The 142,696-nt window shown below is 40.3% G+C and overlaps 10 protein-coding genes across 16 annotated transcripts; 5 read left to right on the top strand and 5 right to left on the bottom strand.

Moving 5' to 3' along the window:
• Window positions 1–17,881: 17,881 nt before the first annotated feature.
• LOC144713927 (Heavy metal transport/detoxification superfamily protein) lies at window positions 17,882–20,763 on the bottom strand. Its single transcript, XM_078588668.1, has 2 exons — window positions 20,558–20,763; window positions 17,882–18,440 (listed from the first exon to the last, which is right to left on the bottom strand). The coding sequence occupies exons 1-2, from the start codon at window positions 20,703–20,705 to the stop codon at window positions 18,151–18,153; spliced, it is 438 nt and encodes a 145-aa protein (XP_078444794.1). The 5' UTR covers window positions 20,706–20,763; the 3' UTR covers window positions 17,882–18,150.
• Window positions 20,764–28,668: 7,905 nt separating this feature from the next.
• On the bottom strand, window positions 28,669–33,075 carry LOC144713895 (Eukaryotic aspartyl protease family protein). Of its 2 annotated transcripts, none has more exons than XM_078588631.1 (10): window positions 32,578–33,075; window positions 32,269–32,404; window positions 30,649–30,884; window positions 30,345–30,572; window positions 30,112–30,250; window positions 29,924–29,994; window positions 29,726–29,825; window positions 29,563–29,626; window positions 29,019–29,093; window positions 28,669–28,932 (listed from the first exon to the last, which is right to left on the bottom strand). In XM_078588631.1, exons 1-10 carry the CDS (start codon window positions 32,874–32,876, stop codon window positions 28,700–28,702), a joined length of 1,581 nt encoding a protein of 526 aa, XP_078444757.1. In that variant the 5' UTR covers window positions 32,877–33,075; the 3' UTR covers window positions 28,669–28,699. The 2 variants fall into 2 exon arrangements, with proteins under 2 accessions (XP_078444757.1, XP_078444758.1); XM_078588632.1 differs by having other exon boundaries at window positions 30,649–30,918; window positions 32,516–32,653.
• A 1,924-nt stretch (window positions 33,076–34,999) lies between these two features.
• LOC144713998 (zinc finger BED domain-containing protein DAYSLEEPER-like) lies at window positions 35,000–39,635 on the bottom strand. Of its 2 annotated transcripts, XM_078588730.1 has the most exons (5): window positions 39,515–39,635; window positions 38,433–38,501; window positions 35,795–37,690; window positions 35,463–35,728; window positions 35,000–35,344 (listed from the first exon to the last, which is right to left on the bottom strand). In XM_078588730.1, exon 3 carries the CDS (start codon window positions 37,668–37,670, stop codon window positions 36,483–36,485), a length of 1,188 nt encoding a protein of 395 aa, XP_078444856.1. In that variant the 5' UTR covers window positions 37,671–37,690; window positions 38,433–38,501; window positions 39,515–39,635; the 3' UTR covers window positions 35,000–35,344; window positions 35,463–35,728; window positions 35,795–36,482. The 2 variants fall into 2 exon arrangements, 1 of the variants encoding a protein (XP_078444856.1); XR_013584204.1 differs by lacking the exon at window positions 35,795–37,690 and having other exon boundaries at window positions 35,050–35,344.
• A 10,760-nt stretch (window positions 39,636–50,395) lies between these two features.
• LOC144713515 (short-chain dehydrogenase RED1-like) lies at window positions 50,396–53,523 on the top strand. The gene is made up of 3 exons (XM_078588108.1): window positions 50,396–50,767; window positions 52,100–52,259; window positions 53,178–53,523. The coding sequence occupies exons 1-3, from the start codon at window positions 50,434–50,436 to the stop codon at window positions 53,521–53,523; spliced, it is 840 nt and encodes a 279-aa protein (XP_078444234.1). The 5' UTR covers window positions 50,396–50,433.
• Window positions 53,524–58,169: 4,646 nt separating this feature from the next.
• On the top strand, window positions 58,170–61,041 carry LOC144713910 (short-chain dehydrogenase ptmH-like). Its single transcript, XM_078588650.1, has 3 exons — window positions 58,170–58,530; window positions 59,315–59,474; window positions 60,494–61,041. The coding sequence occupies exons 1-3, from the start codon at window positions 58,197–58,199 to the stop codon at window positions 60,837–60,839; spliced, it is 840 nt and encodes a 279-aa protein (XP_078444776.1). The 5' UTR covers window positions 58,170–58,196; the 3' UTR covers window positions 60,840–61,041.
• A 6,623-nt stretch (window positions 61,042–67,664) lies between these two features.
• On the top strand, window positions 67,665–71,081 carry LOC144713943 (thioredoxin domain-containing protein PLP3B-like). The gene is made up of 8 exons (XM_078588686.1): window positions 67,665–67,856; window positions 68,189–68,263; window positions 68,357–68,404; window positions 69,892–70,034; window positions 70,145–70,217; window positions 70,395–70,456; window positions 70,587–70,684; window positions 70,768–71,081. Exons 1-8 carry the CDS (start codon window positions 67,773–67,775, stop codon window positions 70,872–70,874), a joined length of 690 nt encoding a protein of 229 aa, XP_078444812.1. The 5' UTR covers window positions 67,665–67,772; the 3' UTR covers window positions 70,875–71,081.
• A 7,181-nt stretch (window positions 71,082–78,262) lies between these two features.
• LOC144713884 (pentatricopeptide repeat-containing protein At2g02980, chloroplastic-like) lies at window positions 78,263–80,573 on the top strand. Its single transcript, XM_078588614.1, has 2 exons — window positions 78,263–79,893; window positions 79,991–80,573. The coding sequence occupies exons 1-2, from the start codon at window positions 78,271–78,273 to the stop codon at window positions 80,390–80,392; spliced, it is 2,025 nt and encodes a 674-aa protein (XP_078444740.1). The 5' UTR covers window positions 78,263–78,270; the 3' UTR covers window positions 80,393–80,573.
• A 6,087-nt stretch (window positions 80,574–86,660) lies between these two features.
• On the bottom strand, window positions 86,661–91,162 carry LOC144713485 (SAP domain-containing protein). 2 transcript variants are annotated; one of them, XM_078588077.1, is made up of 6 exons: window positions 90,897–91,162; window positions 90,770–90,812; window positions 89,061–90,163; window positions 88,240–88,404; window positions 87,979–88,130; window positions 86,661–87,232 (listed from the first exon to the last, which is right to left on the bottom strand). In XM_078588077.1, exons 3-6 carry the CDS (start codon window positions 90,115–90,117, stop codon window positions 86,798–86,800), a joined length of 1,809 nt encoding a protein of 602 aa, XP_078444203.1. In that variant the 5' UTR covers window positions 90,118–90,163; window positions 90,770–90,812; window positions 90,897–91,162; the 3' UTR covers window positions 86,661–86,797. The 2 variants fall into 2 exon arrangements, with proteins under 2 accessions (XP_078444203.1, XP_078444202.1); XM_078588076.1 differs by having other exon boundaries at window positions 90,770–91,162.
• Window positions 91,163–100,650: 9,488 nt separating this feature from the next.
• On the bottom strand, window positions 100,651–105,905 carry LOC144713903 (RNase L inhibitor protein-like protein). 3 transcript variants are annotated; one of them, XM_078588640.1, is made up of 12 exons: window positions 105,800–105,905; window positions 105,453–105,577; window positions 105,231–105,271; window positions 104,562–104,614; window positions 104,421–104,488; window positions 104,131–104,169; window positions 103,834–103,970; window positions 102,297–102,387; window positions 101,432–101,503; window positions 101,195–101,307; window positions 100,936–101,044; window positions 100,651–100,801 (listed from the first exon to the last, which is right to left on the bottom strand). In XM_078588640.1, exons 2-11 carry the CDS (start codon window positions 105,533–105,535, stop codon window positions 100,950–100,952), a joined length of 792 nt encoding a protein of 263 aa, XP_078444766.1. In that variant the 5' UTR covers window positions 105,536–105,577; window positions 105,800–105,905; the 3' UTR covers window positions 100,651–100,801; window positions 100,936–100,949. The 3 variants fall into 3 exon arrangements, with proteins under 3 accessions (XP_078444766.1, XP_078444765.1, XP_078444767.1); XM_078588639.1 differs by having other exon boundaries at window positions 100,936–101,050; XM_078588641.1 differs by lacking the exon at window positions 104,421–104,488 and having other exon boundaries at window positions 100,936–101,050; window positions 104,131–104,171.
• Window positions 105,906–114,429: 8,524 nt separating this feature from the next.
• On the top strand, window positions 114,430–127,525 carry CSI1 (binding protein). 2 transcript variants are annotated; one of them, XR_013584217.1, is made up of 10 exons: window positions 114,430–114,713; window positions 115,138–115,265; window positions 115,800–115,873; window positions 116,737–119,752; window positions 119,826–122,349; window positions 122,999–123,453; window positions 124,708–124,824; window positions 125,927–126,100; window positions 126,174–126,226; window positions 126,307–127,525. XR_013584217.1 is itself a non-coding variant. In XM_078588782.1 (9 exons), exons 3-8 carry the CDS (start codon window positions 115,809–115,811, stop codon window positions 126,062–126,064), a joined length of 6,315 nt encoding a protein of 2,104 aa, XP_078444908.1. In that variant the 5' UTR covers window positions 114,430–114,713; window positions 115,138–115,265; window positions 115,800–115,808; the 3' UTR covers window positions 126,065–126,100; window positions 126,174–126,346. The 2 variants fall into 2 exon arrangements, 1 of the variants encoding a protein (XP_078444908.1); XM_078588782.1 differs by having other exon boundaries at window positions 126,174–126,346.
• The last annotated feature ends 15,171 nt before the right edge of the window (window positions 127,526–142,696 follow it).

The following is a 142,696-nucleotide window of genomic DNA, read 5'->3' on the forward strand; positions in this document are numbered from 1 at the left end:
CCCCCACTTGTCGTGACCTGTCAGTATTGTTTTCATTCGCATCGTTTTCTTTCTCTTTCTTAGTTTTCTAATTATGTTGTAAAATGAGGGGTCCTTATTGGGCCCCTTGTTGAACCCTTGTGTTAGGGGTCCATCATGGCCCTATATAAGGCCATGATCGCCCCCACATTGTGTTTCAGATCTGGAAAGTTTCCTTTGGCAGTTACCAGCGTCTAGGTCTCACTTTATAGAAGAAGGAGGAAGAGGAAGATCAAGGAAGGGAAGAAAGTCATTCCTTAGATGGGAATCCTTCCCGCTCCTTGAAAATCAACAAGCCACCAACATCGCTGGAGAATTACTGTTTCCTTGTCGCCGATCGAATCTGCACGGTCAACGTAGTTGCAGTCTACTCCCGCATACGTGTGGAACGACTGTCAATTATCGAACCCGCATGAAAACGGAATTGGGAGAACCCACTCGGCGGAGCATTGATCTATCCCAGCAACAAGCTGACCGGAGCTCTCGGGTGGTGCAGAAGTCCCTTCGAGAATCTCGCGTCCCAAATCTCGGGGGAACAAGTTGCCAAGAACGACCACTAACCCTATTGGGTTGGTCGGGGCTGTCTTGTTTGCCGGCTTCATGGTATACAAGTACCACATAACCCTCCGTCCCTGGTACATGAATGAACACGTGTTCGTCTTTCTGGCTAGAGTGACGTCATGGTCATATAGCCAAGGACGGCCTAAGATGATGCTTCCTACTTTCATAGGAAGTACGTCACAAAGGACACTCTCATCATAGGTTCTCACCTTCAACGGGATGCAGCATTGATGTTTCACCACTAACGATGAAGCGTCATTCCACGACACGTCGTAGGGAGTCGGGTGGGGTATGGCCGCCAACCCTAGTCGGGCGACCATCGCATCGGAGATGTCATTGATGCAACTCCCACCGTCCACGATCAACTTGCATACCTTATCGTTGATCTTGATGTAAGTATATAAGATCGAGGTGCGACGGGTCGCATCGGTCATAGGGTCAAACCGTTGCACTACAGGTGCAGGTCGAGTGAGTGGGGCGGCTCGAGGATGTGGCCGTGTTCCACTAGTGCTTGGGCGATCTACTGTGATGTTGGCCAACTGTCGGTCAGTGTGTAGGGGAGCCAGTGGTGGAGTCGGCCTAGGGGCAGTAATCTGAATATACCCAACTCGTCCGTCGGGTTCTTCTTACTCCTGTGGGAACTCCTCATCTACACGATACTCGTCATCATGTAGGGGCTCCATCTCATCCATCTGGTCGGGGTCGACGTCTCTGACGTCGATCAATAGTGCGGATGACGGGCACTGACTGGCTCGGTGCCCCTTCCCATGGCACTTAAAGCACGTGATATGTGCTTGGCTCACAGTAGCGCTACAAGCCGTGGTATCAGTCATGGCAGCTCAAGCAGGTAGTGCTGAACCCACTGAAGTGACTGGGGCATGTCCTTGCCCTCCGATGTTCTGTGAAGTCCGAGCAGACCCGGTCGGGGTGGATCGGACGGGTGTGGCCTGCTATGGTGCTGGGGTGACGTGTGTAAGGGTTTCCTCGTCAGGGTGCTCTAGATGCTCCACGATATGATAGGCTTCGTCGAGCTCGGCAGGGTTGCCCTTAAGCACCTCGTTGCGCAAGGTTGGACGAAGCCCATGGGCAAACAGGCCAATGACGATTCACGGATCCTCCACGAACTGGCGCCTCATCCGCTGCTCCTCAAAAGCCTCTATGTATTCCGTCACAGACGGTCGACCTTGTCGTAGGTCGAGCCATGACAAGAATAACATCATCTGGTACTATTGGGGGACGTACTTACTCCGCAGCTTCTGAGCCATCTTGGTCCACAACAGGATGGGTCATCCTCGTCGCTCCGCTGCTACGTGCTCGTTCTCCCAGAAAATCTTGGCATGTCCGCCAAGTCTCGTCTCGGCATCTTCGACGCACAAGACGTCGTCCATGCGATACCATCAAAAATAAGAGTTCATACTCGACTCCCAGCCAATGAACTCCTTCGACTTCTTCGACCCTTCGAAGACGACGACGTCAGCTCGTATGCTCTTCTGGATCCTGGCACGATGCTCCTCTCGTTGGCGCTCGAGGTCATCTGGGCGTCGATAGGGTATCGGATATCCTCCATATCGAGGTTCCACGTGTCGCCGAGGTGGGGTTTGGTAGCGCTCATGGTCAATCCATCGTCGTGGTTTACCATCGTATGAAGCTCGGTGAATTCCCACTCATCGGTCATGCACATATATTTCATCTAGGACATCTCGCATCACGTAGTTACATTCCCTTAGCGGTTTATCCGTTGGAGGATGCCATCGCCGACGTCCGACATCAGGGGCCTTGGATGGATACAGAAAAATACAGAACTAACCCTTAAAATTTCAGCAATGCATAGAGCTAGATGTCGTAATTATTGGCAACCACTAATCATAGGCTGGATCCGATCATTTCTCATAATTCAAGGGAATTAGATTACACCACTTGGTATAGTAGACTAATAGTATAATAATGTGGTTTAACATTAAAAGTACATAAAATATCTCAGAAATATTTTTATGACTTGTAATGTTTTTATAATTTTAACATTATAAACTTTTCAAAAGTAGCAGAAAATTGACAAATTATAATATAATTTTAAAAATATAATAACCTCTAATAAATTCAAAATTAAATTTAATGACATACGATTATTTCCTTTATGAATTCAATAACATAACATTACGTAAAAATACCAAAAAATGGGAAAATTATAACTTCATCTGAACATGTAATGCATTATTTTAAAACTTAACTATGATTGATGTGTGATTCTTTCAATGAAAATAAACACATAAATACATGAAACTACTGTTATAAAATAAAAACTTTCATGTGGCTGTCTGAGGGAAAGTGTCAGAAATTTAACTTTTAAACTTATCCCCAATTGATTTAGCAGAATCAAGCCATTGAATTTTTTAAATAATAAAGACATTATAGTACGTCCTGTTGCATGGCAGATAATTTTTTATAGAAGAAGTCAATAAGTGAGATAGTGGGAGGAATCTAAAATTTGGAGAATACCCTTTACTTTATGAAACATAAGATAATATGGTCAAAACTTAAACTTGATGATATAAATAAAATGAACATTATAAGTTCAGGACGATCATTCATAGTTTTACATTACATAGTCCAAAACATTACAATAAAAGTTTTCAAGGATAGGGATAAAAGTAAATATACAATGTATTATGTTCTCCATTCTTTTTATCGTGAGAAAGTGAGTCTACTGTGTTCATAACTTAAATTATATAATATTCAAGAAATGGGAGTTCTCAATGAAATTATAATTTTATAACTTTATAAAACTTTTTAGTCAATGTAAATGTTTCAGGGAGAGGGTATGTAAAATATTAGGAGACACACAGCCTGGTGATTGCCTTTTTGTAATTTGTCACAAGTATTAAACACCTAGAGTTCTTTGCTCATAAATTATAATTGATAATATTCAATGAAACAATAAGGACTTTAACTCAATAATGTATAAAGTTAATTTACCATGTCATAAAATTAAAATAATAATATAAATAACTTATTTTAGAAATGCATAATTTTTATAGGGAAATATTATTAAAATATATAGATAGCTAATTTCACATTTGTGATTTTGGATAAAAATTTAAAATTTTGAATTTTTTGTTCATAAATAATCAGCGATCATCTCAAATTTAGGGGATTTAATTTTTCTTTAGTAATTGAGGTTATTCAATAAAAATATATTTAACCGTACTTACTGAAGAGTATTTAGTTAGTGATGAGTATGGATCATATCCACAGGGAACAATGATTAAGGAGTTACAGTGATGATCAACGCGAGAAGAGATGAAGATGAGAGTATAGTATGTGAGCTAGTGATCTTGAGTAAAAGGATGTAAGTTATATATTAATTTAACTTAGAAAAGAAAAGAGTAAGTGAACGTGAATTATGCGAAGTGATATGGGTTGAGTTAGATAACATGAAGGACACGATGGCGGTCGAGTGTGTGAATGATGGGAATGGTTGAACGTAGAATGGTGTGATAGAGAGGATAGCTACGAGATAGGGATTACATAAGGGAGTGAAAGAGTAGTGGACAAGAGAATAATAAACCCTAATCACGCGAACTATCATGCCAGAAAAAGAAATAATGTAAGGCGAAGAAACTTACCTTAGATCCTTACGTTCGGCCAGGATCACGGTGATTTGCGAGTGCCGATAAGCTCCCCCACTTCTCTAATGCTTCTCCCCGTACACCAAGGACACCAAGAACACACTTCATGGATCTCAAAACTCAGAATCTTTCAATCAACCCACATAAGTGGGGAGCAAGTTCAAGATACGTTTCACAATAGTACAGGCCTTTATTTATAGATCAGAGGTTATGGATGGAAAGAGGAGGGGAAGAGAAATTCAGCTCAATCGGAGTTTTAGATCAAAAGCTATGGCCGTTTGAAGTTGAGTCAATCTTAGCCCTTGATTTCCTTCCTCATTTTCTGTTTCTGTTAAAATGTCACATCGCTTAACATTCCTTGTCTCATCGTCTTCTATGGCCACGCTTTTCGAAGTCCACATGTACCTGTAAAAGGAAAAAAAGAAAACCAAAGAAAAAAAAGAAAGAAAGACTCTTTCTTGAGGCTGATGTGGCGGCGCATCAGCGCACGCCACGTCGCCTCTTTCTCTTCTCTTTTTTCTCTTTCTTTTCTATTTTTTTATTTCTTCAATAGAGGATGCTAGTACGCCACGTGTACATGCATGGGCCACGTATACACATGGCGTCCCATCGTGCAGCCACATCACTCTTCATTAGAAAATGGAAAAAGTATTTTTGGTCTTTTGCGCCCTTAATATCGCCCATGTCAGATTTGTAAGTAGATAACATTTAGTAACTCTAATTCTTGTTCAGAGGATAAAAATGATGATATAGTTACTGGAAAGGAATTACATGGTCCTAAATAAGCACACTTCAATGACGAAAGTAAAGGTTTAAGCTCAATTTCAGAATGTAGAGAAATATTTGTTGGCATTGATGATTGTTCATTCATGTACCCGTTACACTCATAAGAAAACAAATCATACAAGCATGGATCAAAATGAAAATTATCATCTTCTACGGACCCTAGAAACCAAACATTATCACTAGTGTCTTTAGGGTATTTCATTAACTTTGAGATTGATAATTCAATCTTTTCATCTCCTACTCTAAGTTAAACTATACCCTTATCCCAATCCGTGGTGGCTTTTGCCATAGCAAGAAAAGGTCTCTTTAAAATTATTGGTGCATAACTAAGATTTCCTGTTATTTTCTTATCTGCAACTATGAAGTCAACAGAAAATTTACAGTTTTCTACTTTTAGAATAACATCTTCTAAGTTTCCATAAGCTTGCCTAATTTATACATCAACTAACTGTAATTCAAGAAAAATGGGCTCAATTTCACCAAATTTAAATTTGTCATTTAAAGCTTCGGGCATTATGTTGACACTAGCACCAGAATAAAGAAGTGATTTACTCAAAACCATTCCTCCTATTTCACATTTAATTAGAGGAGCCCCTAGATCTCTTCATTTTCTAGGAATGTCATTCAATAGAATTGAACTAATATTTTCTGAAAGTTGTACTCTTTTATGTTTCCTAGAAGGGGTACACAACTCCTTCACATATTTTGCATATGAAGGAATGTTTTGTATTGCTTCAGTAAGAGGAATAATTATGGTTGCATTTTTTAATATTTCAATCAAGTGATTATTTTCTTGTTTTTTCTTGGTCAAATTTAGGGCACTAGGAAATAGAATGGGTGGTCTATAATCAACTGGATTAGGGTCTATCATTTTTTGTATGCCTTTCTTCATCCTGACAGCCCTCATTTTGTTGATCATTATCCATCTCTCCACTTCTATAGCTTCATGGATTTCTACACGTTTTTCATGTAGGTCAAGCAAAATTTTTCCATTTCTAAGTTTTGAAATTGCCTGCACTTGCTCATAATTATTTTTATTCTTCCTATCTCCAACAGACTTACTCAAAAATCATTTATGAAACTAGTACATGATGCAACATTATTATTTTCAGTAATGTAAGATTTATTTGCATTTTCAGAAGATAATAAACATGCAGATTCTAAATTTCTATCTACACACAACATAATATTCCTTGGATTAATATTAGGTTATTTGGAAGTTGACCTGGATTGCTTTCTCTTAGGGTGATATTTTCCAATTTACCTTTCATTTTGAGGTTAGGTTGGGGTTCTTGTACGCCCTGTCCTCGCTTGAGCATTTCAATCTTTCTCTTGTGCTCTTCTAAGGTTTGCATCAACATCTTATTTTCTTCATGCATACTCTTTCTTTCTTCATGCATTTCCCTGATAAAATCCATTCAAGTCTAGTCAATGTTTTCATTAGAATTGTTAGGATGAGAGTAAAAGGGTCTAGAGTAGTTTTGAAATTTTTGTAGATATTGTTGCTGGTCAATTTGCTTTAATATTAAGGTGTTGCCTGCTCCTTTGTTCCAATTCTGATTTGCAAAATTAGGTCTTATATTTTATTGAGCGTGCCCTACATCTTGTCTTCCAAATGCATTAACATGTTCGATCATGGGGCAAGACTCATGAGTATGTTCTTCACTAGAGCAAAACAACAAGGGATGTTAGTAGACGTGTTGCCATGAAATGCATTTGCCTTCCCCTTAGTTTCCTGCAAAGGGATTTAAAAGTGTTATTCATATCTTCAACTGTTTTACCAATTTTTCTCATGTCTCTCTCCAATTTGTCCATTCTGAGCTCTGGTTCAATTGCTTTTAGGTAAATGAGTCCTCCATGCTATGGACCTCCATTTTGGTTAGTGTTTGAAAAACTTTATCTTTATGTCCAATCTTCCACTAACTCTTCCATAAATTTCATGGATTCATCTGCATGAATATCAAGGAATATTCCTCCGCTAGATACATCTACTAGATGTCGTTCCTGATCATTCAATCCCCCATAAAAAATTGAACTAGCTCATAAGATGGTATTCCATGATGTGGACACTTTCTAGTAAGTGCCATGAACCTTTCCCATGCTTCTCCAAGGGTGTCACTTCCCTGATAGAAATCTCCTATAGCCTTTCTTATTGAAGTGATATTTTCATAAGAATAAAATTTCTTTAAAAAACTAGACTGCACTTCACTCCGTGATTGAGATTCTTAACATATTCCTTTGAACCACTCCTTGGCCCTATCTTTCAAAGAAGATTCAAATAGCCTAAGGTTGAGAATTTATTGAGGGACACCTACATAGCTATAAGCCGAACATATATGATTATATTCTTCTAAAAACTCATAAGGTTCCTCATTGAATCGACCATAAAATGTAGGTAATTGATTGATCATATTTGGGTCAATTCTAAAGTTGACATTTTCGGGTAGAGGAGCAGAATTTTTTGTGTAGGTTTCACACTCTGCAGGATCAGAATACTCTCTCAATATCATTCACCTAATCCCTTGTTCAGCTCTATAATTTTGGTTGTCTTCCATTCTTTCACAGATTTTTTTATTTTCTCCCTCGGAGCTCTCAAAAACACTATCAATGCGATGACTTCTTCTACCAATCGTCTCAAGATCCTCCAAATGGTGATTTAAAGATCTCCAACCATTCATGCAATGGTCAATCACAAAAATAGTAAGGACAATCAGAATAGCTGAACAAGAAAATCAAAATAAGAAGAAAATAAATGGAAAATTTGAAAAATCTCACAATGCGTTTTGATGAAATAAAAATTATAAAATAAAAGAAAAAATTAAATTCAAGTCCAAAATGTAGCAAAAACAGTTAGGAACACAAGGTATGCATCTTTTTGACGTGTAAAATTGTTTATATTCATTGTGCCTCAACGGCAATGGCACCAATTGATAAGCCTAAATCTGGTGTTGTTAAATGCAAGTTTAGAAGAGTCATTTTGATTTAAGCTTATATAATAAATTTATAGAAGTCTCTTTCTCAAAATATAGAAAGTTTAGGATGAGAAAGGGGCCAAACCACACGAAGGCACTTAGCAAGAATTTTCATCCTGATTCCAATGAATTAATTTTTGCATTTAATGGGCCTTTATCGTGTTTAATTTTGTTTTGTAGTTAAACAAAATTAAGCATAAGCTTAATAGTGATCTTGATATTTTTGGTCAAGACATTCTAGATAGGATAGTTTTGATTCTTATATCATATTAATTCCGATTACCAAGATTTGAATCAATCGGATTTATCAACAAAATTTTTTGTATTAAAATTGGGAATATATAAGCACAAAGGGTTTTTGAAATTGGGCTTGAAGATGGACGAATTTTATCAATGAAATTGTGGATTTAGGTATTTTAATGCTGAAAATTTTAATTTTAAAAAAATTAATGTCTAGGTCTAGAGAGAGGAAGTAGATGAATTAACCTAGAGAGAGAAAGTAGAAAAACTGAGGGAAAAAGAATTAAAGTGAAATTCGACCCAAATCTTGGAATCTAAAATGCAATATGAGATGAGGATCAATGTAGAGCTATGAATTGAAGATCATATCCTGAAACAGGTTCAAATTGTAATGCTAATCACCATTCAAATCAACTTCAAGGGCATGTACATTTCGCCCATGCCTTGGCATTCTGAAATTGTCCAAGAAGAAGTTCAAATAGTGAAGAAGAAACTTACAACTTTGATGCTTGAACCAAGATCGGTCAACATTAGAAGCCACATGTGTCCTTCCTGGCCAAATTCTTGGGGGAGAGCTTCCTCAGTCATTATCCCCTTCTTCCCAACTCTATTTCAAGATCCAACCGTATGGATCATATAGGTTGAAAAGACAACCTACCCTCAAAATTTGAGCGCAATCGGACGCTGGATCTCAAGATATCCCCATTTTAGTGGCGATTAATCCTAGCCATTGGATTTTTTATCTCTGTTCCAGGTAAATAGAAAATGATATCTTCTGATTCATTGCCTTGTTTTCTCCGCCCTCAGATTGTTCGATGCCGCATTTTTGCAAGCTTCCAAAGGGTGCAATCATTGGTTGATCGTGATTCTTCTTGAATGGCTATGATGGCCCCACGTTGCACATTCCTTATTCCTATAAAAAGTTTTTTTAAAAAAGAAACATGTTTATTTCTCTTTCGTTTTCTTAAAATCAATGCACGCAAAATCAATTTACTAGGTGTGTTTATTGCATGCAGAATCAATTAGCTGAGTGTATTTATTATGCATAATATTCAAAAAGTGCAAAAGACAGTTTTTTTACCTTTTCTCCTCGCCGCCCGCACCAGGTATCGTCGAAATGATGATTTGGTCATTATGGGATTGCGCATTGTGATCCCATAATGAGCCAATAAAAGGCTTACTTGGCGCTTCCAATCATTCACCCAAATTTCGGATGAATGATGTGAATGCCACGTATTTTAAGAAAAAAATCCTTTTTAAAATGCCAAATAAATCAAAGAAATGTATCCTTTAAATTCTAAAATTATTTCCTGGCTATATAATGGTCATAAAATTATAAAAAATATGGAAAGTTTCCATAAAAATTAATAAAAGCATTAACGGCCTCTAGCCAGGTATTTTATGCCCTACTAAAAATAAATCTTCAATGCACTAAGGTTAAATGTCATGTAATAATACAATAAAATAAAAAAATCATAAAACTATAGCGCAAGCCATTTACGTCCATTTAATTATGATAGAATGAAAATATGGCTAGTAAAATGCATACATATATATATATATATGTAATATTCATCAATTTAAAATAATAATTTGCAAGTTATCAGATCCCCACAGGGCAATAACACTTTCATGTCATGTTTATGCTCATTGAAATAAATAGGTATTAATTATTATCAATGTATAGTGTTTATAATGAATTCCTTAAATATGTGGAATGACTTAGAGAATAATGATGAAAATTTAAAGGGGTTATCACTAGTCTTTAAACTTGTATTCTTAATATTCCTCTTCGAAGGATACTCAAGACAGAAATGAAAACTATCCATAATGAAAAGGAGTATCTAATCCTAGTCATATGATAAGTAATGGATGATCATGTGGCCCTTAGTTTAGAGACACTAAGGATACATGGTGGATCTTTAGAAAAAGAGTTCATATAATTGATCCGTGTGAATCACTAAATGGTATTATACCTAAACAAAAATCAGGTCTATTCATGTAGCAGCTGTATAAGTGGTCCGTGGACCAGAGACACCAATGGCATCTTGTGGATTAATGGCTAAGGTTTGACTAAGATGTATGAGTTGAGTCTCCAAAAGGTAATTCAAATAAACCTTAGCTTGGATATATCAAGAAGCACACAAAGGTGATTAGTGATCAAGATGGTACACCCTTGAATTATGAGAAGATTTATGTGTAGAAGAATATCCATTACATCCTGGCAAGGGTAGTTGGAATATTGGAGAACAAGTTCTCCAATGAGCCCCATTACTCATCAATATTAACTTTAGTGAAAATTTAGGGTTTTAAGATTAACCATATCCTATGTCATTTGGGAGCTTGTATGGATGAAGGATTTTATTTATATGGTAATGAATGATGGTTAAGCTTCCATGAGAGAGTAAAATCACCACTATATATGTCTAGAGCACATGGTGTAGCTTGGCCCCACAGAAGCTATAAATCTGATCTATTGATTGGATTAAATTGATCATTTATTAATTAATTTAAATTTCAATATACTTAATCAATGAGCTTGGTCAATAAATATTATTGGGAAATTCGAGATATTAAAAAGACAGATGCACAGACCTAGAGAGTGGCACCCATAAGATTCATGGTCATTGATGGATATGCTTGAATTATAAGAACTTTTATGAAAAATAACTATAAATAAGCCCATGCTAGCCCATCCCTTCTTCCATTCTTTTCAAGCCACTCCATCCATTTGTGAGACTTGATGGTGATAATATCTACTAGATCTTCAAGGAGATGTGGAGAAACTAATTGGGAGATCTAACTTCACATGGATTGTTTGGATATGACTTAAGGTTGGGCATGTGAATGGCTTGAAGAGACTTATCCAAGGAGCAAAATGATGCTACAACAATTTTTACAAAAGTTGATAACATCATCTTTGAATTTACAGTTAAAGATGTTATGATTTAGACTAATTTCATTGCTTTTATTATTTTAATGATATCTCAAGAAAAATCCAACATCTCTAACATGATAAATTGCATATCTTTTCAATAGCATTGTCACTAAACACTTCTAGAATTGATTCATTATATTCATCATGATGAGTCCTGATCTTCTCATAAATTCTTAGCATATAAATCTATATTCCTCCTCATGGTGAGTTGCATAACTCCATCAATTATTACTTTTCTGTCAAAAACTTATAAGCACCTGAAAAATCAAATATTGTCAACCTCTCTATGAGCTGTGTAATAATAAGTCCGTATACAATAAATTGGACACCATAGATTATCGCTTTCTCTAATTGGCACAAACTCTATGGCATTCAAGATTATTTCAAGGATCTCCAAAAATTTCTTCAACAGCTCTCCCTCATCTTTTCATATACGTTTCTTCTTCCTCCAATCCTAAGGAACGTGGAAACTTTTTCCACAATATTGTGTTTCATAAATGCCACAAGAAATATGGCATGTGTGCTATTCTGTCATGTTCTACATTCTACTTAGAGCTGTTTAATATCTGCCATGGTGTGATTTTTTAATGGCTTGATGTATTTCATACATTTCTGGATAGACAATAAGTGTTTTCATATTTATCAAGGTATCTCCGAGTGAGATAGTTCATCCTTGAGAGGGCTTGTTTCTCTTGATGTCCTGCTCAACTTCAAAGTCAATGTCATAATCCACTATCCAAAAAACAGTAAAATAACATATGTCTAAAGTTTCAGGGAAAAAAGGTTATGTCACATTCTCAGCATTTGACTACACACCGAACTGCTTTATAAATTTAACTCAGATCTCTGTCATGCTCTCACTAACCTTCTTGCGTTAGTGTTGTTTAATGGCGACAACAAGTTTGATGCACTCCCACTTAAAATCAGCCTATTGAACGGTCATGCCCAAAATTTTTTATATTTCTGTGTATTATATTCATATGTCGTGCATGGCATACAGTAGACATTGAGACATGATTGACAACCATCCCCTTCATATGGCCATCCATATGGAACAACGGCATTCGTCTCGGCCTATGCTTTTGGAAAAAACCCTTAACCTTTATCTAAATTTTGGGTATATCTCAGAATTTTTTGAATACCATTTTGGTTTTGATAAAACCTATTGTCATTATTATTGGTCACGTTGAATTCAAAGTTTAAATTAAAAGTCATAATTTAATGACTTGTCTATATGATATAAAAGTCATATGAATATTTCATAATAATGATTGTGACAATTAAATAGGCCATAAAGTCCTTAAAATATTATTTTTCACATTACAAATATTGGTTTATTAGATGAATTTCTTTGCAAGGGTCATAAGACATGGATATTTTAAAGAACTAATATGATGTCGCAACTCCAGTGAGATTTCTTGAGTACCAAAGTGAGGTTCAGTTAGATAATCGCCCATTCCAGCATTTTGCTTATTAAACTTGGAGCACGAATCCTTCAGTTATCTTCGAAAGGTTTAACCATTGTATTATTATTACCTTTTTGAAACAGCAAATTCTTTAAAAAGAAGAAAGTCAAATTTTTAGTCGGTAAATAGGAGAAACCTAACAAGTTATGAATTTCCATGTGAGTCAGATTATAATCCTTCAAAAAAAGTGTAATATGTACTCCAAGTATGAATCATCTGAGGTTCACTTAATTTCCTTACAATAAGAACTCGTTCACAAAGCTTCATTTCCTTATGGTTTGCAATCCAATAATACATTCTAGTTATTGTTCTTTGATCATTAATAATGCATTTATTCTACTGAAAGTGACATGCTTATAAGAAAGTACATGAATATATTATTTGACTTATAAAATTATGATTAAAACATAAATAGAGATCACTTATTTTTAAGCATTTGTTTTAAATATTTCTTTTCAAAGCATACTTCAAAAGGACATCAATGTATATGGATAGAATGACACTATCTAGTCTCACTCATAAGATGAGCATGCATGATGTCATATAAATTAGTTTGAAAACACTAAGGATAGATAGTATGTGATTTTTAATAGAACGATTTCAATGAATTGATATGTATGAATCCATGAATGGTATTTTACGAAACTATCAATCAAGTTGATCCATGTTATGATTGTGTAAGTGCTCCTACGTGAAACACCAAAGACGTCTTTTGGATGAACAGTTTTACTTTAACTATGACTAAAATTTTCCTAATAATGGAATTCTAAACAGTCTTATTTCATGTGCATTAGGAAGTTCCAAAGACAAATGATTTATTAAGATGAGATTATCTGCCCTTGGTATAAGAGGAGACAACTCAAGGAAGACCATGCAAAGAAGTCTATGGTTATGTTGATTGAATATCAGATAATAGTTCTAAGATGATTTCTGGATGTATCATTGAAAACTTGGATGTTTGAGGGTTAACCAAACCGTAAGTCATCTTAGGAGCGTAAAGTGGATGATGGACTCTAAGTACACAATAAGCTATGACTAAAAGGTTTTATGAGTATGTCAATACACTCATTTGCTTTTGCTCAGCCTCATGTGTATCTTGGCACCCCACAGGTTGGAAACTCAACCTAATGAATTGGTTTTAATTTATGTGTCATTTATTAGTCTATATTATGATATAGATAATTCATTTTTAAGGTTCATAAAGGTTATTAGGCAACTGGAATAGTAAACTAGACTGCTATATGAGCTTATTGGGTCACACTCAAATGGTCTTTTTTTAACATTGGAAAATGTACTTTGATTTTAGGATTTTTTTATAAAAAATATCTTACTTAGTATAAATAGGAGAAGGCCTTGAACTAAATTGACCTAGGTCAGAATTTTTCAAGGACCTATCCTTCTTCTCCTTTTGCCCCTTTGCTCGTATATATTCCCAATGCAATCATGATGGCGTGGTGACAATGGTAGTGTGACAAGAGGAGGAAATTTGATGTGGCAGTGATCACATGTATTACTTCTAGATTCTAGACACATGAAAATCTCAACCATCTCGCTTGAGGAACCTAGAAATCATGTATCTGATCCATGCACAGGTGATTTGATCACCATTTTGTAAGTGTCATTAATTATATTATTTGTCTTCCAATACATAAAGCAATTTTTTTTATTCAAGTGAAGGCCATAGAACCCAACGCTCCCACGTATTGCCTCATCGTTTGTGGTAGTTGAAGTCTCCATTTGAATTGACCCTTTTCAATCGAGCAAATATTCTCTTTAAACTCCAATTTGTCTTCAAATATTTTGGATGTTGTTTTGATATACTTGACTTCTAAAAGCTTCAAATTACAGCGTGCTAAGTACTATCATAGTTCTTTAAAATGTTGGATATTGAACTATTGAAAGGCATATATCTATTGGTGATAGGTTTAAACTAGAAAAAAGCTTAAATTTCCTGTGAGTTTCAAAATGGAACTATTTTAGGTGCATCCATAACCTTATCATACTTCTAGTATTATCCTTCTTCCCCATCCACTCTTTTTTTACATTAGATGCAATGATAATCACCATTACTATATTTCATCGTAATCCAATATAGCTGAGCTTTTTTACAATGTGAGTCCTTCTCAACGTTCAGCCACAAGTTATGTTAGTTTATCATTCGAGTTTATCCATGGTACAAAGAATGCTACAAGATTTAAAATAAAAAAAAGAAATAAAGATAACTAAAGTATTCTGCATTTTCTTATCTTTTTATCCTTATCTTTACTCTAGTACGTCGTTGGAAGCATTTAATACTTGATTTTTTATTAATAATACTATTTAATATAAAATAAATTATATATTTAATCATATTCTGAATTTCCATGAAGAAAAGTCTAGTTAGGAGAAATTTTAAAAGGAGGTTAAATGAAAGGCAGGGGGACTTGGACCATCTTACCAAATAAGAAGATTAGAAAACACAAAATTCAAAAATATGGGATATTAAGAACAAGAGAATTCAAATTTCAATGAAAGTGACTCTAAGAAAATGGATGATTACTTCTATTGGCGCCCAGTCATTCTTTGCATCTACTTACCTTTATTTTTTTTGACAAACTGACTCTAAGCTAGTGACGATCTTTATTTTTGAGCTACTTTGAACAAGACTTTGCTCGAGTAAAGAGATCGATATAAATATTGGTTGGCAAACGAGAATGACTGGGAAATTATATTAAAATTGGTAGAACTAGAAACTATATATACAAGAAGAGAGAGAGAGAGAGAGAGGTTTAAATATACAGATATACAGTAAGTAGATAGCAGTAAAGCAAGAGATAAGGGAGAAATATGGAAAGAGACTACAAAAGGCATAGATAGCTACATTCATCCAGTGTAAGTACGTAATTTGTACATAAAAATATATAAATTCCTATAAACATAGTCAGAGAGGAAGGAAATAATCAATAAAGACGTAGATGTATAGGTGAACATACAGATCACGTGAAGATATGTCGATATAGATTACTTGACGAACATGAGGAAGAATGATTGGACATGTAAACTCAATTGTACAAATAGATAGATAACAAGGAGGGTGCTCACCTTAATATCTGAAGACAACATAATGGGGAGCAAAAGCCTACAGAGTTGGATGTGCTCACATTAACTTCCAAGCTTTGTAAGTTTTTCTTGTCTTCCTGTGGAGAACTAAGAAATCAATATATTTCAAAAGGATATTATTTATAAAAAATATATATATTCAAATCATCCTAGAATAAATTTCATACCACAAAGATTTTAATCATTTAGTAGCATCCTTAAGTTAAAATTAGTATGGCATTTGGTTACTAATGACCTGGAGTATTTATGTTGGTAAATGTTGAGCGCTTGATGTGACATTCTAGTTCAATCTACTAATTCAAACGATTTGCTGCCTTTGCTTTCAAAAAACGTTAGAAATGTTTTTTATTAAGTAAGTTTTATTGATTTAAATCATCAATTAATATAAAGATAAAACAACCCAAATCATGTCACGTTAAAGAATTTTAACTGCAAAAGCAGTCCCAATAATATTAATACCAGTTCAACGTTGTGCTCCAGTCTCGCTACATTAAAGTTCATCAAGTAAATCAAATTTAATGTCACCCTCAAATTAATTAATCACATTGTTAAAAAACTTTATTTCATCAACCTTTATCACAAACCATCTGATATGCGAACTCTTTAGATTCATTCTGTATTGATTCATTTAGAAGTAGTGAAGATATTTCAAGATAACTTCTTCGCAGCTTTGATATTCTGAATCTTTGTTCTTCTTTGATAATTCTTAATTTGTTTCCACAGTTTTTTAAGGACCTTCGGATTGGTTTTCATGAATTAATATGTGAGAAATAATGTGTATGCACAGCTTTTAAGTGCAGGGGAACAGTCTGCCTCCAAGGCTAGGCTGCCTTTTTCCCTTCACAAGGGAGACGGTGGAGACGTGAGTGCCTATGTGTAGGTCGTCCAATATGGTCATCACAGCGAACGGGGAGAGAGAGAGAGAGAAAGTAAGTGAGAGAGTAGATCTTCTCAAGTATTTGAAACTGGTTTAATTATATAGATAGAAAGATGGAAAGAGAACAGAGCAGAGCAGAGCATTTCCAACGCTGTGAACTGGTTCCATTAGGCATTGATGGATAGATAGATAAAGAGAGAGAGAGAGAGAGCGGAGGGTCTCAAGCACTGGGAACTGGCTTCACTGGACGGATAAGGTGTGTGTGTATGTGTGTGTGTGTGTGTGTGTGTGTGTGTGTGTGTGAGAGAGAGAGAGAGAGAGAGAGAGAGAGAGAGAGAGAGAGATAGTGAGAGAGTAGAGCGTCTCAAACGCTGGGAACTGGCTTTATTCGACAGAAAAGGGAGAGAGAGATAATGAGAGAGTAGAGCGTCTCAAGCACTGGGAACTGGTTTCATTAGAAAGATAGGGAGAGAGAGAGAAGGAGAATGAGAGAGCAGAACGTCTGAAGAACTGGGAACTGGTTTCATTGGTCAGATAGGAAGAGAGAGTGAGATAGAATGAGATAGTAGAGCATCTCAAGCGCTGGAACTGGTTTCATTAGACAGATATATATAAAGAGAGAGAGAGAGAGAGAGAGAAAGAAAGAACGAAAGAAAGGAAGAATGAGAAAGTAGAGCGTCTCCAGCACTAGAAACTGGTTTCATTTCACAAATAGAGAGAGAGAGAGAGAAAGAAAGAGAAAGTGGAGCCTCTCAAGCACTGGAAACTGGTTTCATTTGACAAATAGAGAGATAGGGAGAGGGAGGGACAGAATGAGAGAGTGGAGTCTCAAGCACTGTGAACTGGTTTCATATCACAGATAGAGCGAGAGACAGCAGAGCAGAGCATCTCAAGCTCTGGGAACCGGTTTCATTGGCCAGATAGACAGAGAAAGAGAGGGAGGGAGAGGGAGAATGGTCAAGTAGATTGTCTCAAGCACTAGGAACTGGCTTCATTTGACAGATAGAGAGAGAGAAAAAGAGAAAGAGATAAAGAGAGAGAGAGAGAGAGAGAGAAAGAGATAGAGAACGATAAAGAGAGAGAGAGAGAGAGAGAGAGAGAGAAAGAGATAGAGAACGATAAAGAGAGAGAGAGAGAGAGAAAGAGATAGAGAACGATAAAGAGAGAGAGAGAGAGAGAGAGAGATAAAGAGAGAGAGAGGGAGAGAGAATGGGCGAGTAGATCGTCTCAAGCACTGGGAACTGGTTTCATTTGACAGATGGAGAGAGAGGGAGAGAGAGAGAGAGAGAGTGAGTAGATCGTTGCAAGCTCTAAGTACGGGTCTCATTAGACAGATAGAGAGATAGGTAAATAGATAGAGAGAGGGAGAGAGTACAGTTTTTACAAGACGGGGAACAGTCCAGCCACCAGGGCCAGGCCTGCTTTTTCCAGTTCCTAAAGGGGCGGTAAAAAGGAGAGACAGAGAACCAGAGACTGAGGAGAGAGACATACAAAGAGAGCGAGAGAATGAAGCTCGTCCAACATGATCATTGCAGATTTACCAGAAGAGAGAGAGATAACCGGTGATTCACATGATGGCGCAGGCATTTGGGTTTTCATCGCTGAAGGCTTGAGAGATGGCCTGGCCGTGTACAGCCATCGGCCCTGGCGGTGCTACGGCGGCAGTGTCAACGTGGCGGACTTGGCCCGGCGGAGCTTTGCCGTCGTAGACGCTGGCGGGGTGCGGGCAGGAGACGAAGGGCCAGATCTCGCCTCGCTTGTCCACCGCGCGCAGCCTCCTGAGCACGTCCTTTGCGTCCACGTACCCCGTCACCTCTGCCCTCTGCTGCTTGGTATCCACCGCCACCGTTTGGGCTCCTGCTCGTAGAGAGAGAGAGATGGTGAGAGGAGAGAGAGAGGTAAACTGTGGGGCATGAAGCCTGATCATAGAGAGGGAGAGAGAGAGAGAGATGTAAACTGTGGGCCATGAAGCTTGATCATAGGGAGGAAGAGAGAGAGAGAGAGATGTAAACTATGAAGCATGAAGCCTGATCATAGAGAGGGAGAGAGAGAGAGAGATGTAAACTATGAAGCATGTAGCCTGACCATAGAGAGGGAGAGAGAGAGAGATGTAAACTATGAAGCATGAAGCCTGATCATAGAGAGGGAGAGAGAGAGAGAGAGAGAGATGTAACCCAAGTTTAAGACATGAAGGTGATCATGGAGAGAGAGGAAGAGAGAGAGAGAGGAAAAGAGAGATGCAACCCAAATTTAAGGCATGGAGGTGATCATGGAGAGAGGAAGAGAGAGAGAGAGAGATAGATAGAGGAAAACAGAGATGCAACCCAAGTTTAAGACATGGAGGTGATCATGGAGAGAGGAAGAGAGAGAGAGAAAGAGAGATGCTACCCAAGTTTAAGACATGAAGGTAATCATGGAGAGAGAGATGCGACCCACCTTTAAGATATGAAGGTGATCATTGAGAGAGAGGGAGGGAGAGAAAGAGAGATGTCACCCAAGTTTAAGACATGAAGGTAATCATGGAGAGAGAGGGAGGGAGAGAGAGATGCAACCCACCTTTAAGACATGAAGGTGATCATGTAGAGAGAGGGAGGGAGAGAGAGAGAGATGTAACCCAACTTTAAGACATGAAGGTGATCATGAAGAGAGAGGAAGAGAGAGAAAGAGAAATGCTTCCCAAGTTTAAGACATGAAGGTAATCATGGAGAGAGAGGAAGAGAGAGAAAGAGAGATGCCACCAAAGTTTAAGACATGAAGGTAATCATGGAGAGAGGAGGGAGAGAGATATGCAACCCACCTTTAAGACATGAAGGTGATCATGGAGAGAGAGGGAGAGAGAGAGAGAGATGCTACCCAAGTTTAAGACATGAAGGTGATCATGGAGAGAGAGGGAGGGAGGGAGGGAGAGAGAGAGAGAGAGAGAGATGTAACCCAACTTTAAGACACGAAGGTGATCATGGAGAGAGAGGGAGAGAGAGATGTAAACTGTGAGGTTTGATGCCTGGTCTGAGAGAGGGAGAGAGAGACAGAGGTTATCTGTGAGGCTTGATGCCAGATCATAGGGAGGGAAAGATAAAGTGAGAGAGAGGGATATATATATGTATATAGATGTAGAATGTGAGGCGTGAAATGTGATCATACAGGGGTTGAGAAAGAGCGATGTAAACCAACTATAAAATATGACGCATGATCATCTAGAGGGAGAGACAGAGGTAAACTTTAAAGCTTTAAGCCTGATCGTTGAGGGGAGAGAGATATGTAAATCCAACTTTAAGACATGAATCGTCATCATGGAGGGAGAGAGAGAAACTTTAAAGCTTGATGCATGATCATATAGAGGTAGCAAGAGATGAACACTGTCAGGCTTGCTGCCTGATTGTTGACAGGGAGATAGAGATGTAACTGTGAGGCTTGATGCCTGATCATAGATAGGGAGATTTATGTAAACTACCTGGCTTGAAACCCGATGATCGAGAAGAGAGAGGGATGTAAGCTGTGATGCATTACAACCTGATCTAGAGAATGAGTCTAAGATGTAAACCAAACTCAAGTCATGAAGTGTGATAATGGAGAGAGAGATATATGAAAACGTAAAAACATGAAGTGCGATCATGGAGAAAGCAAATACACAGAGATATGTTTACTGTTAGACATGAAGCATGATCTAGGTGAGAGGCAGATCAAGATTTCTGGCCAGAGGATATCAAGTTGATGATCATAAGACAGGTAGATGATCAGAACGAGGGAAGAGAGAGAGATAAGAGTAGGAGAAAAGACTGAGGTGGGAAAGATGAGATAAAGAGAGAAGGCGAAAGAAAAATACCAAGTAGATGCTAGAAGAGAAATGTAGAAACAGATAATGGGAAAATGAGAGGCGTGGAGCTGAAGAAGATGATGTAAAAAGAAGATAAAATGGATTGAGTAAAGAAGAGATAGCCATGGACGAGGCAAGGATTGAGAGTGTGAGAGAGAACCTTTCATGGAGGAGAGTGCCTTCTTCACCTTTCTCTCACAGCCATTGCAGTCCATCTTAACCTTGACGATCACTGTCTGAAACGTCTTCCTATTCTTCTTCTTCTTCAAGATACCCAGCTTCGTTGCTGCGTTACCCAGCATACCCATCGCTTCACAGCTCTTACTAGAGAGAGAAACTCAGCGAGAGAGGATGTACACAGCCTCGGCCCTCCAAAAGATTACTTATAAAGACCCTCGGAAGGCCATTCCGCCAGGATAAAATTCATTTTCTTAATCGCTGTATAGAAAACATGGCCGCTGATTTTTTTTAAAAAACTTCGACAGAAATCTGTTGATTTTAAGAGCTCTGTGCTGCTCATGAAGCATTATTTCCCCTATGACGTCAGAACAAAGTTGAACGTTGACCCAAGAGAAGTCCCGGAGCCACAGTGCCACAGTGCCTGACGATTAGTCATTCAAGAATTGTCTCTCTACTCTCTCTCCCTATCTCTGTGTCTCTAGCTCTTTCTCTCTAACTCTGTCCCTCTCTCTCACTATCTTTCTTCTCTATCTCTCTCTCTCTCTGTCTCTAGCTCTTTCTCTCTATCTCTATCTCTCTCTATATGTCTCTCTCTGTCTCTCTCTTTCTCTCTATCTCTGTCTCTCTCTCTCTATCTTTCTCTCTATGTCTCTCTCCGTCTCTATCTCTGTCTCTCTCTTTCTATCTTTTTCTCTCTCTGTCTATATCATTGGCTCTCTCTATCTTCCTCTCTCTCTGTCTCTGCCTCTCTCCATCTTCCTCTCTCTCTGTCTCTGTCTCTCTCTCTCTGTGTCTCCAGCTCTTTCTCTCTATCTCTGTCTCTCTCTCTATCTTTCTCTCAATGTCTCTCTCTCTGTGTCTCCATCTCTGTCGCTCTCTCCCTATCTTTCTCTCTCTCCGGCTCTCTATATCTTTCTTTCTCTCTGTCTCTGTCTCTGGCTCTCTCTCCATCTCTCTCTCTACGTCCCTCTCTCTGTCTCTCTCTCGCTCACTCTCGTTTCACAGTCTTGTGGAAACCTTCTGCGCGAAGTAAATGGTAAAAAACGCTTTAAATATGTGCAATCCACAAAAGAACGATACTCGGACACTGGGTAGACGCACAGGAAAAAGTGACGGGAGACCATTGTCTTTCTGGCATCTGCCTCTAGAGAGAGAAGAGGGAAATGGGACACAGAGAGACATTGTCATAGAGGGAGAAAGTAAAGAAGGATTCGAGGAGATGCTACCAACCATTTAGATAGAGAGGGAGGGTCATACTTGGAGATAATAGACGAAACGTCTACAGGGAACCTTCTATTATTGGTCCATCACTGGTCCAACAGTGAGATAGCCGAATCCCTAGAGAGAAAGCCGAGCCTAGAAATAGAAAGTGAGATAGAGAGGATAGATACTCGATGATATCCGGAGAGACTTCACTTAAGTGGGAGATATTAACTTCGGAAAAATGAAAATAGAAAGTGCGAGAGAAAAACTCAACTTAAAGAGAAACGTAGAAGTAGAGATGATACATGTAACATAGACTCTGAGGCCTTGGGAGAGATAAAGGTATGGCATGCTTTAGAGCCACTAGAGAGGAAAGAGAAGCCACACTTGGACAGACAAATAGAGATAGAGATGATATATATATATATACAAAGAATCATTGAAGGGCCTCAAACTCCTGGGAGACATGCTCCTTGGAGGCATAAAACTCGCAAGTTAAGAGGCAGTACTGTGGAGAGAAACCATTCTTAGAGAGATTAGTTTTGATAAATAGATCACGGATGAACTGTGACATTAAGTGGGAGACGTGTTAGGGAGCATCTATGCTCCAAGTTAGTGGCAGCAGAAATCAGAGGAAAATAGAAATCAAGCAAAGAGATAACTAGATATAGATGAAAAATATACAACAATAGAATGGAATCTCACATAAATCGATGACATGCACTTATCAAGAGAACCAGATATGCAGAAAATTGATACAATCCCAACTATACCCAATGGGACTTTGTCTAAATTACGGCCAATAGTAATCCCAAGCTAGGTGATATGAAGAACAGTCAGAAATTGTAATTGAATTCAGGAAAACATTTGGTGTAGCGTTTGAGGGAACTGTGGATCAGAAACAGTAAACACAACTGGAATAGACTAAAGGTTGAATGTAAGAGCATATGGAATCTCCAAGCCCTTATTTATATTTTTCTTGACACATGCCATGATAGTTAGCTTGTGTAATGCCCATTCTTGCTTGACCTGGCCTCTTTGTTTGATAAGTACATTCTATAATAATTTGAGCTAATATTTTTCCAGTTGACTACCCTTTGATGTCCATTTTGGGTGATGTTGGGGTTGAGGACTGAAAAGATCCACTCTCACTCAAGAACAAGAAGAGGTGAGTGGAGAAGGAAGAAGAGAGAGGTGAGAGAGAGAACCAGCTGAATCACTTGGAAAATTATGCTGTTTTCTATAAATCTACACAAGATTTGTTTACATTTCTATTAGTATGAAGTACCTGTCACATTACTTTCTACAACTTAATCATAGCCATAATAACTAAATATAACAGCTATATTAATATGTAATCCTCACCGTCAAAATTGTTTCCTGTCTAGATTTAATCCTCACCTTGTATCTTTGGTCATATCTACCTTTAAACTTATATTTAATCCTAGCCACTAATTCTCATAATGATTTAGGGGTACGTGTTCAATTTTTACTAGCTAATCTTTATAAAAGTCTTATTGGCCCTTGGCCCATATGTTATTGATCTGGCCGCTAACTAGGCACTGAGTCGTTGACTCAATTAACGATCCCTACTCATCAGTTATATAACTTGGAATTGGTTAAGCTTGGGCAACATTTTCTATTACTTTTTTAGGTTTGGAGACATAAAAAGTCTGGGTACAGATGAAAGCTAAGCAAGATCAAGTTCATACTCTATGTAATGTTTAAGACATAATAGAACTGTGTCAATTGAATGAAATGGGGGTTGACAAAGTTTTAGTTCTAGTTCCTTATATCTTGTGAGTTTCATCCATGATGGTATGTTCTCTATCCCTCTTATTTGTTAATCCCTTCTTTCTTCCTCCATGATGCATCTTTCCCTCCCCTTTGATCTAATATTCAGAGTGGTTTGTCAATAAATCTGGGCATTATTGTCCACGGAGGAAATTTAATTGCACATTACAATTGCAGGTAAATATATTTCCGCAGAATTTTTCTCGTCATATGGCCATTCTACATCGCTATTGTGTCATTTTATCACCAATTTTAGGGTCCCAGATATTTACGTTGATATTTTTAATGATATTTTTTCAGAGGCTTCATTCAATGTGATATATTCTAACATAGACTATATCCAGAGGTTGAAATTATTCATCTCTTTTGTGTTTGTCATTTTTAGACTTCATGTGCATCCTCACATTGGTCAGGTGAAGTTAAGATGAGTATAATAAAACACTTTCAATAATTTTTTTTATCTATAGAATCAACCATAGTGGTGGGGATATAAATCGTAATATTGATGAGGATCTACCCCATAAAATGTATATAGTGGAGACACTTTCATGGAGGAGTGATATGAAATTTTAGAATACTAATAAACTCAAAAATTAGGGTAATTATGTCATTTTTGGTTTTGACTCTGATCAATAAAATTTATACACCCATACTCACTTAATAATTCTAGATATTGGATGAGTTAGGAATCTACTATATTTTCCAAACACTCATGGCACCAAGAAAAACTTAATGGATCTTCAAAAAACTCACTCTCTTTCAATCAGCCTCTTTAGGAAAAAGCTAGTTCAAAAATATTGTTTACAAAGATTGGGGTTCATATAATAGATCCAACACATATGGATGTATAAAGGATATAAAGATGAAGCTGCTCTTAAAATTTCGCCCTAATTGGCCTTATGTACTGTTCAATATCAAGCCCTAAAGTTGGATGATTCCATGCCATCGATTTAATCCATTTATTTCTCTCTTCATTTTCACTTCCACCACATAACTTTTGGGGTTTTGTATCCTTAACATTCCCAATATTATCCACTGATTGGGTGAGATTTTTTGTTTTCTTCCTTAATCGACTGGTTGCAACATGCCACATATCCCTATGTTCACTAAAGACCCAAGGGGAAAAATAAAATATTTAAATACGTTAAATATGCGTGTGATGTACAGCGTGTTAGCATGTGCCATGTCCATATGCATATAAGTCCAACCAATATTCTTTAGACACATAAATGTTGTGTTCATATCCATGCCATAAGTACATGTGACGCCTTGCTTTTTGTGATGCCGGTACAATAGTGGACCTGCCTCATTGGTCTACGCCATTGCATTAATTACAAATAAAACCATGACTTTTATTGGGCCACGTCAACCCTGCACATTGAAATATAAATAAAAGAGTTAGTCAATTCATGAAGCTGTCAATCAAAGTGTCACTAAATTCATGAAAATATAAACAAAAGCATTAGTAGATAATGGCATCCTTTCAATGATTGGCCAATGCCTGTCGTTGACATAATAGATGATTGATCACCATTTGACAAATTGAATGGTGACACATGGCATGGTGAAAAATTAACACAAAAAACATTAATTAATTGTTATAAAATAAAATATAAACCCATAGAATATAAATAAATGTGTTTTACGAAGTAGAAAATAATATCTTCATGAATTTAATGTTGATAATTCAGGATCAATTGTATTCTGACTCAAAAAAATAGTATATTTCAAATATAATGTCAGAGAAATCCTTTGAAATATCTAAAATTTTAAAGTTCACAAAATCATTCTAAAATTTAGTCATTTTATGTATGATAACACACATATATGATCAATTTAATGCAAATAAACATGTAAATATCCTCTTATTAACCTAGTGAAATTTCTATTATCATTTATTCATCCCAAGGTAACCAACTATTCTCAAACTTTAGGTTATCTAATGTGAAACATGCAAGTCTCTTGTAGAGGCATTAGTTTATCGGTCTATATGGAGATGTCCCGTGGTCAGATCCCGAGCTAGGAAAAATGGTCGAATTTGGTGTGTGCCGGCCTCAGTGCTTGGAGCAGAACATTGAGCAGCATCAATCTCTTGCAGCAGAAGTCTATGCGATGGCTTAAGTATGCATAGAAGGGATTAGAGGAGAGGGTGGGGACGCAGCCCCGTTGGGGAATAGGATCATTGCATTAATATCATAAAATGGCTTATATTGTAGTCATGAGGATTGCACGGGGGAAGATGAGGGATGATACAGAAGTAACGAGACGTGGCTTACATTGTAGTCAAGGCATGAAGTAACGTGCCTTGGTAGTGTCGCTCTTGCGCCTTGAGGCCTGCCGCTCCGCGTGCATGCCTGTTGGCCTCGCCACTACACGCGTGCCCCGGGGCCGGGCGTCGCGCACTCGTGGGCCTGGCGATCACACATGCTACCCCAGCCTTGGCGATCACACACGCCATCGGCACCCGTGCTGACACCTATTGAGTGGTCCGCTCAGACGCCACCATGCCTGGCGTTTCAAGCTCGACGATGCGCGCCCAGCACTACTCGCGGGGGCGCCACACGCTCGCGCTGTCTCGGCACTCTTTGTGCGCCAATGCCTTAGTCTCATGGCGGTATGTCTCCTGCCCCGTGCTCCGTACACACGATGCACATGATGCGCGCGGGGCCGCGCGGCTCACCCGCACGTCCCGATGTACCACAGCACTACCGCACAGCTTGTGCGTCCCACGTGCGCGCACGACGCTTGGCGCATGCGTGCATGCTCTCGACTGGGCGTGCGGGCCTCCCCTGATCCACCGCGCTTGAGTGTTGACAGGCACACGCACCTTAAGGACTATGGCCTAAAAGATCAAGTAGTTCGCACCTTAAGGACGCTTGGGTGTCACAACCTGCAATGTGTGTTCATAGTAGTTCGCACTGAAGGACTCAGTTTCCAAATCGTGAGTCCAGCACACGGACATGTCCCCACAGTTAGCACGCTGGCCTCTGTGTAGGAATTTCGCATACTTTGGGGCCGCATACTAGCGGCATTAGTTAATTGGTCTATATGGAGATGATAGGAATAAAAATAATTTTTAACTGGTACCTCTGAGATAATATAATTCCATTCATTATGTCTACTGAGCACACAACCCTAATAAAAAAAATAATTTTTGTACCCCATGCTGCCTGGTGATTTATTTGATATATATGTGTTATACATTGTAAAGATAATGGGTGATTATTGCTAAATTCTATACTATATTTACTAATCAATTTGATAAATATCAAAATTGAATGATACCCTTATGACTTTGATAGATCTTCAATAGAATTCATGGTAATATTTCCAAATCTCATAAAGAATCAGAATAAGCTTTAACAGTCCACTTCATGGAAAAGTATTTTTTGTTGACAGGTTGTGAATGAATCCATGAATCTTCATTGCATTTTAACTCCAGGTCAAAGTAATTGAGAAATTGGCTTTCATTTTTTGGTTCAAATGAACCATGACCTCTGCATTTTGCGTCATAAGATTTATTTCAATTTGTGTGAAGTAGAGTAGAAGAGGAATGTAGTACAATTATAACATAGTAATAAACTAGTTGATTGATGGAATAAGTTGGAAAGTAACCTTTCTCTTCAAATATTTATTTTATGATGCTTTCAATTTTGGATTTGAAAATATCTCACTTTCTTGGATTTATGGTGTGCCAGTGAGTGAATTTAGTGTTATGTGTTTCTGCTTCTACCTTTAAGATGGAATAAGTTGGAAAGTAACCTTTCTCTTCAAATATTTATTTTATGATGCTTTCAATTTAGGATTTGAAAATATCTCACTTTCTTGGATTTATGGTGTGCCAGTGAGTGAATTTAGTGTTATGTGTTTCTGCTTCTACCTTTAAGATGGACATGGATAAGGCATCCACAATCAATTTCTTGTTCCCAGACATCTGACTTCAAACTAAAAACCTGTAGCTTAGCAAGCCATTTGTGATAATTAGAATGAATCTCTTTTGGTTCTACAAAATTTTGAATTGAATTAATTTCTTGAACATGAATGAATTATGGGGTCTTTGCGATCCCTTCAGAAGGTAACCAAGGGCCAAGATATTAGATTCAGGGTCAAAAAAATATGGCAGTTTTTCTAGATAGACTTTAAGATTATTCATGGAGAGAAATAAAACTGAGATTTTAAGTAAATCTTTTAGTAAAAAACATCCATGTCATGTAATTATTCTTGTAATGTATCATTAATTGGGATGGGAGATCAGATGGGTAGGGTAATTTTGTTTGGACCTCTGTAATCAATGCACACTAACTTGTGGTTTGAACACCATTTGACTCTCAATAGTCCATTATCCAGTCCTTGACAGGCGAATAAAAAGATAAAAGATATGTAGAGTTCTACAAAAGATATCATTAAGGAAAGTAGAGAACTTCATTAACTGTATAAACAGGATCATTCTACAAAATGTTAATTATGATTCTATAATATTTACAATGAAACCACCCTAGCATTTGCATCCACTAAACTCTTAAAATCATGCCATCTTTCATTAGTTTCAATGTAAATGGCATCTTGTCAAAATCTCAGCTCCTGAAAAACAATAGGGATGTGTTCACAGCCATGTCGCTAAAATAATGTCATACTACCCTTCTTCAAGAACTGGAATGGAGGGTTCAGAAACCATCCTTGGAACTACGGAAGTTATGAGAGCATTCAACAAGGATGGCATCTTGGGTGAATTCAACTTACTATATAATGTCTGTATTTTTAACATTACAAGAGCTCTTTCTAACTTGCTCCCTCTTCTGGAGATGAGGAAGTTGTGCAGACAATTGTTCAAATTCAGCATGAAATGTAATTATTATACCAGTTCGGGGCAGATTCAACAGTTATTGACATAAAGATTTCAAGGAAACCATTTACCTGCATTTGACTCTCTGTTTGGAATCTATTCAATTTCCAAATCCTAAGTGTTCTTCTGTATAGATAAGCTAGTCTAATGCTACATGTGCTTGGGGCATAAGACTCCCAAGAAGCACAAGATAGACTGGTAAATATACAAAGATAAACTGTAACCTCTTTCTACTGAGAGACATGCAGCAATGAGGCATTAAAACTCTTAAATTAAGAGGTGTTAGCCAGTGTAGACAACAACAGAGAAGGCTAACAGCAAGAGGAGGAGAGGAAGAAAGCAAAACCTAAAGGTCGAGGGTGGTGGCACCGCCTGCCCTGTTCTCGGGGCATGGCCGGCAAGCGCAGGGTTGATGGTGGCGGCACCGGGCGGGCCTCCCGCTGTTGGCAGGGGGTTTGTCGGCCAGTCAGCTGGCGGCGGGATCGCTGCATGCCGGCTGCTGACTGGATCCTCACCTGTGAGCAATCAAAAGAAGTTTAAACCAGCAAGAAGATGGTCTGTAGGGGGTTATTTGGCTGACCAAGGAGAAGAAGGGGCTCACACTGGGATGAAGGTGACCATGCCAGCCTCATCCTCTCCCTGTCGAACACCATCCTGTACCCTGTCATGAAGTTCTCTACGTCCAAATAGAGAAAAAGAGATAAGTGAGATAGGAGAGATGGGACAGAGCTAAGAAGGACGAAAGTAGAGAGTAGAGATAAAGGAGAGAGATAGAGATGCGAAAAAGTAGAGAGAGATTAGATATGGGAGAGAGAGAGAGAGAACAGTGGGGAAGAAGACAGCTAGAAGAAAAAATAATAAGAGATTGGAGAGGAAATAGGAGAGCAAAAGCGATAAGGGATGTGGATAAATGGAATGGGAAAGAGAGAGAGAGAGAGAGAAAGAAAGAAAGAGATAGAAGGCGAAGAGGGAGGGGGGAAAACAGGGCTGGGAGAGAAAGACAAGAAAGAGATAGAAGAGAGAGAGAGGGAGAGAGAGAGAATCAGAGTCAGACAAGGAAATGGTATTATCCAAAAGACTACATCAGCCGAGAATGACAAGAATTGAAAGCAGGAGGGATCTGGTGGGTTTAGATAGAAGCTCACGGCCAATGGTGATATGGGGATCGTCAGATGGTTGCACTGCCAGACAGAGAGCCTCCCGTTGACCCTGAGAAGAAACAATGGTAAAGCTCATTCACACAATCGTCCACAGATGCTATCACAATAACGAGGAAGAGAGGTGTTGGACTTTATAGAGAGAGATCACCTCGTGACTGTAGAAGAGAAAGAGAGGGCTGTTGACAGAGAAGCTCTGGTTTACGGCTAGCATCAATTTCACTCTTGGGACCTCGGCCATCTCGAGTGAACTGGCAAAAAAAGACTGTCAAATCGCAGTAACAACATATAATAAGCAAATTTCTTTTTAGGTTTCGAAGAGTCAACCTTAGTAAACGTTATAATTTACCTGGCCTTGTAACAGAGCTGAAACGGAGACCCTTCGTAGGTGATGCTACTGCGATTCATCTGCCTGTCAAACTTAAGTGTAGAGAGAATAGGGGGCGGAGAGAGTAAGAAATAAGAGAGAGAAATAGAAGGAAATCAAGTAGATGGATGGAGCCCAGAGCTTGGGCAGTCACCTGAGGAGGCCCTCACCTCAGCAACAACGGCCTCGAAAACAGCACCGGGGAGGTAAGTGAACGAGGATCCGCTGTCAACAAGAGCCTTTGTGGCAGTTTGACCCAGGCACTCAGCTCCAATGCACCATCCCTCCACTTGAACAATGTAAGTGGGGCTAAAATAAAGAATAAAAAAGTCATTAAAAACAACTGATCAACAGTTAAATAATGAGAAAAACACATTGTCATGATGTACAGGAAGTGACCCACTATCTTCCCTCCACAGCAACAAATGGGGTTGACTGTTGACCAGAAACTCCTTGGTCTCCGAATAGGAGTCTACCAGAGTCGTCTTCCTCGAAGCACAAGGAAAAAGAATCTCTCACCAGTCCTTCTCTAGCAAGAATGCTGGGCACCGAAATCTTTCCAAGCCCAAGCCCAAGAAGCCCATCAGGAGCAATGCCATCCAGATACCCACCACTTTGCTTACTTCCGCACCTGTTCTCAGGAATGCCCAAAAAATGATTATCATTACCAAAACATTGGTCATGGCCATAATTATAATCATGGCTACCCTATGATGACGGAAGCGCGTATAAGGGCAGAGGAATCGCTGGAAGCAAGGTAAAGAGTGTCTTGCATCAAAAGCCCCGAGCTAGATGTGTTTTCTGAGTAGTAGTTGACTGAGTAATGGCATGGCTGACTCGGGCTGTCGCAGGTAGAAGAAACTGAAGAGCAAAGTTCATGGCTGCAAGGCAGGTGCTTGCTGGAGCTTGATGTTCTTGGGTGGTACATGCTCAGCACTTTATCCTGCATGAAAGATGCCCCCCGTTCCAGGGAGCACCTGGCGATCAATAATTTGAGAACACTAACAAAAATTTTCCCCAGCTTGACAACCTCTGAAATTGAAAAAACGCGATCCAGTCATGACACAATCACTAAAATAACATAAAAGTTAGCTTTACCGAAAGCATAGGCTCGGTACTAGGCTGGCCATGAGGGTTCACCATCCCTGATGCCCATTAGAGTTTGTTGGCAACTACGATGACAATGACAATGACAAAGTTGTCATCATCACTTGTTCGTAACTCCGATGACAACGAAAATTATGGACAGATGGGTTTTTCTGCACGAATGATGATGACAATGATGAAGCTGTCATTGGCACTAGTCTGTGACAAGGATGAAGAAAATAATGTCGCATTCATCATCATCACTTCTTCATAATTGGAATGGTAATTATGAGAGTCTGTCTGAGACAAGGATGACCATGACAATGCCACTCATCCATCACTGGGATGACAATGATGCACTCCTCATCATCAACATCATCGTCCTGGAGGATGATGATGATGGAGGAAGGATAATCCACTCGGCCTGCTGACGCCTACTTCCACAATTACTGGTCTGCCGCCGCCACAGCCAAGAGCTTCTTTCCACCACTGCTTTGGTATGATGCCATTTACAGCCTTCTCATTATTCTACCGATGACATGGTTGCCGGTGCCGGCCTTCTCGGTCACTGTCTGTGCTGCCGCGAGCTTCTCGCCCTTGTTTAGGAAGACAACAAGATGATGATGAGTCATCATTGTCATTCTTATTCTGGTGCCAAAATGATGATGAGTAAGACAAAGTTTTCATCGTCATTGTCACTCGTCCGAGACTAGGATGACGATGACGACATAGTCATCATCATCTAAGGAGCAGACGATGACAAGGTTGATGATGAAAGGAGGAGAATTCACTTCACCCACTGCTTTCTCCTCCTGCCATTGCTGGTCTGTCACTACCATCGAGCTACTCACTCTTGCCATCAGCTGATACTACCACTGCAGTGTGAGACTAATACCGTTCTTCTCACTGGCCTGCTAATGACATGGCTGTAGCTACCAGCCTTCTCGCAGGCCCCCACCACAGCAATAGACTTCAGGATCATCACAAATGTTTGTGATAATGATGATGACAAGTTTTGGATGAAAATGACGACTGAAATTGTAAGGAGTTGAGCTAAAAAAGAGAAGGGCCTAAGCATGAAATTGTAAGGAGTAGAGCTAAAAAAGAGAGAAAATTGAAAAAAAAAACAGATGAATTAGTGAGATTAATTCCGGACCAAAGAAGTTTATAGGCAAAAACATGTGAACCAAGAAAGACGGAGCACAAAATTAATAAAAAATCATAAAGAAAGAATCACCCACCAAACCATTCCGGTCACTAGACAAGGCTGCACATTGAACGCAATCGCATGGTACCCAAAATAGATCACTTCCAGCGTCTAAAGCAACCAGAAAAGAAACATTCGGAGTCCCAATATCAACCCGTGTATAATGTAACCTGTCGATTGAGAGAGTTAAAACCCGTCAGAAATTCTCTTAAACATTGCGCATAAGGTTTGAATTAGCAAGAAAAAACCCACGAACACTGAGTAACAAATCCCACCCATACCCATTAAAAAAGCACAAGAATTTTCGAATCAAGAAACCCAGATTTTCACGATCTCTTCTCACCACCCATAATCGTTCCCAAGACCAACGGCTTCACTCCCTTCAGAGGGGAACACAACCTGATGCTCAACCCCTATCTTGTTCTTCCGACGGTGGAAATCTCTACGGAAGAGCTCCTTGTAATAATCCGCATTCCCACGATTAATCCAAGCATCGGCATCCTGCCCAGCCCCGGCACTCAAGATCGCCCTCGCCTCATCAGAAAATCTATGAACAAGCCTTGACGAAAGCGTCAAAGAGTGCGATTTCCAAGCAAGGAGAAGCAACCCAATGAGAGTTAATCTCCACTGACCAAAACCCATATCGTCGTTTCCAAGGGAACGATGGGGACGAACCCAGAAGAGCAAATCACTCTGGATTTGTACGAGGAAAAGATGTGGGTTAGAAGATGAGCTCCGAGATTTGGGGAAGAAGGTAATGAATGGTATGAAGAGGACGATCTGGTGATGGATGGCCTGGTTCTTCTGCTGGGATGGTTCCTTTTTGCCTCTACTGCAAGCCTACAGGGCACTCTCCTTAAACGTTTTTTGTGGTTTTTTTAAATTTTTTTACCATTTTTTTCTATTTCATGGAAGTATTTTAGTGGCATTATTTGCCGGGTCCTTGATAGTATGTAGGGTTGGACATTTAGGACAGGGAACCGGTCGGACCGGACCGAACTGGGGCCGCATGTCTGCCATTTTAGGGTGGGCTGGCCTGACGGGTAGGATTAGACATGGTCGTTCTGTTCTGTTCTCTTTATTCGCTCAAAAAATTCGCACAAAAGAACCGCACAAGGGTCTGTTCTTTGTTCTGTTCGTTTAATGAGCGAAAATAAGAACGCACAATTCGCACAATTCGCACATTCGCACAAAATTCGCACAACCGTACAAAATTCGCACATTCGCACAATTCGCACAAAATCGCACATTCGCACGCAATTCGTACATTCGCACAAAAAACGCACATTCGCACAATAATCTCACAATTTGCACAAAATTCGCACAAAATTCGCACAGATATGTGGAAATTTTGAAAAAAAAAATTTATTATTTTTTTAAAGAATAAAAAATGGAAACGAATTTGATCGGCTCCAGTGTGCGATTGGCTGAGAGGGAATACTTTTAATCTTTGACTATTACTCTTCTTCCTCTTCTTTCAATTTTTCTTCTATTAGTCTTTTCTTGTTCTTCTTATGTCCTCCTTATTAGTCTTGTTGTCCCTCTATTATTTTTCGTGCTCCTCTAGTTCTTCTAGCTTCTTCTAATATTATTCTTCAACCTTCATCTAGTTTTTTTCTAATATTCCTCTTATTCATTTAACTTCTTCCTCCATCTAGTCCTATTATTTTAGGTCTTATACTATGTGTCTTTGACTTTTACTCATCTTCTTCTTTTTTTAGTATTCTTCTACTGGCCTCCTCTTGGTCTTCTTCCACGTCTTGCTCTTCATCTAATTCTTCTAGTGTCTCCTAATATTATTCTTCAACTTTCATCTGGTTTCTTCTAATCTGCTTCATACAACAACTTCTACTTTCATCTAGCTATTTTAATCTTTCTCTTCATCATCTTCCTCTAGTAATTTTTTTCCTTAAATCTTCTTCTTCTTGCTGCCACTAACGGAGTGGTGGGTTTCAGCCATGGATGTATAGAGCCTATGATCCATGCACGGTGAGATACGCTACAGCTTACTACAACAGGCCGGAAGTGCAGGAAGCCCTCCACGCCAACGTCACGGGCTTGCGATATAAGTGGGAGACTTGTAGGTCTGCATTTCTTCTCCCTCTAATAGAGCTCTTCGTGCTCTCTTATGCTGTGAAAGGGTTCCAGTGTAAATCCCTTACATCATCAATACCTAGATCCATGTAGGCTCAAGGATCCTTGGTCGAAATAAGTTAAAAATTCAGAGGAAAAATAATGGATAAAAAATTATCAAGAAATAATCAACTGTTCTCCTATGACTTAACAAGTAATTTGAGCGATCTCCGGACCTTCATTGCGCTTCATGAGACAACGAATCTTTGTCCTTATTTTCCCTGTTCTGGGAGCATAATCATTAAAACTGAAGATTAAAAAAAAAATTATAAATAGTAATGAAAAAATCGAAATGAAACCAAGATTATTATTTTTTTATGACAATCATCGAGTCGTCGACTCCGAGGAACATGTATGCCCATTCTTTTCCCTTTAAATCCCTTACATTATCAATACCCAGATGCATGGAGGCTCAATGATCCTTGATCGAAATAAGTTAAAAATTCGGAGGAAAAATAATGGATGAAAATTTTATCAAGAAATAGGGGGAGCTTCTTTCTGGAAACAATCAATCAACTGTTCTCCTTCTATGACTTAACAAGTAATTTGAGCTATCTCCGCAAAAAAAATAGGGGTTTTAAGAAAAATATGAATAGGAAAAGGGGCTTATCTTGAAAATCAACAGGGGCATAACTCTAACATGCAAAGATTTGAGGATGTGATTTTTCAATAAAAGGTAATGTCAGAGTGGTAGATAGACAATCTTTCCTCTAACAAATCCTTGTCAACAAGAGGAGAAATCAAGATATCCAAGAAGCAGAAACAGAGAATATAACTTCTTGATAGATCGTTGATCAGTTCCCTTGTACCCTCTGTATAATGATATTGACAGCCTCAACATTGAATACTCTGACATTAAGGAGGCTTGCCCACGACACCTCAACAACATCAACAGCAACGGGTTCTTTTAGCAAATCTTCATACTCCTCAGCACCTTCAGCAACAAGCCCCACTGGATGTCATCTATGTTCGCGTATCTACACAATAAAGATATCAAATGAGTCCAGAATAAAGTCAATAATTTAAATGAAAGAGTAAAGTCACGAATCTGAAGTAAAAGGCATGCGCTTGAATCTCTAAGTAAGACGCACAGACCTTGGTGATCTACGATGCGTCGACACTAATGTTGACTGGTCCGTCATCTTCGTCACCATCCTCGTCATCATCCGCTCGCAAATCTTCGTTGATGTACCAGGACTTCAGCATCATTAGGACTTCCACACTCTCTGCGGTGAGTCGCGATCGCCTGTAGTTGATTACACGGCGGCCTTCCAAGAATAGGCGCTCACATGCCGCACTCGTCGCTTGCACAGCTAGGAACTCCTTCGCAATCGCCGCTAACGATGGGTAAGAAATCTGGCCTGTAATGGGAGAAATGTTAGTCATGTACGAATTTAAGAGTATGAAAAATGAAATTCAAATATTACATGTCGTCTTCCACCAATGCAACACGTGTGTGCGAAAAGCTGGGGGTGTTGTCGCATACACGTCAAGCTCCTCAATAGGATCAACTAGCTGCGGTAGTTCAGAGGAATCGAGAATCTCTTCCAGTTCCATTTGTATGAAGTCACCACTGGCTGCTATAGCGGATCGTTCGGTGGAACCGCACCCATCATTCATAGATACCGCACGGGACTGTAGGATACTGCGAACAGTAGACAGTACGTCACTCTTCACATGCGGATCTATCAAGCGAAGCTTCATGAATGGGTCCAGTAGAGAGGCAATAGTGAACGCCTCATTTCGCGTAAGTACGGAGACATATTTCTCCAACTTCGCCCGCATAGCGGCACAAACCTTAGACAAGGCATTCTGTTGCCTGGCAGAAATAACATTTTCACTGTGAACGGTGGAAGACTCCGTAACTCCCGCTCTAATAAGGTCTAGGTGCCTCATCAGACCCTTAATAATTACTATGCCCTCATTGGACGTCGGTGCCTTGCTCCGAATTGCGACGGAGGTACCTCGCTGTAGTGGTTCCAGCAAATCGACAAATTTCTCGATGAGGTCCCACTCTGCGTCAAGTAACGGCCGTCTGCGAAGCACATTTGACAGCAGCATATCGATGACAAATCTCTTGCGAACGCATCCATGAAGCATCTTGAAAGTTGAGCTTCACCGTGTGGGGCAATCTATCGGTATCCTGCTCGTGTCTGTCACATTCATCTGACGGCAGTAGGAGAAATATTTCGCCTCTTTCTTGGACGATCCTCTTATAGCAACAACCACCTCTCTTAGGCGCCGGACAACGCCACCTAAGGAAATCGCTTCGCCTGCCAACTCCTCCACAGGAGAGTCGTTGACAATATCAGTTAGGTCGACATCGTCAACGAAGGCTGTCTCGGGTGCTTCGTCGATGACATCGAGCGCCTTAAGTCCAACCTGCATCACTAAGTTGATCACATGAGCAATACACATCACATGTCTCTTCACAGTGAAATGTGGGTTCACAGAACGCAACTCTCGCTCCAATTTTGCCATCATTGTTGTATTATTCGACGCATTATCCATCGTCAACGCGCATACCTTAGCGCTCACGTTAAAATCTGAGAGAACCTCCACTACGATTTCGCTCAAGCACTCACCAGTGTGCGTGCCCTCCAACTGACGTATGGTGAGGACACACTCGCACATCTTCCACTCCTCGTCAATCCAATGCACCGTGACTCCTAAAAATGAGATGCGATTTGCCGAAGTCCAACAATCTAGGGTGATCGCCACTTTTTCAACGCCCTCCAGTCGGGCGCGAATACCAATCTTCAGCTCACTATACAGCTTGAAGGCCTTTTCCTTCACTGCCCTTGTCGATGGGATGGAGATCTCCTCCTGTGCGATGTACCGCAACAATCGTATGAAGTACTTCTTGCAGACAATGTTCCACGATGCAGTTGCCTGACATATGAAACGTACAAGCTCCTCTTTTGTCTTCTCCGCCGTGCGCCCAGTGAAGCATAGATTTTCGGTACTCTGTCGATCAAAAACGTTCGACACAGATGGTTGGTTGGAAGAGGTCCCTTCTTGAGCCTTGAGTGCGTTATACTCTTTATGGTGCACAGTCTGTAAATGACGCCATAGCACAGTGCTGCAGCTGTATTTGTTTTGCTCTACTGTCACTCCACGACCCCTGGGCCGAGCAGCACATAAGTTGCATGTGAAGACCCTAGGCGCTACCGGGGTGAAGTGTACTCGGGCAGCGCATTCGTTCTTTCTCTTCTTCTTCTTTTGGGTTTGGCCAACAGTCCGCTCCGATGATGCGGAGCTCTGGGATGAAGCAGATGCGTGTGTTTCGTGTGTTCTAGTCATCTTAGGTTGCAAGTTCAAACCTAATCAAGATTTATAAAGATTGTTTGGAACATCCAAGATAAATAGGCAAAAAATAATAATAAAGATGACGAAGAAAAATGCACCACCAACTATGATAATAATCAGCAACTAATATCAGCAATTAACATTAACTGTAAAATCATTTATACAACATAAGGAGGAATCATCTATATTCCATCTTTTTATACAACTAATATCATGGAATGTTCCACCTCCATCCATAATCTAAGCTTAGTCTAAGCATTGTTCACTTCGCAAGATGAGAAAAAAATATAAGATCTTGGCATTGCCCGCCTCCATCAATAACACAATCTTAACTTAATCACAGTCCACTCACCAAGATAATATAAATTTTTGATCATGGTGTTGCCCACCTCCACAAAAAATCTTAACTTTGAATCTAATCACAGTTCACTCCGCAAGATATTTAAATGAAGCTTCTCTCAATTCCCTTTTGTTTATATTTATTTATCAACAGAAAGCCATTTTCATTGCGTAATAAAACACATGCAACATTTAATAAAATCAAATATCAATGAATAAAAGTTTCTCCCATCTTTTCCTCCAATATAAAAAAACAAATCAAGCCAATATTTCGCCCATTTTTGAAAACATTTCATCAGAAATTTTTATTTCATATATATATGGGGGTTCACCAAGATATTTCACTAGTCATATCAGTTCTTATTCATCCAATTTTCACCGGCAATAGATTACATATATAGCTTCATTTGAAATTACCTCGTGGATTCTTCTTATTTCACTAATCAACCTCTCTTGCCCTGCAAGACCCCTCCAACTACAAGAGACCTGCGCATGACGATGAAAGATGATCAGATGATGATCCTAGAGAACTGCGCATGATGATGAAAGACGAAGAAGAATATGAAGGAGGGAAGAAAAGGGTAGAGAAAAAAAAACAGGAAGAAGAAGAAGAGAAAAACAAGGAAGAGAAAAAGAAAAGAGAATAAAACATAGAATAGGAAATCGAAGAAGAACAAGAAGAGAAAAAAAACAGAGAAGAGGAAGAAGAGAAAATAACAAAGAGGAGAAAAATAACGAGGAGGAAATAAGAATAATTCGGTAGAATAGGAAAATAAAGAATAAGAATAAGAGAAAAAAAGAACAAGAAGATAAATTATTAGGCAGAAGACAAGAAACAGGACGAAGAAGAATATGAAGAAGGAGGGAAGAAAAGGGTAGAGAAAAACAAGGAGGAGAAAAAGAAAAGAGAATAAAACATAGAATAGGAAATCGAAGAAGAACAAGAAGAGAAAAAAAACAGAGAAGAGGAAGAAGAGAAAATAACAAAGAGGAGAAAAATAACAAGGAGGAAATAAGAATAATTCGGTAGAATAGGAAAATAAAGAATAAGAATAAGAGAAAAAAAGAAAAAGAAGATAAATTATTAGGCAGAAGACAGGAAACAAGAAGAAGAAGAGAAAACCGAGGCAGAGAAAAATAATAATAATAACGTGGAATGGGTAAATTAACAAGAGGGAGAAGAGAAAGAATGTAAAGAAGAAGAAAGAGGAAGAAAAACACAAAGAAGAGCAAAACGAGGTGGAGAAAAAAGAAGAGGATACAACGGCAGAATAGGAAAATAAAGAAGAAGAAGAAGAGGAGAAAAAAAGAAACAGAAGATAAATTAATAGGCATAAGAGAAGAAACAAGAATAAGAAGAATATGGCGAAGAAGAGAAGAAAAACAAAGAAGAGAGAAAGGATGAAGAATGATAGAACAATAAAGGAAAGAAAAATCTCCGGATAGAACAATAAAGGAAAAATGGAGTTTTTGGAGTGGGGATGTGGAGAGATTCAAACCAGGGCAAGCGTCGGCGGCGTCGGCGGCGTCGACGCCGGTGGCGACTGGCGAGAGCCGACTTGGCAAGGGAGAGCGGGAGAAGGAGAGGAGAGAGCGAGAGAGAGGGAGCTGTTCGAATGGGTTTTTTATTTTTTTAATTTACCTAAAAACGAATCGCACAATTCGCACAAAACAAACCGCACAGGGGTTTGTGCGAATTGTGGTTCGTTTCATTGTGCATTCTCTTTGGAACATCCGAACAGAACGCACAATTCGCACGGATTCGCTCAAAGTGAACCGCGCGACCATGTCTAGGTAGGATCAGGTTCGAGGGTCAAACCGGACTGGGACGAGGAGTAATGATTAAATATTTAATTTATATTTTTAGTAAAAAACTCAAAATCATCCCGGCGTATGCTTCTCACCTCCCTCTCGCTCCCCCTCACCTCTCTGCTCCAGCTTTCCACCGCTGCTTGGGCTGAGGGAAATATATAGAGAGAGAGAGAGTGTGTGTGTGTGTGTGTGTGTGGAAGTAAGGGTAACGAAGTCACATTCATTACTAGTGGTTGAAAAGTTGGTTATGTCGATGGTCAACATATCATCAACGTCACTTTTTCTACTTCGACTTTGAAATTGACTATTCAAGATGACAGGACCAAGGACAAGATCAAGGTCAGACAAGACCGGGCCCGCTTTGCTCCTGAAGTCGCGCCTTGTTCGTAAACAAAGCAGATTCGGAATTGTCTTTCATTTTTATTGAAGAACATTTGGTTACGAAAGTCAAGAAAGCTCCCAACCCACAATCCAACGAACCATTTATCCATTCTCGTTCCCATTCACGTCGGGACTCCCATTCCTATATATATATATATATATATATATATATATATATATATATATATATATATATATATATATATATATATATATATGTATATGTATATACCGGGAGTGGAGCAGGACCATCAAACTCAAAGAGTATCAGCGACCAAGAACTTGGCCCAGCCATAACTCTCTCTCTATGCAAGAGTGGCATTGCTTTTCATGCTCTTGGCAGCAGTGGTAACCAATATTGTGTTGCATGTGCAATGTGTACTAGTGTTCGGCCTACCGATATCCATTCGTCATCCGGTATCGGACAACCGATATTTGATATCCGGGAAAAAATGGGACGGTGCCAGATATCGGATATCGGACGATATCTGTCTCTGAGGGGTAGACTGATATCAGTACCGGATACCATGGGTAAACGGACGCGACGGATACCGGATGCCGGATATAGGTTTTGGATATCCGGATATCGGTAACTGATATCCGCATATTTTTTCCCATTCCATCGCAATCCCATATGGGAAATTTATAAATTCTTTTGAGGTTTTAATTTGCCTCAGTCGTCATATATGTAAATCCCATTGCGCGCGCTCACAGATGCTACGTCTTGAAAAAATTAGATATGTTGAAATTGCAACATACTTGTGATGTATTATTGTCAAATGTTGAAATTAATATGTCGAAATTGCAACATACTTGTGGGCCACAATTAATGTTTGAACGAAATTAATATAACGGAATTTTATGAAAAGAAAAGTTCATAATACAATTAATTTTTTTATAGATACTAGAAATAGTTAGTAAGAGGAATAATAAATCTGATGGTTTAATAATAAGGGGAGAGTGTAAGATATTAGTGGAAGGGTTATTTTAGATTTACAATTCAGATACAAGAGTAAGGATACTAAGCTTAGCATGCTATTTAATTATAATGGTTATTTAATTTGAGTGATATTAAGATGATATATAGGATAGGATAGAGAAATATCGTAATGATGGATATAAAGATTTAGAAAATAGTGAAAAGGTGTATTTATCTTTAGTAGAAGATAAAAGGCAGGACAGAGAAGAAACGGGATAACAATTAGATAGATTAGGGAAGAGATTATCCAATTTTCTAAAGATTATTTGGGTGATGTAGACTATAGATATAGGATAAGAGCTTCAGATTAAGAGAGAGAGAGAGAGAGAGAGAGAGAGAATGTGAGCAATAGAGAGAGACACATATAGAGAGAGACACTCAGATAGAGAGAGAGACAGAGACAGAGATAGAGACAGACAGAGAGAGTGAGATTTGAATTTTTGGAAGAGTATAAGAAATCAGATAGAGAGAGAGCTAGAAGATAATTTAGAAGAATGACGATAGTTTAGAGATAAGTATATATATATTATTAATGGATAATTCGTAGATTACAATAATAAATTACATTTCATATATTTTTTATATTTAATTTGTAATTTGAATCTTTATAATAATATAAAATATGAATAAAATTAAAAAAATTGAGAGAAAATCAAATGCATACAATGTCAATATATGAAACGCCTCAGTGAGGCTGATCTATGAAAATAGATTCAAAATAGTATTTCTGCCTTAATTTCTATCAAATCTATGTAATGGATCCAATGGATGCGAGCAAGTCACATCCATGGACCTCTCTTATTTTTTATGCACCCCTACTTCCCCATCATCTGTTTTTCTTTGTGTGTCGTATGATGAGGGATCCTACCATCCTCGTTAGTGGTCATGACCAACCCAAAGCATGCAAGAAGAAATACGAGTAAATACTGTAACTGTTTTGGTTAAGTGTGAATTATTAATTTTTGAAAATTCAACTGTTTTGGTTAACTCTCCTCCACGTTTTTTGGTGCTTCAACATGGTTTGTGGAACCAATATTATATTATTAAATAAAGTGCAGATTTGTACTATGTACTTTACTTGTTTTGTTGAGTGTGAATTATTGATTTCGGGAAATTCAACAATTTTTTAGGAGAATGTTGCAAAATTCAATTGATAAATTCTTCCCCATTTTTTGGTGCTTCAATAAGTTTATTTAACCAATATTTATATTATTAAATAAAGTGCAGATTTGAACTAAGTAATTTACTTGTTTAGTTAAGTGTGAGTTATTAATTTTGGGAAATTCAACAATTTTTCAAGAGAATGTTGGAAAATTCAATAAATAAAAATATAAGTTTATATAAAGGGTTGAGTCTAAATTTACAAAGGAGGCCTTCTGTAATATGTAACCATCAAAAACACGCCCTTTCCCTAGGAACTTCCCCATGGCTCTGCCAGAGGTTTGTGCTTACTTGGTCATCATCTGCATAGCGAAAGATAAGAAATAACTAACGATGGTTACGTAAAAAACGGGAAAATGTAGTTCATGTACTTGATGTGTACCTCGAGCAGATGCGATTACCTCATCTTGTCCATCATCGCCATCTAAATCCAGCTCAACGTCAGTGTACCACCGTTTGTTGTCCGCACGGAGCCAACACTTCACAATGATGAGTGTTTATAACATGTGCTTGGCAGGAGCACTTGTTGCACATACGGACAACAGCTCCCTTGTAATGGCTGCAAGTAAGGGGAAACGCTTTGTCCCTGTGGTGGCCCACCAAGATAGTGGAGTAAACACTCCCTCATTAGGCATGACCTCCGTTAGGTATTGGTTGAACTCATCCCACGCCGACCTCATTAACACACATACCGGTGGGCTTTCCGCACAATGTTTTGTAGCCAAGAGTCAACTCTTTACCTCTTGAGTGCCCCTCTTCAGCGTCCACTCTCGGACCATGCCTCGACGAGTCACATGGTAACAAAGACCGTACGTATGCGATGGTTGCTTCTCGAACACCCGGACGGAGCATTGATCCTTTAAGGAATGGATCCATCAATGTCGTAGCTGTGATTACCTCATTCACCCACAAGATCTCTGCATATTGTGCAAGCTTGCAATGCATTGTCGTACACGCTTGCGCCATGTTGGAACGATCTCCTTCATGCAATCGTCATACGCATGTGAAGAAATCACCATCTTCAATTTTGTTGGACCACTTCCTCCATGTGTTCTTTGAGGCCGTCTATGAGATATAATACATCACATATCGCCGACGTCACTATCTTGCAAACATGATCGGTGGATACGGTAAAATGTCCAAGGATGAGACAGAACTCTTTCACCAACTCCCACTCATCCTTCGACATCTTTGTCGCATTCCCCTTCCGGTCAAAAGCCTTCGACACTTCATCAATTACATCACGCTTCTTCACGGCGGCGGCTAACATAGCATAAGTGCTACTCCAATGGGTCAGACAGTCTAAGACGACCATGTTAGAGTCCTTGACTTCGGGGTCGTCTTCACATGCATTTACATAATGTTCTCTCCGTTGCGTAGAGCTCCGTATACTACACACTAGTGTCCGCACCTTCGCAACTACATCACCCAAACATAACGTCTCGCATGCTCCGTCATTGTCGTCAGATGCTGAAAACATATCTCCAAGTTTGTTGTCATGGTCAGTGTCATAGTGGTATGTTGTCCAAGTCATGTCGCCTTCTTCGGGCTCTACAGCTTGAGCCGAAGGAATGCCAAAGCTTTTTATTGTCGCTGGCACGATAATGTTCAGAATGTGTGCAACACATGGGACGCGCCTTCTGGCGCTAAACGTCGGGTTAACAATCTTTATCTTTCTCGACATCAATGCCAACATCCTCTTATTTGTCGTGGCATTGTCAATAGTCACGACGTACACCTGCATAAATATGGGCCACATGTAAATTCACAAGTTTAATTAATAAGATGAGCTTGACGATGAATGCTGACCTTCGGACACAGACAGAATTCTTCTAGGGCCTAGAGAACGATGGACGCCATGTTGTCCCCATCGTGCTTGCCAAAAATTTCTCAGATGGCAAAGTACCCACTCTCGGTACACCCATTCATCGTCCACCCAATGCACGGTGATGCCTAGTAGTCCATTACCATTCTCAGCAGTCCACGCATCTACGATGAGTGACACTCTATCCACGTTCTCCCATAGCTTCTTCACATCTTGTTTCATGCGAACATGCATTTGGATGGTCCACTACTTAATGACCTTCGCACTGGGAGGATCCAAGTCGAGAAGTGTCGCGTAATGCCACATCTCCTTGAACGCGACATTCTGAAAAATGCTCCATGGTTAATCAGTCATGCATATAAACCGTGCAATGACATTCTTCGTTTCCTCTAGCGTATGCCCTCTCATCGGCCCTCGTCCGCTTGGCTCACCCTCTTGTTTGCTTTGCATTTTGTCAAATATACGCGGCTGATCAGGGTCTTCCAACACCTCACCCTTAAGCTCCGCGTGACAAGTAGGATGAGAAGCTTTGAAATGTTGCCAAAATACCTTGGTGCTTTTGTCGGCCTACCGCTTTATCACTTTTCTCTTATTGTCCAGGTTCATCTCCCGGAACAATAAGCATGCATAATATCCATCACCAATGTGTTCGAAGTAGTCAATGATGACTGAACGGTTCGAACGAGGGTGACTCTGTACAGCAAGAGAAGTTCCCGCGTCTGTACGTTCAGGACCTATAGTTCCTGACCCAGATCTGTCTTGGGTTGGGGCACTACCTCCAAGTGGATTCATGGTTCTGAAGGCATAATTCAGTAAGCAATGATCGTTTAATACTGCAAACCATGATGCTGAACTACACAATAAAAGCAATAAACAAACAAAGATACAATTAAGCAAACCCAATAAAGCAAGTAAGAATTAGAGAGAGGGTGAGAATGAATGAGAAGAAAAGAGAGACAGATAGTTAGAGAATAGAGAGAATGAAAGAAGAGAGGAGAATTAGAGAGTGGGAGAGAATGAGAAGAGAGAGTGAGAATTAGAGGTAAAAAAGTAATAAAGAAGAGAGAGTGAGCGAAGAGAGGAGATGAGAGAGGGAGAGTTTGAGAGTTAAAGAGAATGAGAGAAGAGGGGATAACTAGAGAGTGGAAGACAATGAGAGGAGAGAGTGAGAATTAGAGGTAAAAAGTAAAAAAGAAGAGAGAGTGAGAGAAGAGAGGAGAGGAGAGAGGAAGAGTTAGAGAGTAAGAGAGAATGAGAGAAGAGGGGAGAATTAGTGGGTGGGAGAGAATGAGAGAAGAGAGTGAGAATTAGAGGTAAAAAAGTAAAAAAGAAGAGAGAGTGAGCAAGGAGAGGAGAGGAGAGAGGGAGAGTTAGAGAGTAAGAGATAATTAGAGAAGAGGGGAGAATTAAAGAGTGGGAGAGAATGAGAGAAGAGAGTGAGAATTAGAGGTAAAAACGATAAAAAGAAGAGAGAGTGAGCAAAGAGAGGAGAGGAGAGAGGGAGAGTTAGAGAGAATGAGAGAAGAGGGGAGAACTAGAGAGTGGGAGACAATGAGAGGAGAGAGTGAGAATTAAGGGTAAAAAAGTATAAAAGAATAGAGAGTGAAAGAAGAGAGGAGAGGAGAGAGGGAGAGTTAGAGAATAAGAAAGAATGAGAGATGAGGGGAGAATTAGAGAGTGGGAGAGAATAAGAGGAGAGAGTGAGAATTAGAGGGAAAAAAGAAAAAAAATAAGCCAGAGTGAGAGAAGAGAGGAAAGGAGAAAGGGAGAGTTAGAGTGTAAGAGAGAATGAGAGAAGAATGGAGAATTAGAGAGTGGGAGAGAATGAGTGGAGAGAGTGAGAATTAGAGGTAAAAAAGTAAAAAAGAAGAGAGCATGATAGAAGAGAGGACAGGAGAGAGGGGGAGTTAGAGAGTAAGAGAGAATGAGAGAAGAGGGGAGAATTAGAGGGTAGGAGAGAAAGAGAGGAGAGAGTGAGAATTAGAGGTAAAAAAGTAATAAAGAAGAGAGGACAGGGGAGAGGGAGAGTAAGAGAGACAAAGAGAAGAAGGGAGAATTAGAGAGTGGGAGAGAGTGAGAATTAGAGGTAAAAAAGTAAAAAAGAAGAGAGAGTGAGAGAAGAAATGAGAGGAGAGAGGGAGAATTAGAGACTAAGAAAGAATGGGAGGAGAGAGGGAGAATTAGAGAGTAAGAGAGAATGAGAGGAGAGAGGAGAGAGGAGAGGAGCGATGGAGAATTATAGAGTAAGAGAGATTGAGAGGAGAGAGGAGGGAACGAGGGAGAATTAGGGAGTAAGAGAGAATGAGAGGAGAGAGGGAGAATTAGAGGTAAAAAAGTGAAAAAGAATCAGAGAGTAAGAGAGAATGAGAGAAGAGAGGAGAGGAGAGAGCGAGAATTACAGACTAAGGGAGAATGAGAGGAGAGAGGGAGAATTAGGGGTAAAAAATGTAAAAGAATGATAATTGAGCATTAGAGGCTTTTACCGATGTACATTTACTCTCAATCAATTGAATTCGGCATTGGAGGCTTTTACGGATGTTCTGTTATTCAGAATATCTATAATTTCCATATGCAAGAAACAAAGAACATCATTTATGAACTCTTACAAATAACATCTTTTAATTTATCTGTAGCATTGGGATGCAATGCTATAGTCAATTTAACTATACAACTAAGAATCAACGACTGAAGTAGGAACAAAAGAAAAAGAAAAATTAAAAGAACTAAGAGGCATAGTATGAGAGCGTTAGAGGAAAAATAAAAAAAATTAATCGACGACCTAGACGAACATGACCAAACGTACCCGCGAGTCTGCCATCCGCCGATTCTGCCGATGCCATCGTCCACCAACGCCGATGTCCGCCATCCTCTGTCCGCCGATTCTGCCGTCTGCCATCTACATCTCTCTTTCCGTCTTTCGTATATTTTGGATTCAAATTTTTGAATCCAAAATACACAAAATTAACTTAAGAATTTAATTCGATGTGGATATCGCAAACTGATATCCACACCCGATATATGATGTCGTCATCCTCCCCCTTGAGACGGAGATGGATGAAGACATCGAGACGGATATCGATATCGGATATCGGCACTGTAGCAACTGATATCTGATACCGATATTCGATATCTAGATATCAAAAAGAATGGATACCGGAAGTTGCCTTTCCGGTATCTGAAACAGCATCCGTCACGATACCATCATCCGGTACCCGTATTGGGACTGGCGAACACTAGTTTGTACTGATAATGGCAGGCATGCACGAACACCGCATGCCCTACATATAATCTTGGGCGGTGATGACCTTTTGGATCTTCTCAATCTTCTCAACTTTTCTCGAAGACATGGGGAGTGAAGAGGATCCATGGTAAGAAAGGGGAAAGAGCCCAGAATAATTATGGCTTAGATGAATTTTGTTTTAGTCCTTCCCACTTTATACTAAGTGGGTGCTTTTCATAAAAATCCCTCAAACTTAATTATGTATTTTGATGTTCAAAATACCCTTTGTATGCGAACCTCTAGGCCCATGTATCAGTCTATTTAATAACTCCAATGGTCCAATAATCTTTATTGGCCTTACAAAATAATTAGTTATATCATCGGATTGATTAATTAATGTTGAATCAATTTAACCCAATCGATTGGTAAAGTATCCAACCCATTGGATGTCAAGCTACACCGCGTGCTCTAAAATAAACAAAGGAGTGTGTATCAACTCACTTGTGGAACACGTCTGTCATGTGTTATTGTGTACGTATAGTCCCTTACGTTATGATTGATGGATATTATGTGGCCGTCAAGTCAATCACACATTCCATGTTTATTTAAGTTCATTGAATAAAATATTTACGTGCATTATTATTCCGTGTGATGTTTATAATGAAGTCCATGAATACATGTAATGACTCAGTGAATTATGACGAGATCATAATAGAGTGATCACTGGTCTTTAAGCATAAATTCTAAATATTCTTATTCGATGGATTGTCGAGGTGGACATCGAATTATGCAGATAGAATAGCACTAGCTGATCCTACTTATACGATAAGTATAGCTGATCTTGTAGCTATTAGTGTGGTGACAATATGGACAGATAGTGGGTGCTCTTTGGAGAAATAGTTCACTGAATTGAACTGTACGAATCCCTAAATGGTATTATACCTAAACGTCAATCAGGTTAATTCAAGTCATAGTTGTATAAGTGATCCATTGACCTAAGACACCAAAGACATCTCGTGAGTGGACGACTACGTTTTGACTATGACTTACGAGCCTCTAATCAAGGGATTCAAATAAGTTGTACATCAGATGTAGTAAGAAGCTTACGAAGATGATTGAGTGGTCAAGATGGGATCATCCGCCCTTGGTATAAGAGGAGATTCATTTGAGGAAGACGATGCAGAAAAATTCCCTGGCCAGGGTAGTGAGGATATTGGAGAAGGCGTTCTCTAATGATCCCCGTTATGCATCTGTACTAATCGAATGACAGATTAGGATTTGACGATAAATAATACTCTAAGTCGTTTGATAGTCTCGCGCAGATGATGGATTATACATATACGGTAATCGATGACAATAAAGGTTTCATGAGAGAGTTTGAGACTACTCGGTATCTTCTAGAGCACGAGGTGTAGCTTGGCACCCCACGGACTGGAAACTTAACCTATCGATTGGGTTAAATTGATCCTTATTTGATTAATCTATACGTTGATATAGTTAATTAATAAGGTTGGTCAATAAATGTTATTGGGTCATTAAAGTTATTAACTTGAATGATACATGGGCCTAGAGGGTCACACGCACAAGGTCATAAGGGCATTGGTGGATATATTTTACTTTAGAGGGTTTTTGAGAAAAACCTTAAGTGAAATATAAGAGGGAAAGGGGTCTCATTTGAAGCACCCATGCAAGCCTAATTTGAGAGCCTCTCCCCTTCTCCACTATCTTCTCCACTCATCCAAGGAAGAGTGTCTTCATGTTGAGGAGATCTTCTAGATTTTCAAAAAGAGTTGAAGAAGAAGACGTGGAGATCCAAGCGCCGAGTGATCGCGTGGATACTTCAAGAGGCCGCACGCATGAACGGCTTCAGAACAATCTCGGAGCGGCAAAGTCAAGGGTGGAACGAGTTCCCCAAAAGGTACACTCAACATGTTTATTTTAAAGATCGATTGTGAATCGATCGACCACGCTTCCGCATCCATGAAAACATGATTTCCATGGACGAACCAAAGTATCGAACCCACCAATGATCAACTGTAAAACACTAATCTGTCATTCGCAATAGTACTGATGCGTTTGAAAATCATCCGAGAACTCTTCCCATCATCTTCATTTCCTTGGCCGAGGCATTGATCACATCATCTTCCTTCAGTTTTCAAATCTTATATCAAGGGCACTCAATCCCATCTTGACCACTTAATCATCTTCGTGAACTTCTCGCTACACCCAAACTAAGACTTTTTAGAATTTCATGATTAATTATCTTCATTGGTCAAAGTACAACTATCTACCCTTGAGATGTTTTTGGTATCTCAAGTCTAAGGATAACTTACACAACTATGATGTGAATGAACCTTATTGACAGTCTGTTATAATACCATTCACGAATTCATATAGATCAATTCGGTGAACTTTTTTTGCTAAAGAGCAGTCATTATCTATCCTGTCTCCACACTAATGGCTACGGGACCAGCTATACTCCTCATATGAGTGAGACTAGATAGTGCTATTATATCCATACACTTCAACATCCCTCTAGAGTATCCTTCGAATAAGAACAATTAGAGCACATGCTTAAATATAATGGATCTCCGTATTACAATCTCATCATAATTAACTAAGTTTGATCATGCATTCTTGGACTTCATTATAAGCATCACATGTGCATTAGAATGAGTACATTGTATTAACGAGAACACGGATTGAGATATCAAATGTGCGATTATCTAGCCGACCGTATTTTTCCATCAATGTCCACTCTCGTGAGCATACCAAACAGGACGGGACGAGTATTATACAATGGATCTTACCCAAGAGGGAGTATTAAACTATTTTTATTGTATCGGGCTCCACCCGTTGTGTAACAACTTAATAAATTATGATTATGATAATGGGCCCAAGCCGGGGCAAATATCTTGCCAATAGATAGTAGCCCATTTATTCTGCTTTTAAAGAAAAACGGACCACTGACCAGTATAAATACCAGGGTTTAATGGCGGGAAGGAGGAAGAAGAAGAAGAAGAAGAAGAAGAAGAAGAAGATGGGCGAAGAGAGGGCAGTGGTGATGATCACGGGATGCTCGGAAGGGGGAATTGGGAACGCGCTGGCGAGGGCTTTCGCTGAGAGAGATTGCTTCGTGGTGGCCACGGCGAGGTCGGTGGAATCCATGGCGAATTTGGAGGGAGATTCGCGGTTCCTTCTACTGGAATTGGACGTTCTCAGCGAGATCAGCGTCATAAATGCTGTTGCCGCGTCGTTGGACATGTTTGGGCGCATCGACGTGCTGGTGAACAACGCGGGAGTTCACTGTGTGGCTCCGCTGGCGGAGATCCCCATGTCTTCCTTGGAGAACGTCTTCAATACTAACGTATATGGTGAGTTTGGTTTGATTTTTTGGGTTTGGGTGGATGATCACGGTATTTAGCGGGTTTTTAATTGATGTGGTTCAGCTGGAAAGTTCGTTTCTTCAAATGGGTTGATTTCAATTTTTCGCGGATAGTTGTCTTCTTCATGTAAGAATGAATTTTCGCGAGGAATCCCCCTTTTTTCTTTGTTTATGGATTAATCTATTGAAATTTAAGGTGAAGTTGCATTTAAGGGTGAAGTTCCTTGGAGAACGTCTTCAAAACTAACGTATACGGTGAGTTTGGTTTGAGTTTTTGGGTTTCGATGGATAATCACGGTATTTAGCCGGTTTTTATTGATGTGGTTCAGCTGGAAAGTTCGTTTCTTCGAATGGGTTGATTTCAATTTTTCGCGGATTGTTGCTTTCTTCATGTAAGAAAGAATTTTCGCTAGGAATCCCCCTTTTTTTCTTGTTTATGTACTAATCTATTGAAATTTAAGGTGAAGTTGCTTTTAATGTACGGATATGGATGTTCATGCATTTAGCTGGTGTTTTATTGATCTGGTTCAGCTGGAAAACTCGTTTCTTCGGAGGGGTTGATTTCAATATTTCTCGGAGAGTTGTTTTATTGATGTAAGAATCACTTTTCGCGAGGAATTTCCCTTAATTTTTCTTATTAATGGTGAGGATGCTTTTAATGTTTTGATTTGGATGATCACGGCATTTAGCTGGTTTTTTATTGATGTGGTTCAGCTGGAAAGTTCATTTCTTCCAACGGGTTGATTTCTATTTTCTCGGATAGTTGCTTTCTTGATGTAAGAATGACTTTCCGTGAGGAATCTCCCTTTTTTTCTTATTAATTGATAAATCAATTAAAATTTATGGTGAGGTTGATTTTAATGTATGGATAAGGCCGATCACCGCCTTTATCTGGTTTTCCTTTTCCGGGTTCAGCTGTTCTTCGAATGGTTTTGATGTCAAATTTTCTCGGATAGTGGTTTTTGGGTGTAAAGAGTGACCTTTTGTGAGGAGCCTCCCTCAGGTTTTCTTGACTAATCGATAGATAATTCTATTGGCATTCATCTTAGTCTATATTATATTCCTTAAAAAGGAAGGCGTGAGGCATATTATTATTTACTAGGAACTTTATTTCTTGTTTATTTCAGTAAATTTTATTTTTTTAATTTCAGTTTCATTTTTCTCTTAAGATACAGGCTGTCAATAAGCCAATCATTCTCTCGCTGGTCAATTTTTCTTGATTTTATCGTCACTTTAGTTAATCCTGTTGCGTTGTCTGCTTATTTCTCAACCCATTAGCTATTATTTATTTTCGGACTTATTCTTGTGGTTGTTTCCTCAGGACCTTTAAGGGTAATCCAAGCTGTGGTACCCCACATGGCAAAACAGAAGAAGGGTTGGATTGTGAATATAGGTAGCATTGCAGGGCTTGTGTCTGGACCATGGGCTGGTGGATACAGTGCATCCAAGGCTTCCCTTCATGCTGTGACAGACAGTTTAAGGTTCGGTGTCAGCCATGGAAAGAGTCAATTTGATTGCCTATGTATTGTTGACACACATTAAATGTGGAGTCTCCTAAAATTTAGGATGCCAAATGCATTGTAAAGTTTGGGTTCAGGGATGGACGCACTGCGTGTCCCATTCCATCCCGTTCCTAGCCCAGGGCCGTGGATGAGACCCAGGCTCTGGAGGACCAATTTGTGGATCTTTGAACTCTAGAGCTGTGTAGCTATTTGTTATCATCATTCTTTCTATTATCTGATTTTCTGGACTTTTGCTTATAGACCTCCAGCTCACCCCCAGCTCATATCAAATATACTCATTCTTATTTCTTCCCATTAGATTTTCACTCCTTTGAGGTTAATCAGATCTTCCCCTGCTTACATCAATATCTGGCGTTCAGAACATCTGATGTCATATCCAAACATCAATTAATTGTTCAACGGTCAGATTAAATAAACCTTTTATGTCTTATCAGAAAAGATACATCTTCCTATTACTTGTTTTCTTCTCCACTCTTTGAACCTTTGATGGAGAATCAAATATACTTATATACCTCCAGCTCATCCCCAGCTCATATCAAATATACTCATTCTTATTTCATCCAATTAGATTTTCACTCCTTCGAGGTTAATCAGATTTTCCCCAGCTTCCCTCAATATCTGGCGTTCAGAACATCTGATGTCATATCCAAACATCAATTAATTGTTCAACGATCAGATTAAATAAACCTTTTATGTCTTATCAGAAAAGATACATCTTCCTATTACTTGTTTTCTTCGCAACTCTTTCAACCTCTGACCGTGTATCAGATTTTTTCCAATTCCCTTCAGAGAGGGGGACTACAAGAATTCACAGAAGAATATGCTAGCAGATCCTTTGTTTTTAGGAAATTGAAATTTTTAAAAATATCTTTGAAGGTTGGAGCTCAAGCCATTGGGCATTGGCGTGACGCTTGTCGCCCCTGGCTCAGTCAGCTCAAACTTCGGATTCTCTAGCCTCGCTATGTACAAGAGAATGCCAGAGTGGAAACTATACAAACATTTTGAGGCGGCCATCCGGATGCGTACCGGCTACTCTCAAGGTCCCCGGTCAACCCCACCAGACCGGTTTGCAAGAAAAGTCACAGCCGCAGTCCTTAAACAGAGACCGCCGGCATACTTCACCTATGGCCATCTCTCTGGCCTCGTTAATACGCTCTACTACATGCCGACCTTCATCAAAGACTTCGTCTTCAGGGTGGCCATGAAGCTACCCCTCCAGTGAGTCTCTGATCCTCCTTGTTTCCTTAATCTTTGTAACCCATGATTTGTTTCAGCAAAGTTTGGTGTTGGGCTGTGCATTTTTAGTAGACATGCTGGTCCATCAATAAGGATGGTGGGATGTGGTTAATCGAGTCTATCAATAAGTCTGATCTTTGTATTGAGATGCTAAGTATAAAATGTGAAGGGATTGTATCAATTTTATTTGTTCCTGTGCTGGCTTTGTGAAATTAAGGGTTGACATGGCTATGGATGTGCCAAATAGTTTGAACCAAGATATTAAAATTTCAGGAGTCGCTCCCTTTACTTACATTATCTTCCTGGGCTCCAAGTCTTTTTTTTTTTAAAATATAACAAGGGATGAACACCTGACAAATCGGTGAACCTCCCATCTGGACTTTACGGTCCCTCCCTTTCATTTCAACCTGGGCTCCAATTCTTGACAAGCTGTGATTATTTTCTCAAAGTTCTAAGCTTGGGATGTGCATTGTGGAGAGATACTAGCTGAGTTGACTTGGTGTAATTATTTTGATTTGGTTTGGTTGTGGTTAATGATGCTCCACTCGTGCTATATATTCATGAATCTGAGCATTGTCCTGAGTTGCAGAAGGAACTTTTTCTGGGATTCTCACCTTGCTTTTTTTTTAATTTAGAGGAATTTTTTATTTTCATTCTCTCAAAAATTAATTTGCTTTGTTTTTTATTATTATGCAAAACACTGAGAATAACGTGGAATAGCTATCCAATTTGGATATGGCCAAAAAGGTGTTGCCTTATCTCTTGAATGCAAATCAACTCTCCAATCCTGCTATTCAATTCTTATAACTTATATGTTTGAATTTCTCTTGAGTTGATCCAATAATGGATTACATATGTACCATGGGTTCACCTTGGATGGACTGTGTTGACCAAAGTTAGACCACTCCGTTATGATTTTATGTTACAGATTATGACGTTGAACATTCATCAAAATATTAATCTAGGCATTCTAATTCCAAGATGAAGCCTTGGCTTTTTACTCTTAATTACTCATTATTACTAGGATTTGTAATTACTCTGTGCACTTAATTAAATGAATAAAAAAGATAAATCATGAAGAAGTTGAATCATAATACATTGGGCAGTCCCTAAGGGTTAAAAGAGTTTACAACTCAATAGACTGAGCTAGACATACCATCTTTATGTTTATGAAGATGATTGGGGATTTTTTAGATGTATTTATGAGGCTTTGATCTATATAAACAAATCAATAGTCAATGATCTTGATGTTTGGAGATGAGGGTTATATAGATTAGTTTAACCAATAGTTAATTTTAAAACTTGATTTTCAATCGGAAAAAATCAAAATTTTCCATGATATAGAGTCGAGGTCAGCTTTGACTTGTTTTGAATGTAATTTTTTTGTAAAACAGATGAGTGGACATTAGACTATTAAATATTTCCAGATATATGCATAAAATGGGCATGTGTTATCTTGTCAATGTTTTAGATTTTAAGGAAAAATAGTCTCAGTAACATAAGACCATAAATCAATTCAAAAATATCTAACTTTAGTTGTATTTTGTGTTCCTAAGTTTCAAAAGTGATACCAGAATTCTGATACATGGGTTCCATAATTGTCATAAAATTTAATCAATTTGCAATCAAAGTGAAAGTAATTTAGATAATACATCAAAAGTGACAACTAATCTGTAAATGATTGATGAAAAATTGTATTTAGAATCTGGAAAAAAATATTTTATCATAGTCACAACTTTTTAGAATTGAAAATATGTTTCAGTCTAATATACAATTCTGACGTTACTTTTGTCTTTTGCTTATTTTTTACACAAAAAATCCAAAATAAATATGTTATGTTTTTTATTACAAAAAAACAAATGTATTTTATTTGAAAACATTCAAATCAACTGTAAGCGACGCACGAGGTGACAAAACCATATAGATACTCCAACATTTGTTTGTTTTGCCAAGTATTCTTCATTTATATATTATCCTATTAGAATTATAAAGACAATTTTTTCTTTATCCTTGGACCAGGGATCAGCCTATGATAATTTTCAAGAGCTCCATATTGCTTCATGTTTGCACATTTTTCTTCTTCAGATGCAATCTCATACTTCCCTTGAGGGAACAGCTGCTCATCAGTTTAAATGATTTTGAAATTTTGGGTAGAACAATAAATAACTCTAGGTGACACGTGTATGATATATTCACCTCATAAATAAGTAGAATGGGGACCAGTTAGATTGGTGGTGACTTCATAATGTGTTGGGAAGTTTCTTACCTGCTCAAGAGGTGTTTGATTGACTTTGTCTCGGGAAAACTTGTTTCGTGTCATATTGTCACAGAAATATTAATTGATGCATCTTGTGAGTCAAATAATGTCCCTTTTTAGCATTTGACAATAAGTGTTATTAGAAATAAGGTCATGTTCATTTATTTGTCATTACTACCCTTTTCCTTCAGTAGGAGAAGAAATAGGTCATTTTGACTGTCACAATAAAGCACAAGCATGCTCGATGTAAAAGGTTTAAGTGCCATTTTAGCAAGACAATCCTGTGCTCATAACTTAATTTGACTTCGTTATTAATATAATATTAGTTCAAAGGACTAACTTTCAGCTAGTATTATTAGTGATCAGGCCCATTTCGCATGCCTAGTGGTCCCTACTTCATTTATTCTCCTTGATGTTAACTAATATAGGAACAGCATATAAGATGTCTTCTGAAAGCACAATCAAGTCAATTCTCTTAAAGATAAAAATAAAATAAAATTAAACAATAATAAAAAGTCTCCAAAAATGCCAGTGAATGAAGCCTGAGTCAGTCTACGGTGTTCTCAGACGACGACGAAAATAATCATCATCGTCGACTATAGTCCAGAATGATAATAATGATTTCGACATTGACAAGCTGTTCACAACTCAGCATTACCTACCATCAGCATCATCATCATCAATTACGAGACTCGGTGACATTGGTATAGACGACATTGGATAGTCTTTAGATTGGTTGAAAGATGCACGGTGTTTAGGAATGGAGGGTGGATGACGAACGACATTTGAGACCTAGACAGGACTAAACGGACGTCCATTGGTCGTTTTCGTCGCATCAACTGACCGCTTGTCTCTCTCCTCCTGTCATCTCAGACGGATGACGGATGACTAATGATGGGAATGATCGAGTATCTATTCAGAAATCCATTCACCCTTCCATCTCTACTGCCCACCTTCTCAACCCAGGCCCCCATTGGTCGTTGCTGCTGTCACCATTGTCGTTGCCTTGCTCTCTCTCGTCAGCAGACCACCTTGCTCTCTCCTCCCGTAATCTCAGACGGATGACTGACGACTAACAACGGAAATGAACAGGCATCCATTCGTCCCTCCCTCTCCGGGCCCCACCTTCTCTACCCAAGCCTCCATTGGTCATTGCCGCTGCCGTCGCATCAGCTGACCGCCTTGTTCTCCTCTCGTAATCTCAGACAGATGACTGACGACTAATGATGGAAATGAATGGGCATTCATTCATCCCTCCCACTCCAGCCCCACCCTCTCTACCCAGGCACCCATTGGTCGTCACCGCTGCCACTGCATCAGCTGACGCCTCGCTCTCCTCCTGTCATTTCAGACAGATGACTGACGACTAATGACGGAAATGACTTTGTCCCGCCGCCCCCCGCAGTTTCACGGACCGGGGCGAACTAGATGGCGACTTGTCACTATAGTTCAGGGGCGCGAACGAGACAATTTTTTCATCCGGGGACGAAAAAATTGTCCTGTCCGAGGATACGGATGAATTTCGGGACAAAAATTCGTCCCTGGGACCACTGGACGAGGCAGTTTACATCCCGTGGGACGAAAAAACCGTGTTCGGAGATCTTGGACGATGGACGGACGGATGTGGACGAAAAACTGCCGGAATCACATCCGACAGTTGAGATCTCACCACGTGCCCTCACAATGGCAATTTGCATCAAGGTCCCTGTACTTTTACGTGCGTGCAAACTGACGCTGTCAGAATTAATTGTACATATGTCCATTTGCATTCTCTCTCCTCCATATTTCCCTTACAAAACTTAGAAAAATCTATACTAATATATTAAAAATATAAAATGGGTTTTTTTCAACCGGGACGAATCTTGGGATGAAATTCATCCCGGGGACTCGACGGGACGAAAAACCGTCCCGGAATGATTAGAAGGGACGGTTTTTTTAGTCGATCGACGAAAAACCGTCCTGTCCTTTGTCCCTGAACTTACTCTGGAAGCCAGACACAACAAAATTCATCCCGTCCCATCCATCATCATTGCCGATGTTGTCACTGCCGTCACGTCAGCTGACCACCTCTCTCTCTTCTCGTGTCATCTCAGACGGATGACCGATGACTAATGACGGAAATGACTTTGTCCCGTCGCCCCTCAGTTTCACGGACCGGGGCAAACCCGACGGCGTTGACGGTTGGTCATAAAGATCTACAGCGGGATCGTCAAAGTTAACGGGAGTCAACGACGTTGACCTGTGCAGCAGCGGTGAGGATCACGGAGAAAGAGACGTTGACGGCGACCGTTAACCGCGGGTGGGCCCCACCGAGCCAGCCTCGTTTTAATATCTTACAGAGGTGGCCACTGAACAGTATAAATAGCAAGGTTTAATTGCAGTTGCGGAAGAAGAAGAAGAAGATGGGGCGAGAGAGGGCGGTGGTGATGATCACGGGATGCTCGGAAGGGGGAATTGGGAACGCGCTGGCGAGGGCTTTCGCTGAGAGAGATTGCTTCGTGGTGGCCACGGCGAGATCGGTGGGATCCATGGCGAATTTGGAAGGAGATTCGAGGTTTTTTCTACTGGAATTGGACGTGCTCAGCGAGATCAGCGTCAGAAATGCTGTTGCCGCGTCGCTGGACATTTTCGGCCGCATCGACGTGCTGGTGAACAATGCGGGAGTGCACTGCGTGGCTCCGCTGGCTGAGATCCCCGTGGCCTCTCTTGAGAATGTGTTCAATACTAATGTGTATGGTGAGTTTGATTTTCGGGTTTGGGGGCTGGATGATCTCGACATTTTGCTTGGAAGTTCGTTTCTTCGATTGGGTTGGTGGAAATTTTTTAAAAATTACTCGGGCAGTTGTTTTCTTGACGTAAGAATTGCTTTTCGTGAGGAATCTCCCTCGTTTTTCTCTTACGAATTGATAAATCTGCGAATAATTATGGTGAGGATGCTTTTATTGTTTGGGCTTGGGCGATCACGGCATATAGCTGGTTTTTATTGCTGTCGTTCAGCTGGAAAGTTAGTTTCTTTAAATGGCTTGCTTTAAATTTTGTGGATAGTGGTTTTCTTGGTGTAAGAATGACTTTTTCGTGAGGAGTCTCCCTTTTTTTCTAATTAATAGATGAGATATTAATATCTATGGAGAGGTTGCTTTTAATGTTTGGATCAGGACGATCATGACGTTTAGTTGGTTTTTTATGAAAATGCTTTTAATGTCTGGATCTGGAGTGCGTTGCTCAGGAGTGCTAGTTTTGTGGAAGTGGTTGTTGTGAACTTCCTTGCTTTTGGATGTAAGACTGATTTTTACGAGAAAGCTCATCTTGAGTGGTGGAGAAATCTAGGAAAGAGCTCTTTTAGGGATTCTCATTCTCAATTAATTTTCTAAATTATCTTCCGCAGAAATAAAAGGCCAAGAATGTACTCTTGTCTCCTAGAGATCTTGATTTCTTGTTTCTACCCGGAGAGAATTTTGTTTACTGTTTCATTTTTACTGTTAGTTTGTCGGTTGATTGCTTATGGTGGTTTGTTTCTCAGGACCTCTAAGACTAATCCAAGCAGTCGTTCCACACATGGCAAAGTTGAAGACGGGTAGAATTGTAAATGTAGGTAGCATTACAGGGCTTGTGTCTGGGCCATGGGCTGGTGGATACAGTGCATCCAAGGCTGCCCTTCATGCCTTGACAGACACCTTGAGGTTTGGCTTTAGCCCATAAAAAGTTCAATTTTATCGCTTATCACTGTCGTATATTTTATGCGAACTCCACTAAAAAATTAGCTGAGAAATGCAGCGCAGTTATTTATTTTAATTATGCCGATTATTTGATTCTTTTTGAGTTTTCATTACTATTCTTTCAGCTCGGCTTCTCCTCACATCAAAATACCCATTCTTTTTGTTTAAAAATATCCCAAGTTACATTTTTTGTCCGCTAATTTCTCGTCCCCTCAAAGGTTAATCTGATTCTTCCCAGCTTCCTTCAATATCGAATGTTCATGGCATCTTTATGTCTGATACAGCCAGCGATAGTACTTTCCTGTAGTCACATAAAATAAAACCTTTCTGTTACATCCAGAAAAAAACCAAGGCGTACGCAACGCCTTGATTTTCTTTACTTGTAGTTGGCTTATTGTTGTAATGTTCCTATTAAGATTATTGATTCTACCTTTTCCAGTATTAGATTCAAAATCCTAGCTAACTACAAGTATATGCACGGTGATCTGCTGCCCCACTTCCTTCTTCTTATATCCGACCAGCAAGCCTGATCAGATCCTCCTCACTCTTGCCCCGTTAACCTTTGGTCAATCAGTCAATCCATCTTAGCCTCAGACAATCACACGAAAAGAAACATTTTTCTGATGTTTACAAAGAGAAAAAAGATAAATGCATACTCTAAATTTGCTTCAAAAAAACATTACGAGTCTTCAGCACATCAGACTATTTCTAAATTCTTTCGATATCTGATTATTCGTCACCGTCTCGTGACTTTGTTGTCCGATGGTGAAATGTACATTTTACCGTTGTTTCAAAGAACAAATAAAAATACAAATTGCTACCATTTTGCCTCAATAAATCTTCATCAAATCATGATGTCAGATTCCTCCATTGATCTCACCAACCCACCATTTCCTTCATAAGGGTTTTTCTTTTCCAAAACAAAATATGATCTTTATGAGATTTGTGTCTAGGAAATTAAAATCTTAAAATTTTCTTTGTAGGTTGGAGCTCAAGCCCCTGGGCATTGATGTGACGCTCGTCGTCCCTGGCTCAGTCAGCTCAAACCTGGGATACTCCAGCCTCTGCAGATACAAGAAAATGCCAGAGTGGAAGCTCTACAATCGGTTTGAGGCAGCAATACGGATGCGCACTGACTACTCTCAGGGTCCTCGGTCAACCCTGCCTGACCGGTTTGCAAGAAAAGTCACTGCTGCCATCCTTCGACGGAGACCACCGGCATACATCACCTACGGCCATCTCTCCAGCCTATTCAACATCCTGTACTACTTGCCAATCTTTGTTAGGGACTTCGTTTTTCGGGTGGCCATGAAGCTGCCTCTCAGGTGATCTCAAATGTTCTTCGTTCTTAATCTTTGTAACACATCATTTAGTGTTGTCCTGGGCTGTGTATTTTGACAGACATGCTGTCTCAGTGTAACAGCCTAGTTTTACAAGTTAGTAGTTGGGTGTGGTTAATTGTGTTAAAAATAAGGATGATCTTTGCATTAAGATACTAAATGGAAAAGAGCAATGACATTTTATTTTCTTATTTTTATGTTTTTTTACTACTGTGATTGCACTGGGAGTCCCTCACTTTTCTTCAGTTATCTTCCTGGACTCCAAATCTGGGGAGCCCGTGATTTGAATTATGAGATTTATGAGATTTATGGCTACTTCTGTTGACTGGGAAGTTTATATTAATTATTATTGGTTGTGGTTGATGTTCCTCTTATTTTATGTATTGATGACGGTGATCATCATGACGAGATCCAAAAGGAAAAATTGCGGGGACATTTGTTGTTCTTTGTGTTTTTTTGGCATTTTATTGCAATTGTTTTTTAAATGAACAATTTTCCAAAGATGTAGGTGTTAGATTAATTTCTTAATCTATGGACGATTATATGTATGTATATAATTGCATATTACTAAGCTATCTATTACAAATCCCAATCAATGTGATTCACTTAATAGTAATGATGAGTTTAAGACATATATAACAATAAGTATGGTTATTAAATGTGTAGAGGCTAAGACTGTAGTAATTATAATTATGGGATTAATCAAGATAGACTAAAGAGGATATAGTATCACCTCTTCCTATAAGTAGGAGCGGGGTCCTTGGGTCATAAGGCAATTGACATTTCTCCTGGGCATCCCATTATAAATAAAAGAGGCTTCTTGAAGTCATCCCGTACCGATCCAAAAGGCCTCCACTCAAGACTTGTTGATTCAACTAAGAGAAGACTCGATGGATCGAGGTGTGTTTTACATTCATTTCATTCATGTGTCATCTTCATCATCCCTAAGAATCAGTGCATGCCTCCTGCAGATCTAACAGTAAGATGGTTAGTATGGCTAAGATAAGGGTTTTATGGTCGTGGCCTTTTCTTCCCTTATCTTACTTGGCACCTAATATTGGTAACCTGATATTTATGTTATTGAAGCTTTCATCTTGACCTGCTGATTTATGGCAGATACATCAGTTGAGAAGAATGGACTTATTTTTGTTGATTAGGCATGGTTGTCATTAATGGGAGTCTATCCTAAGTTGACGCAATAGTAATGATGATATTTGCCTTGAGATGCCTTTGTAAAAAATTTTAGGTTCAAATATTTTTCTGTGTTCTTTTAAAATCATGTCTCCTAGAATTGTGCTGCTAATATGCTTTTAAAGGTGCCAAATGATCTGAAGGACTGAAATAAGGATTTTTTTGGTTGTACCATTTTTCCTTAAATATTTTTGGACTCCTAACTTTGGCAATGTGATTCAACCTCTATGCAATAAAAAATGTGAAGCCTAGCCTTGAATCCATATTTCCTGTCTACACTAGAAGAAACAATATTTTAAGGTTACAAAATCAGGTACTTTTGCCCTTGAGTCCAAAGGGAATTGTCTGAATCCACAAGCACAAGAGCATTCTCTCACAAAAAAAACTTGATAAAAAAGTCTTTCATGTTACATGACATGCTTTTATATTAATCACAATCATATGAAATTTAAAATTCAAAATATATAATCAAGCAGGGATGTTCTTTTACATAACAAAAAAAGAAAAAGACAGCTGATCTGCCAGCAGGTAGCTCTAGCAAAAGATATGACAGATTGATATGATATACTAGCCCAAATTTGATAAAAATTGTGTCAGACTCATTCGCTGCCTTTGGCCATATTGCATCTCTTACAAACAAATGCTAGAATGATGTCACATATTATAGTTTCTACAACTCTGACCAAAAGTATGTCAATCTGATATGTCATCTTTGAAAAAATATGCTAGACTGATCTGATTCACTTAACAAGTCCACTGCCAAAACATACATTTGATAGCTACCAAAGCAAAAGATTTGTGTGGCAATCCTGATAAAATAATTTTGAAATCTGCAGGCTCAGTGGGACAAATATAGTTTGGACCGATTAGCAAAAATGACTCATCTTTTGCATATTCCTGAACCACATAATAATATGTGAATTACTTTATCAGATTTTGGTCCTAGGATGTCACGTTTTTTATTTATTATGACTGCTTTAGCTAACTGTTTTTTTACATTGCTTCATTAATGAGGCTGTTTTTATGTTGAGATAAAGAAATGAGTATATAAAGTGGTTTGTATATTTTTAATTAATTTTGAAAATTACATTATAATTTTCCTTAGAAATAAACTGGTGAGATAATCTTAGAGATGTCAAATAGTTTAGATGGCTGAGATTACGGCTTCTCTGGTCCTGCCTTCATTTTCCATAATCTTCCTACGGGCCTAATATGTGTTAGTCTTTTTTCATTTTTCTAAGATTATCATATTGGTCTGTAAAATAATTGTGGCAACCAGGCCTTTGAAATGATAATGTTTGGCTCTGGTTGATGTATTAATTTTTAGGTTTATAAACTGATCTTTGTTTAGAAATTTCATAAGTTGGAAGGTTATACTGTTCTTTGGTACTAGTTTTAATTTTTTCAATGAACACTGGATATAGTTACAGAGATTCCAACTTGCTTGGATGTCTGACATTGTCTCCATACCGCAGCCATTTTTTCTTCTTGTTGGGGTCTCAATTTTGGTAATGAAATAAGAATTGAATAGATATGATAATAATTTTAATAGTGAGAACAGAGGTAAAAAATGTATTTATAGGTGATCTACTTTTCCTCCAGCATAGCCTCTTATACTTAAATGTATTGAATAAATACAAATAGTTGTATATATTGTGAGAAACTTGGGATGAAGGAGATAAGGACAAAATATGATATTAATGTTTAATGTAGGCCCTCTTCCAGTGCTTGAAAAACATGCCCTATAGCCCAATACTTATGGCTTAAAATGCCATCTCATTAACCATAGCTCATTTGCCACATAGCATACCCACAAATCACTTAGTCAAAAAAAACACCGCACATGCCTTCTTCTAGTGTTTCACTAGTTCTATGTCCCACGGTCTTGATTTTTCTGCTTACACGAGACTTATTTATGAGTTAAATGAACTGTGACACAAAACCAACTGGAAATAATTTATTTCCCTCAAATAGATAAGAGTTTTTTTTTAATAGATAAGAATTTAGATGAAGAGAGGTACTTATATCTTCCCTAAAAAATGATTTTGCCCTCAATCTCTTATAGGCAATAACCTTTCGACTGGGATAATGCCAATGTAATTTCAAAAGAGTTCACACAGAAACCACTTGATATTCAAATAAACATGTAAGCAATATTTAAATCTCCAACAACTAGGCTAGGGTTCGGCATCTAGGAGAATAATGACAATGAAAAAGGATGATGACTAAAATTTTGATTTTTTTTTACTTTTCATCTACCTGTCTCTACGGTTTTTGTACCAGATGATCAGAGGACAATAGTGAATCATCACTGTCATTGTCATTCATATACAACTACGATCACACTAGTGAATTTTTCATCTTAACCCTAGAAAATGATACAGTAACGATGATGAAAATTTGGGTGTTAATTAAGCTGAAAGAAACTATCATTCTTAAAAATGGTTAAATTAGAAGTCATAGATGCTTCAATAAATGGGTATTGAATGAACCTACTTCAGCCTAAGTCTTACCAAATAGAAAAGGATGAATTGATGACTTGGTCTTAATATCAACTTGAGTTTTATCAAAAAACATTAGAGAGAGCTTTAAGGATTTCTGTGAAATTGACTCTTTATTCTGTATATAACCTTGTGTTAGGCCCCTAACTAGGTGACATTCCCTTCCCAGAGGCCTGCGTGCTTATTAGGAGGGTGTGTTCATGTTAGACTCACAATCTGTAATGATTGAGTCCTATTTAGTGCTACGACGCACTAAGGGTAGTGATGCCCTACCTTATCTTTTAGGCCATCGCCCCATTAGTGATGATACACTGGGGATGGTGTGCGTGCCCGTTGGCGCTTAGACGAGACGGATCAGGCGAGGTCCGCACGTGCTGGGCGCATGGGCTGACAAGGACGTGAGCACGGCGGCGCCAAGCGTCGCGCACGGGCGCCAAGCGCTGCATGCAGGGGTGGGACGCGCAGGCCGGGCAGCAGTCCCGTAGGGCAGCACGTGGAGTTGTGCGGGGAGCCGCGCAGCGGTTGTGTGGGCCTCGCATGCATCGCGTGTGCGGGGCGCGGGGCTGGTGACATCCCGCCAGGAGACTAAGGCAGTGGTGCATAGTGTGCGCCGAGGCGGCATGGGGGCATGGTGCCCCTAGGGGTAGTGTCGGGCACGTTGCGCCCGGCTTGAGGCACCGAATGCAGCGGCGTCGCGCAGTTTGCGTGCGATAGGTGTCAACGCGGGTGCTGGTGACATGTGTGATCATCAAGGCAGGGGTGGCGTGTGTAATTGCCATGCCTGCGGGCGTGCGGTGCCTGGCCCGGGGGCACATGTGTAGCGTCAAGGCTGGCGGGCGCACACGCGGAGCTGCAGGCCTCGAGGCGCAAGAGCGACACTACCCTGGCGCATGGTGCCTCGTCTTGTTACTTCGATATCATCCCTGGTCTTCCCCCATGTAATGATTATGACTACGATGCAACCCTTTTATGATATTAATGCAACGACACTATTCCTCGACGGGGATGCGTTCCTACCCTCTCCTCTAACCCCTTCTATGTGATATTAAGCTATTGCAAGAGATCAAAGCTGCTCACTGTTCTGCTCAAAGCACTGAGGCCGCCAAGCGCCAGATTCGAGAAATTGTCCTAGCTCGGGATTTGACCGTGTGACACCTGGCGTTAGGAGAATTGTATTAGGCTGTTCCTCACTTTTGACTCATATAATATAGAACATTTTTTTGAATGCAAAACGTCCATGAGACTCATATTAAACATTTACCAAGGATTATCACTAGGCTAGATCAGACCGATACATTGTTTCACAGATTTTTCTACATCTTTCTTCAAAACCCCTAAATGAATACAGTGAAATTACCCCAATAACTAAAAAAGTATTCAACCATTTAAAGTAATTTATATTGTGTAAAGAACACACTCATAAATAGGTCTCACTTCGTCAATGTATTTCCTTGAGAAGGATTTAACCGATATGTATGTGCATTGATTTTCTCAATTCACCATGATTACTCCATGTGAAAAATCTGAAATCAGAGTTTTTTGGCATGGTATGTTGACACTACGGCCAAAGATTACCATATATCATGGATAATAACAAAAATATCATATCTTCCTCTGTTAACATGAGATAATTCCTTTAGTGTGAATGTCCTAAGCCATTATTAAGTATATTCCGTGGAGTAACATGAGATATTTTGACATTGATTCAACTTTGCGTGATGTACACATAGTTCATTCAATTCTTACTTTGTGTCAAATTGTTCACCATATAAATTGGCATTTAACACATTATAGGTAGATACTCCCATTGACATTTTTCAGTAACAAGATAAATATATATATATAAATAAAATTACGCGGTATTAGTTTTCAATTTTACTACAGTTGAAGGAAGTCAAACTCAATCTGGAAAGCATTTAATGATTCATTTAACTCAATGCATTTAATGATACCTAGTCAGACAACATGAAATATGCAAGTATGATCAACTTTATCTAGATACGAGATGTAAACAAAATCCTTTTCAATCGGGGAAACATTAACAAAATCTAAATACTTATATAAATGGCTCAATCTAGAAGAAGTCATTACCTTGTTGGAAGTCTCAAGTAATCAATAAATCAGGGGTGTCATAATATTTTTTACAGTTGAACCAACATTTCATCTTGATTTATATCTTTGGTACTCTATGAGGCTAGTCATTTTGTTTGTCATTTTGAGAGTGTCCCCACAAGGGTTCAGTGACAGATGACAATCCATCATATATTCTGTCTCTGTCATCAGTCACCCATCCTGACCTTGGACTGTAAGATGAGACAAAAGCCCTCATGTATTTTGTCCCATAGTGCTATGTGTTTGACTCTAGTTTTACAACGGTCCTATGTCTGTCTCATCATCGGTTTCGTCCAACCCCTTGGACAGAAAGTACAGATTCTGTAACAGATGACAGATTTTGATTGCCTTCCCATCCGTTCTGCCATCTATCATCCATCATCTGCCATCCATCATCCTTCCCCTGGCATGCGGCATCCGGCATCTGACATCCACATTCCATTATCTGTCAACTGTCATCCATCATCAGTCATATGGCATCCATCATCGGCCATCAGTCATCCACAATTCGTCATCCATAATTCGGCATTCGTCATCTGTCATCCATCATCCGGCATCAGTTGTCCATAATTCGTCATCCATCATCTGTAATCCATCATCCGGCATCAGTTGTCCATAATTCGTCATCCATCATCTGTAATCCATCATCCGGCATCAGTTGTCCATAACTCGTCATCCGACATCTGTAATCCATCATCCGCCATCCGGTATCAGTCATCGATCATCCGTCATCAGGCATCCATATCTGTCATCTATAATCCATCATCCATCATCCATCGTCCATCATCCATCATCTAAAAGAGACACCTGTCATCGACAACCAGTCATCCGTAGTCCAGCATCCGTCTTCCATAGTCCCTTATCCATCATCAGTCATCCATATCCACACGCTTCATCCTTCATCCGTCATCCGGCATCCATATTCCCTATACGTCATCCGTCATCCATATTCCCTATACGTCATCCGTCATCCATCAGAGCCTCTTTCTTAAAAAGTGGGTTTCTTATTCAAAACCCACAAGAAAATTTTGATATTGCCAGAAGTTCAATCTCTGTTCAGTCTTTGGCGATCGAAAGAAGTTTGATTGTTGCGATTGACAGAAGCAAAGAAAGATAGAATGGATCCCGACGCGTTTCGATCGACCATGTCCACTCTGAATTTCGGGAATGTAATGGCGGCCGCTGCCCGTGATTACCAGAAGGTTCGTTGGTTTTCCGTCTTCCACGCTTCTGCTCATCTTTTCCGGTTCATATTTGCTTATCTTGATGTGATTTACTCTTTTTTGGACTCGTGGGTGTCCGTATGATTGTAATTAATCAATGGTCGTTGAGATTTGCCGGTGATCGTGGAAACAGGGCCGAACTGAAGCTGCCCTAATTATGATATTTCAGATTCACTACATTAGGAAGCTGCCGATTCCAGGAAGCTCTTTTTTTTAATGATCTATTAATCATCGTTGGAGTTCTGTTTGTTGTTTTGGATTTTGGTTTTGCATTTGGATCTAATTTGTGCCTCAGCGTTGTTGTTTCTCAGGAAATGGTTGCTCAGGGGAAGGGACAAACATCTAGTGCGGCCAACCTGGAGGTTGATCTGGATGAGCTGATGGATGTGAGTTTTACCAAGTTCATAGAAATATTTCTGCAGTTGATATTGAATCTATTGGCCTGGTTGATGCTATTGTCTGACCTCCTCAGTTTCCAGGATCCTGAACTTGAGAAATTACATGCTGACCGGATTGCAGCTCTGAAGGTATAGAGTTCTTGTACCGATGAAATATAATAAAATCTTGGGTTTGGGGGTAATGAAGAGTCACCCCAAATCCCACCATCATCATCTTTATCTATGATTGGGCTAAGAAAATCGATGATCATTATTCATCGTCAATAGATAAATATGGAAGGTCTTGGAAACTGGATGTCAGTGACGTTGATAATTGATCATGGTGATCGGCCACTTGCCATTGTTTTTTTGGACGCTGAACTATGGTCGATGGAAAATAATGAACTTATCATTGTCATCGTCATCACCAAATTTTGCCATCACTGTAATCCATATTTGGGCTTAGATAAATGATAACAACGAAGATTATTCATCACGATGACTCTTTGAAACTGGGTGTCAATGATGATGATGATGATACATGATCGTCACCATCTACTTGCCATTGTTATCATAGGCATGGAACTAAGATTGGTGAACAATGACGAATTTGTTTTAATCTATGTTTGGGTTTAGATGAATGTCTCTGACGATTATTATTCTTCATCAACTGACAGATGATGATGACAGTTCTTGTCAACTGTACGTCAGTGATGATGATGATTCATCATCATCATTGTCCATTCGCCATGGTTATTGTTGGCACTGAACTAGGGCTGACGGACACTGACAAGTTTAGCATTCTTATCCCCAAACATTGTCATAATCATTGTCATCCATGTTTGGGCTTGTATTAATGACGATGACAATGATTATTCTTCTTCAACCAATGGATGACAATGACGTCACCTGTACGGCAAACAAGGTTGACGATGTCCATTCATAAACCTAACCGTCATCTCACACTCAGCATTGTTATTGTTGGCATCAAACAAAAAGGTTCAGTGAATGATGATGAACTTGTTGTCATCATCTGTCATCTCCAAATCTTGTGATCATCATTGACATCCATGTTTGGGCTTGGATGAATGACGAGAACGGTAACGATTATGATGGCTCTTGGAAACTGGGTTCCAGTGACAATGGTCCACACACCATTGTTATCGTGTTCATGGAACTGTGGCAGACAAGGACTTAGTTGTCATCGCCATCTCCAAATTTCCTCATCATCATTGTCATTCATGTTTGGGCTAGAATGTACGATGATGATGATTCTTGATCAATTGATAGATAATGATGATGGCTTTTGGAAACCAGAATGATGACGACAATGATGATTATTCATCTTGATCGTTTTCTATTTTCCATTGTTATTGTTGGCAGAATGTGGATGATGATCGGCAGATTTTCATCATAGTCCATTCGTCATCATCTGCAGATGATGCTTATTTCATCATTGTCATCTACTAATAAGCCCATCATCATCCATGGTTGGGCTTGGACAAATGATGAGGGCAATAATGTTTGTAATTTTCCCCGTGTCTTCATCATCGTTTATGCCAAACCGTGGTTTACATCCACAGATTTTTCAAAGTCGATTGATTAAGGCATGATATGTTGATTTGTTTCATGTGCAGAAAGAAGCAGAGAAGAGAGAAGCTTTGAAAAGAAAAGGCCATGGGGAATATAGAGAAATCTCTGAAGGGGACTTCTTGGGGGAAGTGACTGGAACTGAAAAGGCCATTTGCCATTTTTACCACGGGGAGTTCTATCGATGCAAGTAATTCCACGTCCATATTTTTCCTGAATAAGTGGGATTTATCAAAATGTTATCATCATTAGTTGGGTTTTGAAGAAGAGCGCTGTGTCATTGATAATAATTCTGGACAGGATTATGGACAAACATCTGAAATCCCTCGCACCCCGCTTTGTCGATGCGAAATTCATTAAACTGGATGCTGAGGTTCTTTCTCGATCAATCTCATTTGGCCCTTTCGAGTTAAAATTGATTTATTCAGAATCTCGGTCCATCTGCTTTACTTTTTTATTTCCTTTTTAATTTAGATTCTGTCTTCTCCGCAATAATCCCATTTCAGTTTTTATAGATATCTGACGTGTTTGTAATTTTGATTTTTTAAAGAACGCGCCATTCTTCGTGACAAAGCTAGCTGTCAAAACTCTGCCATGTGTTATTCTATTCAGGTCGTGTTCCACTTTACTTAATTGACTTCATTTAATCATTATTTCGAATGTCTAACGAGTTTTTCTATCTATGATTAAACTTCACTAAATCATTAATTTATTAAATCATTAATTTTGAGTTTATTTACAGAAAGGGAATCGCCGTAGACAGAGTGGTGGGTTTCCAAGATCTGGGAAATAGGGACGATTTTAGCACGAAGGCTTTGGAGAATTTACTGATTCGGAAAGGTATGGATAAACTTTTCCCTTGTTTTTTCTTGTTTTATGTTGCTTAAAATATCATTTGTTGTGTGTTGGTGACCATTTGATAGGTATAATTGATGTGAAGAAGGATGACCCTGACAATGATGATGATGATGATAATTATGGTAGGCGGACAATAAGATCCTCAGTTGCTGATGGCTCAGATTCAGAATAAAAGAGGGGGGGGGGGATTTGTGGATTTTTTTTGGGGAGCTTCAGTGGGAATCTATGTTGGAATATAATGTAGGGTTGATATTTTCCAAGATCCATGCAAAAAACTTTTCTCTAAATCTGTCCCACTTTTCGGTTCTTGATTCATGGAAGTATTGATGTTCTCACACATCATTTTCTTAATCAGAGTTTGAACCTTACATTTGTTTCACATTTCCTGGTAAAAAATCTCCATCAAGTCATTTGTGTATGTTGAAGGATCCTGTAGGGTCTGTCCTCTCTCCCTCCTCATCTCTCTCTCTCTCTCTCTCTCTCTCTCTCTCTCTCTCTCTCTCTCTCTCTCTCTCTCTCTCTCTCTCTCTCTCTCTCTCTCTCTCTCTCTCTCTCTCTCTCTCTCTCTCTCCTCATACCTTTCTGTTTCTCTTTCTCTTACATCTCTCTCCGTTTTTCTCTCTCATTCTCTCTTTCTCTCTCTTCCTATCTCTCTCCAACTCTATTTCGCCATTGCTCTCCCTATCTATCTATCTATCTATCTATCTATCTATCTCTCTCCATCTCTCTTTTCACATCCTCTGTCCTATCTCACTCCATCTAGTCATTTGTGCATGTAGAAGGATCCTGTAGGGTCTGCCCTCTCTCCCTCCTCATCTCTCTCTCTCTCTCCTCATCCCTTTCTCGCTCTCTCTCTCTCTCTCTCTCTTCCTATCTCTCTCCAACTCTATTTCGCCATTGCTCTCCCTATCTATCTATCTCTCTCTCTCTCTCCATCTCTCTTTTCACATCCTCTGTCCTATCTCACTTCATCTTTTTTCCTGTTGCCTTCTCTTCATCTCTCTCTCACTCAGTCTTTCTCTTCATCTCCCTCTTATTTCTCACTATGAATCTCCATCTTTGTCTCTCTCTCTTTCCCTTCTCTCTTCGCCGCTTTGCCATCACTCTCTCTCTCTCTCCACTACTTCTCACTCTTTCCATCCTGCTCTTGCTTTCATTCTCTTTTCATCTCTCTAGATAGTATACGTTTCCAATTGTTGACATATTAACCTAATGAAAAGAAAGAAAAAAACTAAAAAGTGGGTTAAATACAGATGAGTTGACTGTTGACCTGGCCTTTTAATTAGTCAAATAAAAAGTAAAAAAGGTACAGATTAGTTGTCTCCATGTATAACTTATTTCTCACCATTGAATTAGTCAGTGTAGTAGCAAGTCAGATTGATCAGATTGGTTGGTTAAGTCGATCCAAGGGTCGGTTTGGCCAAACCAACCAGATCAACCCTATGACTTCTAAAGTGTCTTTCATGATTGAATTAGTTCCCTCAAAAGTTCTATAACTGAGTGATTGTGAAGAAAATAAGACCATGATCAATATACATAGAGAGAGAGAGAGAGGAGCTGCTTAGCTCGCCAAAATGGATACTATGAGGGAGAACGACGAAGTTAAGCGTGCTGTGGTGTGAGCATTTTGGAATGGGTGACCACGCGGGAGGTTTCTTAAATGAATAGTTAGAAGGACCAAGAGAATGTAAATGAATGATACATTGAGCTAAGGGTAGAGATTCACAAGGCAGACAACGATTCAAGAAACACAGTCTTGCATTAAAAAGGTCCAAGTTAAAACTTGAATAAAATATTCATGATAGTCTTTTAACCTCAAAAGAGGAAAAATGGCAGAATTATCCAGCTCTGAAATCAATATAGTCTTACATGAGGTGAATTCAATTAACTGATAAATTAGAAAACTGACAAAAGCCATCCCACAACCAAAAAAGTTGTTCTGCCACCTTGTAAACCAATAGTGCATCAAAGTCTAAGTTTACTAGATTTTGACATGTGGCACAGTGCCTTAAACCTGAGAAATCACAGAATAAAAGGGAAAACTGTAAAAATTAGCCAATATAAAATTTTAAGCATGTAGAAATTATATTTAAGAAAAAATTGGATAAGGTTAATAAATTAAAAGGCATGCAATACTTTTAAAAATAGTTTTCATTGAGCATTAATGATCTGCCATATTTGATTAATTAATACCCAAAACATGCATGAATAATATGATTTTTGACATATATTTGTAGTATGTCTTGGATTTATTTACTCATATTTTTCAAATGTCAATATAAAACACATCGTTTATTGACCCAATAGGCCATATGTACATCTATGTTTTCCAAATAGCCATAATAAAACTCCTGGTGCCTATAATAAACATGCATTTACATTTATTATATTAATGGACAAGGATAGAGATATGGAATGTGTGATTGGATTACTGCCTACATATAATGCATATGATGCTTCTGATAAAGTCCATGGATACATGATCATACTTGGGGAACTATGATGATATCATAATACAAAGATCATTAGTTTTTAAGTATGTATTATACATATTCAAGAAGGACATAAAAATTCATGTATAAAATGACACACTCTGGTCCCGCTCATATGAAGAGTATGGCCAATCCAAATAACCAATCATATGATGAGTATGATGTGTTTATGAAGATGACTGAGTGGTTAATATAGGATTTTCTGGCCTAAGTATTTGAGCAGACAACTTAAGGAATATGATGCAATGAAATTCTTGGCCAGGGGATTGTAATATTAGAGAATAGTTATCAGATTATTTCTGAATGAGTGAGTACTAGCTCGGATGACCAACTGGGGTTTGATAGTTCACCATATCCTAGGTCATCCTAGGAGCATCAAGAAACTGAGGGACTATACATAAACAATTAATGATAACAGAAAGGTTTAATGAGTCAAGGTTTATAAAATTAATATTGATTACTTCAAATATGAATGACAAATTATTAACGTAAATTCAAATCATTATTGACCATACCCTAAGTCATCCTAAGAGTGCCAAGAAAATGAGGGATTTGATAAACCCAAAATGCGTCATGTAAGATTTTGGGATCATTTTGGGATGATTTCATGTGTATTTGACCCAATTTTATAAGATTTTGCATCACATGCACTGAATAGAGCAAGTTATAAAATAATGCATTATTTTATGTCATTTTTTATGCATTTTATACAACTAAAAAAATTTCTTAGTAAAAAAAAATACTTAAGACATTTTTAATTTTCTAATGCTCTATTTAGTATGTATATATGCTATTGCAGGAAAGAAAACGAAGTTGAAGAAATAAACAGAACGAGGAAATAAAGAAAATTAACGAAGAAGAAAGAAACATTTATATTGGGCCAGCCAGGAAGTTGACCAAGCGTGTGAGCCCTAGCTAGCTGCAGGCCAGCGAGCGTGAAGCTCAAGCCAGCCACAGCCCGCAAGGGGAAGTGCCTGGCAGGTAGGTGCACAACCGACCCACAAGGAGAACAGGTCCAGATGGAGGCCCAAGGAGAAGTCAATCGCGCGCTGGAGAGGTATGCTATTTCAATTCATCATACAGTTAGCGCTGAAATAAATATACTATTTCATCGTTTTGAAATTTTCCATATGGGACTCAAAATCCCACTAGGCGTTTAAATGTCACAGCGGGTCGGGCCATTGTTGAGTTTATTGATAACGCCCCACCGGGCTGTGATCTTTAAAGAAAACAAAGTGAAAAAAGAGATCAGGCTTCGAGCCAACCTGGCCTGAATATCTTGTCTTTTTGGGCTTATTTAAAGAGGCGAATATGATATCAGCAGTCCGATCTTCTTAAAGAAGATCAGACAATGGAGATCTACTCCATTCGTTTAACTATTTTTATATCAATTTCAGGCCCTCTGATTGGCTGCATAGCACTGGCGCAGATCGCGGGACCCCTTGACGGCGAATCAGCGAAGACGACGTGGATGAAATGCTGGCGGAGCTGAAATTGGCTACTTAGCACTGACGCAGGAGTGCCAAGAAACGAGGCACTACACATACATAATAACCAATAATAGAAGGGTTACATGAGTGAGTCAATACAATCAAGTTTATCTTCTAAAGCAAGAGGTGTAGCTCGGCAACCCATGGGCTGGAACTCTCAACTTAGTTAAATCAATCCGTGTTTAATTAATCTATATGATGATATGTCAAAACTAATTTTGGAAGCCAATGAAGGTTATTAGGCGGATGTAGTCTATAACTAGCCTGATACATCAGCCTAGAGGATCATATTTTTTCATTTAATCATTAAATGTAAATAATTTTCATCAATTTCCATTTATGTTAAAAAACTAATACACAAACCTAGAGAGATGATTTATGGCAAGAGCTAGAGAAAAATAAACAAGGAATAATGTGATACTTTTTTATTGGAAAAAACACAATGTCGTGTACGACCAACCCAAGGTTTGTGCTCGTAGACCGATCTAGTCGTGCCCTGGATGCCACCCAGGGGGTTTTTATATATGTAAGTTTGAACGTTTAAAAATTTTTATCTGCATGGAGCGAGCATTAATACCCTTATTAAACACAGATCCCACTCGCCCACACCCATGACACAAAGGATACTTCAAAATGAACCACTATCACTACATATCATTTTAGATTTAAAAGATATAATACCCATTTTAGTCAAATAATAATGTTGTTATGGTTTTGTTAAAAATTTTGATAAAAATAAAAATTATAAGATATTATTCTTATAGATATTGACTAACATATGTTGAGGCAAATATTTTTATTTTGAAATGGATACCATAACACATGCCATTAAATATGGAGAAAGATAAAATTAACACACAAGGAAACTTCTGAATGATTCCTTTTTATTAAGATGTTAGTTCTATCAGTAAGAAAGCACAAGCTTCCTCTTGTCAAATCATAGAGATTTTATTTTTGACACATTTTTTCCAAATTATCCTGATTTATCCTACATTCATCATGACATATGGAAATATATATTCATTGACCACTCATAAAGTTGGTGTCAAGCTAAATGTTAACTGAAAATGCAAAAACACATATCATTTGGTGCATAACCATTGTCAAATAAATTCAAACAACATAAATTCTACAGGTAATGCGCACATGGATAATGAAGTCACAGTTTACACTCTTCCCGAAAAACTCAAAGAAAAATACCATTTTAAATTTTAATTTACATGAGCTTAACATCAGAAAATATCAACCTAGTGATTTTCCTCTATTGCAGTATCAACTTCCAATTCATCTTTTGAATTTGTGAAGCTGTTTAATGTATTGTGTGATAGCTTGCTGACTGCTGAGAAGCGTTTGTGGTTGAATACTTATAATGTAGTTAGAGATAAATAGAGAGAAAGAGAGAGAGAGAAATAAAGAAATAAGAGAGAAAAGGAGAAAGATAGACCACGAAAAGACATAGGAAAGCGAGAGAGAGAGAGAGAGAGAGAGAGAGAATGGGAGAAAAAAAGAAAGAAAAAGAGAGAGATAGAGATAGGAAAGCCAGAGGGAGGGAAAGGCGAAAGAGAGAGAGAGAGAGAGAGAGAGAGAGAGAGAGAATGGGAGAAAAAAAGAAAGAAAAAGAGAGAGATAGAGATAGGAAAGCCAGAGGGAGGGAAAGGCGAGAGAGAGAGAGAGCAAAAGAATGAAAGAAATAGAGAAAATATATAGATAGAGAGAGAGAGATAGAAAAAATTATGAGGGAAAAAGAGACATAGATTGGGAAAAAAACAGAGGGAGAGAAAAAGAGAGAGAGAAAGAAAGAAAGAGAGAAAAAGTGATAGAGAAGTAAAAAGAGAAAAAGAGGTAGATAGAGAGAGAGAGAATGAAAGAAAGTACGAGAGAAAAAGAGAGATAAAGAGATGAATAAGTAAAAAGAGAAATAAGAGCCAGATAGAGAGAGAACAAGATAGAGAGAGAGAGAGAACAAGAGAGAGAGAGAGAGAAAGAAAGAACAAGATAGAGAGATAGAGAGAAAGAAAGAACAAGATAGAGGGAGAAAGAAAATAAGAACAAGATAGATAGATAGGTAGATAGATAGAGAAAGAAAGAAAGAAAGAACAAGATAGAGAGGGAGAAAGAAAGAACAAGATAGAGAGGGAGAAAGAAAGAAAGAACAAGATAGAGAGAGAAAGAAAGAAAGAACAAGATAGAGAGGGAGAAAGAAAGAAAGAACAAGATTGAGAGAGAGAGAGAAAAAGAAAGAACTAGATAGAGAGAGAAAGAAAGAACAAGATAGAGGGAGAAAGAAAATAAGAACAAGATAGATAGATAGATAGGTAGATAGATAGAGAAAGAAAGAAAGAAAGAACAAGATAGAGAGGGAGAAAGAAAGAAAGAAAGAACAAAATATATAGAGAGAGAGAGAGAAAGAAAGAATGAACAAGATAGAGAGAGAGAGAGAAAGAAAGAAAGAAAGAAAGAACAAAATATATAGAGAGAGAGAGAGAAAGAAAGAATGAACAAGATAGAGAGAGAGAGAGAAAGAAAGAAAGAAAGAAAGAACAAGATAGAGAGAGAAAGAGAAAGAAAGAAAGAACAAGATAGTGAGGGAGAAAGAAAGAAAGGTCAAGATACAGAGAGAGAGAGAGAGAAAGAAAGAAAGAAAGAAAGAACAAGATAGAGAGAGAGAGAGAGAGAGAAAGAACAAGATAGAGAGGGAGAAAGAAAGAAAGAACAAGATAGAGAGAGAGAGAGAGAAAGAACAAGATAGAGAGGGAGAAAGAAAGAAAGAACAAGATTGAGAGAGAGAGAGAAAAAGAAAGAACTAGATAGAGAGAGAGAGAGAGAGAGAGAGCAGATGGGCCGAGACACTGAGAGAGAGAGAGAGAGAAAGATCAAATGGGCTGAAAGAGAGAGAGGAGAGAGAGAAAATGGGCCGAGACACTGAGAGAGAGAGAGAGAGAAAGATCAAATGGCCCGAAAGAGAGAGAGGAGAGAGAGCAAATGGGCCGAGACACTGAGAGAGAGAGAGAGAGAGAGAAAGATCAAATGGGCCGAAAGAGAGAGAGGAGAGAGAGAGAGAGCAAATGGGCCGTGACACTGCGAGAGAGAGGGAGAGAGATCAAATGGGCCGAAAGAGAGAGAGAGGAGAGGGAGAGGAAATGGGCCGAGACACAGAGATATAGAGAGAGAGCAAATGAGTTGAGACACAGATATATATATATATATTTATAGAGAGAGAGAGAGAGAGAGATCAAATGGGCCGAGACCCAGAGATAGAGAGAGAGAGAGAGAGATCAAATGAGCCGAGACACAGAGATAGAGAGAGAGAGATCAAATGGGACGAGACACACAGAGAGAGAGAGAGAGAAAAAATGGGCCGAGACACAGAGATAGAGAGAGAGAGAGAGAGAGAGCAAATCGGCCGAGACAGAGAGAGAGAGAGAGAGAGCAAAAGGGCCGACACAGAGGGAGAGAGAGAGAGCAAATGGGTCGAAAGAGAGAGAGAGGATAGAGAGCAAATGGGCCGTGACACAGAGAGAGAGAGAGAGAGAGAGAGAGAGAGATCAAATGGGTCAAAAGAGACAGAGAGAGAGAGAGAGATCAAATGGGCCGAGAGAGAGAGCAAATGGGCCGAGACAGAGATATAGACACACACACACAACAAATGGGCCAACGCTGCCAATCAGAGAACGAGAACCCAATCCCCTCTTTCTTTGAAACCACTTCTCCGCAGGCCCAAGGAAAGACGACACAACAAATGGCCAATGGCCTTCTCCTCGGCTCCTCCTCCTCCCCCCTCCTCCCTCCCCCCTTCGCCCATCCCCTCCACGCCACAACCCCCACCCCCACCCCAACAAGAAACCCGTCTCCCTCCCCCTCCCCTCTCTCCCTCCTCCCCCAATGCCGCTCCCTCCGCCACCTCCGCCAGCTCCACGCCGCTGCCGTCAAGTCCGGCCTCCAATCCCACCCCCCCACCATCACCCATCTCATCGCCTTCTGCTGCCTTCATCCCTCCGACTCCTCCATGGCCTACGCCCACCAACTGTTCGACCAAATTCCTCTTCCACCCCTCCCCTTCCTCTTCAACTCCATGGCCCGCGGCTACTCCCGCGCCCCCAATTCCCTTCCCGCCGTCGCCCTCCTCTCGCAGATGCTTCTCCTCGGCGTTCCTCTTGATGGGTACACCTTCTCTTCCGTCCTCAGAGCCTGCGCTTCCGCCAAGGCCGTCGCAGAGGGGAAGCAAGTCCATGCCTTGGCCGTCAAGGTCGGCCTCCTCTTCAACCCCTTTGTTCTCCCCACTCTCATCAGTCTCTACGCCGAGTCTGGCCTCCTCGACATGGCTCGATCTCTCTTCGATCTCGTAAGCTCATCATCATCGTTATCATTGTTGTCGTCGTCTTCTTCGATTTGTACGGTGTCGTTCAATGCCATGATGAAGAAGAGCAGGCCAGGGGAGGCTGTGCAATTGTTCAGACGAATGCAGAGTATGGGAATTCAGCCGACTGAGGTGACTCTGCTCAGCTTGCTCTCCTCCTGCGCGCTTCTGGGGTCGCTGGAGATGGGGAATTGGGCTCATGGGTTGGCCCAAAACCTCGGCTTTCTCCCCTCTGTGAAGCTCTCCACCGCCATCGTCGACATGTACGCCAAGTGCGGCAGCCTGGACGACGCAGAGGCAGTGTTTGAGGCAATGCCGGAGAGGGATACCAAGGCCTGGTCCGCCATGATCGTCGCCTATGCGCTCCACGGCCGCGGCGCAGCCGCCGTCGAGCTGTTCAATGAAATGCTTAAGAGGAAGGAAGAGCCAGATGGGGTCACCTTCCTTGGGCTGCTCTCTGCATGCAGCCATGGCGGCTTGGTTGACGTGGGTCTCTCAATTTTTAACTCCATGAAGGATGTGCATGGCGTGGCGCCGGAGCTGAAGCACTACGGCTGTGTGGTGGACCTTCTCGCCCGGGCTGGCCGGCTGCAACAGGCTTATGAGTTTATCGACGCGGTGCCCGGCGCAGACGCCGGCCCGGGCCGGTCGGTTCTGTGGCGGACCTTGCTGGCTGCATGCACCAGCCATGCAGACGTCAAGCTGGGGAAGAAGGTCTTTGCCAGGGTTGTGGAGATGGACGGCTCGCATGGCGGCGACTATGTCAACCTGGCGAACGTCTGCGCCGCGGCGGGGGACTGGGAGACGGCGGCGGAGGCGAGGAAGATGATGAAGGAGAAGGGCGCCGGGAAGGTGCTTCTGGACTGGCTCTGATGACATGCTAATTATTCGACTGCTTGCCACTGTGCTAAAAGCTATAGCTGATATCAAGGGTGGCACTTATGAACAGGTGCCCGGGTGCAGTTCTATGGAGGTCGGTGGGGAAGTGAAGGAATTCTTCGCGGGGAGAGGAGACGCGAAGCTGAGGCGGATGATGGATATGGTGGCGGAGGAGATGAAGATGGTGGGGTATGTGCCGGAGACGGGGCTGGTGCTGCATGAGGGGATGAGGGAGGAGGAGAAGGAGAGGAGCTTGAGGTACCACAGTGAGAAGTTGGCTATGGCATATGGGTTGCTGAATACGGCCCCGGGGACGACGTTGAGAATTGTGAAGAATCTCCGGGTTTGCCGGGACTGCCACGCCATGGCTAAGCTTGTGTCTGAGGTTTTTGGAAGGGAGATTTTCCTCAGGGATGTCAATCGGTACCACCACTTCAAGAATGGGACTTGCTCCTGCGGGGATTACTGGTGAAGGCAGTGTAAGAGCAGTGTGAGCTTAAAACAACACTTCAAGAGATGGTGGAATCTACAGCTGATGGTTCCAGACACTGTTCATAAATTGAACAGAATTTAATATAGTCACTTACTTTTGTCTATAAATCTATATTTACACATTATTCTCAACACGCAGTATATGTTTCTCTATTTCTCTCCATCATTTCTCACATTCTTGCTACTGCCTTCACCAAAAGCTGACTAGAAAAAATGGAAATGGTTTCTCTTTCACACTGACTCCCATGATTTTTTTAAGTCATGATCTGGTTCAGTAACATTGTTATAATTTCTGTTTCTTTCGTCGGGCTTCTCTCCTACAAAGTTGGCGGCGGCTCGCATTCTTTAGATCTTAATAAATATATGTTTCCAAATTCTTGTCTTTATATCTCTATCTATCTCTCCCTCTCTTCGCATTATCCCTTTTCCTCTCTTGAAGGGTCGCAACCTCACGAACATGGTACAGAAGTCTTGCCCAGCATGGCACACCACCACAAGTTTCTTCAGAACTTTTCTCCTGTATTATACTGACGAGTACACAGTAAAATTAATCTTGTTTTAATTGTTTTCTTCCTGCCTCATCTTTCTCCTCTCTTGTGGCCCAACTCTAACAACCTTTTGCTTTCTCTCTCTCTCTTGCTCACTCTCCCTCTCTTTCTCTCCCTTGCTCACTCTCTCGTCTCTCCCCTCATATCGAGCAGAGAAGAAGATAAAAATGACTCTTTTCTATTAAATATAGGAGGGATATATAAAAATAAATGTTAGGATTGATTAAACTGCCCAATATTTGGTACAGCTGTCATGTGTAACATCTATGTGTTGCATGTGAGTTTCACGTGCTACATAATGTCCTTAATACCTCCTCTCAATCTGAGGAATAAATGCCTTGCATTCTAAGCTTGGACACCAGAGCATATTGGTCTTAAGAAAGGCCTTTCGTTAGGAGATCAACCAATTGTGTTTGGTAGGAATATAAAGAATGTTGATGAGTTTGTTTTTAAGTTTTCTTTAGTAAAATGATGGTTGATCTCGAGGGGGTTCGTTCTGTCATGTTAAATAGGATAATGGGCCAGGCTGAATCACAGATTTGTTGTTGCATCAGAGAGGATGTAAGGTTACATCAAATTTCTTGTGAGTTTTATTCTCCTAACTCGTAGAGGATGCCTTGGAACTGAAATTCTTCACATGTACCCTTTGAGCATAATATTCAGCTTTTTTACTGTACAACGGGACAACAGACTGCTTCTTGTTGTGCTAAGTGTTTAGGTGGCGACAAAAACAAGAGCAATACCCATTTGTATCATTGAGATTGACCTGTGATCCAACATAGTCAGAGTTAGACTTCAAGACTGAAGGACATATTGCAGGTAAATGTGTGTCTAAGATGAATCGTTCCCTTCAAGTAATGCAAAATCTGGTAGGCTGCCTTAAAATGAGATACTTTAGGATGACGCATAATTTGACTCGGAACTTTCAGAAAGTAAGAAATGTCTAGTCATGTATGAGCTAAATAGATAAGTTTCCCCAATGAGGTACTGAAAGGACCGATATCATATTCATTGTTATCTTGCTTGAGTTTGCCATTGACTTCCATAGGGTTCAAGAGAAGTTGGCACTAGAGACAGCCTGTATCACCGAGAAGATCATATAAATGCTTATGTTGGGAGGTAAATACTCTCAATCAGTAGAGTATGGAGTTGGTAGCAGATAACACAATAATTATTGGGTTAATACCATGAAACCTACATGTTTATTTGGATTAAAATGATTATATATGCATGTTATCCAACCTAAAATGATTAAATCTGTTACTTAAATGATATTCTGACTTTTAAGGATTTTTTGTTTTTAAAATTTTTTGTGATATTGTATTCTTTAAAAAACTGAACCAGAATATATTTTTATGAATTTTCTGAAATTATATGCAATGAGATATTTTTTATGATTCAGAATATATTTTCATGACTTTTATTTTATAGGATTTATTTAAAGGGTTTCCAGTCTTAGTGCAGCTAATAATTAAAAAAATGAGATTATGGCATAACAATTAGTAATGTCATAATGTCCAATGACTAATGTATTTTTATTTTATTTAAATCCGGAAGGTGGCATCAATTAATATGATCTCAGAGAACAAGTAAAAAATATGTGAGGCATCAATTAAATCATTATTGAGATTCTAAAAGTCAAAAATAATGGGGCACTTGTGTGGCGTCACTTCAGTGGTGGAAATAGAGAAATCAAACTGAAATGGCATCGGAAATCTCCTCACGATGCAATGCCTTTATTTTTAATCATTCAATGTGAATTTTTATATAGAAGTGGGGACAGGCGTATGCACGTCGTCATGTGAGATCAAGCAGTATACAGACATGGTGCATGTCTCCATGTGTCACGCGTTCAAATCCCGAGCTAGGAACAATGCTTGAATCGGACGCGTGCCAGTCTTAGTGCTTGGAGCAGATCATTGAGCAGCCTTGCTTTGTTCCAGCGGAAGTCTTTACTATAGCTTAAGATTGCTTAGAATAGGATAGGAGAAGGTGGTGAAGCAGCCCCGTATAGGAATAGGGTCATTGCATTCATATCATAAAAGGGTTACATTGTAGTCATGGATCTTACATGGGGGAAGACGAGGGAAGATACTGAATTAACGAGACGAGGCGTCATTTGCCTTGGCAGTGTCTCTCCTGCGGCTTGAGGCCCGGCGCTCCGTGCATGCGCATGCTGGCCCCATCGCCTACACATGTGCCCACGGGCCGGGCACCGCGCGCTCATGAGCATGGGGCTCTGCCATTCACCGGCCCATCCCAGCCTTGATGCTCTGTGCTGACACGTATCACAAGCAGTCCGCGCAGACGTTGCCGTGCTCGGTGCCTCAAACTAGATGTAGTACACCCAGCACAACCCCTGGGGGTGCCACACGCCCACAATTGTCTTGGCAGTCTCGATGCACCAATGCATAAGTCTCATGGCGTAATGTCTCCCACTCGGCGCCTCACACACGCAATGTGCGTGATGTGCATGCACCATACTCACAATGCACGCACACGTGCCCGCATGGCTCCTGCTTGCCACTGTGCCTCTACAGCCCAGCCTGCGCGTCTTGCGTGCGCATAGTGCTTGGCGCCCATGTACGCGCTCTCGACGGCCCGCACACCCTGATCTGCCACACTTGAACGACCACGGGCACCATAAGGGCGATAGATTTAAAGATCAGGGTCAAGCATCACCACCTGCAGTGCGTGTTTGTAGTAATCGCAGTAAAGAACTCAATCTCCAATCACAAGTCTAGTACATGAACATATCCCCACAGTTAGCACGCAGGCCTTTGTGTAGGAATGTCACATACTTTGGAGCCTAACACCATGTGTCACATGGTCAAATCTCAAGCTAGGTCTCTTGCTCGAACTTGGCGTGTGCCGGCCTCAATGTTCAGGGCAGAACACTGAGCAGCCTTGATCTCTTGCAGCGGAAGCTTTGTAAATGCTTAAGATCACATAGAAGGGGTTAGAGGAGATGGTGGGGACGCAGACCTGTCAGGGAATAGGGTCATTGTATTAATATCATCAAAGAGTACATCATCATTGGGATCATTACATGGGGGAAGACGAGGGGTGATACAAGGAACGAGACAAGGCGTTCTGCACCGAGGTAGTGTCGCCACACCGCCTCAAGGCCACCGCTCTGCGTGCGCGCCCACTCTGCTGCTACACAAGTGTCCCGGGCCGGGCGCCGCGCGCCCGCGGGCGTGGCGATCACACACGCCACCCCTGCCTTGACAATCACACATGCCGCCAGCATCCATGTCAACACCTTCGCACGCAGTCTGCGCGACGCCGCTGCATTCGACGCCCCAAGCTGGGCGTTGCACACCTAGCACTACCCGCAGGAGCGCTACGCGCCCTCTGTGCCGTCTCAGTGCTATCTGTGTGCCACATGCCTTAGTCTCCTGGCAGGATGTCTCCCGGCCCCGCGCCCCGCACACGCAATGCACGCGCTGCCCGCGCGGCCACTGCGCGGCACCCCGCACAACTCCGCGCGCTGCACCCGCGGCACGCCGCCCGGCCTGCTCGTCCCGCACCCGCGCGCAGCACTTCGCGCTCCCGTGCGGCGCTTGGCGCATGTGCGTAGCGTTGGCGCCCACGTGTGGCGCTTGGCGCGCACGTGCACAAACCGATCGGCCCGCCCGCCCAGCACACGCTGATCGTACCTGATCCATCCTGCCTTGGGCGTGGACGGGCATGTGCACTGTCTGGAGTGTATCACCGCGTACAGGGGCAATGGCCTGAAAGATCAGGTATTTGGGCATCGCTACCCATAATGACTCAATCCTTTAATGTCGTGAGCCAAAAACGCGGACGCGCCCTCCCAATAAGCACGCAGGCCTCTTGGCAGGGAATGCCGCCTAGCTAGGGGCCTAAGACCTTTTTTGCCTTCCCACTTGCGATCTGCATACATATTTACCTATCTAACCACCTCCCTATCTTGCCATCATCACTTCATCCTCTGTCTCACTCTTTCTCTTTCTTTCTCATATCACTATGCCCTAAATACTATCCTTTGTATCAATCATATTAATTGTATTAATTATAAGCTATCACCTTCTCACCTTGTCATTTTCTTCATCTCTCTATGTGATATTTTTATAAGTATCATTCATCATATTTTTAATCACCATATAATATAATATACATCGTTCCTTGCAGACACAATCCTTACCCATCATTAAGTAGCTACATTTTCTTTGAGAAATGATTTTTATAAATTTATCAACTAAACTCAAAAACCAACAACGATATAAACTAACATACCTTATTTTTAGTCTATATGTAGAGAATTAAAACAATCCTTTACATGGGGCATGAAGCTCATTAGTATACTCTAAGACAGCACAATTATCTTGGAGCATAGATTGATTCACAAAGGCTATTATTGTTAATTCATCATCACATTTAGCATGACAATTCTGAATGGCATCCTTATGTGACTGACTCAATTCAGGAATCATACAATCTAATAGTCAAGAGAAGAGTGTATCATCAAAATGCCACTGTAGGCGGAGATGTTTGTATGTTAGATAATATAATTGGCCTCAAGGTCGGAGAGAGTATTATGGGCATACTTATGCCACTGATGCAGATTATGTCCAATAAAGAGGTTTCTAGGGGCCCCTTTGGAAAGATGAGTATATCATTTCCCCCCCAAGTGAGTAAGTGACGCACCGATATCACAAATGAATGTTCCTTCCTCCTTGGCCATAAGTACAGAAAGAGGCAGGAAACTAGCAACAAACAAGAATACCCAGCCACAAAAGCAATGTTGAGGGGAGGAAACAGAAGAGTATGCTGAATTTTGATGGTATAACTCGGCTAGCCAACAAGGTCAAGAATGTGCACTATGGATGTGAAGGCTGGAGAGCGACGAGACAAAGCATGGCATGCCTCCTCACTGTCTTAGCAGACTGGGACTGGCAAAACAAGGCCCCTGGTTGGCCAACTTCAAAATAAATAATGAGACAGCACAGTAAAAAGAAATAATGGTTGCAGTAACGTGGGTCAACTTCAAAAGGGCAGGCCGGGCATTTTGGCAAGGCCATATGACACATTTGAAAAAAAGAAAGGATGGCAACATCATATATCAGTCCAGTCCTCTGTCAAGGCCAAGGCGCAGCAGCACAGCAATCATTGCTGTTGCCCTCAGTAGTAGATACAACCCTCAAAATAGCATGCAAAGTACTGATATCATGTCAAACTCCCTTCAATCTCAGGAACAGGAGAAAGGAACAAAGATGCATAAATCAACAAAAAAAAACTTCTATACAAGTAGAGATACTATGGGCAGAAATTAACAGCTGTGTTCTTTTAACTCCCTGTAATAACATATTACTTTGAATAAGTTTGATGAGAGTAGACATGGTTGTTCAGTTCCTTTTGTGCGAAATTGTTAGTTCTGTTCGGTTTTCCAAACAGAACAATATCAATTTTGAACAAGACCTTCGTACAGACCCCTGTGCGGTTCTATTGTCCGCTTTGTGCGAATTTTATTTTAATTTTGTTCGAATGTGCTAATTTTGTTCGTTTCTGCACAAAAAAAGAACATAACAAAGAACAAGGCCCTCTGCAGTTCTTTTGTGCGAATTTTTTCTCTGTTTCAAATGAACAGAACAGACCAACCTGTCTAGACGCAAGGATGCTTGAATAAGTTTGTATCCTTTTCTATCACTTTTTCTCCCTCTCAAGACTCACTGCTGAAAACTTTGAAGTCCCTTGACTCCATTCTCAACTCTTCACGTGTCAAAAGTCAACACCAAGATGATGACTCTGAAGCTCATCACCGAGGTCCATACAGTCAGAAACACAGACAAAAGTCAATAGGGAGGTCAAAGTCAACGCTGAGCCATGGCAGACTTGGCGTTGACCTGCTCGTCTGTCAGAGGCAGATAGTAGATGCGTGGGACGGCATTCGTCTTCTTGAAGAGATCGTCCAAGGTCAACACTGGCAGCTCGGCCACATTTGCCGGGGGCGGGGGCGGGGGCGGCGGCGGCAACAACTGCGGCTTTTCTCGCACCCCCGTTACCACTGCCGGAGCGTGTGGTGGCGGTGGGCGGCTGGCCACGGGTCCCGCCGGAGAGCGCTCTGACTGGGCAGTAACAGGGGTCGGGGCAACGGCGGGGATCGATGTCTGAGGGGGGCCCTCTACGTGGGCTTTGACTTCGTGGGGATCGACAAAGTCGGCGACAAGGAGACGACCGCCATTGGGTGGCCACTGGAGGTTGTACACAGCATTCCTTGTCGCCTCCGCCTCCTCCACTGTGGCGTACTGCAGAATAATCTCTTGCATTATTGAGACATTCGATGACCACAAAATATGAATTGAAATTAAAGAATTCGGCTTGAATGGTAAACTTGAGACTCATAGACATGGTCGTTCTGTTCTTTTTGTGCGAATTTGTGCGAACTGTTAATTCTATTCGGTTTTCTGAACAGAACAAAAACAAATTCGAACAGAACATCGCACAGACCCGTGTGAAGTTTTTTTGTTTGCTTTGTGCGAATTTTGTTCTAGTTTTGTGTGAATGTGCGAATTTTGTTCATTTAAAAAAAATAATAACAGAAGAAAGAGCAAGGCCCTGTGCGGTTCTTTTGTGCGAATTTTTTTTTGTTTAAAACGAACAGAACAGAACAACCATGTCTACTTGAGAGCTTGGGAAAATGTATGCTTTGGACAAAAACATGCTTTAAAGTTCAAAATTATGACCCAAAGAGCAAGATAGAGACTTCCCGGGATGTGTGACGTGTTAGATGTGCTTTAAGAAGAAGATAAAGAAGAGAATGATGAGGCTTACTTCGTCTGCCAAGCGGTGGGTATTAAGAAGAAAAATAAGATGATGATGATGATGAGTGGAAAAAACGCAGATTTTTAGGAGACAATAATGATGGCGAGGAAGAAGAACAGGACAATTATGATGTCAACAAAGATAAAGAATAGATGGATATTAGGACGATGCCGAAGACAATTAACATGAAAAGAGGAGGAAGAAGAGAAAATAAGAGGAACCATCTTACAGTGACAAAGCAGTGGGTCTTAATGTGGTCCATCCAGAAGCTGGAAACAGTGCCAGTTTTGCCCAGCAGTTCCTGGACAGCCTTGAGAGTGAAGGGACGGACAAAATGGTCAATTCTCAGAGAAGTCGTTGGGGTCTTTTGCGATGGTGAAACTGCCCAGCCAATGGAAAAAAAGTCAAAAAATTACTTCAAAATACGAATTACAAAAGATTTGAAACAAAGTGTCGCGGATAATAGAGGGAGAGGACGATAAATACCCACCAATGCGCTCCTTGGGGGACACTGCATCAAGCCTAGGTGCTGTCTGCACTACAGACACCTCCTTCGGTGTGGTGGGCCTAACGACTTTCTCAGGGATGTTGATGCTTTCTGAGTTCCAGCGTCGTTGCCTCTTCACCGGTTCTGCGGTACCCCCCGAGCCTTGTTCTGACAGAAGAGCGTCAACATGAAGAACAGATTAATGTTTTTGTTGAAAATCGTTTTTAAATAAGTGTGATTGAGATGATAGGAAAACGTTACAAAATGGAAGAATGTAAAACACAGACCCACTAAGTATATGGATGACACTTACGAATTCAGCATATGGATGATGATGGCCTGAGGGAAATCATGCAAATGACAACATGATTAAATGCTCTATCTTATCTAAGAAACTGATGGACGATGACGATGGACAAAAATGACGGACAATGACATGGATCAAATTCTTCGTAAACGCAATGATGATCATGATTTTGTCATCATCTGATGTTGATGATTAGGATCATGACATAGATGATGCCAGTGACAGTGATGCTGTTGCCTATGCCATTATCGTCGTGATCATCGTCATCTTATGGTTTTTAAGAGTAGTCATCATAATGCATGCTGTGAACATATTGCAACGGAAACAACACAAAGACTACAAAAATAGAATCGCCAAAGAGCGTATGACAGAGTATTGAGAAATGTTAAATGAACAAAAAAAATACAAACACGAAATGCAGACGCCCCCAAAAATTAAAAAGGTTGGAATTTTTTTTTTGAAATAAATTTATAAGTATACAAGTTTAACGAGAGCAAAGATAAAAAAATTTATTTACCCTCAGCTTTTCTCTTGTCCACTGATGCACTTATTTCTCCCTCATGCACGACATCCTTCTTCTCAGGCGAAAACCCCCCTTCTTCGACATTCACAGAAACCTCCTCCTTAACAACATGCAAATCTCGAACCCCTTTCAGACCTCCCTCTTCAATAGAATTATCGTTTGGCTCTGCCTGCTTCGTTTCAAGAACATCTTCATCCATGGATTCATCACCCGAACTTCTGTCTAAATTCAACTTTTCAGGAGAACCCACGCCTGAAACATCAATTTTCTTGGCATTGTCGTCATCTTCTTCGCCCAAAGGCAGTTTGCTATCATCCGGCTCAACGTTAATATCCAGCAGCTGTGAATCAGCAACCTCTCGTTTAACGGGCTCTTCTTCTAGATGGACATTTGTAGCATTTAAATCATCTTTCAGGTCGAACTTTTCACTCAAAGAGACAGAATCAGTAGAAATTGAGACAGACTTCACTTCAACATCTACAGCAGGGCTGACCTCGGATTCTTGGTTTTCGGGTTCAACTACACCTGGCTCTGAGTTCATGCAGCTAGCATCATACTTTTGATCTGTATCCTTTTCCTGATCTACAATATTACCATCTGTCATTTGCGTACCAGAATCAGTCTTCTCTTCTGCTGTTTCCTCCAAATTAATAGCTTCAGTCGGTTCTTCGGCCGGAATTTCAATTCCTGTATCCTCCACGGCAGCATTTATGTCGACCATGAAACCATGTTGTTCAGGCTTTTTGTAGCTCAAATGTTCATCAATCTTAATATCATCTGCGCCCTCCTCCAATCCAGTAGTTTCCGTTGATTGGGGCTCATGAACATCGGAATTGATATCCTGAGGATGAGTTTGAGACTCGGGATCTCCTGCAATTTCTTGGTCCTTACCAAGAGCTCTTTCATTTCGAACAGCTTCATCTAACCTCTTGATCAGGTCCTCTTTCAAGCCCTTGGTAGTCATTTTTCTTCTCCGAAGTTCTTCCTTCAGCTCAGATACTTTCCAGTGATCGAGAGGGCGGTTATCAAGAATCGAATACCCCGTCGGCATTTTCACTAACTGCCTCTGGCCAGATCCCCCAATAATACCCAAGAAGCTTTGGACATGAAATAAAATACATTTAAGTTAAAATCCGAAAATAATTGAACGCGTAGAAAATCATTAGAAAAACAAAAAACCAGAGAAAATGCAGCAAGTTCTTCAGTTCTTTCAGATTTTTTTTTGTCCATAACTCATAATACGTAACCTAAGACTAGACGGACCAAACGTAACCAGATTAACCGTTTTGTTTGATGTTATTGATTAATTTTAATTTCATTATTACTTGCCATTTCGTATTAAAAGAACACAACAGTTTGAAAAGGCCGCTTTTGGCCCATTGCTTGCATATCTTATTTGACCTTCTTCTGACTAAAAACAGAACCTCCAATATTTTGCTCAGACAGTTTTGTTTTCTTTACTGTTTGCCAAATTAAGATTTTAAGGGGAAGAAAGAAAATAGTAAGGATTCTCTCATCCAATTCGGAAGGATACCATCTTCGTGATTACCCATGACTGTTTGGTCAATAGAGTTAAAGTAATGAAGAGAATTTTAGAGTAGCAACACCTTGAGAAAAAACTTTTCATGAGAGTAGAGCAAGTATAATACACTAAGAACCCACAAACAAAAATGGGAAGCAAATGCAGGGTGAAGCGAACTTACCACGGCGCTCGCTCCAGGAGACTCGAACCTCGAGACCAAAACCCTAATTTCACGACAGAAAAGGAGGCATTAGACGGAACCCTAACTCAGATGCAGCACAGACAGAAAAGCTCAGACGAAGAGCGACCGCTGCCCTCTTTTCAACGGCCCGCCTTCCTCTTTCACAGGATCCTTGCCTATTCCCTGAGGAAAAATTAACCAAAAAAACAAAACAAAAAACGAAAAACAAACAACACAAGACAACTGCGAGAACGAGATAGATGAATCAAGGAAGAACACAGCCGATGCGATCAAATCGCTGAAGAACGACGACGACGACGACGATTTTTCTAGGGTTTGCCAGGCCCCCCTTCTCTCCCTCTCTTTCTCTCTCTATCTCCTGCTATGAATTTGGAGTGGCCTCCGAAATTTAAATTTTTGCATTTATTTAATTTTTCGCACGTGCGAATCGATCGGTGAGCGAAAGATCGAGAGATGGACGGTCAGGATGATCGCGTTTCACGTGTGTCAGGTGGGACTCGTGATTAAAAGGTGCACTGAATGGACGCCCACGATTAGCTAGATCTATCAAGGAGTGTTGTGAATAGCTAGATCTATTAAGGAATGTTGTTTATTAGGGTTTGACTGTCCCGGTCCGGTGCGGGTTTTTAGCAAAGACCTAACGGTTTCTCAACGTCGAGTCCGATTCTCGTCGGTACTTGTTAGGTTGAAGCCCGGACCCGTCCCCGGCTCATCAAGTTGACTAGCCAATTTCAAAGTCAAAATATAACATTTATGTTTATAAATATCCGTTATATCAAGAGGGTGCTTATGGATAGTCAAATATATGTCTATGCTGAGCTCAATAGAAACATTTCTGGCGAGTTGGATTTGATATTTTTAGAATTTTTAAAAAATTAAATAACTATGTAATAATTTAGTTCCGGTTCTGGTCCGGTTTGTCCCTTGAACATAAACATGTTAGATCAACCAGTCCACCCTCAAATCGAGAACCTACGGTCCCGGTTTGATCAGGTCAAACTCGTCCTCGGTCTTAAATGTCTAACCCTAGTTATGAGTTTTGATTTACCGCACATCCAAGAAATGCATTAAAATTATAATAAAGTTCTATTAAATTTAGTGAATGGAAATATCAGGGGCTGTGTTTCGGTGTCCTATGTGCAAAAGATAAGGGAAGATGTCATTTTTTATGTTTAAAAAAATAACATTGGTCTAAGTCCACGACGAAAAGTCGATGTGGCATAAAGTGAAGATTAAGGGAGTAGAGCATAATCCCAGTCTGGGATGGTCCTAGATTGTAACCCATGCAATGAATGAGCAGTCCAAAACTTCAACTAGAGGTGCAACCAGTTGGTTCACCAAAGCTAGGATGTTTTTCTCTTTGTCTTTATATACGATAGAATGCAAGCTTGATACTAAATTGTTTTGTACCATGATGACATTCATCTTTAATTGGTCTACATATTAATTTTGATTAAATTGTTTTTACATAATTTCATGTCAGTAATAGTTAACATTCAAGTGGGAAAAGTGACATCCAATTTTCAATAGTTAGTATTCCATTAAACACTAAATATTTACTATTTAAATCATAAAAATACAAAGTGAAAAAAACTTGCATTAAAATCTCTTCATGAGTTACATTTCATAAGTAATTTTGAATATGTTATTTGTTAAGATATTGATATTAAAATTCAATACTGCACCCAATAGGGTGTAGTGGGCTGTTTCAATTTATGTCCATGGATTTGGGTTGGGTATGGAATTTACCAAAGGGAGAACTTTGGTTAAGATAGAGTGCCGATATAGAACCACAATTGGATTTGGATATCCATATTTTTATGATTTTTTCTCGACTCTCATTCTCATCTAAAAGCATATCCATTAGTGTGTAACATTTCCTGTATTGGTGGAAAATGAATTAATGATGGCTGATGATGAACCAACTATTGAGGATCATGAATGTATACTCTATGTTATAAATCATGTAATGAACTTTTAACTCTACCTTTAACTTTTGACTTTGATTGTGTCATTAATTATTGTAAATGAAATATTAGATCACACCAAATCAGAATAGTCAAAAACCATACCAAGTATTTGGTTAGGACTGGATGAAATACATTTTATTCCATACCTGAACATTCGAGGACCAGAAAATGGTTATCATGACCAAGCCCACTGATATTCCATAAAAGTGATGATGAAATATAATTTTTATGTATTACTATGGTTCTTTATGTTGTTTTAAACTAAAAGTTTTAACTATTGTGCTAAAAATAAATTATATGATGGAAATATATGTGGCCGGCAAGCCAATCACACATTCCACATCTTGTTCCATGTTCATTAATACAACATATTCATTATAGTGCACGTGTGATGTGTATAATGAAGTCCATGAATACATGATCTGACTTAGTGAATTGTGATGAGAGCGTAATACGGAGATCACTAGTCTTTAAGCATGTGTTCTAAACATTTCTGTTTGAAGGATACGCGAGAAGGACATCGAAGTATCCGGATAGAATAGCACTATCTAGCCTCACTCATATGATGAGTATTGCTGATCCCATAGCCATTAGTGTGGTGACACTAATGATAGATATTGGGTGCTCTTTAGTGGAAAGAGTTCACTGAATTGATCCGTACGAATCCCTTAATGGTATTATACCGAACTGTCAATCAGGTTGATTCACGTCACGGCTGTGTAAGTGGTCCTTCGACCTGAGACACCAAAGACTTCTTGTGGACGGGCGGTTGTACTTTGGCTATGGCCAACGAGTCTCTAATCATGGGATTCTAAACGGACTTAGTTCGGATACATCAAGAAGTTCCTGAAGACGATTGAGTGGTCAAGATGGGATCGTCCGCTCTCAGTATAAGAGGTGGTAGCTCAAGGAAGATGATACGATGAAGTCCTTGGCCAAGGCAATGAAATATCGGAGAAGAGTTCTATGATGACTTCTGAATGCATCAGCACTGATTTGGATGATCGATTAGGATTTGACAATTGATCATACCCTAAGTCGTCCAAGGAGCGTCAAGTGTATGAGGGATTATACATACACGGTGACTAATGACGAACAAGTTCCATTAGTGAGTCGACACACACTCCTTTGTATCTTCTAGGACACGAGGTGTATCCTGGCACCCTACGTGTCGGAGTCTCGACCTATCAATTGGGTTAAATTGATCTGACATTAATTAATCTATATGATGATATAATTAATTAATTTGGAAGGTCAATAAAGGTTATTGGGCCGCTAGAGTCGTTATCTAGACTGATACATGGGCCTAGAGGGTCACACGCAAATGGTCTTTTGGACGGTGGAAGATATACTTAGGTTTTGGGGGTTTTTATGAAAAATACCCACATAATATAAATAGGGGAAGGCCCTGAACGAAATTCACCCAGGCCAGAACTGTTCAGTGGCCTTTCCCCTTCTCCCATCTCCCAACATCAGGATGACGTAACGACGCCGACGGAGAAAGAATGGGACTCGTCAACGAGAAGGAGGAGATCTGACGTGCCGAGGACCGCGTGGATATGTCTAGAGGCTGCACATGTGAGCAGCTCAACTCGGATCTCTCTAAGATCCAAGAAATCACAAATGCGATCCATGGAAAGGTACCTCGTTTAATGTTTTTGTCGATGTCGTTTGATTCATTCCAGTCTTCCATTGTGAATCATTTTGTTCATCCATGTCAAGGCCTCTAGAACCCAACATTATAGACCTTTTAAATTTATTTTACAATTATTGGTACTTATAGTATAGGCTTATGTGAACGCACAAGAATATAGTGAGATCACAATCAAGATTGGGTTTGAATTGCTAATATGAGTTGATGTTAATAATTTGTAGTTTCCAAAAATTTCAAAGTATGCATGAGACTGATGGAAATATGTTGTTGGCAAGCCAATCACACCTTCCATATCTCATTCCATTTTCATGAATAGAACATATTTCTAAAGTGCACATGTGATGATTATAACGAAGTCCATGAATACATGATTGGACTTAGTGAATTATTATAGATCGTAATAGGGAGATCACTAGTATTTAAGCATGAGTTTTAATATTCCTATTTGAAGGATACTCAAGAAGGACATCAAAGTATCTAAATAGAATACATTATCTAGCCTCGCTCATATAATGAGTATCGACGGCCTCGTAACAGTGTGGAGGCCCTAAGGATAGATAGTGGGTGCTCTTTAGTGGAAAGAGTTCATTGAATTGATATGTACAAATTCTTGTATGGTATTACGCAGAACTGTTAATAAATTGATTCATGTTATAGTTAGTTAAGTGGTCCCTAGACCTGAGACACCAAAGACGTCTAGTGAGCGGACAATTGTACTTTGACTATGACATATGAGTTTCTAATCATGGAATTCTAAATAGTTTTAGTTTGGGCGCATTAAGAAGTTATTGAAGATAATTAAGTGGTCAAGATGGGATCTCCCATCCTCGTTATAAGAGGGGATAGCTCAAAGAAGACAGTTTGACAAAGTCTTTGTCTAAGGCAGCAAAATATCAAAAAAGAGTTCTGGGATGATTTTCGAACACATCAATACTAACTCAAATGACTGATTAGGGTTTGAAAGTTGACCATACCCTAAGTCATCCATGGAGCGCCCTGGATGAGGGAGTATATGTACATGGTAACCGATGACGAGTGGTTGATATACACTCCTTTGTAACTTCTAGAGCACGAGGTGTAGCTTTTGCATCCCACGTGTTGGAGACTCAACTTATCGATTGGGCTAAATAGATCCAACATTAATTAATCCATATGATGATATAGTTTATTAATTTGGAAGGCCAATGAAGGTTTTTAGGCTGCTTGAGTCATTAACTAGACTACTACATTGGCCTATAAGGTCACACGCAATGGTCTTTTGGACGTTGGAAGATATACTTAAGTTTTTGGGAGTTTTATGTAAAATACACCCATTAAATAAGGGAAGGCCATGAACAAAAGTCACCCATGCCAGAATTGTTCAAAAGCCTTTCCCTTCTGCCTTCTTCCCATGACTCTTCTTCATGCCCGATGCGATCAGGACTGAGTAACTAGGATGATGGAGAGTGAAAGGAGCTCATCAAGGCAAAGGAGGAGATTTGAGTGTGCCATGGACCACATGGATCTGTCTATCAACTGCACACTTTAGCAGATCGACTTGTCTCACTCCGAGATCTAAGAAATCGCAGATGTGATCCATGCACATGTGCTTTGTTTCATGATTTTAATGATGTCATTGCAATTATTTTAAAGTCTTCTAGTGCAGATCATTTTGAATTCTTCATTCATATCTAGGCCTCTAGAACCCAACATAGATGAAAGTTTATTTCATATATAAAATTCTCTAAGAAATAGTTACCATCTCATGATATCATCAAGTTGAAGTCCACTCAAGCAACATAATGTGTTTAAGTATTATATTTAAATGTCTATTAAAAAATCAAATGTTTCGTGGGTGACAAATAGTGCAATATTTCATGTCTCGCTTGTCGCATTTTCAAAAGCCCACCAAAACATAAATACTATGAACTTGCCACATCACAAAATATTGATTTTGGATTTGATGATTTCTAAGACAGTCTGAAATTAGTTTTTTGTTTTTGTTAAAGGGCATCACATTAATGATTGATAAAATTCATATAGATTACAATTTGTTTTCCATTTTTATCAACTTTATAACATGTTAAATGGTGATAGAGAAGACATCATTTTCACCTTTCCTTGTTTTACCTAAAAACATGTATATTTATGTTTGTCCTCTTGTCATATGACCGTCGGAGATTACGATTCTGAGATCAGTTATAACTTGTGTAGTGGATACAAGATAACCTTGTAGAAGTATATGTCATTCCAATAAATAATACATTGGCTTTTCACATTTCCTGACATCTTATCTCTTTGTGTTCCTAACAGTGCCTATAAAGAAGTATCTAGATTATTCTACATCAATGACAACAGGGCAATCCATGGGTCTCATATCATGGTGCCAGAGTAGATTGCCCTAATGTCCCTTTTCTAAAGCCATGCACATATTTTTCTCTCCGACTTCATGATGTGTGATTCACATTTTTGTGATAGAGCTGTGATTTATATGAGCTGAGGAGGATTACCATTCAATTATACTACAAGAAAAAGACATGGACCCCCCCAATCCTGTGGATGTAACCATCTTTGGCGAGGAGTGCCCATTGTGTTTAGTCATAAACCCTGTTGTAGGAAGGGCTTATTTTATTGTCTTCTATGTACTCTGCATTGATATTGGAGCGCCCATCACCTGTTTTATCTATTGATATTGGAGAGCAGGAGAGCCTATCGCCTGGATGATCAAAGTCCCTGTTAAGGTTTTTGATTGGTGTTTAAAGTGAAAAACAACCAAATGGTGGTATAGAGAGGTATAAAGCTCAAATAGTCACAAAATATCACGAAGGCCTAGACTATGGAGACATTTCCCCAAGTTCAAAAAATTAACAAAATTAGGGTGATAATTTCCCTTGCGGTGATAAAAAGATGGACCCATCGTCTACTTGATGTCAAGATACTTGCTTATGTGGCACCCAAGAAGAAGAAATATGCATGAGTTTACCTCTAGGTTTTATACATGATGAAAAAATTATATTTTATCAAAATTAAACAAAACCCTTTATGGCCTGAATAAATATCCTTTCGTATGGTTTGGTAAGTTTTCAAACACAATGAAACATCTAGAAAACAAAAAAACTATGTGGATCATAATGTTACTAGTCTATGTGGACAACATAGACTAGTAACAAAAAAGCTTTGTATGGTATTTTTAATAAAACATACCATACAAAGCAGGTGTATTTTACTAGTCTATGTGGACAACATGAATCTAATTGTTCAACTCAGAAAAGGAGACAATGTTACTTCAACTCAAGTGTTCATTTGATATATTAATGGAAACATGAATGCTTGGATGTAAACATTCACCCATGGCAATTGATTTAGATCTCAAGATTGACTTAGGAAAGGAAAATACACCCACAAATATGATCAGACACCAAAGGTTAGTGGGAAAACTGATTCACCCATCCTAAATTATACCCAAAAAATCCTTCAATGTTCGTCTAGTTAGCCAGTTTATGCTGGATTTGAGGGACATACATGAACATGCAGTTCTTTACATATTCATATACTCTTAAGGGGACTCTAGGCTATGGGATCAAGTTAAGTAAAAATTCTCATACTTTATCTTGAAATTTATTCTGACTAGTTGTGTTGGGAATATTGTTGTGATTGATTTTCTACCTCTGGATACCTCTCATTCGTGGGAGGTAACCTTGAGGAAAAAAGGCAATAGTGTTTTTAACATTAAGTGCAGAAGCAGAATTCAGAGCAATAACGCATGGAATTTGTGGAGTGATTAGGGTCAAATGCATTTTTGAGACCTAAAGATTCCATTCAAGACTCTCATCCAGTTTTTTTAGTGATAACAAACCAGCAGTATAAAACTTATTCAAATCTAGTGCAACACAGCAGAACAAAGCATACGGAGATAGATTGACATTCCATCTAGGAAAAGCTTGAGACAAGCCTCATTAAAATGCCCCATATCCAATCAGAAGATCAATGTGCTGATACACTAATGAAGAGTCTTCTTGGCCCTGCTCGTAAGAGGCTCATCTGCAAATGGGAATCAAGAATGTATATTCCCCATCTCGAGGTGAGTGTTGGCAAAGAAGATGTTGTTTCTACCTTTTTTATTTTACCATACAAGTTGGGTATTTGTGTTTGTCATCTTGTCATTTGGCTCTTGTAATTTATGATTCTCTGATTCATCATCCATTGGGTAGTTGATCATAGGTCCCAATGTCTAAGTAGAAGTTGTTCCAAGAAATATTATACTGAATTTTTTTATTGATTCGTGCTCTCTCTCTCTCTCTATGTCTTATAAACCGTGACCTAGAGAATTGTCTCTGGATCCTGCTGCATCAATGACAGCGAGGGCAATCCCAAGGTCCCTTCTCCTGTTTTGAGAGCACTATCTCCAGCCCATTTCTTATCACTTTTTAGCTATTTTAAAGCATCAGAAACCCAATCCCCAACATTAAGTATTACTTTCATCTGAAAATATATGTCAGCTATAAAGTGCACTAAATGTTGAATTTTTGTAAGACACTGAGCCAACCATTATTCTCATTTCTTTCCAAAAATATTGATTTCTATATATAACACAATCTTTCAAACTTGTCAAACCTATATCAACAAACACCATCTCTACAAATGTAAGTATTTATAAATTTCCCACTGCCCCAAAGGTTGATCTTATTTTGATTCACCGTCAATTCAACTATAAGTTTGTTTGGTTAGGGCTAGTGGCATCATGTCGAAGAAAAGTAACACATGACATATTGATCACTTCATATTTATGCATCCACACATCTCTTATAAACTCTTAAGCTATGTTAAGTCATTACAAGCACCCAGTATCTAACACAAAGATTAATGTTATCTTAAAAAAATGATAGTTGTAAAATTCCCTAAATGTTGAATGTTGGTAAGACAAATCAAGCCTTATTCTTACTTATGTCTGAAAATGTAGCATTCTTTAGAGTACACTGATGTTCAAACTTTAGAACTCATAGAGATGACCAGCAACCGTAGCCAGGGCCCATGATAATTGCAGTTGCAACAAGAGGAGCCCCAAACAAAGTTCTAGAGTTGGCTATTGTGAAATTATCATAGTATTTTTTTCTTAAATCTTTGCTTCTGTTTACCATAGAGTGTCAAAGCCATCATTTCAAAAAATGTACTGCTTGGATCTGCTCAACTTTGTTACCCTCAAATTGACCCATAACCCAATTCCTAATCGGTTTACTAACACTTCTTTCTTTCCACTTACCTCATGTCTTCCACGGATGCTGATTTTAGGTCAACTATGTTGGCAGTAGAACTTTAAAAGACACTATTTTACTGGCAGTAGCAACAGAAGAAACCCCAAACAATGACAAGAAACTATAAACTATAAAAGTATAATAGTTTTTTCGGTCTTCAAATAATATGTTAGATCCTACAAAAGTATCATAGCTTTTGGTCTTAGAATAATATACTGTCTACATCTCTCTCATTTGTTATATTTTGCTTGAACTATATCCCAATTGCAGCATTGGTTTGCAATCAGTTTCTCTTTCCACCCCCTCATAATTCTGCCATGGATGCTGAATCTAAGTCACAAACGATTGATAAAAATTGGAAAATATACGGATCTACTGGCATCAGATCATTCGCTATCTAGTCTGGATCCAACCTAGGGCAGGTACACTGCAAAACACACTGCTTATTTCTACAACTCATATGGGGATCAAAAGGAAAGCAAATCACAGTTATGTCTACTTATTAAGTGTTTTCAGACAGAAAAAAATCATGTGAGAAATGTTGCCTTCATTTGTCATGATTTGAAATCATATACCTAATTGAGTTCCGTTATAATCATCATCCTTCATGGTGAAGATGTACTTGTTCTCATTCCAGTTCTTAAGTTCGATCAATAAACATACTTATATGGCCTTCACTGTCCTGGCTCTAATGATTCACACTTAAACCTGACTGCAATAACCACAACCAATCAATCATTTAAGAGTTCTGAACAATATAAAATTTCTGCATTCCAAGGCAGGGGCTCTGTTCAACTAACCACCAACAGAAAAATCATGCGCAAGACTGGTTTTCTTGGTATTGAAAATTTCATCAAGTTCATGATATATTTTGATTTTCTTCTTGAAAAAGAGATTTTGAATTAATTAAGCCAATATATTGCATAAGTTTTACATACCTTCCCCCCCAGCCCATAATTTACAAGATTCATTAATGGAACGTGATTGGCGAATATTTGACCCGACTTAGGTGACTGATCTATATATTACCATGAAATGGATACCAAAACGTAAGTGAGTTCTAAAAAGAAGAAAGATGACCTGATCATACCTTGCATTAGAGACAGAAATATTTGAACATGAAGAACATTAAGAGAAGCTCGTGGAGTTTCATTCTCTGGCACAAGAGAAAAAAAATAAAGAAGTGATCAGACTCTGTCAAAATTACTTTTCTCGAAGTAACAACACTAAATTATCAAGAACAAGGGGGAAGAAGCCATTGGAAAGATTTGGGCATTGGAAAACGCTGACCTTTCAAACTCTACTTATTCAGAGTCTTCCTCTAAGTGTAGTCGGTTGAGGTTCCTCTCAAGAGGCGGAAGCCCATCGTCAGAATCGCCGTCCGAGCCAATGCCAAGAGCTTCATCTTGAAGAGAAATCGCATGTCAACGGGCCACGAAAACTTCCGTAATTGAAAAATGCATAGATAATAAGAACTGTTCAATTTTTTCAGTTTATTAAAAAGGAAAAAAATCCTTCTATGATTAGATAAGGATAAAGAGGCAAGCACCATTAACTTGGGGAGGAGGCCTTGACACCGCTGAGTTAGCAGAGAGCCAAGAATTCTGCACTGAGATTACTTCAGCTGCGTTCTCACAGTGGGAGTATGCCTTGAGAAGTTCCCTGAAAGCAGAGGAAATTTTACCTAAACAGTTCGGATTTATCTTGCTGGGAATTAAAAGGCAAAAAAATGGAATGATTTTTTTTGGAATTAATAATTAATTTTTTGACATAGAGATATAGATACCTGTTGAGAGAAAGGAATGAATGCCCCCATTTGAACTTCCCAAGCAGTACGTGTGCTGTGTCCTCCTCACCACTGATGAGAGATTCGAAGGACATGATGAGGATGATAATGCCATTTCATTTGCGAAGAATATAATAGATATTGATATTTAGAACCAGACTTTGAAATTCAGATGATGAATTTGAATAACCAAAGGTGCTTAAGCGCTGCAAATGCTAATCATTCTCGTAAATTCACCGTAGATTTAATTGGGTGTTTGATGCAAACTTGTAATCATCTATCCGGCTGCCAAGCCAGATGGATTGGAAATAAGAGTATAAGATTTAAGACCAAACTTCCAACCAATCTGTGGTGAATTTTGGGATTAAACTTTCACACTTATATTCCATTCCATCTGCCTTGAATTGATAGATAGGTGATTTTAGATTTGCATGAATACCCAACTAAAAACTGACCGGGCATTCTCACCCAGTCTAATACATTTGTGTCAGATCGTGAATGAGAATAGAAGATTAAACAACCTTAGCATGGGAGAATTCAGCAAGCAAAGTTGAACAAAATTCCACACCAAAATTGCACTTGAACATAATAAAAATATTACACGACATTATATCCAACTCCCCCTTATTTTAAATGACTGATTCCTAATTCTCAACAGCCTTCAAATCATCATCACTAGCACTGACAGGCCCCAACTTTTTAGAATCATGAATCACTGTCAATAGTAGAAACTTTTGACAGTTTTTCAGACAAGCAGGTAGTGAAGATGACTAAAAAATGATGCATAACTAACAAGCCAGTGATAGTTAGTGACTGCTGAAAGTAAAGTTTAACGAATTATTAATATAAAGAAGGGAAATATTACCATATGATCAGTGCAGCGGATAATGCTTCGACGCAAGATAACTCGCATGGACGACCATAATTTATCGGGTTCGCAGCAACCAACCACGGCACTGTCATGCAGGTGCACTATTAACAAACAACTGACCAGACATTAAATAAATTCTTTCGTAGCAAGTTGAAAAAATGTTACTTAGGACCCCCAACGCCTGTCAGCGTGATAAACATCTCACGTAAATTTATCAAGAATCAATACAAGTAAAGAGGAAGATAGGAGGAGGAGACAAGAACAAGAAGAGAAGCTTGTTTGGCTCAAGCCTCATGGATTTCCGTCTATGAAAGTCTTTGCCGTCATGATGGCTGGACAACTCAGTCATGGCAAGAAGAACATCATCGATCATTCATATGATGTCCCTTAAATGTCAATAGAAGAGGTATTTAAAACCCCACACTTGACTGGGTATCCTATTGACTGGGACTCTATCGCAGTGGTACCGCTGCCATTTCCCCTTGTGGTAGTTACCTTTAAGTACTTGTTAGCAGAAAAGAAGTTGTCATTTAATCTGCTGGGAGGTCCTCCCAGAACAGGGTTTCAGGCACCCGGGCCTCCTATCTTTCTATAATTTCTGCCTCAGAATTTAAACTCAGATTCCTCAATAGTATTATTTTATTAATTTGACTGAGTAATGTTGGCGCACTGCTGAAAGAGAAGACTCGCAAGATATGAGAATGTAGTCATCTGAAAGAGTTCCTTAGAGGTAAAGATAAAAGGGGTTGAGATAATAGAAATGAGCCTGTTCAACACGAGTGGCTCATGGTTTCAGAAAAAGCAGATGTTAGAACAAACGCCAATATTACATTTATGTCAGAAAACATTAAAAATAAAACTATGAAAGAGGAAGATATTTCTTGAAAATTCATGGCGACAATGATATTCAGATATTTGGGCAGGACCTCAATATTGGAAATTTTGGGTGAAGTTGTATTGGAACCTACTAGAAACCTCCTGCAGCTAGATTTCACAGACAATTATGAGCCCAAAATAATCATCGTCAGCATCATCCTAACCATAGACCAATGATGAGAATAATGACAAATTGTCATGAGCCCTCGTCATCTGAAAGAGTAAAAATAAAGAGGTGGCGAGAGAATGATGACCAGTCGTCCTCGACCTTAGTCAACAGTTCACAGACATAGAATGATGATGACAATGACAGACTTGTCATCATCATTTCGGCAAAAATGTCGCCGTGGAAAGAACCCTACTGGTAGGTCAACCAATCGACAACAGGTTCTGATCGCCATCTGCACCCACTCTGGGAAGATCTCCCAGCCAATTCCACCACCAACTTCTTGACTGCTCTCCGTAAGTTAGGACTACAAGCATCTAAAGGGAAATACTCGTAGGGAAAATGGCAGAAATAAAGTTGAAAGTGGTTTGGTATTGTAACAGAACCATTGATATGAAACGACATGTTGAGTATGTGTCAAGACATATTAATGTTCAAATCATATTCCAAGGAACATACAAATAATTTTTTTGAGAAAACAGTTCTTACATAGGCGTGGGGCTGCACAACGAAGTTTAACAAATGGAACATCGTTCAAACGAGCCCATGAACAGTCCACGACAGCAAGTCCTCTGCTCATTACGAAGGAGTGATCTTCTTTTGAAACACACAGCCTCCCAACAGGACTGAACAGACAGAATCCGCCAAAAAAAAAAGTTATTAATTTTTCAACAAAATTATAAACGAAAGTAGTCGCCAGAGAAAAAATGTCGTCACTTCTTTCCTCCGTTTTTTAAATAAAAGAAGCTCGTAAAAATTTATGGAATTTGAAAAAATGAAAGCTACCTCAAGACAATGCCACCAAAGCCAGTGGCTACACGCAGCTCCTGGAAGAAAATACAGAACTTCAGCAGCTTAAATATATTTAACACTTGCATAGATATTTTATCAAAACGTAAATCTAGACTTCATCGCATTTATAAAATTAGCACAAACGAATTTTTCAATACATCAAATTAAGTTTGGATGAAAAGTAAAAATTTGAATGAAAAGTAAAGCTAGAATGAAATAAAATTCATCTCGATTCATATTTTTAGAAAAAAATAAAAACCAAAGGGATTCAGGATCAGAAAATTTCCTTGATTAGACCAAACCTTGCCAACTTGCGTCCAGTACACTTTTTGGCATCGCATTGTCCAAAGTCCTAAACAAGATGAATGAAACCCTAAAAATTGATTGAACGTTGCAACAGAAGAGAGATTATCGTGGACTCATACCCACATTGCGAGGTTAATTTTGGGAAGCTCAACCGCCTCCTCCTCAACCCCATCTGCACAGCAATATTCAAATCATTTATTGTTAGTTCAGGAAAAAAAATCAAAAACTACAACTAAATGAAACATGGCATCTCAAGTTCATCCGTATTTCTTAGCTTAAGATTCGTCAGTTTTGCAACTCACAGTTGTCGAGATACTAAGTTCGTCTTTTCCTCAAACCCGGATCAAAGTTTAGTGAATATAAACAATATAATCGATTAATAGAATTATAGAACACTCCACCTTTATCATAGATTCCATAAAATCGACTACAACTTTTTCTCCGCCAAAGTGGATCCAAAAGTTATCCTTCTTTCAGGTTTATAGAAAGCCAACTTAGTATTACCATATCAGTGGATGACGATGAAAGAAGATGAAAAAATATAAGCCTATTGAAAATATCAAACCAAAGAATTAGATAGGGCACATAGCAGTAATGATCACGTTCTTTAAAAAAAAAAGAAGCAGAAGTGATCATGCACTACGGCGATGAATTCGACGGATAACAAAAAACGCAAATTTTATCCAGACTATGCAATAATGTAACTTCTCGTTGGACACGGTCAAACTATATCGTAAAAACTACAAGAATTTACTCCAAAATATAAATTTTGCAACGAAGAAACTGACCGTGACTGCTCGCGGGGATGTTCACCGCTTCGTTATCAACCCTACAGAAAATATTCAACAACTTGGAGTTCTCAAAACGCGGGAGGTAAGATTTTTTCTCTACGTTTATTTCAAAGAGCGCAAAAAGAGAAATTCACTGTTCAAAATATCAAGTTTAAAATCAGATACGTTTCCCGGTCAAATTCTTCCGCATCAAGAGAAAACAAACAAGAAGAAGATTACCAACTTTCTCTGTGATTCCTACGCGACGATCCCCGATGCGAAGACTGCCCTCTCGATCTGCTCGTCTTTCTATTGTTCCCCATGATACGAGATTGGCTGCAGGAGAACTGACACGGCCCGAAGAACTAAAAAATCGCACACATTCAGCTCTTAAATCACCAAAGAAACAATAAAAAACCCGTTTTATACAAGCCCTACTATGCAGGACGATCGGGATTACATGTATGATGTATCGTTTTATTTCTTCGGCAATTTAGAAAATTTAACCGTCCTTACTGCTACGAACGTAGAATTATACATTACGTGCCCATAATAATTAGCGATTGTTTAGTGGTGAATGATCATACCTGCTTCGTTTGATCGAGGTTGGATGAAGAAAATCGATTGATCAGAAAGAATGATCTGATCAGCCGGCTTTATTGAGGTTTAGAATGATTTGGACAAGCCCGCTTTGAGCATTTAGTCATTTACTATGAACTTATACCATTAATGTGAAGCCCAGTAGCCCACATAAAACCTAATACTTATTTATGGTAAAACCACATAATAGAATAGAAAGTTATCATTAGTGTTCTATGAAATCAAACTGGATTAGTCAAATAAAACCCATATTTCCAATGAAATTATAGAAGTCAGGGGAAAGATGAAACATGGACAATTCATCAGGTTAATAAAACCGCATAATAGAATAGAAGGTTATCATCAAGTGTCCTTTGTAGTCAAACTGGATTGGTCAAAATAAACCACATATTTCCAATAAAATCAAAGAAGTTAGGAGAGGGGAAACTATGGAAGATTCATCAAATTGATACAATTACTGATTACATGTGTGGAGACTAATGGAACGAGCAGAGATGGTGGTAGGGAAATATTATATGCCATCATGGAGAGCTGGGAAGAGATAACATGGAGATGTCCCATTAGTAAAATGAAAATTATCATGTATATTGCACAAATAGCTATATTAAAGTGACTACATTTGCATGTTATCATGCTTTAAAATGGTTAAAATAGTCCTTGGCATGGATGAAATTTGTCTAGAATTATGGCCTTTTCTCAAAATTTTCAACATTAGACTCATCATGAATATATAAATTTAATTGAAAAAAAGCTTCTAGATATTTTTTTGGTATTTTTCATTGTTTTCTGGATTTCTCTGAAAAAAATCATTGAGACAATAATTGTTTTAGTAGGTAATAGTGTATATGGGATTATTAAATCATTTGTTTTTACTGCATTAACTACAACCCTACATGTTCTTATGCCATGTGTTGTGGATTAATTAGTGGAATCTCGTTAGCTAGTGACTGGTTCCTCCAATCATTCAAAGACAAATATTTCAACCTTGTGATTTCCAAGGCTAAAACAATAGAATAAGACTTGCATGATGCATGGCGGATAGAGATTGTGTTAATTTGAATTGCGATTAACTCAAAAGTCACAATATATGTACCCAAATAGAAAAAACAAGGCCTTTCTAACGCAATAAATAAAATTGTTTATCTATTTGTGAATTGATTGCTCTCCTCCATCTGATACATACTAGGACGTGAAACGTGCTCCCAGAAGTGGAACAAGTATATAATTTCTCCCAGAAGTGGAACGCAATAACAAGTATGGGTTTTCTTTCATGCATATATTGTTGGGTTCTACAAGCATAGGTATGGATGAAGACGAGGATTCCATGCAGTGGAAGACGTAACTGAACCAATAATGGCATCGATTAAATCATTAAAGGAAGTACCTCGGCACGGATCGCATCCGTGAATTCTTCGGTCTCTGAGCGAGATGAGTCAAGCTGCTCAAATGTGCAGCCTCTAGATGTATACATGCGATCCTCGGCACGTCGAATCTCCTCCTTCTTGGTGACAAGCCCCGTTCAATCTCTGTCACAATCGTTATGCCGTCCTAATCGCATTAGGAGTGGAGAGGAGTGATGGGGAGAAGGAGATGAAGGGGAAGGCCCCTAAAAAATTCTGAACTTCCCATCTTTATACCAAGTGGGTACTTTTCATAAAAACCCCCAAAACTTAAGTGCATCTTTCGACGTCCAAAATACCGCTTGCATGAGACCCTCTAGGCACATGTATTAGTCTAGTTAATGACTCTAGCGGCCCAATGACCTTTATTGGCCTTCCAAATTAATTATCTATATCATCATATAGATTAATTAATATCGGATCGATTTAACCCAATTGATAGTTTGAGTCTACAACACGTGGGGTGCCAAGCTGCACGTCGTACTCTACATTATACAAAATAGTGTGTACTGACTCATTCATGGAACCTTTTCATCATCAATTACGGCGTATGTGCTGTCCCTTATCCACTTGACACTCCTTGAATGACTTAGGGTATGGTCAACTGTCAAATCCTAACCGGTCATCCTAGTCAATACTGATGCACTAAAAAATAGTCAAAAAAATCTTCTCCGATAATTCACTATCTTGGACAAGGACTTCATCGCATCGTCTTCCATGAGCTGACACCTCTTATATCACGGGGGGAAAGCAATCCCATCTTGAACACTCAATCATCTTTGTGAACTTCTTGATACACTCAAACTAAGACTATTTAGCACCCCATGATTAGAAAGTCGTATTTCATATTCAAAGTACAAATGTCCGTCCATAAGACGTCTTTGGTGCCTCAGATCTAAGGACCACTTACACAACTGTGATGTGAATCAACCTGATTGGCATTTTAGTATAATACCATTTAGGGATTCGTACAGACCAATTCAGTGAACTTGTTCCACTAAAGATTACCCACTATCTTTCCTTAGTGTATCCACGCTTATTGGATTAATATAGTGAGTTCCTTATTCACTTATTGGTTATCTTATTTGTTAGGAAAATGATTTTGATGATTTAATATAATTGATATCCATGATTCAAATGAAATTAATTAAGTTGTTGAATATAGTAGTAATATATAGACATTTATATATTAAAAAGATAAATATGTGACGGAGTATATTAGGGATAATAATTTTATAATTAAGGTAGAAACCCAATAAGACGAGGGAAATTGGGCCCAATAAGGGTTGAAGGCTATAAATAGCCATTTGTATTGTTTTTTCTTTAACTTTTGGAGCACCCACTCTGTCTCTCTATTTGGAAAAGTTGTGATGTCTCTCCTCAACTGATTAGTTCTTGAAAGTTGTGGCTGGCTGTGAAGAAATTCAAGGCTGGTGAATCTCATCATCTGCATGTTTGGGAATTCTGATTCTTCAAGAATTTCCTGGTTAGATTGTTCCATATTTTATTGATTCAACAAATCATTGATAAATTTTCAGGCACCTTTTTCTTGATTTTTGAAATTGATTTGAAGGTTCTTGAAATTCATTGATTTTCAGAAGTTAGAATCTCAAATCGAAATTTAATCATTCATAATTTGAAATTTTGATTTTGATCTTGGATTTTCTGAAATCTAAATAACAAATTAATTTCGGTTTCTTGATTGTGCGAAATCAAATCTAAAATCTAATTGAAATCTTGATTGATATAGATTAAAGATTAAATCACTTTTACTACATAATTAATTGATATAAAATTAAATTTGATTTTCCAGTTTGCAATTATTTGAAATCACATAACAAACTTCTTTGACTTCTTGATTATTGAAATTGATTTGAAGGTTCTTGAAATTCATTGATTTTCAGAGGTTAGAATCTCAAATCGAAATTTAATCATTCATAATTTGAAAATTCGATTTTGATCTTGGATTTTCTGAAATCTAAATAACACATTAATTTCGGTTTCTTGATTGTGTGAAATCAAATCTAAAATCTAATTGAAATCTTGATTGATATATAGATTAAAGATTAAATCGCTTTTACTACATAATTAATTGATATAAAATTCAATTCGATTTTGAAGTTTACTATTATTTGAAATCATATAACAAACTTTATTTGAATCTATTGAAAGCTTTAAATCGATTTGAATTCATTGATTAATTCAAATCAGTTTTGAATTTGATTTCAAACTATTGGAATAATTTCAGGCGCCCTAATTCTGATTGGTTTTAAATAAATTTCTTAAAAATCAGTGTTCTTCAGTTATAAAAAATTCAATTCAAAATTTATCCATTCGTCTTTTACATTTGAATTTGAATTTGAATTTTGGATTGTATGAAATCTAAATAACTATCTAAATCAATTTATTGAATATATTAATTTAGATCTTCAAATACATTTGATATCTCCTATATATATATTTGATCAGAATTGATATAACTGTTTGATTTGAATCGATATATCTTTATTACATTTGATCAGATTTGATACAAGTTTTTTATTTAAATTGATATCATTTAATTACGGATCAGAATTGATATTTCCTAAATCACATTCGATCAGGATTTACACAGTTGAATTGTTTGATTTAGTTCGATATCTGCTAAATCACATTCAATCAGGATTTACACAGTTGAATTGTTTGATTTAGTTTGATATCTGCTAATTCACATTCGATCCGATTTACTATAATTGCTTTATTTGAATTGATATTTTTTAATCACATTTGATTTGAATTAAGACAATTGATCTTTTAATTTTGATTGATCTGATTGTCTACTTTGAATATTTCTGATATTAATAAACATCAATTGATCTCATCGGACTATCTTATCACAGTTGAGCAGATTTATTACCAATTGATATTATTTTATATTTTGACTGCATTTGATTATATCTATTGGTAGTTGACATTGATTGACATTTGATACACTGTTTGTGACTTGAAAGTGGGAAAATAGAATTCAGAAGAAAACTAGGGTTAGGAGAAAAGTTGACCTAAGGTCAACGAAGATACTGTCATCATATTGCCTTTCAGGGAAGTGCACTAAAGGGAGGAAGATAACATCCACTTGGACACGGGAAGGAGGCCAGAGACGTGAGGACTTTGTCAGCACAGAGTGGACTGAGGGGGAGGCTCAGAACGCAACTGGAAGCTGAGAAGGCACTCGATTGAGGTCGAGGGAGACGTCGGCACCGAGCAAGTGTTTTAGTTGCGATTACTCGAGATTAGTGCGAGTGATTGTACATCACGAACAGTTTTTTTCTCACTTTGCATTTGCAAAAGTGATTAGTGGAGTCAGGGCGACTCCTCAAGTGAGGCGCTGCTGCAGTAAGGGCACATTAGTGCCTCGAAGCAGGGTAAAATTTTATTGTCCTTTGAGTGAAGTAAGAGAGATTTAAACAAGGAATCTATATAAATAAAAAGAAGTGGAACTAATTCACCCCCTCTTAGTTCAACATTGTTTCTTGTTACCAAGACACTAAGCATGGGTCAAACATTCTTATTGTATGATAGACAGTTTAGGGAGACCATCACCCTGGTTCAAAAGTGCACATAAAGACTAAAAGAAATGTAAGTCTTTCTTCATTTGTATCAGGAGTTAGACTCTAGTCCCTTCATATAAACCTCACATTAGTCATTGTTTCTCATTTCCCTTTTCATGATCTTGTCCCCCTCGCGTGATGAGTAAGATCAAGAAGCCCTAGAAGTCCTACTCATCTCTTTCTTCCTTTAGGTTCTCATCCTTATAGGAGGGACAAGCCCTAAGCATTCATAACCATCCTCTTCCGTATCTCAAAGCCCCTAGATATTGAAGATAAGGGTTAGTTCAACTTGAGTTATATTTCTCTTCTCATGCCATACTTCTTCCTTGTAAGCACAATCTCTTGTGCCAAACATCTATCTTTCAAAATTGCAAACCACATTACAGAATTTATGTCGCTTCCTCCTTGAGGATCAAACCCTCTCTCAATCTACACTGTATGTGGTCTGAAAAAAGAAAACATACAATTGTCATTGAAAAGAGAAAACATACAACTATCAATGACACGATTAAAATCCCATTTAATCACAACATTTTTAGGCTTATGACCCATCAGAGATAGATATTCAGATAAATATGGATATTCATAGAGATATATATGAGACAGATATTAAGATAAATATGGATAGATGCGTCCAGTAGACCCATGAGAATTTTTAGGCATTCTCACACAATGCAAATACAACTGCTCAATTCAATTGTTAAATGATTTATATATCATGTAAACTTTCATTTATAAATTAAAGACCTCACTTTGATACTGAATTGTTTCCGATATAGTCGATGTCCCAATGTATTTATCATGCTAACCAGGTCAATAAAATGCGCATTACTGGGACTCAATACTCCATAAAAGAAATATTTACATAACATCCAAAATAATACACTTGACGGGAAAACTTCAAGGTCAAACAGTTATGATTCAATTGGAATTCTAATTAAACTGCACTCAACATGGAATGGGGTTGAAATAAAATTAACAATAGTTTATATTAGATTACAAATAATTTAAATAATTTTAGTTCAGTCAGACTTAGGTTACCATTAACTAAACTGGACAATGAGCAAAGTTAATAAAGATGAAAAATCAATGTAATTACACATTGACTTGGGCATATTTTAAATAAAAATTCATTTAAACTTGAACTTGATGAAAATTTCTGCAGGAATCAAAATTTAATGTTTGATATGAAAATAATAATGCTGGAAAATTATAATTTGATAGCCTGCTGGAAATGTTAAATTAATTAATATGTGTTTAAATTTCACCAAAATAGTATATACTGGCAAGCAGATCATCATCATTAATATTCAAGGTTTGTTTTTTTGTGGTGCAACTAGATATAATTTGGAATAAATCTGAATTAATCACAAATATAATTATTAATAATAAAAAAATGTGCACTAGTCGTGCACCTATCTGTCTACACCTTTATGCACAATTATGCACATTCCATCTAAATGTTAAAATTAACAATTATATTTTGGATTTAACAAGCCTCTCAGTGGATTGACTCATTTTACTTATACAAAAACTGCTAAAGTGAATTTTTGTTATTAAGTATAAATGACTGCTTCAATTTGTACATGAAGGAACAATAATTAAACTATCGATTGCATAAAATGGATCATGGCGCTATTAAATTAGGTTAAGTACCAGCTGAACTTCACTGCAACCAGCTGATCTGGCTGCAACATCGCTTTTTCAAATGTTTAGACTTTTAATTAGCTATGTTTTCTGAGTAATGAATCGCACACCCTGCAGATTTATTAAAATTAATGGGATTGTTTTGACCGTGCTTGTAGCTAGTTAAATCTTATTTCTAAATTACATCTAAAAATTCAGTATAATAGCCCATTTTAACATGGTATGTTGAGATTATATGACAAAATAAATAATCTGGTCAAACTACCATTCAATTCCATTAAATGGTGATTTTAGGGCCACTTTTCATGTTGCTAAATCTCTATTCCATCGTGGGTATTAAGGAAGTTTTCTCATCGATCAATGATCGAAGAGTCTAGTCCGACGTGGTTAACAAGTATAAATTGACTTAAGTTAACAAACCTTTTTCTGAAGAGCTTATCTATAGATATCACCATAGATCAAGAGTTTACTTAATTATTTTGAAATCTTATTTCTTACTCATTAAGCATTCAGAAAGAAAGATAGTAAAAATGACGAAAGAAGATGGTCTCCAGAAAACCCATGGTTATGGGATTCACACCCAGAATATGATATATTAGAGAGAGACAGAGAGAGTGACTGAGTGAGGGAGAGGAAAACATACCCTAGAGCCAGACCATTAAATAGATGAATAACTGATTTTTAAATTATATTTGACGATAGGTTTTTGAAAGAGAGCTCTTAAGTTAGTAAGATAAAGTCACAAGCGAAGGGTGAAATATATGAGGTAAAGTGCGAGACAATTTTTTTTGGAGATTATAAAGACAAAACATTTAATACATATAACTATCATGTAGAGGCAAGGACATATGAATCATGATTAGCTCGTGGGACACAATTCTAACCCGTATATTGTTTATCACCAAAATAAAGGAATTACATGGGCGATGAAATAATCTAAATTACCTTGGGGACAGAATCTATAAAATGATTTCTGCCATTGTGTCACTGGATTAAAAAAATGTAAACTCCAACTAGCAAACTCCAAACAAAGAACTGTACCCATAATTTTTGTTTTATTGATGACTTTTCATCCAGGATGACCCTAAGCCACCATTTTAAAATAACAGCTTAAAGACATTAATTATTTCTAATAATGATAAACCAAATATAAGTTATGATTTTTTCAATATATATAGCCCTGATAATCGTTTGGTATTTATTCTTATACAGTTTTTAATCTATATATCAACGCACTAATTTTGTATTGTTTCCCACTAATTGGAACTACCCTTGTTTTTTTCTAAATGGGATTTTAAATAAGTTGAAACATTATAGACATAAATGGTAGATGTCACCGGTGGCCATTATCTCAGTAAAAAGCTGGTACACGTGTCCTGACCAAACTCACCCACGTGTTCTGCACGGGACACACGCTCACGCGGACACGTGCTCCCCCTCTCTCTCTCTCTCATCTGACATGCCACGTCACTCATCAGTATTTGTCAATAAGGACAATGGAGGGCAGAAATACAACTAATCTTAAAAACTACATCTCCAAAATCTGCCGTGATCCAACGGTCACGATTGATTAACCTGCAGGTCGGTGCAGCCGGTGGGGACCACAACGTGGTTATAATCTCAGCCGTTGGATTAACACGGTGGACAGGAGTCAGGATCTGGACCGTTGAGAATGGTAATTACACCATAATTAGGAGTTGCGGGGCCCACGCCAGCTGGCCACGTAAGCGAAAGTCTAAATAACCGGTAAATCCAGAAAAGAAATCCGAAATTACGATATATTTTTAATGATTTTGTGGGAATTACAGTTTAGCGGTGCACGTGGTCCTCCGATCGTCGAATTCTGGCCGTCCGATCTCGCGACTCGAGTTGTCGGCGGTCCACGCTATCCCTGATGAGAGAGAAAGAGGAGAGAGAAAGAAGAGAGAGAAACTTCCGAATCTCGATCGGGGATACAGTTAAAAATACAGTGTAGTAATGACAGTCTATCTTTCTCGCTCTCTCTCCTCTGCTCGCTGTTTCTCTCTCTTCATCTCTCTACTCAGCTCGCTGTATCTCTCTCCTTCCATCTTCCTCGCAGGCCAGAGCTAGGGGAAGAAGCGGGAGCAGGGAGAGAGGAGGGAACTGTTCCCTCCTCTAAGCATTCAACGGAAGAAGAGATCAAGAGGATTGGATTTCCGCGTTCTTCCTGAATTTTCAGCTGTTCGCGCGGTTTTGAGAGCAATTCGCGCTCTGCGGGAAGAGGAAGTGGTCTGCCTAGTCCAGAGGTACCGAGATCTTGGATTTCTAAGGTTTTTTTCGGCAATTTAGCTGCCTTCTTTCCATTTTCGTTGTTGATCGTGGATTGCTCGCCTTCAAATCTCCGTTTCTTCGGTCTTTGCACATCTTTAGATCTGAGATACCCGCCGAACGCCGTGTTGAATGTCAATTCTTCTCTACCAATCGTCCTTGATGCATTCCGAACGGCTCGTCTAACCTGTTTGCCGGATCTGAAGAGATTGATGTTGATCCGGTCAAAGAACGATGAACTAAATTTTTGAGGTTTATGCCAGATCTGGATTCAGTCCATTAATTTTGATTTCTCAAAATTTGTTCGATTCTGCCCGATCTTGTTCGCAGTTGAACTGCCAAATCTTAATCTATTATTTTCTAGATTTAATTTTACCTTATGGAATTCCGTTGATTGAGCAGGGGTAGGGGAGCACATTGGCTACCGTATCTACCTTGATTGTCTTTAAGCTTCATCTAAAAAGCTGGCGGCCACTCTTGCGTGGAGGTTCGCCGGCAGTAATAGCAACGGTCATGGTTCTGCTGATCTGGTAATGCCCCTGTTTATCATTTCTTTTTTAAGTTTAATTTTTCCTCGCAGGCCATTATTGAAATCAAATCTGATTCTTCTGCAAGTTTAATTATGTGGAGCCTCAAAAAAAATTACTTTAAATATTGAATTTGGTTTAGATATGGGCAATAATGCTGTATTATGATATTGCAACAAGAATTTGTTACTTGTAATGCAAAGTTCGTGGCTTTTAAAGAAATTTTTGGCTATTCCTTGGTTCTGTCAAAAATCTTGAAAACCAACCAGCTTCCTATCGATGAACTCCTCCATAACTTTGAGCCAGTTGCCGAAGCATTAGTCATTTCGATGTGCAGAAATTGAAAGGCGTGAAATGCACCAAATTTGGGTGGAAGAAGCATTCTTTTTTTAGAAAATCGACTTTTGTTTCTGTTTCTGTTTTGGAGTTGATGAACACAAACTGAAAGATGAGGATTTACGACGCGACTTTCTACATATCCGACAACTGTCAACTTCAGTTGCCTTTCTTCATGAAGACTAATTTTCATAATTTCAGGAAAGAAATATGGAAGCCAAAATACAGGACTCGGAGCCTCCAACTCCAGGATCAACTCTAAGAGTGGGATTAAGGTGCGTTAAAACCGCCAAGCAGATTTCAATCTTAAACTTTCTAAACCGAAATACACATCCATTGAAAAATACCAGTGACCCAGTCTTTACAGAACTATAATCTTCCTGGAAAAAAAATAAAACCTATTGCTACAGGTATAGTGCAGGGATGCGGACAGGACGATTTTTTTGTCCCGGGACGAGAAAATCGTCCGAAAATTCATCCCGGGGACTACCGGACGGGATGATTTTCGTCCCATGGGACGAAAAAACCGTCTGTCCTGAGGTCTAGGACGTTAGACGGAACAATCTGGACAGACAACAGACGCCTGCTCAGAAATAATTGTACATATAGCCCTTCGCATTCTCTCTCCTCCATAATTTCCTGAAAAAACTTAGAAAAATTTGTATTAATATATTAAAGATATAAAATGGGTTTTTTTAGTCCGGGACGAGGGACGAGGGACGGGACGAAAATTCGTCCCAGGAGGTCTGGACGGGACAGTTTTCTAACGATCGGACAAAAATTCGTCCCATCCTTCGTCCCTGCAATGAATCCGGATGTCAGACGGGATGAAATTTGTCCCGTCCCGTCCATCGTCCACGTCCCTGATGATCCGGAACTATAGAGCCTACAGGTACTAAGGTGAGTACACGTCAACGGTGTTGAAATTTCTATATGTCTATAATCTTATTTTGATCGTATGTCTATAGTCAAAATAAGATTACAGACTTATAGGAATTGTCCAAACCAAAATCCCTCTCTCCAAAATACCCATCCATTAAATGTCTTGAACTTGAAAAAATAGATTAGTGACCTAATCTTTTTAACTAAACTATAATCTTCCTAGAAAACAGAGAGATTAAAAAACCTGTTACCACAGGGACAGGAGCAGCATGGAAGACGCAGACGGGACACTATCAAGCGTGGCCCAATGCATCGAACTGCTACGCCGATCGTCGTCGACCAACCAAGACAAGGAACACTCGCTAAAACAGCTGCTCGAACTGATCGAAACGCGGGACAAGGCGTTCGGCGCCGTGGGATCTCACTCTCAGGCAGTCCCCACGCTGGTCTCTCTGCTGAGAACCGGCCCGCTCAACATCAAGATTCTATCTTCAACCGTGCTAACTTGCCTGTGCAAAGAAGACGAGCTCAGAGTCAAAGTCCTGCTGGGCGGCAGCATCCCAGCCCTCCTCGCTCTCCTCAAGTCCAGCTCCAAAGAAGGACAGATGGCGGCCGCGGAGACCATCCACGCCGTCTCCCAAGGAGGCGCCAAAGACCACGTCGGATCGAAGATCTTCTCCACGGAAGGCGTCGTCCCCGTCCTCTGGGAAAAACTCAAGAACGGGCTTCAAGAGGCCGGCTTGGTGGATACTCTCCTAACCGGAACACTTAGAAATCTCTGCAACACGGCTGAAGGCTTCTGGGTTTCCACCGAGGAATCCGACGGAACGGAGACTCTTCTGAAGCTTCTGGCCGCGGCCCAACCGGGGACTCTCGCCAACGTCTGCTGTCTTCTGGGCTGCTTAGTTCTGGAGAAGCCCTCCGCTTGCTCGACCGTGGCCTCCTCGGGGGGAATCAAGCTGCTGCTGAAATTACTAAGTCCCGGGAACGAGGCTTCAGTCAGAGCCGAGGCCGCCGGCGCTCTCAAATCTCTCTCCGCCAAGAGCAAAGAAGCCAGGAAGGAGATTGCGGGGTGCAACGGCATTCCCGCGCTTATCAACGCGACGATCGCGCCGTCTAAAGAGTTCATGCAAGGAGAGCACGCCAAGTCTCTCCAGGAGAGCGCCATGAGCGCGCTGGCCAACATCTCCGGGGGGCTTTCCTTCGTTATTGCAAGCCTGGCGGAGAGTCTGGCCTGCTGCGGCTCCGCCGCGCAGACCGCGGACACGCTGGGCGCGCTGGCCTCGGCGCTGATGATCTACGACGAGGAAGCGGACTCGGTTCGGGCCTCGGATCCGGTTTCGGTGGAGCGGGTCCTCGTCGGGTTGCTGAGGAAGAAGAAGGAGTTTCTGGTGGAGGAGAGGGCGGTGGAGGCGATGGCGAGCTTGTACGGGAACCGGGTGCTGGCGGCGCCGCTGGAGCACGCCGCGGCGAAGCATTTGCTGGTGGGTCTGGCGACGATGGCGGACCCGGAGGCGCGGGAGTATCTGACCCGGGCGCTGCTCCGGCTCTGCGGGGGCTCGGTCGGGGGCGGCCTGTGGGGGGCTTTCGGCGGTCGGGAGGGGGTCCAGCTGCTGATCTCTCTCCTGGGTCTGGCGTCGGAGCAGCAGCAGGAGTGCGCGGTGGCGCTGCTCAGCCTCTTGTCTTCCGAGAATGACGACTGCAAGTGGGCGATCACCGCCGCCGGCGGCATCCCGCCGCTTGTCCAGATCCTGGAGACCGGCTCGGTGAAGGCCAAGGAAGACTCGGCGGCGATTCTCGGCAATCTCTGCAACCACAGCGAGGACATCCGCGCCTGCGTGCAGAGCGCCGACGCGGTCCCGGCCCTGCTGTGGCTGCTCAAGAACGGCAGCGAAGAGGGCAAGGAGATGGCGGCTCGGACCCTGAACCATCTCATCCAGAACTCCGACTCGGGGACGGTGAGCCAGCTCTCGGCCCTGCTGACCAGCGACCAGCCCGAGTCCAAGCTCTACGTGCTGGAGGCTCTCCGCCGGGTGCTGGCGGCGGCGCCGCTCAGCGACGTCTTAACCGAGGGCGGCGCGGCCAACGACGCCTTGGAGACCATGGTGAAGGTCCTGGGGTCCGCCAAGGAGGAGACCCAGGTGAAGGCGGCGGCGGCGCTGGCGGCGCTCTTCCGCTGCCGGCGCGACCTCAGGGAGAGCCCCATGGCGGCGAGGACGCTCTGGGCCGCGGTCAAGCTCCTCGGCTCGGACTCGCCCAAGGTCCTGGCGGAGGCCGCTGGCTGCCTGGCTTCTATCTTCCTCTCCGTGAACCAGAACGCCGACGTGGCCGCCGCCGGGCGGCTCACGCTGGCGCCGCTCGTCTCCCTGGCGAGCTCCGCCGCGCCGGAGGTGGCGGAGCGGGCCACCTCCGCGCTCGCCAACCTCCTCCTCGACAAGGACGTCTCTCTTCAAGCCTCCCCGCCGGAGATCATCTCCCCCGCCGCCGGAGTCCTCGCCGACGCCGCCGCCTCCGCCGACGGCAAGGCCCACGCCGCCGCCGCCATCGCCCGCCTCCTCCAGCCCAGGCCTCTCACCTCCGCCGTCGCCGACCACGTCAACCGCTCCGGCGCCGTCCTCTCGCTCGCCGCGCTCCTGGACTCCGCCGCCGCGGCGGAGGCGCTCGCCGCGCTCTCCATTCTCTCGAGAGCCGACGGCGCCGCTCTGGGCGGCGTTCGGCCGCCGTGGGCGGTCCTCGCGGAGCACCCCGAGGCCGCCGTCCCGCCGCTGGCTTCCTGCATCCCGCGGCTGGCCGCGGCCCAGCAAGACCAGGCGGTGGAGGTTCTCTCCAGGCTCTGCTACGACCAGGCGGCCGCCGTCGGAGACGCGGCGGCCGGCGCCGCCGGCTGCGCGGCGGCGATCGCCCGCCGAGTCATCGCCTCGACCGAGCGGCGGACCATGGTCGGCGGCGGCGCCGTCCTCGTCTGCGCCGCCCGAGAGCACCCTTCCGAGACCCTCGCCGCGCTCAACGACGCCGGCCTCTCCGCCGATCTCGTCCGCTCCTTGGTGGCCATGATCCCCGCCGACGGCGCAGATGACATCCGCGTCCGCCGGCGGCCACCCGGATCCCGCCACGTGGACGGCACCGAGGTCATCTCCGGCGACGCCGTCGCCGCCTGGCTGCTCTCCGTCCTCGCCCGCTACGACGGCGGCTGCGCCGCCGCCGCCGTCTCCGCCGCCGCCGTCGACGTCCTCACCGACGCCCTCTCCCGCCACCTCCTCCTCGCCGCCCAGGTACGCGCCTCTTGCGTCTCTCTGATTCCTTTCTTGTTCGCGGGGGGTTTTTGATTTTTTCCGGCGCTGGCAGAGCGAGGCCAAGCAGGAGAATGGCGCGTGGGGGACGGCGCTGGCGCTGGCGGTGCTGTTCCGCGGGAGGGAGGAGATGATAGGGGAGGAGGCGGTGGGGAAGGCGATCGCGGCGCTGGCGAGCCTGCTGCGGTCCGAGGAGGCGGCGGGGCGGTACTTCGCCGCGCAGGCGGTGGGGAGTCTGGTGGCCGGGGGCCGGCGCGGGACGCTGCTGGGGCTGGCGCAGGCCGGCGCGGTGGTGGGCTTGGTGCCGCTCCTGGGCTGCGCGGAGTCCGACGTGGGCCATCTCGCGGACCTGGGTCTGGAGTTTGGGCTCGAGCCCGGCCCGGAGATGGGCGCGCTGGAGGGGCTCTTCGCCGCGGAGGAGATCCGCGGCGGCGCTGCCGCCCGCAAGGCGATCCCTGCGCTGGTGGACCTGCTGAAGCCGATCCCGGACCGGCCCGGCGCGCCCTTCCTGGCCCTCAGACTGCTGACCCGGCTCGCCGCCGGCTCGCCGGCCAACGCCGCGCTGATGGCGGAGGCCGGCGCGGTGGAGGGCCTGGCCCGGTACCTCTCCCTCGGCCCCGGCGACGAGACCGAGGAGGCCTCCGCCGGCCTTCTCGGGCTCCTCTTCCGCAGCCCCGAGATCCGCCGCCACGAGTCCGCCGGCGCCGCCGTCGGCCAGCTGGTCGCGGTCCTCCGGCTCGGCGGCCGCACCTCGCGCCTCGCCGCGGCCCGCGCCCTTGAGAGCCTCTTCTCCTCGGACCACATCCGGGCCGGCGAGCCGGCCCGCCAGGCGGTCCAGCCCCTGCTCGAGATCCTCGGGGGGGGTTCCGAGCGCGAGCAGCACGCCGCCGTGGCCGCCCTCGTCGCGCTGCTCTCTGGCGGTGACCTCCCCCGCGCCGCGGAGACCGAGCTCGCCGGCGCCGCCGACGTCCTCTGCCGGATCCTCGCCGGCGCCAGCTCGCCGGAGCTCAAAGCCGGCGCGGCGGAGCTCTGCCACGCGCTCTTCGCCGGCTGCTCCCGCGCGCGGTCCTCCCCCGCCGCGGCCCGCTGCGTGGACCCCCTGGCCGCGCTCCTCGCCGCCGGCCCCGGCCCGGCGCGCCTCCCCGCGGTCCAGGCCCTGGACCGGCTCCTGGAAGAGGACCACCTCGCGGACCTGGTGGCTCAGCAGACGAGCACCCTCGCCTCCCTGGTCGCCCTCCTTTCCGCCCCCGACCCCGCCCCCGACCTCCCCGAGTCCGCGGCCCGAGCCCTTGCCAAGCTCGCCCGCGACCGCCCCGCGTCCAAGGTCGAGATGGTCCGCGCCGGCGCCCTCGACGGCGCCCGCCGCCTCCTCCCCGCCGCCGCCGCCGCCGAGCTCCTCCGCATCCTGACCAACAACGCCAGCGTCGCCAAGTCCCCCGCCGCCGGCGTCCTTGTCCGCCCCCTCCTCGCCGCCCTCTCCCGCCCGGACCAGACCCCGGACGGCCTCCGCAGTTCCCTCCAGGCCCTCGCCAACCTCCTCGAGCACCCCCCGGCCCGCGCCGACCGCGCCGCCCTCGAGCCCGTCATCGCCCTCCTCGACTCCCCCGCGCCGGCGGTCCAGCAGCTGGCCGCCCAGCTGGTCGCGCACCTCGCCGCCGACGACGCTCTCCAGCGCGACCCCGCCATCGCGCACGCCATCCCGCCCCTGGTCCAAGCCCTCGGCTCGGGCCCGCCTTCCACCCAGCACCGCGCCATCCGCGCCCTCGCCGGGCTCGCCCCGGCCTGGCCCAGCGCCATCGCCAAACAAGGCGGCGTCCACGAGCTCTGCAAGCTGATCCTCCAGGCCGACCCGCCGCTCCCGCAGAGCCTCTGGGAGGCCGCCTCGGCGGTCCTCTCCGCCGTGCTCCAGTTCAGCTCCGAGTTCTTCCTGGAGGTCCCCGTCGCGGCGCTGGTCCGCCTGCTCCGGTCCGGCAACGAGGGGACGGTGGTGGGCGCGCTGAACGCGCTGCTGGTGCTGGACAGCGACGACTCGACCAGCGCGGAGGCGATGGCGGAGAGCGGCGCGGTGGAGGCGCTGCTGGAGCTGCTGCGCGGGCATATTTGCGAGGAGGCGGCGGCGAGGCTGCTGGAGGCGCTGCTGAACAACACGAGGATTAGGGACGGGCGGGCGGCGCGGGGGGCGGTGGCGCCGCTGGCGCTGTACTTGCTGGACCCGCAGACGCAGTCGGCGCAGGGCCGGCTGCTGGCGGCGCTGGCGCTGGGGGACTTGGTGCAGAACGAGGGGCTGGCGAGGGGGACGGACGCGGTGGCGGCGTGCAGGGCTCTAGTGAACTTGCTGGAGGAAGGGGCGAGCGAGGAGATGAAGGTGGTGGCGATATGCGCGCTGCAGAACTTGGTGATGGCGAGCAGGGGGAACAAGAGGGCGGTGGCGGAGGCAGGGGGGGTGCAGGTGGTGCTCGATTTGATCGCCGCCAGCGAGCCGGAGACGTCGGTGCAGGCCGCCATGTTCATCAAGCTCCTCTTCTCGGGGCTCTCCATCCAGGAGTACGCCTCCAGCGAGACCGTCCGCGCCATCACCGGTCAGCCCCCTCTTCTTCTTCTTCTTCTTCTTTCTGATTCTTTCGGGCATTTTCTTTCTGTCTTTCTTGTTTTTTTTTTCTCCTATTCATGTTTTTCCTCACTCTTGATTCTTTCGGGTTTTTTCTGATTCTTCGGGCATTTTCTTTCTTTCTTTGTTGTTTTTTTCTCCTGTTCATGTTTTTCTTCATTCTTGGTTCTTTCGGGTTTTTTCTGATTCTTTTGGGAAAATTTGGTGGGATGTTTTCTCTTTCTTTCTTTCTTTGTTGTTTTCTTTCTTCAAAAAAAAAAAGACTTATTTTTTGTGCTTGTTTCTTCATCGGGCTGTCGGGCACTGATTAAAACTTGATTTTTTCATCGGTCGAGAAAAAAGTATTGTTTTTGCTATTTAGTTTTTTCTCTGTTCCAAATTCCAATCCACACGTTTGTTTACTCGTAGGAAAATCCCTCGTGCACTAATCTTCAATTTCCTCAGTTGTTATTTGTTTGACTTTATGGGGCATCGTTGAAACTATTTCAACTCCTAGATCGCTAACTTCACGGTTGCCGATGCTCATCCGTCGTTGAAACTATTTCAATTTGCCCGCTTGCGCAAACAGAGGAAACAAGTATTGATTCAGATAAACAATTGTGACGGGTTTCTTTGCGCAGCGGCGGTGGAGAAGGACTTGTGGGCGAGCGGGAGCGCAAACGAGGAGTACCTGCGGGCGTTAAACGCGCTGCTGGGCAACTTCCCCCGGCTAAGGGCGACGGAGCCGGCAACGCTAAGTATCCCACACCTGGTGACGGCCTTGAAGACGGGGTCTGAAGCCACGCAGGAGGCGGCGCTAGAGGCGCTTAACCTGCTCCGGCAGGCGTGGTCGGCTTGCCCTGCTGAAGTCTCCAAGACTCAGGCCGTGGCAGCTTCAGAAGCTATCCCCCTCCTTCAGTATCTCATCCAGTCTGGACCGCCCAGGTTCCAAGAGAAGGCTGAGCTGCTCCTCCAGTGCCTCCCCGGAGTCCTCACCGTCATCATCAAGCGCGCCAGCAACTTGAAGCAGTCCGTTGGCGTCCCCAGCGTCTTCTGCAAGCTCACCCTCGGCAGCAACCCCCCTCGCCAGACCCAGGTGCTCACAACTTGAACCAGCCCATCTGAGTTTTCTGAATCTTTTGATTTTTTCTTTTTCTTCTTCTGATTCATTGATTTTGCCTTCGGCTCTGGTTTGGGGTTTCGGGTTCAGGGTTTGGGGCGGAGATTAGAAGTTGGGCTTGAGGTTTTAGGGTTCAAATTAAGTGTTTAAGTTTAAGGCTTGGGCTGGAGCGTTTAGAATATTGGGTTTAGTGTTTAGATTTTAAGTTTCAGGGTTATGATCTGAATAAAGGGTTCATGATTCTTCTGATTCATTGACTTTACAATTTGACTCAGGTATCGAGTTAGGGTATGAGGCAGGGATCAGAAGTTAGGGCTATAAAATTTGGAATTCGGGGTGTGGGGCTCAAATTAAGGGTTTAAGTTTAAGGCTTGGCGTTGAGGGTTTAGAATATTGGGTTTAGTTTTTAAATTTTAAGGTTAAAGGTTATGATTTGAATTAAGGGTTTAGGATTCTTTTGATTTATTGACTTTACAATTTGACTCGGGTATCGGGTTAGGGTATGAGGCAGGGATCAGAAGTTGGGCTATAAAATTTGGAATCCGGGGTTTCAGGGTTCAAATTAAGGGTTTAAGTTTAAGGCTTGGGGTTGAGGGTTTTGAATATAGGGTTTATCTTTTTGGGTTTGGATTATAAATTTGAAGGCTCAGGGTTATGAGTTGAATTTAGGGTTTATGATTTTGGTTTAAGAGTCTAGAATTTGAGGTTTATTGTTTTGGGTTGAGTGTTGGGGTTTAGTGTTTGGCTGGGGTTTATGAATTAGGGTATAGAAGGTGGGAACTAAGCTTAAAATTTTTGGGATTAGGGGTTATAGTTTGGTGCAATGAGTGAAGATTTTTGGGTTTAGGGTTTCTCTTCGTCTTAATCTCAACCTTAATTCTCTGCATGAATCTTACTCTTTGTACGGATATTGGTGTTTATTTTTGGTTCATCTGAATTAACTAAATTGTACTCTTCGTTTGCCTTGGTAACCTGAATCTAAAGATCTATTTACCCTTTCACCTAAATCTTGCCTCCTCTGTTCTCATATAACCATCAGATAATGTTTGACAATAAAACTGTTCATAATCGGGTCATGTTCTCTCTTTCAGGACCTTTATTACTTTCCTTTTATTTTCGTATTCAACCCTAGTTTTTCTCATAATTTTCAATGTCGTTTTCTCCATCTCCATTCTTGTTGGGCTCTACTTTTCAATCAAGAGAAACTAAACCCTAATCTCACGTGCACAGATCGTCTCCACGGGGCCAACCCCAGAGTGGAACGAGCCATTCGCCTGGGCCTTTGACAGCCCTCCTAAAGGTCAGAAACTACACATCTCCTGCAAGAACAAGAGCAAGCTTGGCAAGGTAACAACTTCATTCTCGCTACCTCTATTTTCTTTAATTTTTAAGCTGGCCAGTTTACTAGATATTGCTTTGGATCTTATACTTACCTTAAAGCTTCCCAGGGTGATCCGATTCTATCATCTAGATAAGCTTTACAGTATATCTTGTTGATGCTGGAGATGTGATACGTAGCTGATTGAGATGTATTGAGAACAAGAAAATGAAAGCAGAACAAGATGAGAAAAATTTCCTGAATATGGAAACACGTGCCCTCACAATAGCTGAATACAACTAAGTTGGGCCGACAGGAAACTCAAATGATGATTCCACGCTTGTGTCGTTCAGTACATTATAACTGTACGGTGATGCACCGGGGTTAGACTAAATGGGCCCTCATGGGCTTATTTGAGCTTTCTTTGTCAATCCCTTAACAGGAATCTATCAAAATACCTTGGATTTTTTTATCATATGCCCTTATAGTTTCGGATCGTCCCGGACGTGGACGATGGACGGGACGGGACGAATTTCGTCCCGTCCGACGTCCAGAGTAAGTTCAAGGATGAAGGACGGGACGGTTTTTCAGGATAAAAAAACCATCCCGTCCAGCCATACCGGGACTGTTTTTCGTCCCGTCCAGTCTTCCAGTTCAGGGACAAACCCATTTTATATTTTTAATATATTAATATGGATTTTTTTCAAGTTTTTTAGGGAATTACTGAGGAGATAGAATGCAGAGGGACATATGTACAATTATTTTGATGCAAATTGTCATTGCGAGGCCACATGGCAACATCTCAACCATCGGATGTGAATCCGTGAATCCGGCGGTTTTCCGTCCAGATTCGTCCGTCCATCGTCCGAGACCTCCGGACTGACAGTTTTTTTGTCCCACGGGACAAAAACCGTCCCGTCCGGTGGTCCCCCGGACAAATTTTCGTCCCAAAATTCGTCCGTATCCTCGGCCGTGACAATTTTTTCATCCCGGGACGAAAAAATCGTCCCGTCCGCACCCCTGAACTATATACACCCTTGATCTCCATTTTGAGCAGTTTTAAGTTGTTTAATTTTATCGGCCTTGCACTATGCTAACCCACCACGCGGTCTTCGTCTCGTTCTTCTGCAGAGCTCCTTCGGAAAGGTGACCATCCAAATCGACAGAGTGGTCATGCTCGGGTCCGTGGCTGGCGAGTACGCACTCCTCCCCGCCAGCAAGAGCGGCCCTCGGAATCTGGAAATAGAGTTTGTGTGGTCAAACAAATAATGCAAAGCAGAGGCAATTTTTTTCTTGGATATCAAGGTATGCACCTTTAATAAATTACTCATTTCTTCTGCTTCTCTCGCGGCGGGTGATGATTGGTTGGTGTGTGTAGATAAGGGTATTAGTGGAGTGTTGTTATGTGAAGCTGAGGATTTGGCGGATGGGGTAATTCTTTAATTTTTTTTTTGGGTTTTTTTTCTGTATTTTTCACGTGTTTCCATGCTGTTTAATCCTTCTTGTATCAGATGGTTTGGATGTCTTTTGTGAAGCCTTTGGTTTCCCGGATGTGGTGAGCTTCTGCATTTGTTTCCTAGTTTGCCTTTCATCTCATTCCTCTTACTCTCTCTTGCTCTCTCTCTCTCTCTCTTCTCTTGCTCTTTTCCTCTCTCTCAATTTCTCTTTCTCTCTCTAGTTCTGTCTCCCTCATTCTTACTCTCTCTCTTCAGTTCTTTCTCTCCTTAATTGTCTCTCTAGTTGTTTCTCTCTCCAGTTCTTGTTCTCTCGTTCTTATTCTCTCTCTCTCTCTCTCTCTTTTCTGTCAGTCACATTCTTCCTCTCTCTCTCTCTGGCTCTTTCTCTCCCATTCTTCTTTATCTCTCTCCAGTTTGTTCTCTCATTCTTATTGTCTCTCTATTTCTTTCTCTCTCTCTCTCTCTCCATTTCTATAGTCTTTTTCTTATTCTCTCCTATTTCTTTCTCTCTCATTCTTCCCCTCTTTCTTGTTCTTTATCTCCCATTTTTCTTTTTTTCTCTCGTCCTCACTGTCTCTCTAGTTCTTTCTTTATCTCTCTCTCTCTCTCTCTCCATTTCTATTCTCTCTTTCTTATTCTCTCCTATTTCTTTCTCTCTCATTCTTCATCTCTAGTTCTTTATCTGCTATTCTTCTTTTTCTCTCTCACTCTTACTGTCTCTCTAGTTCTTTCTCTATCATTCTTACTATATCTCCAGTTCTTACTCTCTCTCTTCCTCTCTCCAGTACTTTATCTCCCATTCTTCTTTTTCTCTCTCACTCTTATTGTCTCTCTAGTTCTTTCTCTCTCATTCTTACCATCTCTCTAGTTCTTCCTCTCTCTCTCTCTCTCCAATTATTTATCTCCCATCTTTACTCTCTCCATTTCTTTCTCTCTCATTCTTCCTCTCTCTATAGTTCTTCCTCTCTTTCTCTTTATCTTATTCTTATTCTCTCCAGAGTTCTTTCTCTCTCATTCTTCCTCTGTCTAGTTTATTCTATCTCATACTTCCTCTCTCTTTATGGTCTGGGTCTGACTCTGCCAGTCTGGCCATCCCTAAAAATTCTGTCTGTCATTCTTCATCTCTCTCTCTCTCTCTCTCTTTCTCTCTCTTGCTCTGTCTCTTTGTTGTTTGGATCTGGTTCTTTGCCGTATGGACCACTCCATAATCTTGGTCCTTGTCAATGCCAAATTTTATGGCAGAAAATATAAGATTGAACCGTTTAATATGTAACTTAACTTTATAGTTTATTCTATTGAAAAAAATTATCTATCGATTTAAGCCGATGATGAAACAAAAAATTAGCATAAATGCCAATGGTTCTGACAATAAGATACTGAGATAAGTGGAAATCATCCAATAGGCCACATTCAGAATCCAAAGTGAGGGAACCAAACAAAGCTTGTGGTGGTGCCCAAAAAATAACATTGATGGATGATGTTGATGATGTTGTCATCTCCCTCTCTATCCCCATGTCACTATCTCTCTACCCTTTCTCTCTCGCCTCCTCCCCCTTTCTTTGCTCCTCTCTGTCTATATATGTCCCCCTTCTTCCTTGTCCCTCAACATCAACATTCTCGCCAACATCAATGAGGGTTGATGATATTGATGGTTGATTCAACATTGACAGTTACTGAACCCTACTCTGAACTGTGCATCAGATTTGCTTCTGAACATAATTATTTTAATTGTTTAATTTTAGTGCACAACTTTATGGTCTTTGTAAATAAATCTTTTATGGGGACTCAATTAAAATAGGTCAATGAATCTCATTGGAAATAAAAGTATCCTCAGTTATCTTGTGTCACTCTAGCTGGCACATTAACCTACATGGAGGAATACATATGTAGATATAGAACTAAGTAAGAGACATTGATGGGGTTTAGTGAGCTAAATGGATATGGCCAAATACTCCCCCTTAAGCTGGTGCATAGAGGCTGAACATGCTTAGATTAATGCACATAACATCATAAGAAAATCAAGCAAGTCTTTTAGTGAAGACGCCTGTTAGTTGGTTTGATGAGGCCATATGTGGTGTTAAGATGACACCCTAGAGAACTTTTTCCTGGATGTAGTGTCAATCAATCTCAATATGCTCGGTCTGTTCGTGAAATCTAGAAATTTTGGCATTGAGGATGGCACCATGATTATGAAAATACAGTCGAATCGGTGTTAGAGGACTGAGTGCAACCCTACCATCGCACGAGCCATCTCAACCATTACACAATATTCTACTTCAGCATTGGAGCAAGGGACTACCTTCTGAGATTGAGATTGCAAAGAGACAAGAATACCCCCAATAATATTATAGTTGCCAATGGTCTATTTGCAATCGCCTTCCCGTTAGCATATCTAGCATCAGATGATTTTGTCATTTGTAAAAAATCCCTTAAGATTGTTTGATATAGACCGGGACTTGGAGTGCCCCCTCCTTATGTGACATTGATAGTACGCACAATGTCCAAAAAGGTAATTGTATCACAAATCAGTTTGCCTAATTACTGTTGATATTGATTAATGTCTTTTAAGAATGACAATACATCTTACCAAAACTTTGGGGGAGTTTTTAATAGGGATGATTCAGGTTTGTGTCTTATGAGCCCATTTTTTAGAGGATATTAAGAACAAATTCCCATTAGGACAGAGCTATCTCGCCCAATTGATAAGGAAAATCTATCCCAAGAAAGTAGAATGGTGTCCCAAAAGTGCATGTTACAAAGTGTTCTTTAAGATAGGCTTTGGTAAGAAATACCTGCCTGAATCCTGATCACCATCCATTACGAGAACATCATTCACATCAATTGTGAGAATTACCATACCGCCTGATATATTTTTGATCATGAAGCCAAAGGTGGTGAAAAGGCTATTGACCTTCAGGCCATAGTGAGTGTTGTGGAGCAAACAACCCCGAGAAGACTCCTCGGAAGTAATGTAGTTGTGCGTTCTGTAAAGACCTTCTCATTTATGTCACTTAGAAAAAGGCATTGGAGACGTTCATGTGATGAAGGGGAAAATCCTGATGGATAGCTAGGTGAGAAGCACATGAATGGAATTCAACCAAACTGCATGAGAGAGGGTCTCATTTTATTCACTGCTATAGGATTGAGTAAAGCCTTAGGAAAAAATAAGAGCAAGAAATAGATGATGGATATCATGTGGCCATCAAGCCAATCACACTGCCATATTTTATTTAAGTTCATTAAAATATTTATCCATTAATATTATCGTGTGATGTTTATATTTAAGTTTGTGAATATATGCAATGACCTAGTGAATTATGATGAGATCATAATAAAATGATCACTACTCTTTGAATATATATTCTAAATATTTGTATTCATTTGGATAGTTGAGATATGTTGGGTTCTCGAGGCCTAGATTCGGATGAAGAAATCAAAATGATTTGTAGCGGAAGACTTTTCTTTGGCCTTCGGGGTCGCGGCGACCGCCATCGATGGTGTAGTGGTCGGGACCGTCGATGTCAGAGCAGAGGCCGTCGGGACTGTGGCCGTCAGGGCCACAAAGGCGGTAGTCGGGGTGATAACCGTTGGTGCTGCTGTTGTCATCGCCGCGACAAACTGCTGGTGCGTCGACATGCACATCTGCAGTTGCACAGTGAGGGGAGCGAGCAGTTGCATCTGCACAGCAAAGTGACGTTCAAGAATGTCGGCGATGGCCTTCGCCAGTGCATTGCTCCTGCTCGTTGAGGTTGGATGTTCGGAATTGGCTTCCATGGACGTGGCGGCGGAAGGGGTAGCTAAATCGTACGACATCGAGAAAACCATTGAAATGAAGTACCTTTGCACAGATGACATCCATGATTTCTTGGATCTCGGAGCGAGACAAGTTGAGCTGCTCAAGTGTACAACCTCTAGATGTATCCACACAGTCCTTGACATGTTGGATCTCCTCCTCCTCTTGATGAGCCCCGTGCTACCTCCATCATCGTTGTTAGGTCATCCCGTTCGCATCGGGAGTGGAGAGGGGGTGAAGGGAGAAGGGAGAAGAAGGGGAAGGCCCTTGAACAATTTTGGCCTAGGTGAATTTCGTTCAGGGTTTTCCCCTATTTATACTAAGTGGGTATTTTTCATAAAAGCTCCTAAAAGTTAAATATATCTTATGATGTCCAAAATACCATTTGCGTGTGACTCTCTAGGCCCATGTATTAGTCTAGTTAATGACTCAAATGACCCAATAACCTTTATTGGCCTTACAAATTAAATAACTATATTGACATACAAATTAATTAACGTCGGATTGATTTAACCGAATCGATAGGTTGAGTCTCCAACACGTGGGGTGCCAAGCTACACTTCGTGCTCTAGAAGTTATAAAGGAGTGTATATCGACTCACTCTTGTAACCTGTTCAACATTGGTTGCCGTGCACGTATAGTCCCTCATCCACTTGACTCTCCTTAGATGACTTAGGGTATCATCAACTGTCAAACCCTCTGAATTGATCGGTCTGTAATCCTAAATGGTATTATACCTAAGCATCAATCATGTTTATTCATATCATTGTTGTTTAACTGATCCATTGACTTGAGACAACAAGGACATCTTAATGATGGATGACTATGTTTTAAATATAGCTTATGAGTCCCTAACCATGGTATTCAAATAAGTCTTAGCTTGGATATAATGAGAAGCACACAAATGCAATTGAGTGGTTAAAATGGGATCATGCATCCTTGGTATAGGAGGAGATTGACTCAATGAAGATGATGAAGATAAATCCCTGACCATGGTAGTGAGGATATTGAAGAAGGCGTACTCCATTAAATCCTCGTTGCACATCAGTACTAACTGAATGACAGATTAGGGTTTGATGATTAACCATAGGCAAAGTCATTTTAGAGTCTTGCACTGATGAAATAATATACATAAATGTTAAATGATGACATCAAAGTTTCCATAAGAAAGTCAAATAAGTCAATAAATGTTATTGACCAACCTTATTAATTAACGATATCAATATAGATATTAACTAATCAATTATTGATTTAAATCAATAAATACACAAAAATATAAATTAGTAAACTACCTCAATTTTGATTTTTTCACTTATGAGATCCTTGGAATGATGAGAGAGTGCTCCCAAATGATTAGAAGAAGAAAAATAAAAGAGAAATCTAAGTGACCTAGAAATAGAGATGAGAGTCAATGATGCTTGCTCCCTGCCAACAACACCATTTTGATGAGAAAAAATCATGTGGTCATTTTAACACACAATTTTTCAATGAAAAACTAAATGTGAACTAAATGTGAAAAAATTAATGTAAATGTACAAACACAAGTGCAAGATGAGTATGGGTTGAATTCATCGAGAGCTAGCCTTGACTTTTTTTAAAACAGTTGACTCAGTAAAACAAGGCCAAATAAGATGAAAAAGGGAGGTAAGCATTAAAATGTATTTATTTATTTAAATTGAAAAAATATTCTAATCCAGTTAATTAAAAAATATCAAAAATGGGTAAAAAATCTATGATCGTTACAATTTTGTTTTTACTTTTATTAATTTTAGGGAGAAGTTTTATGATTTTTATATTTTCACAAAGAGGATATGTAAGGATTATTATAAATATTTAAAAATAATTTTTTTTAAATAATAAGAAAACCAATGGACAAGTCAAAGCACTGCCTTTGAACCAACCCATTGACATTAGGTGAATTGAAGGCCAAATGGTAATATAATTATACAAAATTATAATTTTCAGAAACTAGAGAGATAAAGGATAATTTCATATAGATATGGGAATGTTATTTTTGATGAGTTAACATTAATCTTAATTTTTCAAACTCAAGGATTTAAAAATGACCCAATTTATGGCATCCAACCAAAGTTGAGAAGCTGACCAAGCAACTTATATCAGAATAGGGTGAATGTGTTCTAGATAGGAATATTAGGAACATAATATTCCAAAGCTATAAAAATTATACAATTTGGAAATTCGAATACAGAGATATGGATCTCAAAATTAAATGCCCAAAAACATGATGCACATGAGGAAGCGGTGGTCAATCAAAATTATTTGCGAGGTCAAATATAAATATAATTGATATTATTATGTATTAATTGAAAGGGCAAAAAAATACATCTACTGCTGCCAAAATCAAAAGATTTTTTTTAGTAACAAGTGAGAAAAAATGTTACCAAGGTTACTTAAAAAGTTGCGGCAGACTTGTGTGGGAAAGGTGAGAGTTCAATAAAAATATCTACATTTTTATAATACAAATGAAATTTTAGTTGATTCTAAATCAAAAAAACAAAGCACAAATCTTTCCAACCCAGAACCTCTAAAAGTTAAGCCTTAAACGAAGTTCAAGGCTCATTAATCACCTTTTCTTTTGTTGGACTGACTAGATTTTTACACCAAGAGGACCAAAGAAACATGGCTACATACTTGAACGACCAATTATTCTCAGGTATCTCTATTGTGAAGGAAAAAAATTATATCGACTTATATGAATGTGAGAGATCTTGACAATCCTTTGTTAAGATGGTCTTCGATGTGTACCTGCATAGGATTTCAAAATATTAATCCCATACCTCTTGGCCACTATGGGCCACACTGTTTCATATAGGTGATGCGCTGGGCCCATGTAGTTGTGTCGGCATGTTGGAATGCCTCCACATCGGCGCATCCAAGTCAGCTGTTGATGTGGGCCCATGCCGATAATTGTTTTTTGCTTGTTACGCCATAAAATTATTTAAAATATTGAAATAAATAATAGAAAAATATAAAATTTATATCCTTTAATTTATTAGGAGCTTTTATACTCTTTAAATAATTACACAAAAAATGATTAGTTTACAGGAATCACAAGTTTGAGTTTAAAAGTCAAACTAGAAAATCTTTGATTCTTCTAATCTTTGCCTTCATCTCTTTGCTTCCTAGACCATTCAATTAAGTCTTAGAACAATCAAACTCAATAAATGTGATTAATTTCAAATGGTTTGACCTTGAGAAAAGTCAAATATGAATAAAATATATAATTAAACTTTAAATGATGTACAAATTACGACTAAATAAAAAGGTATGGTAATGGTGAAAATATCATAAAATAATGATAACATAAATCTAGTGACAGACGATACAAATAAATGAACAAGATGCAAGTTATCATCATCCACAATATTAGAGTGCCCCTCTTTGTAGTGGGTGGCAAAGTTAAATGATATCAACTTTGAGTCCCACTTTTGGTACACTGGTTGAACCTCCGACTGTTCCATGAGGAACTTCAACCTTGCTAGGTATGAATGATGAGGGGACCGAACATCATATAGCGCTTCTAGTGCACAAGGGTCAACACAACATCCATGAGTTTCTGCTCGTAGGAGTGTGTGTCTGAAGTAAGCGATAGACCTCACGAATTGTCACAATGTCACATCTAGCCCCACTCCATGAACGATAGTACAAAGTTTGGAAGGTCCAGGACAAGGGAAAATGACACTGCTCTGTTTAGTTTATGAAGGGCTTGTTTCACCCTTTTTGACTATGTAGTATCTCACTTTGTTAAATGTATGAAGGAATGAACAAAGCTGCTGATTAGGCAATGCAGATGGTAATACCCATCAAACCAAAATACCCCCCAAGGATGTTTATCATCTTTGGTATTAGCCACACCATAATATCCTCAATATTTTCAGCCTCATTATCTTGGGAGATATAGTGCCTAAGGTGCTGCAATTTGACTAAAACTTTTTGGGGTTGCAATGCAGGTGTTCCTCTTCATATGGTTAACATGTCATCGAAGAATTCCATGTGTTATGACTATGTTTCTTGGTAAACAGGATATAATCAAATAATACCATGATTAAAAAACATTAGAGAGGCTACAAGAGGTGGTTCATTAAGACTTAGAACATGCAAGGAAAGTTTGTCAACCCAAATGGCATTTCTGATGAACTAGTAATGACTGCCATGTGTCTTTAATTTGAGTGTGCCCATGTCCTTTTCTGTCATTCGAGAAGACTCTAAGGTTATTTAGATCCTCAAGTTGCTCAGCGACCAATATGATGAGAAAATGATCGAGCATTATCATCTTTTTCAATTCAGCATTCCACCCATAACATCCATGTTTTGTCTTTCTTGAAGAAGATCAATGATTTGGCATAAGGGCTTTGTGATGGTTGAATTACCCATTGGGGAAAAAATTCTTAGACTGTTTTCTCTAGTTCATCCTTAGGCCCACACATTCGATACAATAGTTTATGCTAGAGGAATGGTGCAGTGAATTTGAGCATTGATAAAAACATCTTGGGATATTCCTTCAACTCCTCAAATGATTTGTCCATCACATGATTTAGACCCAACCCATGCCTGTAAGAGCTATAATGAGGTCGTTGATTCAAATATGCTATAGAATGCTATAATGTGGTGTTAGCCCTTATGCTGGAAATGTTGGGTTAGGTGCTTTTGTTCGTTCATGGAAAACACAATTCCATGGATGCAAAATCATGGTAATCGATTCGTAATCAATTTTTAAATTAAACATCGAATGTACCTATGGGGAGCTTGTTCCACCCTTGAATTTGCCGCTATGAGATCATTCTGAAGCCATTCACGTGTCCGGACTCTAGAAGTATCCACGCGATCACTCAACGCTTGGATCTCCACGTCTTCTTTTTCAACTCTTCTTGAAAATCTTGAAGATCTTCTCACCATGAAGACACTCTCCTTGGTTGAGTGGAGAACAGATTGGAGAAAGGGAGGGGCTCTAAAATCTGGCTTGCCTGGGTGCTTGAAATGAGTGCCCCTTCCCTATTTATAGTTTAATTAAAATTTTCTCAAAAATCCTACAAAGAAAAATATATCCACCGATGCTCTTATGACCTTATGCGTGCGACCCTCTAGGCCCACATATCATTCTAGTTAATAACTTTAATGGCACAATAACAATTATTGGCCAAATTTATTAATCAAATATATCAACATATAGATTAATTAACTAAGGATTGATAGGTTAAGTTTGCAGCCTATGGGGAGCCACGCTACACCTCATGCTCTAAAGGTACCGGGTAGTGTTTGAACTCTCTCATGGAACCTTTATCATCATCGATTAACATATATGTATAATCCATCATTCGCGGGAGATTCTCAAATGACTTAGGGTGGTTTATTTTCAAACCTTAGTCTGTCATTCGATTAGTATTGGTGCGTAACGGGGATCATAGGAGAACGCCTTCTCTAATATCCTCACTACCTTGGCCACATATTTGCTTCATCGTCTTCCTTGAGTTAATCTCCTCTTATACCGAAGGCAGATGATCCCGTCCTGACCAGTCAATAAACTCTATGAGCTTCTGTATATCTGAGCTATGACTAGAGGATTAGAGGCTTGTAAGTCATAGTCAAAATGTAGGTGTCTATTCACAAGACATCCTTGGTGTCTCAGGTTAGTGGATCGCTTATACAACCGTGACATGAATCATGCTGATTGACTTTTAGGTACAATACCATTTAGGGATTTGTACGGATCAATTTAGTGAACTCTTTCTCCAAAGAGCACCCACTATTTGTCCTTAGTGTCGCCACACTAATAATCGCATGATCAGCTATACTTATCGTATAAGTAGCATCAACTAGTGTTATTCTATCGTATAATTAGGGTCAGTGTCACCCACTTTCCGTCTCGACTATCCATCAAATAGGAATATATATAATACAAATTTAAAGACTAGTGATCACTGTATTATGATCTCATTATAATCCACTGTCTCATTACACGTATTTAGTGACTTCATTATAAGCATCGCACTAGAATAATAATGAATGTAATTTTTTATTCAATGAACTTAAATAAATATGGTGATGTGATTGGCTTGACAGCCACATAATATCCATCAGGAATGTCCATTTACATTGTGATGGTATTATCTTGGTGCATATAATAGAGGACAAGAAGCTCAATGTGGACATGTGCTCACCCTAGGGAGCAATGAAATCAGGAAAAAAGATCATGTTACACGCTCCAATTCCATTAATAAATAGTCTTGGATTACCCCTATACACTGAATGTTCTGTTCCAACAACTTTCACTAGCGCTGGTAACGTTGGAGGTGACTACCTCTCAGTCTGATGTCATAAATTCTTGACATTGATATCCGTATCAATAGACACTGACAAATCTGGCCATAATAATGCTGTATGTGGCTCTACTATAGATAATAAGCCCCTTGGCACCTCTTCATACGCAAAGAATTCTCGACGTGAAAAAATAGAGATTTTGGGCTGAACTTTGAATAGAAAAAATAATTATTACATAACTGAAAGTTTTGACGAAGGCGCTTGTTGATTAGCTTTTGAGAAATCAGAACCTTTGAAACACTTCAATTACATAAGTTTGATCCACTTCACCATCACCACAAGGGCATTGGATGGCTTGAGGGCTGGCTAAGTAGGGGCGAATAGTAATGGAAGTGAAGTGTGGGGTTGGAATGGGACATTTGGTGGTCAGTTCCAAAAGCTGAAGCACTCTTAGAAACAATGTAATTGTGAGGGCATGAGCTCCATATTTTGGAAGAAACACTTAAATAAGATCTTGTGGTAGGCAAGTTTCTCATCCTACGTTTACTCGATTGGGTACATCAAACCGTTACAAATTATTTGTGAGGATGATGAGTTGGTGAATGACGGTAGTCTTGAATGAGTGGAAACATGTTTAGGAAAACATGTGTGAACAACAACATAAAAAAAAAACACAAAGAAGTAGGTATCATGGAGAAGTAGTTGATAGAATCCCAAGGAGGAACCCCATTGGAGAGAAAATTAGTAGGAAGAGAGAGGATGAAGGTAGTTACAATTTTTAATCCTTGGAGATGGAGTTGATGTTTCCTTTCTGGATGCATTTCATTTCACGCTGGGATATGGTCAATGGCTATCTGAGCTTGAGCTGTTGGACTCACATGTGATACATAAGTGGAAGTCCTCCAAATGATCTTATCATATTAACATCTGGAAAAAAATATTTTCATGATGATATGAATTTGATATATCATTGCCATAGTTTTTCCATGGAAAGAGAATTTATGTTCATTTGCATTCATATTTTGAATGAATTTTCCATTACTTGAGAAAAAATATTGCTTCCTTGAGTTAAAAAAGTCTCAATTTCAGAAACACATCAGTTTTTTTAATTCAAACAGAGATATAGTCTAGTTTTTCCTCATATGAGTATAGAATGAGTCAGTTGATAAATCATAATCTAATAGGTACAGTCTATCAATGCCAATCTGAAGATGCAAATATCAGAAATATTTTGTAAAAAAAACAGAATTAGATAACCAAAATAAAGTTCTTACAATCACAGTTGGGAGGGATGAAATATAGAGAAAGTGAAGATTAAGCTTTAAGGGCATTTTTAGCACAATGCTTTAATGTATGTTTTGATGAATGTTCAAAGTGATGCATGCCTCAATATGGGTTGTGATCAAAACATAATATGCCCCCAGTCAAGTAGTTGATTGATTGTATGTGAAGATAAAATAAGAGCCTTCGATATATTAAAAGGCTACTTAGTTTGACCTTACACTGAACAAGCCAAATCATATATTTAGGACTCGTAATTTTATGGCATGAAGATAAACATAGTTTTTAACAATTTTCAGGTATTTTTTGTGAATTTTTCTTCATTTGATTTGTTGAATAACTTGTTCAAAATCGTAAATACTACCTTCAAGTATTTAAGGCTGAATTTATTGATGATTTAATGAAAATGAATTACATGAAGATATTATCATCCAATGGTGATATCTTTATTTAAATGATGTGGTAAACATATCTTAAAGTTTAATATTATTTTAAATCTCAGGTCCTTGGCATAACGGCTAGGTTTGTTCTTAACTCTTGACAGATTTTTTGAATTGATGGAAAAATTTTAAATATAAAAAATCAAAACAAAATCAAAATCAAAATTAAACCCATTTTTAAATATGGGTTGTGATCAAAATCAAAATCAAAATTATTATTTTATATTGCTTAATCATAATCAATGAATATGACTGTTGGACTTTTCCAAGTTTACCATTATGCCCTTTCAGATTTCCAAGTCCATATATGCAGTTTTGAGCCCTAATTTCAAACCACTCTTCTCCTTGCCGTTTGAAAATCACATTCCAAAAGCTAGAGAGATCTCTCAATTCTTGGAGCAATTTTCAAGCAGTTTTTGAGCATTCTTTGAAGAGATGATTTTTTGCTAAAATGAATAAAAGTCCGTAGAACTTGGAATTGTGGTTTTTGGTGCAGCGTATTTTAAGATTCAAACAAAAGAATGCTGGGATCTGAACTTCGCACATCCTCAACCCTGTGATAAGTTTATAATGTTTAGCATATTTTTTATACTGATTTTGAAATTTAATTCAAAATATGAATTGTTTATAACCTTTATAAAAAACCAAATAAATTTTGATAGCATCATTTGGTTGAGTTTGGAAAGAGTTATAGGGGTTTAAATCTGGACACGAAGGAATCGAGCCGTAAACAAAGGACGTTGAAAGATTGATCTCTGGAAATTTATTTGATTTGTTTTTGAATACTTTGTATGAGATAACAATCATGAACATTTTTGTTATGAAACCTTTTCAGGTGGAATCATTGCATTTGGTTCGGGATTGAAAAATGAATTGTAGTTTTAAGCATCAAAGGCCAAATACAAATCAAGAATTTCATCCAAAGAAAAATGTGAAGGAGAAGAAGACTGAAGAAAGAACGACCACAAACAAGGATGTAATATTGAATGGAAGTCACAGTTATATTTATGAATCTTTATCTGTGAATTAATAAAATTTTGACATCTAAGTATTCTTGTTGAAATACTTAAAATTGGTCCTTATATTGAATACTATTTTAAGTAGCCATCAATACTAAGTTATTGAGAAATATACTGTTATTGCTAGATCTTTGTGATCACTTTGGTTAAGGCTTTGGGCCCATAAAAAGAAGGCTTTGGGGTTGAATTTGAAGTAGATCAAGCAACATCATTCTATGGAAGCCTTTGAGGGTCGAGGATGACAAAGCTTCATCGACTTTTTCTTTTTTCTTGGTATCCTTGTTCAACCCTATTTCCAAGTGATTTGCTTGGGGGCATTCATACAGGCTCGGTTAGGTCACATCATCACCTCAAAATGGATACAACGAACTACATTAGGAATTAGCCTAAGCTGTCTAAAAAATAATAATTGTGTCTCCTATTTCCACTACCTCATTTCTTAGGTAGAAAAATCCTAGGTTAATTAAAAATAAAAATTTAATATAAATAGAGACCCTATTCCTTTTCAGTTGTAGTGTAATTTACTTGGGCATCCACTAAGGTTTTGCTACTGTAATAGATGGCCACCTGCTTCTTTTTGATGCGTTGACCAAGAACTGCACCCACCGCGAAGTTGGAAGCATTGCACATCAGCTCAAAGGGAAGACTCCAGTTTGGTGCTTGTAGAATCGGTGGTTGCACTAGAGCATCCTTAATTTGAATGAAAGCTTGCTTCCATGCATCATTAATTTCAAAAGTTGCACCTTTAACTAATAAATTGGTCAACGGTTTAGACAACTTAGCAAAATCTTTAATGAATCATCTACAGAAGCATGTGTGGCCAAGAAATCCTCTAAGATCCTTGGTGTTGGTGGGAAGTGGAAGGTTCTGGATCACTTCCACTTTGGCCTTATCCACCTCATGTCCACGGTTGCTGACTAGATACCCCAAAACTATTCCCTCTTGAACCATGAAATGGGACTTTCCCAACTGAGCACTAGATTTTTTTCCACGCATATATGCAATACCTTTTAAAAATTAGACAAACATGAATCAAAATCCTGACCAAAAACAGAGAAATCATACATAAAAATCTCTAAACAGTCACCAACTAAATCTGAAAACAAGGCAGTCATGCATCATTGAAATGTCGCAGGGGCGTCGCATAATCCAAATGTCACTCTCCTAAATGCAAATGTTTCAAAGGGAAAGTAAAAGTAGTTTTGTCTTGGTCCTCAAGATGAATTTCAATTTGATTATATCTTGAATACCCGTCAAGAAAACTGAACTACTTTTGACCCGCTAATTTTTCTAAGATTTGATCGAGAAAGGGCAAGGGATAGTCGATGCATATCCTCCAGCTAGTTGGTAATTTAGTTTGGATCTCTTCCCCTTAGGCTTTGGGGATTCGGACAGATCATTCGAATGATCGATCGGATCGGGCATTCGAATGATCGAATCCAAACACCGATCTGCCCCGTTTAGATCTGATCCAAACGCAATCTGAGCATCTGTTCAAATCTGATTGTTTGAACAAGGTGGCTGTTCGGATAGAATGTTCAAATTCAATCCGATTTGAACGCGTTGTTTGAATCGGATCGGTTTGAATGTCTGAATCTAAAGTTGGTGTTCATTTCCCGCCTGAGCTGCCGAGTCGTTGTCTCGATGACACTGGAGAGAAGAGAATGCGGAGGGCAGGAAAGAGAGAGAGAGAGAGAGAGAGAGAGAGAGAGAGAGAGAGAGAGAGAGAGAGAGAGAGAGAGAGAGAGAGAGAGAGAGAGAGAGAGAGAGAGAGAGAGAGTGAGAGAGAGAGAGAGAGAGAGAGAGAGAGAGAGAGAGTGAGAGAGAGAGAGAGAGAGAGAGAGAGAGAGAGAGAGAGAGAGAGAGAGAGAGAGAGAGAGAGAGAGAGAGAGAGAGAGAGAGAGAGAGAGAGAGGCTCTTGAGAGAGAGAGAGAGAGAGAGAGAGAGAGAGAGAGAGAGAGAGAGAGAGAGAGAGAGAGAGAGAGAGAGAGAGAGAGAGAGAGAGAGAGAGAGAGAGAGAGAGAGAGAGAGAGAGAGAGAGAGAGAGAGAGAGAGAGAGAGAGAGAGAGAGAGAGAGAGTCCGCTTATTTTATTTGTTCATTCTGCATTTTTCATTCTTCTACTTTGTATTTTTTCTTTAATTTCACATGCTTCTTCTTCATCTTCAGTCGTTTCATCTAGTTCAACTTGTTCCATGGAAGCAAAATTTGTCCTGCTAATAGCATTGGGAGTAAAATTTGTTCCTTTGAAGGAAACCAAAAGAACTGCCTGGTACGTGTTCTTTGGGGAGGGAAATAGTACGTTGATTTTGCTCTTGTTTATTGACTCATTCCAGCAATTCTGTAAAGACAAACACAATTCTGATAGTTCCTGTTTGAAATTTTTTGGATTTCATGCGTCCTATAGCTTCTTCTAGCTTTTTCTTCTATTACCTCTTCTAGCTCTTCGTCCTCTTCTAGCTTCTTCTTCCTCTTCTTCTTATAGCTACTTCTTCTGGCTCTTTCTTCTTTTTCCTCATCTAGCTTCTTCTTTTAGCTGCTGCTGCTGCTTCTCCTTCTTCTTCCTCTTCTAACTTCTTCCTGTTCTTGTTCTAGCTCCTTCCTCCTTTATTTCTTCCTCTTCTAGCTCCTTCTTCCTTTATTTCTTCCTCTTCTAGCTCTGTCTTCCTCTTATAGCTCATTCTTCCTCATCTTCCTCTTCTTGCTATTTTTTCTTCTTATTTTTCCACTTCTTCTTCATTCCTCTTCTTATTTCTTGTTCGAGCTTCTTCTTCTTCCTCTTCTACCTGATGGTGCTTCTACTTCTTCTTCATGTTCTTCTCCTAGCTCCTTCCTTTTCCAGCTTCTTCTTCCTCTTCTCCTTCTAGCTCCTTCGTCCTTTATTTCCACCTCTTCCTTCTTCTTCTTCTTCTTCTTGTAACTTCTTCTTCTTCCACTTCTGCTTCATTCCTCTTCTACTTGCTGCTGCTTCTTTTTCTCCCTCTTCCTCTTCATCTTCTTCTTCTAGCTTCTTCCTTTATTTCCTCTTCTTCTAGCTCATTCTTCCTCATCATCTTCTTATTCTTGTATCTTCTTCTTCATCTTCCACTTCTTCGTCTTTCACTTCTGCTTCATTCCTCTTCTTATAGTTTCTTCTTCGTATTTCTTCTTCTAGCTTCATCTTCTTCTTCCTCTTCTAGCTGCTGCGGCTTCTTCTTCTTCTTCATCTTCTTCTTCTAACTCTTTCTTCCTCCTCTTCTTCCTCTTCAAGCTCCTTCTTGCTCTTGTTCCTCCTCTTCTAGCCCCTTCTCCCTCTTCTTCAGGCTCCTTGTTATAGCTCTTTCTCCCTCTTCTTCTTCCTCTGCTAACTCCTTCAATTTCTTCTTCTTCCTCCTCTTCTTCCTCTTCTAGCTCGTTCCATTTCTTCCTCCTCCTATTCTAGCTTCTTCTTCTTCATCTTCCTCTTCTTCTAGCTCCTTCTTATAGCCCTTTCTTCCTCTTCTTCTTCCTCTTCTTGCTCCTTAAATTTCTTCTTCTTTATCCTCTTCTTCCCCTTCTAGCTCCCTCTTCCTCTGCTAGAAATTTCTTCATCTCCTTCTTCTAGATCCTTCTTCCACATCTTTCTCCCTTTATTCATTACTTGTCTTCAGGACC

This window comes from Wolffia australiana, chromosome 16 (assembly GCF_029677425.1).
Source record: "Wolffia australiana isolate 7733 chromosome 16, ASM2967742v1".
NCBI lineage: Eukaryota > Viridiplantae > Streptophyta > Magnoliopsida > Alismatales > Araceae > Wolffia > Wolffia australiana.

Bases quoted from the DNA above. Each gene is read 5' to 3' on its own strand.
- LOC144713927 (XM_078588668.1), bottom strand. From the start codon at position 20,705: ATGGGTATGCTGGGTAACGCAGCAACGAAGCTGGGTATCTTGAAGAAG. The intron at 18,441-20,557 runs GTTCTCTCTCAC...CTCTACGAGCAG, and splicing joins GGCACTCTCCTCCATGAAAG to GAGCCCAAACGGTGGCGGTG.
- LOC144713895 (XM_078588631.1), bottom strand. From the start codon at position 32,876: ATGGGTTTTGGTCAGTGGAGATTAACTCTCATTGGGTTGCTTCTCCTT. The intron at 30,885-32,268 runs GTGGGTGATTCT...TCTTTCATGCAG, and splicing joins CTAGTGACCGGAATGGTTTG to GATAAAGTGCTGAGCATGTA. The intron at 30,573-30,648 runs GTAGCCATGATT...TCCTGAGAACAG, and splicing joins CGCGCTTCCGTCATCATAGG to GTGCGGAAGTAAGCAAAGTG.
- LOC144713998 (XM_078588730.1), bottom strand. From the start codon at position 37,670: ATGACTAGAACACACGAAACACACGCATCTGCTTCATCCCAGAGCTCC.
- LOC144713515 (XM_078588108.1), top strand. From the start codon at position 50,434: ATGGGCGAAGAGAGGGCAGTGGTGATGATCACGGGATGCTCGGAAGGG. The intron at 50,768-52,099 runs GTGAGTTTGGTT...TTGTTTCCTCAG, and splicing joins CTTCAATACTAACGTATATG to GACCTTTAAGGGTAATCCAA. The intron at 52,260-53,177 runs GTTCGGTGTCAG...ATATCTTTGAAG, and splicing joins GCTGTGACAGACAGTTTAAG to GTTGGAGCTCAAGCCATTGG.
- LOC144713910 (XM_078588650.1), top strand. From the start codon at position 58,197: ATGGGGCGAGAGAGGGCGGTGGTGATGATCACGGGATGCTCGGAAGGG. The intron at 58,531-59,314 runs GTGAGTTTGATT...TTTGTTTCTCAG, and splicing joins GTTCAATACTAATGTGTATG to GACCTCTAAGACTAATCCAA. The intron at 59,475-60,493 runs GTTTGGCTTTAG...TTTTCTTTGTAG, and splicing joins GCCTTGACAGACACCTTGAG to GTTGGAGCTCAAGCCCCTGG.
- LOC144713943 (XM_078588686.1), top strand. From the start codon at position 67,773: ATGGATCCCGACGCGTTTCGATCGACCATGTCCACTCTGAATTTCGGG. The intron at 68,405-69,891 runs GTATAGAGTTCT...TTTCATGTGCAG, and splicing joins ACCGGATTGCAGCTCTGAAG to AAAGAAGCAGAGAAGAGAGA. The intron at 70,218-70,394 runs GTTCTTTCTCGA...GATTTTTTAAAG, and splicing joins TCATTAAACTGGATGCTGAG to AACGCGCCATTCTTCGTGAC.
- LOC144713884 (XM_078588614.1), top strand. From the start codon at position 78,271: ATGGGCCGAGAGAGAGAGCAAATGGGCCGAGACAGAGATATAGACACA. The intron at 79,894-79,990 runs GTGCTTCTGGAC...ACTTATGAACAG, and splicing joins AGGAGAAGGGCGCCGGGAAG to GTGCCCGGGTGCAGTTCTAT.
- LOC144713485 (XM_078588077.1), bottom strand. From the start codon at position 90,117: ATGCCGACGGGGTATTCGATTCTTGATAACCGCCCTCTCGATCACTGG. The intron at 88,131-88,239 runs GTGGGTATTTAT...TTGGCTGGGCAG, and splicing joins GTCCCCCAAGGAGCGCATTG to TTTCACCATCGCAAAAGACC. The intron at 87,233-87,978 runs GTAAGATGGTTC...ATTATTCTGCAG, and splicing joins AGACCCACTGCTTTGTCACT to TACGCCACAGTGGAGGAGGC.
- LOC144713903 (XM_078588639.1), bottom strand. From the start codon at position 105,535: ATGGGGAACAATAGAAAGACGAGCAGATCGAGAGGGCAGTCTTCGCAT. The intron at 104,170-104,420 runs AATTTTCTGATC...TTTCTTCCAGGA, and splicing joins AGGTTTGGTCTAATCAAGGA to GCTGCGTGTAGCCACTGGCT. The intron at 102,388-103,833 runs GTAAGAACTGTT...CCTGCATGACAG, and splicing joins TTGTGCAGCCCCACGCCTAT to TGCCGTGGTTGGTTGCTGCG.
- CSI1 (XM_078588782.1), top strand. From the start codon at position 115,809: ATGGAAGCCAAAATACAGGACTCGGAGCCTCCAACTCCAGGATCAACT. The intron at 115,874-116,736 runs GTGCGTTAAAAC...CTGTTACCACAG, and splicing joins ACTCTAAGAGTGGGATTAAG to GGACAGGAGCAGCATGGAAG. The intron at 119,753-119,825 runs GTACGCGCCTCT...CGGCGCTGGCAG, and splicing joins ACCTCCTCCTCGCCGCCCAG to AGCGAGGCCAAGCAGGAGAA.